The sequence below is a fragment of the Misgurnus anguillicaudatus genome, chromosome 18, assembly GCF_027580225.2.
Source record: "Misgurnus anguillicaudatus chromosome 18, ASM2758022v2, whole genome shotgun sequence".
NCBI classification, from domain to species: Eukaryota; Metazoa; Chordata; class Actinopteri; order Cypriniformes; family Cobitidae; genus Misgurnus; species Misgurnus anguillicaudatus.
The window spans coordinates 2,885,115-3,029,293 of record NC_073354.2 but is presented as its reverse complement, the minus strand read 5'-3'; the positions used below and the strand labels follow the sequence as shown (position 1 = coordinate 3,029,293).

Here is a 144,179-nt window from a genome sequence, read left to right as displayed (position 1 = left end):
TTTATGCGCGCCGAGCGCCTTGCGGTTTTCTGTCGCCTGCCGCGCACGCGTTTTTGAAGGAGCGCTGAGAGCGAGAAGCGCCTGACGTCATTCGCGTCTTCCATTGTCCAATCGAATGAGGGTAGAGGCGGGCCTTACATTGTGGTGAGGGAACTTTACAATTGCTTTGAAGAACCGGACTCTACTCGCTCACTCTCTTCTGTGTGTTTGTGCACCTCTCACCCTCAAACAAGGTCAGAGCAAGCGTCCTCTTTTTAAAGTTTCTGCTAATATGACAGTTAACAGCAAAAGAGCGCTCACGCTTCAATATTTGATTGACAAGACAGCTGACTCGGTGGTTGCTTAGCAATATGAAAAGCCGCGCCGCACTGCTCTTTTTTAAAAAAGGCAGTGCGTCGCGCCTTGCGTTTGCAAACGTTTAAAGCGCTTTTGGTGTGACTGCGCCCTTACAGTGCATGCATTATATTCTGTCTTTTACTGCATTTGCTTTTTTTGTTTGGGTTTCCAATAATGTTCGTTTGGGAGCTCGTATAAGGTCTGAGATGTGTTGTGTTTGTCTGTTGATCAGTGTCAGATGTGAAGTCTCAGCAGATTGAACCATCACAGAGTTTACATGATTTAATGTCTGCATGTTCGTTTCTATTGTAAAGAAATGGACGTATATTAAAAATATTCAAATGGATTTAAACATTGTTTGGCTAAAAATAAGCATTCTCTCCGTCTAAAGTGAAAGTGAAGATAGCGTCCGCGAGACGAGTCAACTATCTCCCCCTGCAGGCATTTGTTATAATATATACATAATGTTTTTTATTTATAGACCACAAATGTAATGTGTTTGTTAATGTTATGTTGTTTAATGTAACTTGGTTTTAATACTTTATTTGAACCAATTATTATTGCATCTTTGTTATTATGTAATTTTAAAGGCTACTGCTCACTTGGGTCTATTTTTATTACCCAAAAATAACAAATTACTTCATTATCAGTTTGTAAAATAATTGTTAGGGCCAGTCCTTGATTAGTTAAAACATTTAAAAATAACATGATTTCAGTTTCTTATTCATTTATTTTATCATCGAGGGTTTCTTAAAAAGTGTAAAAATATCGTCTCGTCTCGTTCTCGTGAACCCAATCTCGTGTCTCGTCTCGTCTCGTGGATTAAGTGTCTCGTCGTCACACCCCTAGTATAAATGTCTTTGTTTTGCTAAACACAAAGAAAGATATTTGTAATCAAGCAGGAGCACCTTTGATTTCCAAAGTAGGAAAAAATACTATGCCAGTCAGTGGTGCTCCAAAACTGTTTGGTTCCAAACATTGCTTAAAATAGGTTTGAAATAGGGATGAAACAGTACACAGTTTGTTTGTACTGTTACAGTTGGTCCACACCAAAAGATTTTTTAAATCGTATCAGTTTTTTTAATGTGAGAGACCACAAACATAGTGTGTTCCTATAGTGTGTGGAGTGCAGTTATGTGTTAATCATAGCACAACACACATCTTCAAATTCCCTTCACATAAGTTCACAAACAACATGAGTCTTAAAGGAGAACAGAGGAAATCTTGCAGAAATCTTGTGATGTCTCTCGTGGTCAAACGTGACGTAAATAAACACAACGGACGACAAGCGTAAATGTTATTAAAACTATGGACTGCTTTTTACTAGGGATGCACCGATACCACTTTTTTAGAATACGAGTACGAGTACTTGCATTTCAGTACTTGCCGATACCGAGTACTTAATAAAAAAACATGATTTAAATTTACAGGTAACAGCTTTAGTTATATAATTTAACAAAAAACAAGGGACTAGTTTGGAATTAAGAACATTTATTTAAAATGAAAAGCATGTTGTATGCAACATATTACAGAATAAATAATTATAAAAATAATTTAAACAGTGACTCGAGTATTTTTTTCAGTTTGTTGTAAACTCTGCCTCTTTGGACAACACAAGAGGCATCACCCCCTTACACGCCGCTCAAACATAGACATTTCTTAGACCGTGGTATCGATCCATGGTATCGGGGGACTTTTAACGAGTACGAGTACTTTAGAAAATGTGGTATCGATGCATCCCTACTTTTTACACCTCTGATGTCCATCTCACTTGAACTCTGCTTACTGCACCATGACTGTGGTTGTTATGGTTTCATCTTTCATCGGTTCATTTTCTGATTGAGTACTGTTTTGTTCCACATGTTCCAAGTTAAATATTTCCGATTTGCAATCAGAGCGCCTCTGACGTGCTTTCAAGCACGTGCCCTTAACACAACACAGGAAAATCTGACAAGATAATCATTTCGAACACAAAGACGAATGGGACTTAACTTAAAATTGTTGAAAGGGGAAAAATTAGCCCAAATTCTGCCTAAATATTCTTTGGTGTGTACCACGCTTTAGTTGTTATTGGCCTTTTCGCATGAAACACTTTTTTTTATCAGGGCAGACCATATTGTTGAATACTGAATGTTATATTATTATTATGGAGAGTGAATATGTTTCTTATAGCTGTGACAAATAACATTTTAATGAGTGAAAAAGCAGCTTTATCTGGATAGAAAGGAGGAAATGCATTGATTTTTGTTTAAGATTTTACTGCTTGTCATTATTAAGAATAAAAGCATTATTATATCTCATATAACATGTCAAATAGTGCTGCCTCACGATTAGTCGCGACTAATCGTTTGCAGAATAAAAGTTTATGTTTACATAATATATGTGGGTGTATTGTGTATAATAATTATGTATAAATACACATACACACATGCATGTATATAATTAAGAAACATTTGCATGTGTATATACATGTTTATATTTATATATAATCTATATTATATATAAATATAAATATGTATTATATAAATATATATTTTTCTTAAAATTTACATTTATGTGTGTGTGTTTATATAAACATAATTATTATACACAGTACACACAAGTTTATTATGTAAAACTTTTAATCTGCAAACGATTAGTCGCGACTAATCGTGAGGCACCACTAATGTCAAATGCTAATTAGCATATTAATTGTGTCATGTTGTGACATTTGTTGTTTGTGAACTCATATAAAGTCTGAGGTGCATTGTGTTTGTCTGTTAATTATTAACGTGTGGAGCTTTTCAGCAGTTTAAACCCTCACTTTTAGGTTACATAATTTAATGTCTGCATGTTCTTGCTCAAGAATTACATTGGCTGTTCCATTTCTATTGTAAAGAAGTGGACAAATATTACATTAAATATTTAAATGTCATTGAATTTAAGAGAGTAAACATGTACTCAAAATAAAAGTCAGGTAACAATCACAAGGCCGTTGGTGCCCTCTGCAGGCATTTGTTATAATACATAATGTTGGTTTTGATTACATTACATAATGTTTTTGTTTTGTTTTTGTTATATACAACTATATGTTTATTTGGTTTCGATTATTTATTTAAACTAATAATTATTTCATCTTCATTATTGTCATTTTAAAGGTTATTGCTCACTTTTTTATTACCAAAAATCTCAAATTACTTCATTATAATTTACCAAAATAATTGTTAGTGACAGTCTAGTTAATAGAACAAGTAAAAATTGTATGATTTCAGTTGAATAAAAGACTACATTTCATTCATATTTTTATCTTTGAGAATTTTTTAAAAAAAGTGTAAAAATCTTACCTCGTCCTATTCTTGTAAACCCAATCTCATGACTCGTCTTGTATTGTGTAGTAAGTGTCTCTTCACATACAGTATTTTCATAAATTGAACTATTTCAACTTCCACTGAACTACTAAAATCTACTGATTTAAAAACGCGATGCCATCTGACAAAATCACCTACGTTTGAGAGCGTCTGTGAAGTGCTACATTACGGTACTTCCTTTTTTTTCTCACGCAGTGCACGACCTTCATCTAGGAATCACAAAATATATTTTGATAGTAGCAAAAACAAATACGATGGAAGTCAATGGTTGCTGCCAACTGTGTGCTTATAATCATTGAATCAAATATCTTATTTTGTGTTCATCATAAAGAAACAACATGATGATGAGTAAATGATGACAGATTTTAAATTTTTGGGTGAACTGTCCCTTTAATGTCTGTTTTACATCACTTCCATATGGCTCTAATCTGTTTTTGGAAATCAAGGCATGAATACTGTGTATATATATATGCTGACGGATTAACACTACTGTACAGGTCAAACAAAGCACAGCACAAAAGGTTGATTGACACTGTGTTGGTTGGCAGGATTACTTGTTTCTAAGGAAACAGTAACTGGGTGTGGGATCCTAATGTTCCCTTTGTTTTATGGCCTGTCCTGAAGTGAAGGAAGTGGATTTATTCTCACAGGTCCTTCACAGGGTTTGATAGGTGCGCGCTCTGTGTTGATGCCTGTATGCTTGCATACTGGTGGCTAACCATTTTCTAGTCAATGTAAGCATTTCTGAAAGACCTAGTAAGATGAAACTGGAATTTCTGAGATTTGACTGATATTGCCAGACTTCACAGACAAACTATATCTGCAAGAAACCATATGTTAGTGTTGGAAAGGCTGTTCGTCTTACTGTTTCATGGTTGCCAGCTGTAAAAACATATTTGTCTGCATTTTTACTGTACAGACACAAATGAAAAACCATTACTACATAGAAAATAAGGAAGTTGATAGATGTTAGATGTTAGCGCTCAAAAAATAATTCAATCTTTTACTTTAATTCACAGGAGTGAGGCCTCGGTGCCATGCCAGAGAAATCCCACAGCACGACCCATGACATCCCAATGGGTGAAGGTAAGACCCTACTTTTATTCTGTAACTATATGCAAATTTAGGGTTGGGTGATATTTAGAAAAGTAATGCACTGATCAGGACTTTTCATGGCTGATTTCGATTGCCGATTTTTTACAAGCAAATGAGACAACAACTGCATTTGGTCTATAATGTATATATTTTAGTTATATTTTTTTCTATAATTACAAGATTTAAAAGAAAAACAACTGTTTGGCTTTGTGAAATTAGGCTAAATTAAAAAACACATGCACAAAAAAAAACACCAGACAGACTTAATAAAGCCTTCTCTATACTGGACGCATCCGCATGTGCAAGTTGGGTGCTCGAGACCTCATTTTTCTTGTAGGTGTGCACGGCAATGTTCGTAACCGTGCGCGCCTCCGCATTGGAAAATGATCGACCTCGAGGCGATTCTGTCCTGTGACGTATCTCTTTGATCAATTCATGCAAAACAATGTGAATACTATTTAGCTTACACTCTTAAAGTAAAATATGGAAACTTTGCCATTTAAAGCACAAATTATTTTACATATGACTTGAGACAAATTCACTGACATGCTTACCATAAACAGCACTTCTCAGGCATTATACTGAGATTGCTATTGAGATTTTTTGAGACAGTTCTCTTTAGAGCCACATTCATACTCAGTAATTTAGCTTGCTACTGGATATATAATTCAGCAACATCATGAATACCACAGGTTTCATTTTTGCATTTTTAGCCATTGTTATATTGGTGCATAGAAATAAACATTATTGTGCTTATTTTACAAAAACAAGTGTGAAAAACGAAAAAGCTGGATTTCCTGAATTGTTTACTTTGTTTATTCTTATAAATACTCTATATTATTAATATTGTTTCATATTACTGTAGCTATTGCATACTTTAGTTACAGCCTTTAAATCTGAATAGACAAGAGTATAGGGCCAGAATAGCTCTTTAACACTTCAGCCCTGTACACACTACACAGATACATTTGGTTATTGCTTCATAATTCATAAGAGTCTCATTTTGAAGAACTTGCATGGGACCACAGACAGGTTTTTTGGCTGTGAACACAAGTTAGTGGATATGTTCTTTTGTTTTGATTGGTGGATTGAGTTCAAAGGAAGTGAAGACAGAATTTATGACAGGCTCACAAAACTCAGTCACTGGAAAATGTTTCCAGAGCGTCCTACTCTGTTTTTTTATTATTTTTTAAGATGGACGTGTTTATGGTTTTTTGCAGTTATAGCCCAGACTGATGTTGTGGCACAATTTATCATTTGTGCCATCTTGTGGTATTTCTTTAAAATTGCTAAATACATTGTCTAAGTATGTGGAAATAATTTGTGAACCAAATACACAATTTTGCTGCTTTTATTACCCATATAACCATACCGTATGTACGGTATATAACATTTTTATTTTGGGTGAAAAGTAAACCTTCAAGTAACCCTTGACCGGGGTATGGGCGATAAACTGGTAGGTATACTGTAAAAAGTATTTGCTGAATTAAATTTTTTAGTTAAATCAACTAGTCATGTCATCTTACTTTTATTTATCTTGACTATCTTGAGATGAGTTGTTATAAGTTATTAAATGAAGTTGACTTGTTGTAGGAACTCTTTTTGTAGCAAATCTCTTGTCAAGATAAATAATAGGAAGGTGACTTGTAAATCTGAGTTAAAGGTGCAGTGTGTAAATTTTAGTGGCATCCAGTGGTGAGGTTGCGGATTGCAACCAACGGCTCAGTCCACTGCTTACCCCTCATTTTGAAACGCATAAAGAAGCTATGGTACCCGCCACTGGAAAACATGTAATTGACGGAGACAATTAAGTAAAAATGTTTGTCCATTAAGGGCTTCTGTAGAAACATGCAGGCACAAAATGGCGACTTCCACGTAAGGGGACCCTCTTTGTATGTAGATAAAAACGTCTCATTCTAAGGTAATAAAAACATAACGGTTCATTATAAAAAGGTCTTTATACACCCCTGATAATATAGTTTTGTATATTATTTTGCATTTCTGTCAAGAGATCATTCTAAAAATTACACACTGCACCTTTAATTCAACTAAAATATTAAAGCAACAAAGAATTTTTACAATGTATCTAAAACCTGTAGAAATTTGTGAACTGGTAGAGATTGTGGACAATCGTTTCTATCAATGTTACGCGCTAACGTCATGTTGCTGTGCGCATGGTGATGAAAATGTAATGTTTCATACATATTTATTTTTCTGTGTGAGAGGAGTGCGCAAGCTGCTCATCCGCTGCTCATTGAGCTTGTAAGCATTTTTGCAGCTTTATTAGCCTTAAATAAATCAAATTTGCATCAAATTGCTCGTCTTTGCAAATATCCTCATAAACATGACCATTTAGGTCTTATGAGAAAGTAAACAGCTGATAAAGAAAACGCAAAATAAGAGAAGTATACATCTGGACTTTGGTCTTAAAGGGGAAGTTACCTAATATTGCTCCTGTCTGTCACTCATGGTAATCAAACAGCATTGAGAGTAAATCTCTTACTGCTCTTGACTAGTGATGGGCACGGATATTTCGAATATTTGATCGGCAATAATAATTCGAATTTAAAAAATGCTATTCGAATGTTTGTTTGTTTGTTTTTAATGTGCCACCAAAGGGTTTCGACTTATTTAATGCTTTTTCACTTCATCTTTACTGTCTTTTACAGACTTAAATGTAAAATATATATGAACATTAATTTGTATGTATTTCTGATTGTTTGGCAATGCAGATTGCAGACGAATTTAAGTTTTTCCTTTTATCTCCGTGTTTGTCCGCGACGAGGGCTCACTTGTTATTAAACGTGCTTCTCCGCCGCCCGCATCAACACATCATGAGAGATTTGTAAGCTTTCTGTTATAAAGTCTACTTTATTTTGTTAATCACGAGACAGACACGGAGAACGAAATGAAACGGAGAACATTTATTATACATTTATTATATTGACTGAACCTGCAACAGCATTTGCATGTTGTCTCTGACAAAAATCATCATACTTTCTTTTCTGCTGGCTTTTTGGTTGATTAGGTTCACTGTCTCTCTTGGTTTTTTCTGCTCTTCTTTTCATTCTGTGTCACAAACTTATGCCTATACCACCTCTCCACATTAAAGTTGAATGTTCGGTTTCATTTAACATTCTGATGTTAGTTTATTCCTGTAGGCTATGGTTCCTCGTGACATTTTCTTTACAGTCTGAAGTTTGTTTTAAGTTAGGCTTGAGTGTATGGTCAATAAATAAAGGAATTAAAGAGATGGGCACAAAAATGTCCTCCAGTTTGTCACACCCCTTTTGTAATGCTCCTATTCCCTACCAGCGAGGCCCGCCCCACACTTTGAGAAATGCTGAGTTAAAGTAACATAAATATATACGTTGATTTAACAAAAATGCTGCATATTTTTTACAGTCTATGAAAAAATTACCTTTTCAACATGATACACCCCATTTTAAACTTGTAAAATGGTGCAAAATTAAAAAATATTCAGATTTGATTTTCTTGAAATGTATTTGTGATGGTGGATCATTCAGGCCATATTCCCACAGTACTTGCATGTTGCTTTCCAACTATTCTCAGGTTCAAATTGCATAGCAGTTCTTAACAAACAAAAACATGACAGTATTTTGTTACACAAGTATGCAGGAATTTTGACACCCTAGTACAAAAGTAAAGTTTTTCTAGTTAAAAAAATCTGAAGCATTTTTAAGACATCTGAGCTATGTTGAGTCTGTCCTATTGCTGCCAAAATGAACCGAACTCATGTCAAGAGGAATGTTTTTAAACAAGCAGAATTTGATCCTGGAAAGTCTGGGGGAATTTAAAACATCAGTTTTTCCAGTTCATTTGATAAGGAATGCATAACACGTTTTGCTGTCATGATGGTAATAAAAGAAGAGTATCTGTTAAGAAGCACCATAAACTATCCAGTAACCTGTATGACCGCTTGGCGTTTTTTTTCCTGGTTTGAATCTGGATGTTTAGTGGTGCCTGCTGTCGCTATTATTATGAACCAAAAACTTTTCATTATTGATCTTTTGATTATTGATTTCTTTTTAATTTTTGAAATATGAGTACTGATATTTCTGTTGTAAGTAATTCACCATAACTGATATCAGTGAGTACCATAAATAACATATAGATTACTTATAATAATCATTTATAGTTATAATTTAGTGCAGTCACACTGTATATGATGTTATAAAATCATGGTTATTGTCATGAACTGTATAATATATTATATATTTTTTCCTACACTCACTTTGCTATCAGCATCAACCTAAAATTAACCAAAATTAAAATTCAGTTATTGGAAACCATTGTGATTTGCACATCTGCCATAATATAAGTTTAGCACACTATGGAAAGCAGAATGCTGATCATTCAATTGATGATGATGTATAGAGGGTATGCACATGACGTCATCGTCGGCGAGAGGGACTGCGGTTACGCTCACTGAGTGGCAAAAGACAGAGCGGCAGTATTTGAGTACAGCGTGATATCGGCGAAAACACGGTGAAAACGCGTTGAAATGGGAAAAAGCTGTTGTGCGATAGACTGTACTAGCAGATTAACAAGAATTCGGAGCTATTGGTTTACAGACTGCCAAAAAACACCGAAAGGAGAATTAAATTGATCGTTCATTCCAACGTCCACAGACCACAGGTGGGTTGATCAGTTGCTAGGGTCACTATTAAGCAGAGTTTTCATTTTTCTACTTAAAAGTATTTTTCAAGTATTTGTATTTTATCTGTGTTTTTCTTTGGAAAACATACATTCCAAAGCATATTATCATAATTTTTACTCTATTACATTTCATAAACACACTTGTTTGTTTTACATTTAATATTTAAGTACATTAACGTACTTTTACTCAAGTAAATGTACACAATTTTAATGTAATAGGTATTAAATGCATTTTAATATGCAATATTAAAGAATACACAGTATGATTCTATGCTTTAGTATGAAGTGAAGTAATGTTTTTCCCAATACAAACACCCTAATAAAGCACAGATGCTTGGAAAATGTAACTAATGTAACTAAGTATTGTCCACCTCTGCTATCAAGTCCAACTAAATCCATTTTAAGCTGATAATAATCAGTTTTACTAGCATTTGCGCCGCAGCCACTATGAAAACCAGCCATTTTGTTGAAGGTTTGCCACTCGACGGGGACGAGTTCCGAAGTGGTCACGTGGAAAAGTGGCGTCAATGCATACCCTCTATATTTTATGTTGAGCACACCTGCTGATTGACAGTTTTAACAAATCTTTCTGGTCTGAGTCAGACAAACAGATGGTACCCTAAACTCATTCCATTCATCCAGCCCATGTTGTAAAGCCCTGTCAAGCTGCTTGGTGATACAGATTGCAATTACACTTGGTGCCACTAGTGGCACAGATATTGTGCTCTTTACCTTTAAAATGAAATTCTGCTGTAATGATTAAACGATCACAAAGTTGTAAATTTGTGTCCAGCTTATCACTCAATGCTTAGCCTGGTTTATCATGTTTCATGGAACAAAGAGGACATTTGGTATTTGCTTATTTATGTAAAACACCTGTGTATGACACTTTATTTGCCTGAGCACTAAACAAAGATGAATGCAGAGTTTTAAATACAAATCCAAGGGTTTTATCACTATGAGATCAGTGTGGAAAAAATGATGATCATTAACAGCAAGACAATCGAAAAATAATTAAGTGACTAAAGCACTAAAAATAAAGTAATGATGTGTTTGAAATGTTGTGAATAATTTTAGTTGACAGTGAGGTTGCTCTGTAATTTTCTTGATTTTCAAGTTTTGTAGTGTCCTGCAGTATTTTCATATATGCATTGTTGTAAAGCAGCTTTAAAGGATTTTACAGAAATGTCTGTGATCTAAATCAAATTATTGCAAAACGAATAAATACTAATTCACATTCAAAAGAATATGTTACATAGTTACATACATTTAATACAATATGCATTACATATTATAATCCAATAACATCTAAAGTACGATATGTAATACATTTCATTGTACCAGATTATTGTCCTCTTTTGCTAGTGTATGCCTCTTTTAATCCCTGGCTGCTGTCTTGTTTGACAGACCTAGAGCTGTTTCTTACGCAGGTAAATGGATTAACAAGTTAGATTAGCTGCTGGAGGTGAATGGAGAGAATTTACCCGCTGTCACCTTTGATTATTGTAAAACCATAACCATCTTGTGGGAGTGCCATTTAAGTGATGAGCAATAGCTCTGATCGCCCTATTATTTTGAGATTATAAGTGTATTTTACAGTTAATTTCCTAATTTTCCAAGCAGGTTATTTTGGGATTTCTTAGTGTTTGGATTAGAATCAAACTGTAAAAAAATCATTTGCTGCCTTAAATCTTTTTGTTTAATTAACTCAGATTTACTTACTATTATTTATCTTGACAAAGGATGAGTTGCTACAACTAAAATGAAGTTGATTTATTTCAGCTATATTTTGTAAGTTATAATAACTCATCTCTAGTCAAAATAAAGAGTTAAAATGACTTGTAAATCCGAGTTGATTAAACTAAAACTAAAAAATGTAAGGCAGCAATTCATTTTTTACAGTAATGCATTGTGATTGTCAGATACATCATAGAATTTAATGCGGCACATTTTTACCAAAGCATAATTTTTTTTTAATGAAATTCTTCTGAGAGAAAACCGTGCACCTTGTGTTGTGCAACTGTACAGTTTTGTTATCATGTTAAAGTGTCTTAATGAGATCTCAGGTGAATAGGGAGTTGTCCCTCTGTGCTGTTGTCATGCATTGTGTTGGGCTGTGCGAGGCAGCCGCGGGACTGTGATTATGTCATTGTCATTTTTCTACAGCTTTGCCGTGAGTGATGTGTTGTGTTGATAGAGTGCGTTCAACGCTGGCAATTAACTTTTACTAGATGAATATGTATCTTTTTTGTGGAGGACTGTCTGTGAACATTGCAAAGTGGATTTAAATCGACCCATCTGTATGGCAGGAGACGGTGCTTGTCTGTAGACTTGTTTAAGTACGTTAAGAAGGATTGTTCAATGTGTACCTGGCTGTCCTGGAAATCCTTGATTTGAAAGGCAAAGACTCTACATGAAGGTGTGTGAACATTTGTTTTTGGTTCGTTTCAATTTTAGTCTTAACTACATTAGACTTTAGTTTTACTGTAACCCCTTTATATTTTAAAACTATATTCATATACTGCTGTGAAATGTACCATTTATATATATATATATATATATATATATATATATAATTTTTTTTTTTTAATAAATTACACTGTTTTATATAGATATCTCCGTTTTAAGCTACTGTTTTATTTCGTGTTATTGAGGCATTTTTGTTTCAAGTTGTAGTTCAGATTCATTTGTTTTGTGTAACATTCTGTTGTCATTTGGGTCATTCAAGGCCTGTTGGCACAATACAGTCTCTGTACCTCTTAGGCAACAATGAATTGCTTTAACAAGCTGACTAGTATGCATACTACTAATGCTTAGCAAAAATGTAACCATGCCACCATTTGTTTATTCTTAGATTGTATTAGGACAAAGGAAAATGATAGGACGAGGTCTTCTGTTGTGCCTCACAGTTTAAAAACAAGCTAAGCTCTTTGTAGTTCTCATTTACAAGAAGAACCCTTGTTTCTATTTTTAGGATGCTTATCTGTTGTCACCTGCCAATGTCTCTTTTAAAACGTGTGGACTGTCGCATTAGTGCTGGGCTGTCAATCGCATTCGATTAGGACAGATTGGAAGTGATGTTTTTATTTATTACATTACAATAAAAAATATTTGTGTATAACGCTGGTAAAACACCACTGGAATGGAGCTGCAATACTCGCCCTCATGCCTACAGTAAATATATACCTATTTGATAGTAATATGTAGATTTTTTAATAACACTTAAAGGCCCATTTGCTAACTTTACACATAACTGATGTTTGTGTGTGACACCTTATTGTTTGGTAATTTAATGATTTTTTTTCTGACACATCAAAGCTTTATAACGTTGGCTTGTGCACAATCACTGGAAATAATCCAGCTGCATTGTCAGTGTTTGATGTATAAGTCTAATATGTATTAATTTCATTGGTTAAGAGCATTTTAACCAATATATTTTGCAATAACAGCCATATCTTATTATACAAACTTTTATGTTTTTGTGGTTGGATATCGTTTGCGTGGTCTTCATTGAGAGAGCTTATTTGACGTTTTGCTTACTTGTGTGTTCTTTTAGTTGTTGTTTTTTTCCGTATTATATTATGTTTTTTACAGTAACTCTGTTGGTCTCATATTGTTTATAAGAGCGAAAAGTCTAGTTTTGTTTAACATTTACTAAAGGACAGGTACATGCTTTAACTTCTAAAGGACTGCTAGCTAATTTTCATTGCTGTAGTTCACAGTGCTGTCCATACAAGTTTTTTTTGTGTGTGCGTGTCTTTGAAATAATCCGTAATTTTAAATAGACAAAAATTCTGATCATAAAGTCTACAGTATACACACGTTTTTTTTTGTGTTTTTCGTTACATTGTTTTTTTTTTTAAACAAACTGCGTAAATGTTGGCAGTTTAATGTGATGCTGTCATATGGTAGACATGAATATTTCTCAAAACCACATTTCAGCTACTGGGTGGACTGAGGACGGAGCCAACTGACAAGGATTAGATTTGCATGTAATACATATTATGCATTTATCCAGGAGCTTAGGATAAAAGCATTCAACCACTATTATTATATACAGAAGTTCATTCATTCCCTCGAAATTAAACCCACAAGTTGGCAGTGCTAGCAGCAATGCTCTTCCAGTTAAAGCAGGCGTAGTGAACCTGTCACTGATCTGAAGCCAGAACTGAATCAAGGGGCACATTTGGGTGCCTTGGCCCAATAAAATCTGAAACTCAAAGTTTTGAGTCTTTAGTAACAGTCCTGGTGGGAGTGTCCAGTCACTCTTAATCTGTGTTATTTCAGTGTAGACATCTGCTTCACTGCGGATTCACAGCTCAAGAATTTGAAGAATTACTGTACTGTACATTGGCTTTGGTTGGCATTATAGACAAGCCAGTTATATATATGTGTCCAATCCCCCAAGATCTGCAAAAAATACACTGAGCTACCAAAAGCAATACAAATGAAAATTACTAAATATCAAAATGCATTTCTCATAGTGATGCACTAAAAGAAAAATTCTGGGCCAAAGCCGAATAAAATGAAGCACTTAGCCGACTATACCGACAATTTTTTCACCATTGCATACACTCGAGAAATAAACTTAATTTAATTGAGTTAATTCAACAAAAAGTGTGTCAGATTTACTTCAGCCAACATAACATTGTTGCGTAAAACTAACAGATGAATAAAACCAATACAGACTGGAATCTTATTGGCTGATGATGTTGCAGTGTATTATGAGTAATTGTTGTTCTGGCACCCTACACTTGCAAAAGTGTAGCACCATTAGATAGGTATGTGAGTAAGTGGCCAAGTATGACTCAATGAACTTGTTCTGATATATTTTTAGAACACAAACAAACAAATGAATGGTTTGAAATGTAAGATTTAATTTCAAATATGTTTGTGATGTATTTGATAAGCTGTAATTAAAAGGTCTGTATGATGAGTTGTATTGAACAGCTGCACTGTGATTGATTGATTGATTCAGTGTTATGGGGTTATTAAATAGGTGATCCTAATTAAAGGGGTGGATTTTTGGCATTAATACATTTTTTGTCATCATTAATTAAAATTTTCATGTACAATCAACTCGATTCTTGTTTGTTGACACTACTAAGGTTTGTTAAATGTACTTGAACTTCTTTTGTAAAATGAAGTAAATGATTGATTGATTGATTGTTCAGATTACTTAAACAAATTAAGTGGAACCTGTTGACACAATTTTTAAAGTAAAATCCAACATTTCATTGTTTTGAGTAACAAGTTACATTTTCAAAATGTCATTTTTACAATATTTATTTCACATTATTTAAAAATGAACCGTTCTTTAACATTCCAGCAGACATTATCGTGCATTTTTACACTTGGTCACTTGCATTTTCTCTGATCAGATAGCGGAGTTGTTCCATTTCCATTCGGATATTAATCTGATCTTCTATTCCTGCACAAAATGTCAACTGTTCGTTTCTCCTTCTTAAGAAACTTGCAACGACCCTTAAATGCAACAAAAGGCAGCACTGTATGTTGGGCGGATCCGCGTCTGCTCGTTTCGCCCTGCACAAGCTTCAGTGCGCACTTCAGTACAGAGCAGCGGAAGAATGAAAACATTTGTTAATTAATTTTTTATTTCTTAATTTAATATTTATCGTGTTTGTCGTAGGATTTATTTGATTGTTACACTCTGGACATTGCTCTTTATCGTTCCTCTTCTCATTTAAAGTAGGTTGAACACCAGACTCTAAAAAAGTCTCACACATTGTTTTCTATGAGTATATGCACACTGGCGCCGACAGGTGGTGCCTGTCCACGGCGCCCAGCTTTGACTCAGGAAGTTGCTCAAATCCCTGTCGCGCCACACACATAGTTAAACATTAAATAACATCATATTTGTCCCAAATCATTAACGATTAACATTGGCTGCTAACGTATATTTTGCATTTTGAAGTAGACCCTATCTGACTAAGCTCACGCTATTTAATGTGCACTTCCAGTTTACGATACCTCCGAGTTGTCCTAGACGCGACTCGACACGGCGCTGAGCTGCGCGTCCGGTGTGCGACCCCCTAAGATGTGTGATGCAACGCAAAGGAGTCTCTTGCTCTTTGCCCTTGTTCATTCAGCAGACAAATACCTAGGAAAATAAATTGTTGTGTCTTTATCGTACTCTGGCTCCGCATGTTGTTCAGGGTGTCTTAAATTATATTATAAAACGGTTAGTTCCAAACCTTGATTCTGATTGGTCAATAGCTGTGCTTTATTCGCAATAAAACACTGCTATGACCAGTTCACCCAATGGTTCTATATATCACTGCGCCCTTAGCAACACCCTTAGAAACCACACGTATCGGTTTGTTGTTTTTATTTGAGCTTTTCATGCATATTACACGTTGTTCACGGTCAGGGGCTATTTTTTTCTAGCAGAAGGAATGCTTTTTTACTTTAATATTGTGTGGTAACCATTTTATAAAAGCAGTAAGGTATTAGAGGCAAGTGCTGTATCGTGAATAAGTAATTGCTAAAAGGGGTTGCATGCACGCCGCTTCTCTTCATGCCTAACAACGCTGCTACTTATTCACGATACAGCACAGCCTCTCGTACCTTATTGCTTACATAATAAATGAAACTTGTAGTGCTGTATGTTTTCACATCTTTCTTAGACTGTTTCAAATGCTTTCACCAACATGTTTTGCTGCATGTGTGAAGTGTGCACGCCTCTCACTTGGTGCTGGTTGCTTTTTCATTGCGACATCAAAGACCTCATTGTTTGGAAAAGTTTATTCGGTCATTTCACTTGTTCACTAGTTTTTTGGCTATTTTCAGGCAAATAATTTTGATTGACAAATATTCAGTGCATCAGAATTGCTGCAAACTGTAGGTCAGTCCTATGCTTAAATGTGATCATGAAATAAAACACACTGAATTGACTTAAAAAGGAAGTATTTAAAGTGTCTGTTGAATGCTGCTGTTTTCATCTCTACTGTCTAATGGCTTACTCACACTATCTGCTTTAAACCCAGCATGTTTGATTCCCAAAGTCTGGTTCATTTGACTGATGTGATCAGTCCATACTGTACTGTTCTCGGGCATGGCACTATTAACTGCACCCTGGCCAATAATAAAGAAATGGATTGCGCACAACGTCAAAATAGTGAAAGTGTATTGAGTGTCCATTTTGTCAGTATTATTGTGTGATTATTATTATTGATCTAAGAGTAAAATAGTCTAGATTATGGGTATCAAACCTTATTGTGAGCAAGAGCCACCGCAATGGATAAAACAATCTGGAGGGCTCAAAACTTCTTTTGCTTGTTGGTTTTATTTTATTCTACTTGTTGATATGTTTTATCATTGTTTAAAATGTTAGCATACATAAAAGAAGCTAAACTAATATAAAAAATATCTAACAAATAAATAAATAATGATGTTGGACACCACTGGTCTAAGAGCTGTAGTGCCTGTACTGGTAGCCCTTTTGGTTTTTAATTGAGACTGTACCAGAAATGAAGATTTGAGAGTTTTCTGAGAACAACAGAGACTGAAAAGATCTGAAATACATACTGTACAGCGGCAAATCCATATTAAATACAAATCTTCAAATCTAAAATTTATTTTAGTTTTATCTTTAGAATCTTTAGTCTTTATAAAGACATATCTGAAATAAACTAGCATGAATGGACAGAACTGGGCAAGACCTGAGTCTCAGTGGTATGGCAGTGACCTTCTAACCACCCACCCATTGTCATCATGCCATTTGTGTCCCTGGGGGCAGCTAGCCAGTTCAAAGTCAGCAATAGGTCACCAATGACGTTTATCTGTTACCCCGTTGGCCCTAGGAAAGGTTAGTATAAAAAGCTTTTAACTCCTACATTGGCAAACCAAAACGGCCAGGATCCTCCAATTACAGAGTTATTGTATCTGCAATGATTTGTAGTTTGGAACATTGTAAATTTCTTTTAATCCAGGTATAAAACTGTTCTTTATTGCATTAACACAAGCCTATAAATAAGTATATGAAACTTTTCATTGGTTGCAAAATATTAACCTCCGCTGGCTAGTATGGAAATGTAGAGGTTAGCGAAGAATGTTTATGACATCAAAGCCGTATTGTTTGAGTCCAGCTGCCAATCCTTATCCCTGCCAGGGAGAGACCAATACTGGTTACATACTGCTCCCGTTACATTCCTTCTGTCTTACTGAGCTACAAACAACTTTCTCGGTTTCAGCTCTTTTATGATCACAGTCATACGCAACCAGTGGCCCCTCCCTCCCTAAGAAAAGAGGTGTGCTCTGTTTGTGCACGTGAAGGCGTGTGTGTAATAGACATCTGTAGCTTCAGTCACAGGAGAAGCCGGTACTAAAACTTTGTTGGATATTACTCTGATGCTTTTGAGAAAATCTGAAAAAAATCCTGATGGCCTAAAAAACATTCGAGCTGAAGCAAAGATAGCAACAAGCTATGAGTTTTCGTGGCCAATACAAGGACCGCTCTTTTGGAATGGTTCTCCTACCGAATCTGGTCGTTGTTACTTTAGGGAGTGTTTGGGAGGATAAAAGACGTTTCGCTAGTCTTAATCGCAGGTTATCAAGATGGTTTGGTAAGTCATAATTAAGTCATTTCAAAATTGTGATGGGTTTTCTAAGACTCAAGGAACATGATGGTTTGAGATTGTTTTTTGTGCTCTGTAGTAAGTATCAAAAATATGGATTTGTCTCTATTAGAAAATTAAATGTACTTTAATTGTTCACTCTTAAACATAAAAGTGCTTAAAAAATTTCTTCACAGCGATGCCATAAAAAAAGAAAGATTTTTGGTTCCACAAAGAACCATTCAGTCAAAAGCTCTTTAAAAACCATTTCTTTCTTACCTTTTTATGATTTGAATAATCTTTTTCACCACAAATAACCTTTTTTGAAACAGAAAGGCTCTTCAGATGTTAAAGGTTTTTTATGGAACCATTTAGCCAAAAATGAGGCACCTTAATTTGGAGCTATATAAAAGGTTTTTCAAAGTTGAGCTACAGCTTCTTCATCTGTTTGCCATCTACTTTCTTAACATTATTAATATCATCCAATTAGTCCACTGAAGTAAAGACATATTCCCAACATTTACCACGGTAACTACATTGTTACATTCACTAAAACATGTCACATTACCTCTGTTTTTTTACACTTAACATGTACTGTATACACTCTGGATAAAACTGAGCTACAGGTATGAGCTTTTAAGTTAAAAAAAATATTCTGACATTATAAAATGACAAAGCATTGTTTTATTCCCACTAATAACTAATAGTTACATGCATTCAAGTCTTTTGCCAAAATGATGTCGGTCATGTTTTCACGTTTGCCAAATATTGTGTCTTTAGGCCGGTTTATGCCCATATTAACAAGTTAGTGCATTCATACGGCACGTGTAAGAAGCGCGTGCTTGCATTTCTGGTCTATTTTTGCTGCACTGCTCACGCTCAATTAAATGGACATTTTATTGTTTAAATGCTTATGGATTGACTCAAAAAATACTATAAAATCATGTATGCGATTTCCTAGTGTCTTTTAAAACTTTAGCAATTTAACAAAAAGTGCCAGAAGTTTATTTTGCCCAAATCCCAAAAACATGTTTATGTGATTTATAATAAAATCACAAATACACAGCATGTTGAATGCTTATTGTTTATGTTAGTGGAACATGTTTTTATTGTGCTGTCAGTCTTTCACTCTTTGCTCTGCAATTGAATTCTCATCTTCCTTTATAACCTTCAGAGAAACAGATAAATAAGGGATAAGGGTATTGTGTTATACCCTTATGCTGTATATTTTGGAGGGAAACGTGATGGCATTGTCACTAAGTGAAACCACATCTTTTATCTGAACGTTCAGATGAACAGATTAGATAATGTGGCTTGCTTTATATGTCTAAAAATGTGGATTGAACAAAAGAGTTATATAAACTACATTGACAGTCAATTAAGCATCTTAAAGGGGTTTTGCTCAGAAATATATGTATGTACAGTAATTAAAGTTATGTGAACTTGTGATTGTTGTACTGGTGTAAGCTGCAGCCAGTGTGAAAGCAACATAGGCACGCTCTCCTGACACGAAGTTCAGGCGATGCTACTCGACGTCTAAAGCAACAAGTGCTATAATCAGGCAGGGATGCCAGTGGTCTGGATCTCATAATACTGCAATTGTAACCTGAGGCAGGCTAGTCATTCTAGAAACCAAACCAATGTGGTGGCAAGCAACTGGTTTATATGGGGGCCTGTTTGGGAACATCCACCATATGTGGCTCCTGCACTGCAGAAGTACTTTCAGATGTCTGGTGGGACCACTTTTACTCATTGCAATGATGTTTTACGGTCCAAATGTTTAATAAAAGGAACCTAAGATCCATTGAACAGCCCTGGCAAACACGGGCTCTGTTCTTAAACTTACTGAACTGCCTTGCTATCTCTTTACATGCTACATTCAACAACATCCTGTCAGCCACACAAATTGTGCTTTACTGCACAGGAGACATGATGACTCACAATTAATTCTGAAGGAGATATGATGAAATATGTGACCCTAGATCACAAAACTTAAGTCGCATGGGTATATTTATAGCAATAGCCAACAATACATTGTTTGTGGTCAAAATTATAGATTTTTCTTTTATGCCAAAAAACATGGCATGTTCCATGGCATATTTTGTCAATTTCCTGCCATAAATATATAAAAACTTTATTTTTGTGAATGGATGCAGTTGCTAAGGACTTTTTGGACAACTTTAAATGCAATTTTCTCAATATTTGGATTTTCTTTGCCCATTTAGATTCCAGATTTTCAAAAAGTTGTATCCTGGTCAAATATCGTCTCATCATCATAAACCATACATGGATGGAAAAATTTATTTAACTTTCAGATGATGTATAAATCTCAATTTCAAAAATGTGACCCTTTTGGTTTGGTGGTCCAGGGTCACATACTGTATGATACCCTGCTATATAAATGATAAAGAGCACAAATAAATAAATTAAATATTATATTATACTACTATTTATGGTATGTTATATATAGTATGCATCATATAAGTATGGTATATTCCCTATATAATAGCATGTCATTGACCATCAATCAATGATAATAAGATACAGAGGTTAAAGTCCAGCTCGTGGTTTACAGGGGATGGGCTGGCAGTAGACGCTAGTGCTATTTGAAAGTGTTTGCTTGCATGGAAATGAAGGGAGAAAATGAGTTTCCTCCCTCTATCCCGCTTTTAACCTTTACTTTGTTTTTCAAGGATAAACAGTTGATGGGACACACCGGCTCTCAGCATGTATGGGTATAATGCTTGACTGTCTACTAACAGTTTTTCTTGAATCTTATTTTATAACCTTAGGAAAAAGTTTTAAGTAATTTCAAGTTTGTGACTGCTACAGTAGAATTTAATGAGAAACTCAGTATAAATAGGGTACAAATTGAGAAATGTGGCTCTGAGCTTTTTAATAATCAAGGTTTTATTAGCGCAACTACATCATTGGACATTTTAAAAAATATATCATTGCTATGTCTGCTGTAGGGTAAGGTCCACTTCTGCTATAGATCTACACAGATGTAAACATGTTGTTTTTTATTTCATTCAAACTGATTGCGAGCCCATTTGTGTGATCTAATGGAAAGAATTCAACTTTTCTGTTCCTAATGCTTGGACACTTGTTGTAGACTTGCATTCCAGTCGCAGACAAATGATTGATTCTTTTGGACAGATGTGCTTTGTGATTCATCTCTTTCTTGCGAACACATTTATCATGTTCACGTTTATCTGGAAACTTTCTGCTTAAGCAGTGAGACGCATGGTACTGCTTTTGCATACTTTCTGACTATTTGAATAGGCTTCTGTGTCTGATGTAATATGGAAAGGGCAAGACTTCTTTTTAAATGTATTTCTTTTTCTTGCTTGCATTTGCTTGTCATGGCCTATGTGTTGTGGAATTTATTTAATAATTGTTATTATATCACAGTCAAATCAGATTGAAATCACAGATGAGGTCTGACACATTTCAAGCAATTTCATAAGATGGGTGTGTTGTTAACTACATAAGAAACAAAAGATCTAAAAATAGTCTTAAACATTGCTAGATGCCACATTTGGAGTCATTGAAAAATGGGAGATATACACACGCCTGTGGTCACACATCAGCTGTTTGCTATAATAATGTGAGAAGAGTTTTTGTCTAATAACTACAAATAACTATTTAGAAACATTTTTGTCCTCACCACAGCACCATCAGCAGTTTATGGCTTATTTATGACTGTAAGCAAAAGTAGTTATCTAGAGGAAAAATGGCAGAAATACAGTAAACTAGTGAACATTAACAGACATATTATGTTGAGGATGTGGATTAATCACTATCCATTATTTCTCTCTTTTTAGAATCTCCTCGGTTGTCCACTGGCTCTGTTGGCAGCAATGACCGGGCGTCAACAGCTACGCTGTCTGATTGTTCGGACTTCCCAGATGTCCAGAGACCCGTAAGTGTGGTGTCCACCATCTCATCTGGGTCAGGTTCTTCTCGAGAAGACGTTCCTCTGTCAGGCATCCCATCCGCTGGTGCTCCTGTTGAGGACAACGTGGATTTGGAGTTGATGCCTGCTGGGAATCCGAGAGAGACTCAGAACACTAACCTGTTCCTCCTGCAAAATAGCAGCAATGCTGTGAACAGCAATCGTAACTCTCAGCACTCTTCAAGTCCATTTGTTGCAAAAACCATGGCACCCAACCCTGGACTCACCTACCTGGACCGCGTGGTAATGGAGATCCTTGAGACGGAGCGAATGTATGTGAGAGATCTGCGGAGTATCGTAGAGGTTAGCACCCGTCTTAAGCTTTCCTCATTGGGATCGTAATTTTTAAGCACCTTGGTATGAATTAGGGGTGGGTGGTATGAGGTTAAGTAGGAACAGTGTAAAACGTAAAATAGATATTCCAGGATTTCGTTAACTCGGGGTTTAGAATAACACAGGGTTAATTATTTCAAGTGTGAAAAGACTTACTTATTAAGTTGTTGCTCTGAAAACTTTGCTTGGTGCTGATAATACTTCTTACATTAGGGGCTTCTGTTTTTTCTTTGTACTAGAACTAAAGTTGAAGTATGCTTAAACCCAGCAAAAAGACATGTCACATCTAATATGACTCTAGCAGTTAGACATCCAGTGCAGAGATTATCATGTTACGTAACATCAGGTTTGACAATTGGATTGTGTGATTGAGTCAGTCCTCAAAGTACAACGCTAGCTTAAAGTGAGATTATAAACAGTCATGATGTGTAAAAACATCAACATGTGTTATTATAATACTATTTTATTTGAACATTTCTGTAATATATTTGAACCTTGTAGATTTGGAATGCTAAATAAAAGATTTCCAGATTTTTTTTTTAAAGTGATTTTTTTTGGCCATTTTTGCCTTTATTTAATAGATAGTAATTACATATGACAGGAAAGTTTAGGGTGAAGAGAGGGGTATGGGATTGGCAAAGGACTTTGAGCCGGTATTCGAACTCGGGTCGCCAGAAGTGTGTCTGCACCATGTGTCGGAGCACCATCCACTACACCATTGGCTCCGACAGATTTCCAGATTTTTTTATGAAATTTGTATTCGCTTTGGTTTATGTGATTTAAAAAAATTTTTTTTATTAAAGTACTCATATTTATTAGATTTAAAAAGTGACGTTACACTTTCATCCCATTCAAATAATTAGCCAGTTAGTTGACATGACTGATTTTCTCTTCGCAGGACTATCTTGCTCACATTATAGACACTGGAGATCTTCCTATCGGGCCAGACCAGGTGTGTGCTCTGTTCGGAAACATAGAGGACATCTATGAATTTAACAGGTAAGAATTGATTTATTATTAAACTGCTTACCATGTCCTTTGGTATATGACTTCTTTAGTGTTTTTTTTTTCACATTTGCTAAAGCTAAACAGTGCAAATTAGTGTTTTTAACTTTGTGTCTTTAGTAAATCCCGACCGTAGTTTTTTTTTAATTCAAAATGATGGTTAGGACTGGTGCAAGTTGTTAGTAAATCTGGTCCTAGGTGTTTCTGACAGTTTTTTATTGGTAGATAAAGTTTACAATACATGATATGTTTATGCCCTTCCTCTTTTTCTGCTAAAGGTTGACTTGCCAAGCTCTCTAATTTATTGTTACTCCTTTATGCCAACATATATCTTTATCTTTTAAATTTATTGGATTCAAACCAAATGATAAGATTATTCATAAACTATTGAAAGATAATTTTTGCATCAGTTCAAATACAGTGTAATATTTTTGCATCCTGTTTTTTTTAGTGCTGTCATGTAAATGTAAATACCATTAAGCTGTCTGTGAATAGTAGGCCTTGTTGTCCCGTGACCTATACGCCTTATTCAGTCCGTCACCATGTAGATTTTAAACCGAGACTGTGAGGGATGGACCTCTATTGTTTTGTATCAGGTCATTCAGCCATTAAAACACAGAAAATACATCGTTTTACAAAATTTCACAGGACAAAGTACCTCAGAAAACGTGGATTATTAACATTAGAAGAAACATATGACCTAATTTGAGATGAGAATAGCACATTGTGTACATAACATCTCTGTTTAGCCTGTTGGCTAATTGCTAATTTCTCATGTTGTAAACATGTTTACTTTTCTTTAAAACACTAATACAAAATTTTATGACAACAACTAAGAATACATCTCCAGTTTGTATAGATCATAAGAGTATGTCACATGTATTTTCTCCGTTATGTTTTTTCAAGACATGAACATTAACTTGTTTTAAAGAAAAGTAAGCATGCGCACAACATTAGAAATTAGTGAATAGCCAACAGGCTAATGGACGTCCATTCCTCACAGCCTCGTTTTGGAATCAACATGGCGGCAGGCTGAAAAAGGCGTATTGTGTATTTGGTAAACTGGTATGTAACATACAGTTGACCTTGCTAACAAAGTGCCTACTTTTAAACACATCAAATGCCTCAAATTTTGTTGTTTCAGCCCTGTTACCCAAGCTTTTATAGAGTAAAAACCAACACTTGCTCCCCAACTTGATGGTCCTATTGAGTGAGCGCTTAATTACAGAGTAAGCGTAAGCGCCATTCTGGCTTTAATGTTTATTTGCTTGGAAACATGTAACATAAATCAGGATTTGACCCTGTGTTTAGACATTACCAGGGTAACAACACCTTGTTCACTCACCATTTGACATACCACTTAGCTAAACTATACATTTTAGGGCCCTATTGTGGTTCATGCCTTTTTTGTAGCCTTGACCACATTTGTTATTCGTTTTCTTTCAAACACGTGACACAGTATTGACATGTACAGTACAATGGCCTGTCTGTTTACACAGAGTGCCTTTGTTAGCATACGCTCCCCGCTTCAGCATGATCTAAAAGATATCGAGAAAATAGAGAAACCACTAAACTGTCTCATAGCTTATCTATCTTAACAATATGTTTGTTGTGGTTTGATCTTCTTTGTTATATGAAATATGAATCACATCCTCTTTGTGAGCATAAAACTCAGCCAAGAACCAAACAATCCCAAACAAAGTTTGGGTCAGTTAGTTTGTCCATGCATTGTTTTCAGTATAATCCCACTACATGATCGCAGACATATCATATAAAATCAGGAAATTTCCTAAAAAATAAAAAAGTATATGCAACCTATTATAGAACACCATACAAAGCGCAAGTGACTTTGTGGGCGGATCTTGGGCGCTGTTGCTATTTTCCCGGCGAGAGAAATAACTCTTGCGCCAGGCGCAAAATCAATAAGGGGTTGGTCTGAAGTAGGTTCATTATTCATAGGTGTGGTTTGGGCGTAACGTCAAATAAACCAATCAGAACGCTATCCAACATTCCCTTTAAACGAAAGTGCGCAAGTTCCATGGCGGGTTGCTATTATTATGACTGATTTACCAGGCGCACGTCAGGAGCGGTTCACAGCCGAGGAGACCCACGTTCTTGTAAGAGCAGTCAAAGACAGAGAAGTTGTTTTGTATGGGGATAGGAGAAACCCGCCCAAATCAGCGTCGGTTAAACAGGCGTGAGAGGAAATAGCCACAATTGTCTCATCAGCTGGCATCCGCTACAATGATATCAGGAGACGGGGGGATCCCAAGCTTGCCAGCATAAATCGGGCACGCCGTGTAACGGGAGGTGGATCTGTCTCTACACATGACCTGACACCAGCAGAGGACATCGCTGCGTCCACCCTCACCGCTGAAAGGGTTTGGGGGCTTTGAAATCGGACGGGTCCAACCCCAAAGTACACTTACAAATCAAGTTCATATACATTAAGGTTTCTTATGAAAACATTTTAATTATTATTTACATAAAATAAACGTAATACAGCCACTCAACAAACTTATAAAAATATTTTAATCGTTATTTGCATGAGAATTTTTTAACGCAGCCACACAAAATAAATAAAAACTCTCACCACAATGCTCACCACAATTATTTCCCTCATCTCATGTGTTAATATTTTTCATTGTAACAATTTATGATTTGCAAAAATAACTGTTGCATCTGTGTAGATTAGATAAGCAAAGTGTGTGCGCGTTGTGCACGCTATACATTATGGTCAAGCATGCGCCCTTAAAATAGCATAATGAACCACACGCAACGCGCCACTGACTTTAGACTAGTTTTTTTCTGGTCGGTGGCGCAATTGTTTTTTTAAACTGCAAAATAGCATCAGGGATGGTTTGCGCCGGAACACGCCTCCTTTTTTGCGCTGAACCGCCCAGGGAGCGCAAGTTCATTCCCTAGTTTGCCGACGTGCGTCTGTGGAGGGAAAAACTCGCTGTGCACCGGTGCAAAATACCTTAAAATCACTTATCTTGCATATCATCCATTAATTTTTTTCCAACATTGTTTGCTCATTTATTGTCAGGTGTCTGGCTACACCAGAGAGATTCTTTTAATTTCCTATGGTGAATTCAGTAAGTGTGGGAATAATTCCTGTTTGGAGTGGTTTGCCACAAATGCATGACACACATAGTGTGGATTTCATTTCCTTTGTTTGCTGTGGTGTGGTGTTGATGCCCACTAACCCTCTCGGTTATTGCTTTAAAATTCATTTGAAACAACGGTTATGAGAAAAATAGATTTGACTCAAAGTGAAAGCTGACAATTAAACTGTAGGTAATGTGTTGAATGTCTACCAGGTATTTGCTGTTTGTACTATTTTACAATGTTAAATATGTGAAGCAAGGGCATAGTTTACCATTAATGGCCTGTTTTTTCAATCAAGGTTTTAGGGTAACATACATGCAAGCAATATCAACTTCCGTTTTAATAATTGCTTTAACGATAGTTCAGCGATAAATGAAAATTACCCCACGATTTACTCACCCTCAAGCCATTTGAGATGCATATGTCCATCATCTTTCAGACTAGCACAATTTAAGTTATTTTGGAAAATGTCCTGGCTCTTCTAAGCTTTAAAACAGTGTAGAAAACAGGGTCCAGGACTTTCAAGCCCAAAAAAGAACATCCTTCACAGAAGTAATCCACACAGCTCCAGGGGCTAAATAATGGCCTTTTTTGCGGGTAATTGATGCAAGTTTGTAAGAAAAATATCCATATTTAAAACGTTATAAACTATAATAACTAGCTTCCGGTAGCGGCCAATGCAGATTATGCATAGCATATGATGCATAAAATCTGATGAGAATAGATGCCCTGCGTGTGATACCCTGCATGTGAATTGTTTATCTACAGATAGGTATACCTCGTCTTCTTAATCGTGTCTTCTATATAAAAATCCTGTGCCTTTTTCTTTAAAATCCTCGCTTTACTTTGTGACTAGCGTTGATATTTTATGAATGACTTCTGTGAGGATGGTGCACTTTTATGGGCTTAAAAGTCATGGACCGCTATAAAGCTTAGAAGTGCCGGGACATTTCTAAAATAACAGAAATGTGTTTGTCCCTTGAGAGTGATTAAATCATTGGCTAATTTTCATTTTAAGTTCATAAAAGGGGTAGTGGCTACATTATGATTATGAGAATTGAAAGCGACATGATTGTTACGTATGGTAGCCCATACTCGAAATGTTACCTTTGCATTTAAACCTAGTCAGGCACCCCTTAAACTTCAACCTAAGTTGTAACCTCCTGGGCCTTCAGGTACAAGCCCAACTCTCTAACCATTAGGCCACAACTGCCCTACGATATATTGCCGATATATATTTTCTATCAGACAAATGGCTACTTTGTACTTTGTACAAAGTAAAAAAAAGTGTTGCATATACAAAGAGCAATGGCCATGATCCTGAAGTTACTTCATTATTAACAGAAGTGTGCAGACCGTGTTTTCACGCTCATTTGTTAGATGATACTGTACATGTTTGAAATGTGTAAGCATGCATTTTCTTTTTTTAGTGAGCTGCTTCAGTCACTGGATATGTGTGACAATAATCCAGTGGCCATCGCCAGATGTTTTGTGCTTAAGGTGAGGTTCAGTATTTGCTGTAGAGGAGTTGCATTATAATATTACAGTATATCTGAATACCAACACGCAATGCTTTTTATTAAGGGTATAACGTTACTACATATTTGTAGGACTTCTGGTTTGTTGCACATGTGTAGTGAATTAAATTTTTAACAGTATGCTTGTTTTATGTGCGAACATACTTCAAACATGGGGACACATATTAAGTGGGGGACCGCAGGTTTATTTAGCAAAGCCCGCTTAAGGCAAATACACTTTTTATTAATTCCATTGTGATACTTTTCCATTGCTTTTCTATGTAAACACGCACTAGACTGACGTGTTTGACCGTTATCCGAACATCTTACATCTTTTGCAGCATCGTGCATGTGAGTGCTGAGTTTTAAGATGCCGTGTCAAGTTAAAAGAATTTCACCAGATAAAGAGAAAATGATTGTTTTCATTGCTTTATTCATGTGTGTATTTTAATCGTCCACATGATGTGACAGTATTGCGGTACGTTCTTGAAAGTTTACATCCAAGAGCTCTGATTTTTGATGGGATTAGGACATAGAGATAATCACTTCTGATTGGGATTCACAGACTGATTCACAAGCTAGGGAACTTATTTAGACACACAAAAAGTGTTTAAAAACAGCGTTTGTGCCCGTGTGTGTGTGTGTGTGTGTGTGTGTGTGTTAGACCATCTGCCCTTGTGGCAGCTTTTTCTAGTCAGTAGATGGTATAATGATACAAACGGTGAAGCGGTTACTGTGGTGTTATCAGTAGAATATCACACGGCTGATTGTCTTAGCCAATCAGATTCAAGAACCAGAAAGAACTGTTGTAAAATAAGACATATATAAATAATATATATAATACTGAACAGTGTGTAAGTTTAATGATCCTCTATCCAACTGATTGTTTACATGGTATGATGGGACCGTGTTGAGTAAAGCATTACTGATTGTTTTTTCCCTCCACATTTTAGCGTGAAGATTTTGAAATCTACACACAATACTGCACCAACTACCCAAAGTAAGTAAAACTGTTTGATGGGTTTTATGTGGTAAGAGTGATTTCCTGCGTTGTAGGAATGCACCTTTGGTTTCTCAGCAGTACAGTGTCATGCACAGTATAGTACATTGTTAAATGTACTATAGTCTACATTTATAAATTGGAAAGTTGGATTAACATACAAAATTATTTAAATTGGTAACAATTGTAATGTTTTTTTTTTTTCAATTTACATTTTCTCACTTTAAGTAAACTTTTTTTATGTGTTACCAATTGAAGTAATTTGTGTCCATTGTTTGTCCGAAACCGCTCCCTATCTCCTACATTGTGCTCTATAGTTGGCTCTTGCCATTTTGTAGAAGTGTCCGAAACCTAATTGAACAACTTAATTTCCTTCATTTGTTCATTACTTTTTACCCACAACGCACTCGCTCACTCACTATGTCCCATGATACAATGGGGGGAAACTGGAATCAGCTGAAGGATACTGACAGGAAACACCACAAATTTATGTTTATACACTTTTGTTAGGTCTGTTGTGAATTTTCTACTTTAAAAAAAACTAATTAAAAATAAATGTGATACATTTTATTTAAAATATAACAATTATTTTTATTTAATATAAAAATTAAACATAACAGTAAATAAATATAACAAGCAGTTGTTTTGTTCTCTTTATTATCAATAATCATGACAAATATGACACGCAGTAAGAAAGTTAACTTTATCATTTCACAGTACAATCCATAAAGCCCCACATGTGTAATGACGATTCTCTGTGACAGCTATCTGATGCATGGTATTTATGTCAGTGTCCAAAATTGCTCACTCATTTTGTCACCATATAGTGGTCTTAAACGTCATTCTCTGTATAGTGAATGAGTGAACGTTTTCAGACACAGCATATGTTTACACATCAACGATGTAGTGAAAAAGTAATTTCTTTGCGTTTATGAAAATTTGCACGTACACACGACAGTGCTGTCAAAAAGATCTGCTTTACACGGATCCACGAATAAGAATAAATACGCTGTATTACGTATGCCAGGCCAGTAGATGATGATGTTTGTAAAGAAACACTACATGCATCCACAAACATGCGTTCTTCTACAGAGCAATAAATACAAACAATTAAGACGGCAAAAGCTTTAAGCATTTTTGTTTAGACAGACGATGAAGTAGGTTTACCAACAGTGTACCAGCAGGTGACCCTGGACTGTAAAACAGCTAAATTTAGTAATCTTTGTTGAAGCGTTAATAACCTCAGTATCTTGAGCAGCACAAACACAGTTGTGTAGGCTGCCATTGTTGTTTGCTTTATAATCGTGCATACTACTTGGACTTCTCTGTGTATTATCAGCTGGTAAAGATTTGATGTTTCATGTGAATCAGTTTGTGTTGTTATGTGTCAGTGTGTTGACCCTTCATCTTCTGGTCGCAGCTCTGTAGCCGCTCTTACAGACTGCATGCGAAACAAAACTCTGGCCAAGTTCTTCAGGGAGAGGCAGGCGACTCTTAAAAGAACACTACCACTGGGATCTTACCTGCTTAAGCCTGTCCAGAGGATACTCAAATATCATCTCTTGCTTCAGGTAACCAACTGCTTTAATATTGCATATAAATCAAAACTCTGTTTTATTTTATCATCTGAAGCGCAGTCACCCTTTGCCTAGAAACCGCACACCGTACTCGTGTTATTTTATCAAGAAGCTTCTTGAAGGTTCACCTTAGGATGATTTTAAAAGAATATAGGAGGAGTTCACTTTTAATCTCTTATTGGCTGCTTTTCCTTCAATATTTAGTCTATTTCAAAAAACATATTTAAAAATAAAAATGCAGTTTTCCAATAACCAAAATTAATCGGTTAGGCACAGCTATATCATTTTTTACGAAAGTAATTTCAAGCATTTATCAACCATACGCCTTTAGAAGAATTTTAAGATCATAGTTAAAATTTCAGATCCTTTGACCAGTAGTGTATTATTTACAAGGCTTTTTTAGAGGAGAACATATGGCCCATATCTTGGTAAGGCATCACTGGATTTTGTGGCCGAGGAGTACTCATGTAATTTAAATCACTTGTTTACTGTTGCTGTCCTGGATGCTGTCCGTTTTAAATGTAGCTGCTAATGTTTTGTATTTGTATTAACACCATTTCTGGGATAAAGAATATGCACGATCATCTTATTTACATACAGAGAAACAGTGATATTAAATGACTTAAACTGTGATATTGGACATATCGCCCCCCTCTCTTAACATTCATTTTACTTGCACTACAATTCCCTTGCTTGTCATTGCGTGTGCTCCATAGCTATGCTTGAAGAAAAACATCCCCCTCTTTATTATGAATTTATTTATTATACAGAAATGTATAAATAAATGCATGTGAAAATAAATACATATTCACATAAATACATAAATGTGGAAAATAATGAAAGTGGAAATAAAAATATAAATAAATAAATGTGTGAAACAATATAATACAAAAATAAAGAAATAAAAGTAGCAATATTTATTTATGTTTGTTTTCGTATAATTTTTGCAGTCTTGGTCCTCCATATTGTATGTCATAATTTTGGTGAAAACATTCACTTACTTCACGGATAGTTTGTTTTGTCCTGGTTAGACCCTACTGCCGAGTACCTGATCATTTAGACCCTGGAAAAGGCGGCCCCTGTACTAAAATTGTTCCTAGTTCCTGTGGTGTGAACATCCCAAAAAGTGGGTAGTTCCACAAATCGTGCGGGTATTATGAAAAAATTCCTGCAGTGTGAATAGGGTTTATAGTCAGTTGAATGTCTGTTGGAAAAGCAGACAGTCTACTAATACTTTAATGACTGGTAGTTTACAGAAAATTACCACGTTACTATAGTAAAATGTCTAAAGTGGACAATCGAAATAAAGTGTTACCAATTAGATAGATTATGGCTTTGTATCTTAACTACCTTTCATTTTTGGAATTATTATCCATTTTTGTCTGCTTCTCTCTGCTCTGGTTAGATCTTGTTTGCTTTCTAAAGAAAGCTGTGAATGTGACATGCTTATCTCTTAAAAATACATTACTGATAAGTTTACCGTAAAGCTGACGACGTGATAAAAAAAATAAGAGGGGAAGTGTTCAATGCATTAGCACCTGAAAAAAACCCATGTACATTTGTTACAAAATCATTTCTTTTAAGAACTTCAAAAATGCTTAAATGATTTCAAACTTTCAAATGATACTGCATGATGCTACTGGTTGTTGTATTTTTGTACATGTGTGCTTGTTGTTGTGTTGTAGGAGATTGCCAAGCACTTTGATCAAGAGGAGGAAGGTTATGAGATGGTAGAGGAGGCTATATACACTATGACCGGTGTGGCATGGTATATAAACGACATGAAAAGAAAGCACGAGCATGCAGTCCGTCTCCAGGTGGGCTAAGAGGCTGTGTGTTTTACATCTCTTAATAACATTGTCTGTAGTAAGTCAAAATCTGAACAAATGTATCCAACATCTGTTTCAGGAGGTCCAGTCTCTCCTTATTAACTGGAAGGGAGTCGATCTGACCACATATGGAGAACTGGTACTGGAGGGCAACTTTCGTGTCCATCGTGCCAAGAACGAGCGCACACTCTTCCTCTTCGACCGCATGCTCCTCATCACTAAACGCAGAGGAGAACATTACGTCTATAAGGCCCATATCTCGGTACGGCACCATTGGATTTGGTGGCTGGGGAGCCCTCGTGTATTTAAAATCATTTGTTTGCTGTTGCTGTCCTGGTAATTTGTTTTTTTTTTCTTCACCACAGTGTTCAACGCTAATGTTGATCGAGAGTGCCAAGGACTCGCTGTGCTTCAGTGTCACTCATTACAAGCATCCCAAACAACCTCATACTGTCCAGGTGTGTACACATTAATCTTTGTCTTTTAATAGTCCAAGGTGGGTTTTTAGTAGCCACCACAGTACAAAAATGTCGTCATCTGAGATCAACATAGGGATGAAATACACTCTGTAGTAGGGATGCACCGAATCCAGATTTTTTAGGTTCGGCCGAATCCCGAATCCACCGTTTAAGATTCGGCCGAATCCGAAACCGAATACCGAATCCTACTCGCATCCTTATTCCATTAACACAGTAAAGCACATTAATGAAGTAAACAACGTCCACAGCAGTGTATTTTTCATTTTATTTCATTTTAACTGTACATGCCAGGATGACAAGTTGGAAAAACTATTTTGACAATTACCATAAGCCTATGCATAATGAAAGCGATGCGTTGTGACACGCTCGTTTTTCCAATAAGCAAGCAGCTCCGCGCTGAAAACTATACTTTGAGTTAGAAGCTCCGCTCGTCAATGTCACAGTCTTCACACGGCCGTCCAATTACAGTGGAGGAGGGGCGGGACATTACCACAGCAACCAACCGGCTCACAGCTGAAGCATCACTGCGACCAAGCGCTCGGCTGAAAAACAGCTGGCATTTGGCGTCCTCAAGGCGTTTTCAGCCGTGTTTAAAAGTTTTGGTGTGTCCAGACCCTAAGGCTTACCGAAAGAAAAAGCTCATCTCCACGTCAGCACCCGATGTGTGTAATCAACGGCCGCGTGACGTCGACCAGCGTAGCGCAAGCCTAGGGTTCGGTTCGGTGGAAAAAAAATCTAGGATTCGGCCGAACCCGAACCCCGTCAAAAAGCCCAGTATTCGGCCGAAACCGAATCCTGGATTCGGTGCATCCCTACTCTGTAGAACAGTTTGTTGGTTAAGGGCTACTGAAGAAACATGACAGTGACTTCCATGTAAGAGGACCCGCGGTGTATGGAGATAAAAACGGCTCATTCTAGTGTAATAAAAACAATACAGTTCATTATATAAGATTTTTATACAACACTGATATTACATTTATGTAGATTATATTGCATTTCTGTCAAGAAATCCTCATAAAAGTTACACATTGGACCTTTAATGTAATATCGGAGGAACAGTGCACCAAAAAATCATTAAAGGAGCATTATGTAGCTTTTTGACTGTACTAAATTAAAAAAACTATAATATGTTGGTAGATAGCGAACGTCTTTTCAAAGATGTACGGTCCACAGGGGCGCTATGGAGCAGTGTAGGTAGTTGACGCATTCAAATCGATGAAAGTGTAACTTATCTGTCTCTAAACTAGCTCTAAATGGGCTAAAAGCTTAGGTTAACATCCATAGTACTACAAGCGATCTTTGAGTTTTGTCAATGCCGTCCAAAAAACAACCGCAGGCCACGAAACCTTCCCAGTCACCCACCGAGGCTACTGGCAATATGGCGACGCCCGCTCAAACGAAGTGTCTTGTCCTCGAAGATAAATATGTGTCGCGGAAGATGGAGAAAATCTCTGACAAGATTATCAACGCTTTTGACGAGAGGTTTGATAAACTAGAAACAACTCTTCGGGCAATACAGACGACACAGCAAGAGTTAAATGAAAGGGTCGAGGCTATAGAGGGACAGACTGGCGACCGTGAAACACGGATCCTCTCTCTAGAAACTTCCCTGGGTGCCATAAGTAAAGAGAACAAGAGACTAAAGTCCAAGCTTAACGATCTTGAGGGCAGATCGCGCAGAAATAACATCAGGATTGTTGGTATACCAGAAGGAATGGAAAAAGGGAAGACCAACCGAGTTCGTGAAGGAACTAATCACACAACTTTTCAAAGATGTACGGTCCATGTCAGAATGTCTCTTTTTGTTTGGTCTGTTTTACCCAAAAATGTATTTAGACAGCTCGGTTGCAAGTTGGCCACAATCACAGCATCTTGCAGCTATTGAAGTAATCGATCTGGGTCAGAAATAGCAGATTCCACCCTTTTCAAAAAGCCAAACTTAAAAAGTAGAAGTTAAACGTACAGTGTAATGCTTGATGCTTTCCATCGTCAGCTGCACTCCTGTGTGTCTGGAAACCTATGTAAGCTTTAAAAGGATAGTTCACTTTAAAATGAAAATTCTGTTGTCATTTACTCATCCTCGTGTTGTTCTAAACCTGTATGAATTTCTTTTTTTGATGAACACAAAAGAAGATATTTTAAGTAATGATGGTAAACACACATCAATAAGTGACCATTGACTTCCATAGTATGAAAGAAATATTTTGGAAGTATTGTGATAAATGACTAAGAAAATATTTTGATAAATGATGGTAAGCACACAGTTGATGTTACCCATTAAATTCCATCATATTTTTTATTCCTACTATGGAAGTCTATTGTCACTTACTGCTGTGTGTTTACCATCATTTCTTAAAATATCTTCTTTGTGTTCATCAGCAAATATAAATTCATACAGGTTTAGAACAACACGAGGACGAGTACATGATGACAGAATAAAGTGAACTATCCATTTAAGTCTGAGGAGGGGTGGACAGGGTGGTCTTTAATATTTATATTTAGACTTTGGTACCAAGTTCAACCTCTAGATTTCAATGTAACATACAGCTCCTTTAAGTGTACCGTGTTGTTATTTTTTAGGCTAAGACGATGGAGGAGAAAAAATTATGGGCTCATCATATCAAACGACTCATTCTGGAGAATCATCAGGTTCTCATACCACAGAAGGTAAGTTATGATCCAGCATTCAAGATTAGTGGAGCCTACTACAGCAGCTTTGTGTATTTTTCTGTAACTGTCAGGCTTTTTGATGTTTCTGTCTTGATTTGGTTACTCATGGTCCCATCAATCCATATGTTTAATCTATCAGCTCATTCTCTATCTGTCTTTTTGTCTATCTGATCTCTATGATTTAACAACCTGTGCTGGGTTCATTCATTTTAATAGTTTTGTTGTTTCTCTTTTAGGCAAAGGAAGCAATCTTGGAGATGGATTCTATTTGTAAGTTTTGGGAACAGCTGTGATCACAGTTTTAAATGAACACTGACCATTTCCCAATATTTGATGATATTATTTTTAGTTTTTTGTAACAAAGCAAACTAATTATTAGCCTCTTTCACACAGTAATTCTGGTAAATTACCATGAATTTACCAGAATAAATTTACCAGTAAATACAAAAATGTGCTGTTCACACATGCAGTGACGTTCTGTCTTTTTACCAGTAAGACATCATTCACACATCAGTATCAAAATACCGGTAAACTCGAAGAGAAAGCGGAAGTTACCTGTGGCGCGCGGCCGGCGAGCTCCGTCCGTGTCGTATTTGTAAACGGCGGGTTATGACTTAATATCCACGGTCCGTATTTTGTTGTTTTCACAACAAAAACAACATTGCGTTAGGCGGCGTCAAACGGAACCTGCGCGTTTGCACATTAGGCTTCACAGATGGTGTGCTAAGGACGTCGGGAATTTGGCATTTAGATGGTAAGCCGTTTTAAACAACTTTGGTGAAGAAATGTGGATGTTAACTTCAGGTGTGCTCGACTTTTAAGCAACATGTGTGTGGAAACGTCCGTAAACAGTCTGGGGGAAACCGCGTCACCTGTATAAAAAACTTTCTGATTGGCCCGATCTGTCAGCGCGGTCTGACGTCGTCCGTTCTAAATGCCAGTAATGCTATATTTTTTGTTCACACACAGCGCTTACCGGTAAATTACCGTTAATCTAACAACCTGTCTTACTGGTAAATTGGGAGCACTGATTTACCGGAAAGGTTCTGTTCACACATGACATGTTAACTGCAATTTACCAGTAAATTACCAGTAAAGACTGTATGTGTGAAAGGGACTACTGATGAGCTTGAATAAAAATTGTAATTACATTTTTTAAAATCATTGCTCATTTTTGTAGTATGTAATTATGTTCATGTAACTTTTTGTTTCCCATCATTTCCATTCCATCATTGATCCCAGTTGCACAGAATGTATGCTCTTTCAGTTTTTATAAAGTGTTATCAATAATCAACATATGTTTTATTTGACTGTCAGATAAGAAAAAGTATCGGTACAGCCCAGAGAGACTCAAAAAATCTGTGTCGTGCCAATTAGAGGAGTTTAAAAGTGCTACACAGGGCAGAAGACAGTCAGGTAGGTGACTAATATCTTTCTTCTTCTGATTATGTTTATTTATTTACAAGTTTCACATTTTTACAAAATATGCATACTACTTTATTTTTCAACAGAATCATCCAAAGATGTCTTAAAAACAACTAAAGGTACATTTTAAAAACTGAATTTCAAAATTTCTTAGTATTTGGTGTGTTGCCTGTTTTTAGTTTATGTCAGCATACAGTCAGGCTGTCTCAGTGGAAGCAAGGAAATCTGACATTTTGTACAAACTTAGGCTTTGTTTATACGACAAAGATGTTGTAAAAACTTTAAAAACTTTTTGCTTTGTGCATTTGACAATTTTCACATACACACAACACTGTCAAAAAGATTTGCTTTTATAGACAAGTTTACCGGGTCTGCCAACGACTTCCGGTTAGCGTCTTTTACTGTCTTTGGTTAGCGTGCAGAAAAAGTAAACTATGGATGGTGTTACACGCCGACACGGCTCCGGGACATATTGTACTGTTCGCGGTTGCAACAATTTGTGGCGAAAACAAACTCGCTAAGTGCTTGGCAGAGTGAAAGGCCTATTTCACCTGGGAAACATGTCTATTCGGGTCCGCAGACGAATGATGAATAAATCTGCAGTATTACGCAGGCCAGGCCAGTAGATGGCGATGTTAACTTGTAAAGAAAAACGACACCCCATGCACTTACTGTATGCATTCTTCTACAGAGAAATAAATGCAAACAATCAAAACAGCAAAAATATTGCACAATGTCGCCATTATCACAGCTTCATATCAGTTCAAAAGTTTGTTTTTTAGGACCCCAAAACACTGCCCAATCTCAAATGTATTCTTGCTTTTTGTTGCAATTTTTTAAAATCCTTTAACTTGATTTGTATATGCCATGTTTGTATTGTGCTTTTATACTTATGGGACATTTTATTTATTATAAATACACTTTCATAAAACAAAAATCCCAAATATTAACACACCTATATCATCCAAGATGTTTATGTATTTCTTTGTTCAGTCGAGTAGAATTTTTTTTCAATTTAATAGACTATTAGACCTCAACAGTTCACAGTTTCAATGCAGTTTTAAATTGCAGTTAAAATGCAGCTTCAAAGGGCTCTAAATGATCCCAAATGAGGCATAAGGGTCTTACCTAGCGATTTTCTGCAAGAAAAAATTTAAATATGCACTTTTAAACTACACATCTTGCGCTAGCCGTGTGACGCGCCACACGACCGGTTTAATGTTGGCTATGTCAGAATTTTTTCGCAAAAAGCGTTTCCATTTCCCATTATTCACATTCAATCTTAAGTCAAACACCACCTCAAGCAAGCGTAAAAACTTTTTTGCAAATTAAGGGATTTTATTTGAAATTTGGTGTTTCCATCACTCATTTCTTATTCGATACTTCAAAATGTGCATACACTTAGGGGAAAGGGAAACCCAGCTAATGTCTTGTCTGAAAGTGTAAAGGGTGAAAAACATTGCAAATTTGGTATTTAACTTGACTACGTATCTTATGCTGTAGATATACAATATATTGACTAACATTCTCTTTCTTCCTGTTTGATGGCTGCTCTGCTGTTCTGGTGAATTTATCAGCAATACTGAAGGTAAGCAACTAATAATAATTCAAACAGTAATAGATGCCAGAAGTTCAGAACTATATTTGATGTTGTCTTGCTTTGTGTTTCTGTGGTACATACGATTTTTGAAGGTTTAGAATGAGATAAATAAACGTTTTGCGAAAGGTTGGAAGCTTTTAATTTTTCAAAAGCAAATGAATATGGGTCAGTTTTTGTAATTTTACCAATAGTGTGGATTTCTTCATAACACAAAGAAATCTTTGTGAATTGATGCCCCAGCACGCAGACAGTGAGGGGGCTTTGTCTGCTGACATGAGGCCTTTAGAGGCTACGTCTAGCGTCAACTCTCTGGGCTCGAACGTAAGCGATTCTGAGAGACCTGCTTTAGAGGAGGACGGCCTCGAGCACTTCGTTCCCAGCGACGGTGAAGAACCGGCCTGTAGCGTACCCTCTGTGAAGAGCAGATTGATCCAGGAGGAAGAAGCAGAAGGGGAGGGAAGTGAATCTGATGAAATTCTTATGGAGGACACCCAGGTAGCTGACTTTGCAAGCTCCATGTTGGCTGCAATTTCCTGTTGGCATTATAGAGCCAAGGCTTTGCTTTCCATGGGCTTCCCAACGGTGAGGTTCTTTACCACCGAGGGAATTGTTTTCATTCTTCAACATGACCTGCTGCATGCCTGCTGAACCCCTCGACATATTGCATGCGCTGTCAAGCCACTAACAACTCTAACGCTGTAGATGGCCCAGCACCGCTAGAGGATTTGTACGAATTGTAACAAAGAGTAACCAAGCATGTGTCTCAACTTTCGCTTTTCGCAGCCGTCAAACAGTGCATGGATAACATACACCTGCTAATACCTAACTGATGGTTTGTTGTAGCTCCATTATTGAGTTGAGTGTCTAGGTGTCTGTTAGGATATGAGATGATGTCGTATTTCACTTTTTCTGAATGTTGTTTATAGGTATAATAATGAGTTTATTTATGAATGGGTTGATAAAGAATATTGGCCTCATTGTTTTTAAAGTCAGTTTCACATACAAATAACAAAGAATGCGTTTACTTAATAATCATGCTTTTATTTTGACTTGAATTCAAACATTTTTGTGAAACTATTTTAATATGACTTTATTTTTAAGTTTATTTCTATAGAAGTTTTTCACTGTCAGATAACAGCTTTACAGTAAAAACATACAGTATTAGTAAAGACAGTAGTAAAAGTGAAACAAAAACGTGAAAGTGTATACAGTATAACACATGCTATTACTGCAATTCATGTACATTAGCAATATTAACAGTGAAATCATTGTGGGTTTTTAATTGAAATTGTTAATTTAATGAAGTATGTGCATGACATTTTTCTTAAAGGGATAGTTCACTCCAAAATGAAAATTTTAACATAAATTACTTGACCCTTGTGTCTTTTCAAACCCATAATTCCAGAATGCATTTTTAGATATTTTTTATGGAAAACCGGGAGGCTTGTGACTGTCCCATAGACTGCTATTTACAGGGTTCCCACGGGTCCTTGAAATCCTTAAAAGTTTGTGAATCTGAGGGAAATAATTTAAGGCCCTCCAAAATTTTTGAAAATATACATACATAGATACAGGTCATTGAAAGTGCTTGAATCTATTTTAAAAAATCCATATTATTCCCTGTGTAGGATAATATCATAAAAATTCTAGACTTTCAAGCACACGTGCTAAACTGTTCGGTTTAAAGCAACACTATGTAGTTTTTTTACCTTTAAATAATGTCTCTAAAATTATTTTAGTGATAGAACAACTTTTAACTGGACAAATTGTATGGTTGCTGCAACCTGAGCAGCCTCCTAGCTGCTACAAGCGCACTCTGAAAGTGGCGGTGGAGCTTAGGAAACACAGCCCCGCCCCTCCCACTGCCTGCAGAAGAGTGTCTGATACCAGGCATTGTTGCGCTTTTCAACCACATGGGGGAGATTTAAGTCATTTTTACATGGAAACTACATAGTGTTGCTTTAAATGCTTATATCTTCTGTATGCGAATGTTGATTCATACCAAAATGCTTTTTTGCATAATTGTTTTTGACACATGAAAACGTCTCGGGTTACGTATGTAACTGTTGTTCTCTGAGAAGGGAACGAGACGCTGCGTCTCCCTTGCCATACTTCCTGCGTCCCTGTAACGCCATCTCTGGCAATATTTCAGATAGTGATATACTTCCTGGCTCCCGCGTCACCCTGTCTTTGTCGTTAAGCCTTCCCATTGGTTGAATTTGATATACACATTCAGACGCACTTACCCCTGGAGACGTCCCCAAAGTGTCACCGCAGTGACGCAGCGCGAGTTCCCTTAAAAGGGAACTGTATCAATGTATTTTACAAGGGAACACGATGTAACCTTGTTTCACTTGAAATGTGTCCCCACATTTAGTCCTTGAATTTGAGACCTGGAAAGTCCTTGAAAGGTCCTTGAATTTGAAGTTAACTAAGGTGTGGGAACACTGTATTTAATAGTCACTATTCAAGCTCAGAAAAAGATAAAAGACATTGTCAAAAAAGTCCATGTGCCATCGGTGGTTCAATCGGAATTTTGTGGAGTGACAAGAGCAATTTTGTGTGCAAAGAAAACTAAAATAACAAACCTCTCGTTAGACCTCTGAGTAAAGTCATTAGTTTTGTTTTCTTTGCACACAAAGTTGTTCTTGTTGCTTCGTAGTGTTTTGATTGAGTCATTGGTGGCATATGGACTTGTCTTTCAATAGTTTCTGGGCTTGAATTGTGACTATTGAATATCAGTCAAAAATGTATTCAAAAGATGATTAAACAATTTACGGTATGGCTGCACAATAAGTCGCATGCGATTGTCATGCGCATCTCCTCCGTAAAGCCGGTTCATACACATTTTCAGCTTGTTAAAATTGTGCTTGACCTCCATTATCTTCTATAATAATATATGTATAATATTATTTTAATCCATATTACTAATGACTCTAACTTAAACCAGACTGAGAATAATTGTCCCGCTACTTGTGTTTTTGTTTTGCTAATATAGCACTGTAAATATTCACACCATTTGTTTGAAATTTTTCCTAAAGCATGCATGTTTGTTTTTATGTAAGGATGAAGAGAGACATGAGGTCGCTGAGAATGGTCTATCACTTAAACAGGAAGAGGTTCAATTTACCGATGAAGTCAACTCAGAACAGGTTGGTTATGACTCGTCTACTACTATAATTTAATTTTACTGATAGTTTAATTTGAAGTATTTTACGGTGAAAACTACATCATGCATTCAACATGAGTTTCTTTAATAGACGGTTACATTGAACGCACACGGCACGCACCTGGTCCAAAGTTAACTTCCGGTCTGTGTTTGTTTATCAGTCTGGCTAGTCGCTAAACTGACTTTTGGCAGAAATACTTTGTCGAAAATAAAAAATTTTGGTTTTCTAGAAGTGAGAGGAGATGGCGAGCATGGATCACTGCTGTGCGAAGAGAGGTTTGGCAGCCAGGCAAGAATTGAATGATCGGTAGCTTATATTGTATACATTAATTTTACATGGTAACGCTAGCTCAGTGTAGTAGTTGATACCCTTTAGCTATGAGGTCTACCGGAAGTTAAGTTTGGGCCACAAAAGCTTTCTGTAGCTGCGTTTCCATCACCCTTTAAATTGCACAAATTGACATTGTGAATTGAAAATACGGCCAATGGAATTTTCAATTCGCAGTGTAAATTTGCGCAATTTGAAGGGTAATGGAAACGCAGTTTATGTTGTTGCCACTGAAACCATCTATAAGTAATAATAAGTAATAAGCAGAATGAATTTAGTAAACCCTGAAAGACAAATGATTTTAGCTTGTAATTACAATTTGAATTTATTTTGCTAGATCATCGTGGACAAGTCACAGAACCTGAACTGTAGTTTAGGTTCCTCTGACGGTGGTTCAATGGAGAGATTAAAGGTCGACATTTCATGCGATCCAGAATCATTACTGATCGATCAGCAAGTCACCGATATTCACGATTTGAAGTTAGCGGTGGACAAAGATGACCAGGAAGGTGCCAAAGAAGAGATCGAAGAGCCTTCACGTCTGATACAAAATGATGATACTCCCGGCGAGTCTTCAGAGGAAGAGGATGACTCAGTACCAAAAACAGACCCTAGCAGCATCCTGCCATCATCTGTGCTTGACAAGGCCAGCATCATCGCTGAGCACTTTGTCGGCAGTGCACGTCGTAGTAGCGTCAGCACAGATGAAGTACGCTCCATTGGTTGCCCATCTCCACGTCTACTCAGCAGGACTGGGAGCACATTAAGTATGGGAGACAGCCATGAACGTCCACTTCGTCTGTCTAGCACCTGCTCTGAGACCCGTGCCATTTCGTTGACCCAGGAGTCCTTTGAATCAGCAGATCTCACAGTTGTTTCTCCAAGGGATGACTGTCTTTTTGATTCAGATCGAGGCATCTACAGAAGAAGGGATTCTGTGCTTTCCAGGCAAGACCAACTACTCATTGACAAGATTAGGAGCTACTACGATAATGCCGAAAACCAGGATGCCACTTTTAGTCTGAAGCGCAGAGAAAGCCTTACATACATTCCAAGTGGGGTTGTGCGAAATTCGGTTAGTCGTTTAAACAGCATTCCTAAGGATAAAAACCTTGCACAAGAAGAGAAGACCGCCAATTCATATAAATTTTATCGCGTTCATACCCCAGCCATTGAATCTCCTTTGGTTACCTCAACTCTGTCAGAGCCTAAAACCAGTGCAAATGTATCATCTCTGGAAAGATCTGCTGTCAGTGCTTCTACAGATTTCACTGAGATTGACAAAACCAGTGATGTTGATGGTGCCATGAAACCTCAGTCCACCGATATCCAGTTGGATAAAGAGGTTTTCCGCCCCTCCTCTGACATGATCAAGGTCTGGCAGGATATGGAAAGAGAGGCCACTAAGTGTCAAGAAGACCTCAAGGCATTTAGATCAAGAGAGGCTCCTTATTTTAGAGGGGCCAATCTGAGCCTCCAAAGGAATGGTATGAAAACAGAAGGTGGTGATAGACAAATAATACTTGAAGATTCAGACCTTAGCACCATAAGAGAGGAGTCTTCCACTCCATCACCTCCTAAGGAGGTCTTGAACCGTGCAGCCAGTGAGAACGATGCCAATACATTCAGACCTTGGGATGATGAAAGTACTAGACCCTTTAGACCTTTAGCCCCCCGAGTTGTCCAGTTAAGAGCAGAAGCTGATACAGAGAAAGACTCAGGACCTCAGTCTGCAGAAGATGCAGAATCTGCTCAGAACAAAGTCATCCATCTTGCCAGGAAATACAGTCAGCGAATCAAGTGCCCACAACCAGTGCTGCGATTCAGAAGTCAAGATTTGGGGGATTCATGGTTGGTCAAGAGGAACCTGCTATCTGTGGTGGAAGAAAAGCCAGAGGAGGCCAAAGGTACGATTGGACTTTTAACTATTTAAAATCCTTTCTGCAACCACTTTTGTATATTTCTGTGTTGATTGGGTTTTGGATTGTTTCCTCCTGGAAAGTCTAACCACTGCCCATTTTAAGCTTTGTGGTAGAGGCAGTCAGATGGTAAAATTTGATAGAACCCACAATTTGATGTATTTTAACAAGATGTCCAGGTCATCTGGATGAAAAACAGCCTCAAAACTTTAAGGACCCAGCAATACATGCACATAGGGTACTTTTCTACCTGTCTGTGTGTGCGCCAAACACCCCTTTGGAGTTTAGTGCCAAAAAGCTTAACTTTTCAGCCCCATCGCCTTTACGTTTCCAGTAGTATCTGGCTAATTGAAGACATTTGTAGTGATGTAGGTGACTTTAAATTATATTTTTGTAGATTTTTTGACCCAAAGCCTAAGTAACTTTTGCAATTTACTCCGATTTTTGGACCTTTGCATTTAACCCAGATAGTAACTGGGTCAACACAAAATGACACATAATGTGTTAAATAGCATAACACAAAAAATGTGTAAAAAATGAACACATCCTTTCTATAGTTACATATAGTCTTTGAATAGTTACGTCCTTAGCACTATTTTTAAACTATTTGTTTTAAAGGGAAAGTTCGGCCAAAAATGATATTAAACCCATGATTTACTCACCCCCAAGCTGTCTGAGATGCAAATGTCCATCGTTTTTCAGACGAACACATTTTCAGTTATTTTAGAAAATGTTTTAGATCTTTCAGTTGGTCAGGTGTGAAGTTGTGGGGTCCACGCCCTTCAAGTCCAAAAAATGCGCATCCATCCTTCACAAAACAAATCCAAACAGCTCCAGGACGACAAACAAAGGCCCTCTGAGTGCAATCCGCGCCGTTCCGCGGCAGAAACATCAAAATCCAAAACCCTATAAACGAAAATAACTAGCTTCCGGTAATGCAGCCACTCCTCTGTATTCAGGAGAGAGTATTAGCGTAGTGTACGCACTTGTATTTGACAACATTGGAGGGCAGGGGCTCAGAGCAGCAGCAGAGTAACCTCCGTAAGCTGCATACGCTCGCATCTTGAATGTGGACACGACTAAGATGGCGGCGTTACCAGAAGCTAGCTATTTTCGTCCACAAAGCCTTAAATATGGATATCCCCACAACAAAATGGCGCGGATCACCCTCAGAAGGCCTTTGTTTATCATCGTGGAGCTGTTTGGATTTATTTTGTGAAGGATGGATGCACATTTTTTTGACTTGAAGGACGTGGACCCCATAACTTCACATTTGATTGACTGAAAGATCTTAAACATTTTTAAAAATAACTGAAAATGTGTTAGTCTGAAAAATGATGGACATTTGCATCTCGGACAGCTTGGGGGTGAGTAAAACATGGGTTTAATATCATTTTTGACCAAACTATCTCTTTAAGATCTTTCCTCAAACATAATGAATTGGCTGCTGCAGTATACATTGGTTGCATAGATAGTGTGTCTGCTGTAAATATTCAGTGTACTATATTCAGACATGCAACAGTCCTGCTTTACTTATATTTGTCATTGTATTTAACAGGTAAACCAAACCTTATGCTGTCCCTGACTGAAGATGACCAGGCTGACGCAGACCAGAAGGATCAGGTTATGACATCCAGCCCGGACCACACTCCCAATTCTATCGATAGCCCAAAGGTCTTGTCCCCACGACAGCCTCGCTCCAGGAGTCCTCTCAGTCCTACAACATCAGAAAACTTCAACTGGCCAGATGTCCGTGAGCTCTGTTCAAAATATGCTCACTTGGGCGGCACGTCTCTGCAGCCACAAATAAGCCAAAAGGTTTCCAGAAAGCGTTCCAGCTCTACTTCCACTTCTGTTGGCTTTTTAGACCCTTCAACTTTCCAAGGAAGGGAACTGGACGATACGTTGAGTCGGACCCAGCGTGGTGGTTCTTTAGACCGTAAATTGGGGGATTTGCACCTGAGTGAGCTACAGAAACATGCCAGCAGTGGTTACTATGTCTCAGCTCAGGCTACCCTTCCCAATGAGAAGAACATTATTGTGATTGAGAAAGTTCCTGAAGGAACAAAGCAACAGCCTACATCAGGGTCAAATGGACAGGAAATGACAGATGAAATGGACGACGGCTATGTGCAAATTCGTTCGCCGACTTCTCGTGAGAAGCTTTCATACGTGGCTGTCTTTGACCGCTGCCGGGCCTTTCAGGAGTCAGAGGAATATCGTCTGAGAGAAGAGGATGAAGGGTGTGGGGAAGAACAGTTGCCTAAGATTGACAAGCCCAATGAGAAAGCTTCGTCCTCTTCTGAAAACTTGGGTGAGGCCCTTAAAAATGCAGTGGATTCTGGGAAAAAGGCGGACGCTAGTCAACAGAGCGTTGTCAAGAACCTCCGAGAAAAATTCCAAAACCTAAGATAGAGAAAGAAGAGTGTATATATTTGTACATATTGGCTCCACTTTATTTTAAAGACCCTGTTTTATTTTCTTAATATATTTGCTGTAAAATATCTTCACTTTGTGATATTTTTTAAGTCGTTTACCACTGAAGGCATGATGGTTAGCACAATTATGACTGTAGCAGAATAAATTTGATTTAAACTGTAAAATTAATATACATTATACTTTGTGTAGTTGCCTACTGATATTGAAAAACTTACATCTGAATGTCAGGGCATGTAAATAGGAATGTACATGCAATTTTTGTTTGTTTTACCGTTCACATACTTGATGTAGAAAATCTATATTTATTTGCTAGCTACTTTACTGTACATAATTGTTAAGGGAAATAATGAGCTCGCTCTTTTTTTAAGGATCTTAAACCTTTTTTTTCTGACAGTGTGCACACTTGGTGTCCAAAGTCATTAGACAATAATTTTTTTTATTATTTTAATCTACTCATGAATCACAATATGTTACAAGCCATAATATATAATATATTTTGTATAAAGTGTCTTATATAGCTAAAAATCATGATTTCCTGTTGTCGTAATTAGTGTCAAATCTGTTACAGTCAGACTCTGTTACTAATGTAGAGTAACAGTGTTGACAGTCATGTATGTTTGTGTGAAAAAAGGTGAGAAAGAGTGTGCGTTTCATTTTGTATGGTTGTCAGCTCTGTTACATACAGTCAACACTGTTACTCTCTTTGTTAACGGAGTTTGATGGTAACATAATTGTAAAAGAATGACTTTGGACGCCGATTGTATTTGCAATTACGTATAATCACCCACATCTTCAAAACAATGTCACAAAGCTAAGGTTTTATTTCAAAAGTGTAGTCTGTACTACAATATTAATCCATGGTAAAGTTCCAGTGTAACAAAGACCACTTTTTATTTGTGCTTTGGCCACTTTATATTTTAATCATCTCACATTTGCTTCAGACATTATTTTGCATTAATATTTTAAAGCTTTTCAGTAAAGGTGGGACAAGTATTGTTTTTGAACCTAAATCTGATCTTTGAATATGGCATTCATTTAAATGAATGAAAGTTATTTTACCAAGTTTAATTGTGGCATTAACGTCAGAGTTTAAAAATGAACACATCATACACATCATTTTGAAACACTTTTAACCACTTGATTCAAGCTCATATGTTGTGTGTCCTGTACTTTCCTAAATTTGTGCTCTCTGATTCATCATCTTTTCTTGTCATCTCTTTTGTGTTATTTATTAAGATGCTGTAAATGTCCATACTGTACATGTCTGCGATCTTACAGACTCTGTGTAATCTGAAAGGGCTTTTTCTATGCCCAGAAATGCAACAGTCATAGTTTAAGTTTACCATTTGATCATTCCATAATTAAACCAAGACATTTTAACTCTGCATTTGAGACTTTAGTCAGTCTTATCTGGTTAAACTAAGAGTATTTATAAAAGAGTTAATAGTATTTGATCTTCGCACTATGTTTTAAGTAATAAAACTATAAAAGGGGTGAAAGATGTCCTGCCTATCACTTAAAAGAGCCAATCATTAAAGAGTAACGATTCTTTGGGGGAGGAGCTCCGAACAGTGTTTTGAAGCACTTGTCAACCTTAACATATGCGCTGTTGCTGGAAAAAAGTAACCTGATTATGGTCTTCAACCATTCAGATAGGATTTTGTCTTTTATTGACTTGGTCCTTCCTATTCTTAGATTCAATTTTAATTAAATTTTAATGTTATTTACATAGCATGTTTAAAATGAAAAACAGTGCCTTATATTTTCCAAAAGAAATAAACACACAATACAAACAGAATAAAAATCAAAAACTGAATGTGAGGTGAGTCTTAAGCAATGACTTTAACCTTTCAATTGTCTGAGCTGTTATTATGTGAACAGGTAATTTAGGAGCTGCCAATTGTTTAGCTTAGGTCTTGGGAACATCAAAGGAAATCTGATTGGAGGACATGCAAAAGCTCTGATAAATGAAAAGGTGCCATTCTATTTAAAATCTTAAAAACAAATAATAAACTCAATTCTAAAACGAACTGGAAGCCAGTGGAGTGAGGCTAAAATTGGAGTAATATGCTCGCGCTTTTTTGTCCCAGTTAGGAGACGAGCTGCTGCGTTTTGGACTAACTGTAAACGTTGTAGAGATGACTGGTCCAATCCAACGTATAAAGAATTACAGTAGTCTTACCGATATGGAAAACATGTGTGAATTACCCTTTCAAACTCCTTGTGTGGCAGGCAGGTATTGCTTAAAATCTGACTTTTTTCATGTTTAAGTGCTATGATTGGTTCCCCAGTGCTTCTATCAACCTAGAAAATTTGAAAAAGATCAACCCAGTAGCTTAGTTTTGGTAAACCATTCTCTACAAGCACATGAAAAAATAAGTCGTTGAAATTTGGCTCTCCTTATGATGTCATAAGGAGCTCTTATTATAATAATACCACCCCTTAACCTGCACTATCCAACCACAGCTCTGCCATTTAGTGCAGACAAAAGCACAATTAAGTTTTAATTGCAACAAACCATCATTATGGTGATCAGTGTTTGAATTTCATCAGCTCATTTGCATTTTAAAGGACACACCCAAAACGGCACATTTTTGCACACACCTACAAATGGCAATTTTAACATGTTATAATAAATTATTTATATGGTTTTTTGAGCTAAAACTTCACATATGTGCTCTGGGGACACCAAAGATTTATTTGACATCTTAAAAAGTCTTGTGCCATGGCCCCTTTAACTTTGGAAGGCAGTCTCTCAACTGAAAAAAGCTGGCGTTTACAACAGAACTAATCTGTCTCAAATTTTAAAGCATTGTCATAAATAACTCCAAGAATCTTGGTAAATGGACGAGTGTATGGAGCATCAACACAGGCACTCAAAACTTTAGTCTTGTTTTCATTAAGAAAAAGAAAATTCTGATCTAACCATATCTTTAAATTCTTTTAGACAATTTAACAGTGACTGAACCATGCTTTTCTAATTTGTTTTGACAGGTAAAGCTTGTACCTCTCTGTCCCTCCAGTAAACACCTTCATAGCTGTCCTGCATATGGTGATTGATAAAACACAGATATGTCGATCTGGAGTGATGTAAAATTTACATAAACATTAATATTACTGTTCAGCCTGAGGTGCCTTTTGCAAAACTGATGTAATTCACGCCTGAGAAAAAGTTCAACAGATTTGGGCCTCTTTTGCCTGGAGTCCGAAGGGGAATCACTTTTAGTCAAGCTTAGGCGGAGCTATAAGAAGATGTGTTTACTGCGTCAGATGCAGGGATAAAATCTGTGACGTTACAATCATGTTACAAACTCAGCTGCCCTGCTGAAAAAAACTATGGGAATTATGCTGGTCAATGCTGGTTTAATGCTGATTTAGCTGGTGGTCACCAGCATACCAGCACCAAAACACAACATATGCTGGTCTTGTTGGTATGACCAGCATGGGATGCTGGTGCTAATGCTGGTGCTGATGCTGGTTTAGCTGGTGTTCACTAGCAAACCAGCACCAAAACACAACATTTGCTGGAATGCTGTTTTTTTCACCAGGGTGAAGGTGCCAGAATGAACATGACACACAACAAAAACAATGAGACCTGCAAATCATGAAAAACCTGAAATATCATGCAACCAATTTGGTTGAGCAATTTGAAGGTTTTATTTCTCTTCCTCTATCTTTCTTTACTTTTCTTGTGTCCTGACTGAGGGGCAACCTTCTGATCTCTCTAATGAGGCCAATACGGAAGTGATTTAAACTGCAATTCACCGACTGGCCGCTAGAGGCTGACTCCAAAAGGGAGTCAATTCCCACAGACCTCCATGTTAAAATGGCCAACTTTACAGCAGAAATAAATATGTTTACAGCCTGGTACAAAAATAGTTTTTGGTCTGTAAAGCTAAGTTTGCCCTTCATGACAACTATGAGGGTGAATTTTTTTGTAACTCCTCCGTTTAAATTATAGCTTAAAGTTCTGAATAATTAAGGGCGTGGCAACTTGAGTTAGGGGTGAACAGCCACTGCCGTCACTAGAATCGAACTAGGGGGGCGTGGTTTCAGCAATCAGACACCTCAGCTTCACCCACGTTCCGCCTACTTTAAGCTTCAAAAATGATATTCAGAAACCAATGGGTGAGGTCAAGGACACTACGTTCATCTTTTTTTTTACAGTCTATGATCCTGACAGAAGGAAAGTTAAGGTAATACAAATGAGAAACTTGCTCTCAGTCACGTAATATGTAACCCTGCTTCTCCAACAACCTGTTAGAGGCAGTCTAGAAATTAAACTTCATCCATTTAACTCGATAGATCTAGCTTAGGCTATAGTATTATAATTTAAAACGCATCATAAATACATAGTCAAGGATATAAAATCAAAGCAATTTAGTCGTTTTTCTAATAAGGCTCAAAAAATGTAGCCAGTAGATTCTGCTTTCCAAAAAATGTCTTTTTTATGTGCCACCTGCTGATCATTGAAACAGGCTGATCAAATCACCCCCTTGGTTTTGGAAATTGTGTCCGATTTGACCTAATAGTTATGATACTGTTATGTGAGTAGCAATAGCAGAAAGGGAATTCATGGCTCAAATCAATTTATTACAAATGTTATGAAAAATGTAATATGCTTTGGATGCAAAAGTTGTATCATGACATTCATTAAGATGTAGGACAAAATAAACTTATAAAAAGTACCAAAAAATGGAAAGTAATAAGCTAAATAAATAGGCTAGAGCTCAGATGCACCCAAATATGCAAATGCTTTGCAGAGTATATGTGACTTATGAATGTGGATTATCATGTGACATCACATAGCAGTTGCCATTAAAACAGGAATGAGTCTTATTAGCTGTTATAAAGACAACATGAGATGTACAACCAGGATATCTTAGCATAAAGGGCAAAGCAATTGAGATTAAAGGAATAGTTCACCCCAAAATGAAAAATTAGCTCATATTTTACTCACCCTCAACCCATAGACCCCTAGATGTATATGACTTTCTTTCAACAGCCAAACACAATTGTATATTAAACAATGCAACTGGGTTATATTAAATCATTTCCTGGCTCTGTTTTTAGCTTCTATGGCATTGGATAGTGCCCCATTTTTAAAGCCTTCTGCTCAACCTCAACTTTCTTGTACGACATTTGGGCTAATGTATTGGGCTACTTTTTCATTTTGATATAAACTATTCCTTTAATACATACACAGGATGCCCTTAATTGACGCATTATGCAGATACATTTGTTTTCTGCCTCACATCACTTCACGGAAGATTTACATACACTTTTCAATTATTTCAACCCATAGTCGGGTCAAATATGGACAAACCCAACTATTGGGTTAAAAATAACCCTATGCTGGGTTGTTCTTACCATCTATAGGTTGAACTAACCCAGCATTTGGGTTGAAATTTGTCCATATTTGACCCAACTATGGGTTAAACAACCCAAAATGTTTTAGAGTGTACAGTCAAGTTTAATGAAGTAGATAAGATGGCAAAGAATTGACAGTCCTGCTGTTGATGGCGACTCAAAGCTGTACAATAAATGCAGGAATACATAAAGCAAGCATGGTGCCCCTGCACAAAGCACACAGCTGTCTGTCACCCTATTTGTTTCTTTCTTTACTAGGCTTTATAAATGTCAATGTTCATCAACTGTTGCAGTACTGTACTTAACATCACAAACACACAGCTGGTTAACACGTCTTAGCCTTGGCCCACCTTCATTACATATGGCAGACAAGCAGTTTTTATAAAATAATTCTTTCATTTGCAATTTACACACACATACAGCATTGAAGCATTCATAACAGCCAGCCAAAACTAAAGCAAATGTTTGATGGTAAGCTGCAAAAACATAAAACATGTATACAATCATTTCTTAGTGCAGATATTTAGCAACATTTGTTTGTTTTTTTCAAAATTGATATATAATAACACTAGAATTGCACAGACTTTTCAGTGTTGAATGGTAATACAAAAAAATAAAACATTTGATACAATACTAACACATAGTGCAAATAAATAGTAGATACAGTATGAATGAGTCCAGAAAATGTGTTGTCTGTGGGACCCTGGTGGACAGAAAATGTGTTATATTGTATGTGACACCCTGTATCTTTAACTACATGTGATTGACGCTATATGTTGACTGTTTATCTACTGACACATCCCGGTTGTCCTACTGCGGCACTACATTTTCACAAGGCCGTCTCAACTAAAGTCGTGAAAACTGCTGCTATTTAAAATCCTATTCAAGTTGATCACTTTTAAAACATTCAAAATCACATGTTAACAACAGCTAAAGCATAAATGGCTTAAACACAAACATGACGTCGCTAGCTTGTACAGTAACATATACTGGAGTTATTTTTCCTTTAAGTGAAGCAGTGCAACAAACTTAAAATAGCTCTTTGTGGTAGAAAATGAACAACAGCAACCACTGCTTTGCATACAATCATATAGCATACAGTATAATATATCGGGGCAGGCTAAAGGTACCCGTTTTGAACCTGTAACACACATCGACAACACTCCACAGCATCATACAATGTTTCTATAATCCTAAGCATAAAATCACTCTTACACACACATTAATACACACCAGACATATGTGATGCAAATCTATGTCGTTTTGATCACTGATCTGTTCAATCACAATTTTAACAATACACTTAATCAGCCCGTTTTACCAAGCTATGCCGAATGTGGATTACAATTTATGATGATTTATGTTCAATTCTAATTTAAAACAACTAAAGGACTTGTTTTAGCAAAGCCAGCAAGTTAACAGCTATGCCTTTGTTGATTAATTCAGTCATTGTAATTTAACAATGCAAGCACTTAAGTACTGTAGTGGTATGTACTGTATCCACCATTTTCATGCTTTTAATTTGTAGCAGCCAAATGCACAAATGACAGATATTGTACTTTGAGTGAATGCTACAAAAGTTTTGAACAATTAAAACACATGGTACAACAAAACTGCAACACAGCACTCATTCATTCATTCAGTCAAGGTATACGGATCAACTGGCCAAGCGAGCCACAGGTTACAATTGATATAAATACAGTGTTGCCTACTTTTAGCTTGTGCAGTATGCCTTATAGAAAGCATATGACATAAACTTGCACTACAAATACTTTTACAAATACGCTGTGAAGATGACAGTCTCCAAACATATGTGCAACCGTTAAACTACATATCGCCCTCCGTCCGGTCCACGGGGACCTCGCTTTGCACTTGCATTGGCATTAGTAGAAGAGGGCCTTGTAAACTCCTTGGAAGCAGATTTGGTCTTTGTCCCGGATGAAGCTGCAACAGGGGGCATCTTGAGGGTTCCTCCAGGTTCAACAATAGTGTTGATCACTAAGGTATGGCAAAGACAAAAGTAAAAAAACAGTTTAGTAAAAACCAAAAAATGCAAGCAAATAGGACATAAAAATATTTCTGAATAAACACACAGTGCATATCTAGTGCTACTCACCCTCAAGTTGTCTCTGCACTCTTCTAAGTTCCTGGAGAATAGATGAGATTTCCTGCACGCAAGATGAAAAAATCAACAAAAACGTCTAGAATAAATGTCTGCTTCGTTAACATTGTCTCTGTATTCAGGATATCTTGTACCTTGTTGGATGTCTTGAGAATGGGAACCTCATTTTCAGCATTGATTTTTGCCTCTATTTCTTCCCACACCTCTGTCTTGTTTTGAAACATAACTCTGAAAAAGACATACAGGCATAATATTGTGAATCCAGTTCATAACTCCAGTGCCAGCTAATATCTTCTTAGTATTTTAAATATAAGTCTGAAATACAGATTAATAGGCAAATGTCCTTATAAAACTGTACGATGCTTTCTAAAAGTCTACGTACGCACAAAAGCCAAAAAATATTAGGACTTACAAAACAAAGCAATGTCCGCTTTATAAATCACAGATCACCTGCTAGTGTGCGTACATCATTGACTGTAAAAAAAGATGGACGTAGTGTCCGTGATGTCACCCATAGGTTTCTGAGGATCGTTTTTGAAGCTTCAAGTAGGCGGTGCCGTGCATCACTCACGGATATCCAAAAATGGGTAAAGAGGCGGGACGTGGGTAAAGCTGAGGTGACTGGTTGCTGAAACCATGCCCGCCTAGCTCGACTCTAGTGACAGCAGTGGCTGTTCAACCGTCACTCAAGTGGCCACGCCCTTAATTATGCAGAAGTTTAAGGCTTAATATAATTTAAACAATGAGTTACAAAAAAATTCAGCCCCCTCACAGTTGTCATGAAGGGTAAGCTTTACAGACCAAAAACACTTTTTGTATCAGGCTGTACACATATTATTTTCTGCTGTAAAGTCAGCCATTTTAACATGGGGGTCTATGGGAATTGACTCCCTTTTGGAGCCTGCCTCTAGTGGCCAGTCGATGCATTGCAGTTTAAATCACTTCCGTATTGGCTTAATCAGAGAGATCGGAAGGTTGCCCCTCGGCATACATGAATCATCCTCAGACCATAGATATGAATATGCAAATTAGTCCCGGCCTCCACTCTTTCGCATCTCCTCAGACCATAGATTTATAGATATAGATGTAAATAGATGCTAGATTCAGCAGTTTCAGACACATAACTCCTAAGCTATTTCCCCACAGTGGGACTTTAACAAAGTCTCATATATCACAAAGCAGTTGGTATTTTCAAGCAATTTAGAAAAATCGCAAAACAACAATTTAATTTACAGGTCCTCTGATGTTCAATGACACATAATCATTTCTTTAAAGATGCAAAATCACGTACGATAACATCACAGAAAGATGCCATACAGTATGTGGCCGCTCCCTTTAACACACCTGTGTTTACTTTGAATAGTGATGTAGCTGCGATATACGTAAACCTACTGTATAAACATCCGTCGCCATGACTTTTGGAATCGTAAAAGGAAAAATTAAGTTTTATTCGCATTACATCTTTTAATGGAAACATTTTGCAATCGTTTTTATCCTTTTTTTAAAAAAGACTTATGCAAAACGCAAGGAAACCACACTGTAAAATTAGAAACAAATTTCAAATGGAAACTACATTGTAAAAGAATTCCTTGTTGCACTACAAAAAATTTTTTTTTCAGTGTAGGGTATTGAGAACATATGTTTATGTAAGGCAGGGGTGGGGAACCCTGTTCCTGGAGGGCCACTGTCCTGCAGAGTTTAGTTCCACCCTAATTAAACATGATCTAATTCAAGTCTTCAGGATAACTTGGAAATTAAATTCAGGTGTGTTTGGTAAGGGTTGGAACTAAACTCTGCAGGACAGTGATCCTCCAGCACCCAGGGTTCCCCACTCCTGATTTGAGGAATAACTAATGATGGCCGTTGAAGCTGGCAATGGTGGCTTGAGCCGTTGATAGCATTCTAATGCAGTTATTAATGAAATTATTAGAAAGAGAGCGAGAACGACAGAGAGAGAAAGAATGAAAGAGAGAGAGAGAGAGAGAGAGAGAGAGAGAGCGAGCAAGAGAGAGAGAGAGATTGTGTGAACGAGTCTACCTCTGTGCATCTCTAAACAGCGCTATTAATGACTCGGAAAATCGTCTGTCATGTTGTTTTTGTTAGTCCATTATTACAGTTAACTATGCGAAGTGATAATGTGGAACTCTAATGCGGTCAAGATGTTATTAAAATAATTTTTTGTGTAATATTAAACTATATCTGTCAAAATTATTTTGCATCCGGGTTACCGAGTGTCATTAGTTTTAAGCGGTAGTTATCTGAAAAGAACCTTGAAATGTTGGGACTTGCCAATCAGAATCAAGCACTAGAGAGCCGTGTAATAAAGTTTGATTAGGCAAACTATGCCACTTGACTGTGATTGCAGCTATAATAATATTAAATAATGCACCTACTTCATTTTCTCCGCTAGTTGCTCTGTGTTCTCTCTGATAGCCTGTGAGAGCTGGGAGACTGGGTTCAACATTAGATTGTCCAGAATCACCTGTGATTAAAACAACTTGCATATTAAAATGAGAAAACATGCAACTTTTGCTTATCTTTACAGTACATAAGGCACTCCCATTGGTTACACTGCAAAAAATCATCTCAATCTGTATTTTTGTCTTGTTTTCTAATAATGAATACAATAAATGTTGGAAAAATGACCTTAGTGGACTAAAATAATAGTCTTTTCTCAATATACAGAATTGAACCACTTCTGAAAGATGTTTAGATATTTTTACCGGAAGACAGGACAAAAATCGTGTGTTTATTTTTTGCAGTTCCTGTAAGCCACCACACCCTGGGTAAGTGGCTAATGTATCAGTTCATTAGTGTGTAAAGTAAAGGATTTGACCACATTTGACCTCTTCACGGTTCCAGGGACGTCGTTTGGAGCTGTCATGGTCGTTCATATTTGAGTCCTGGTCTATTGGACTAGTTGAGCCTGGAGGAACCTTTTGATAGTTCAGACTTGCCTCGGGTATATGCTGTACCAGCTGTAGATTAATTAGGGATGGAAAAGCACCAGTAAGAACAAGTGGACATGACAACTGCAGGTTAAGATTAGAGTTTGATGTTAAGTGACAAAAACCTCTGCTTTTAAACATCTGAACTGTGGGAATATACTTTACTGTATCTGTATGGTCATGCTAATTCAGTTGTGGATAGAAGAGGGCTCTACTGTATGTTCACAGTCCTCATAGTAATTTATCAAGTTTTCTCCAATAAACAACTGTAAGTCATCATCTCCTGTTGTGTGAACATACAGTTTTAGGTGTGAGTTTGAAAGTGCTTTTCCATGCATTAAGAAATGTCCTCATGCAAAGTAAACAGCGAGGCAGCAAGAATAACAACAGGTTCCCAAGGTGGACAGCTGTTAGTACACTGGTGTTGACTTATAAAGAAAGTGTTTTAAGTTTGAACTACACTTGCCCAGCAAGCAATTTTGCATTTAAAAGACATCTAACAGCCATCCAAACATAGCCCAGACATGTAGGCTACCTTGTTGGCTTTGCTTACGTGATGGAATGTCACGTACATCTCACAGGTTATTTTGGCTAAAACGACATGTAACCAAATTCAAGTTTACTTTGGCTTAAACTGGGTTACTCATAGCTTGACTAAATCAGGTCAATAGTTAACTTAGATGGTGAAATGCTGGCTATTGCTTGCTGGGTGGTGATAATGAGTGATGAACTTAGCACCTGAGGTGACAGGAACCTCTGTAATGATGCATATGGTCTCTGCACAAAAGAGATAAAATACAACAAAATGTATGCAAAAGACTGTTGAGTTGTTATTTGTTGAAACACATTATAATTGGGGTTATTGCATCTCCCAATGCTTGGTTACCTTTGAATTTAGGACCACAGATCTTTTCATCACTCTATTATATTGTGCTAATGAGAAGAATACAAGATTTGCTTGTGCTTTATGTTTAAAATGTACTGAAATGGGTCAATGTAGGTGATGAGGTATTGTTTGATCAAAATAGATAAACAAATCTTTAGGCCCACCTCCTCTCTGGTTGAGATAGTTGATGCAGGAGTATTGGGCATGGAGCCTGGAGAGGTGGTAGTTCCCATGCCTGAAGATGTCTGAGAGTCACCATCCCCTGCTACATCATGGATTTCACGTGCAAGAATGGCAAGATCTTTGGCCAGGTCTTGACTCAACCTAAAGCAATCAAGTATAGTATCAGTTTATGCAAAACATGCACACCACTGAAATTATTAGCTTATGAAAGAATTATAAAAACATCCGAATGGGATAACCTGGCAATCTCTGCACTATGAGTTGACCAGTTCTGGAAGTGTTCATTCTGAGCTTCCTCCTCTTCTGTTTCCAAAGAGCTACTTTTAAGCTTCATTTGAAGCTTCTGTGGTGTCTGAGTCTGAGTTGAAGCTGAGGCGAGGGATCGTTTGTGTTTAGAGCTGGAGTTATTCTCAAACTCCTCGTCTGAGGTAGAAGAATAGTCTGAAGCCTTTTGTCTGCGATGGGAACCTTATATTTAAATAAAAAAGAAAGACTGAAGTGAAACAAATCACGTTCATCATTATTTTTATGTGACTTAAGTATAGGTGGAGAGCACAGCTGAGTTTTAGTAGAAATAATTTGACACACTCACCAGATGCGCTACTGTGTTTAACTTGGTTAGATCGAGTACGGGTGGAGGAATGCTTTGCTGTTGATGGAGTCCCTTTACTGGCAGCCTGTCTCACCTCACCTGAAGCTCCCTTTCTTCCATTGGTAGTCAGCTCAACAGAACGGTTTGAAATTCCATGCTTGCTTGAGGTGGACTCATTGTCACTTGGCACAGTGAAGGACCTAGTCCGCTTCCGAGGCATGGCAAGAATGTCCAACCTTGAGAGTTTCTTTGCATCGGCAGGACTCTTAGTGTGGTCGGAGCTCTGAGATGCACGGTCTGTCTCTGCACCCTCATTGTCAGAGGTCTCACCTAGCCGGGCTCTGCGGAGCATGGAGGCACGAGTTGGTCTTGGGGCTGAAAGGCTATTGGATCGGGTTAGGATCTGATGGCCCCCTTTAGCCACTTTATTAGAGTCTTCTTTCTGCAGTGGTGCAGTGAGTTTCTTGCGACCATTGGGCTTTGAACTTGACTCATGATCAGAAGCAGCAGTTTCAGGCAACAACTGTTGACCTTGCTGATTATCTGAAAGATCTAAAGATCCTCGGTTGCCAGCACTACGACGAAGCTGGAGGCGACGAGTTTGTTCAGCTTTACTGGTTTCAGCTTTATCTGCAGAGGCATGAGTTTTGCGTTTTTCTGATAGTCGCTCACGGGCTGTAGGTTGTCGTCCTTTGTCGCGTGCAGATAAACTGGTAGATGTTTTATCCTTACGTTTATCATTTGCAGCAGTGTGCTTCTTAGTTGCACTGACAGGGGCATTTTTACTGCTGACCATGCTTATGGTACTGGCGGTGTCAACATCTGATTCACCAGACAGGGAGTCCTCTTGTGCAGAAGAGCTCCCCTTTTTCGACCGTTGACTAGATCTAGGTAACCTCTCTTCTGGGGACACCAAAGATCTTTCTGCTTCCTTAGTAAATGGAGATGCATCTCGCACAGGTTCTCCTGAATCCAAGCTTCTCAAAGCAGGATGACTGGAGATATGTGGCAGCTTCTTAACTTGGATGTTATCACTTGGCCTATCTTTGGTAAAACTCTCCTGTCGAACAAATGAGGTTGCAGTGTCTTTGGTGGGCACCACATCTCTGTCATGGACCTGAAGATTTGGAGCTGATGAGTTCGGCTTCACTGGACGTTTAGACTCATGGCCACTCAGTTGTCCTATCAAGACAGTGGTTGGAGGCATCTTGGGAGAGGAGTCTCTTTCTGGCTGGGACAGAACAGGACTTCTGGATGTCTCTGACCTGCAAGAATCATCTTCAGGACCGATATAAAACGATGTGGGTTTGGGAGTTGGTGCTGGCATCTCTCTGATTTTGGAATAGTTTAGACTTTCAGATGGCAAGTGGGCTATGGTTCCTTTCTTTCCTTGGCTTCTTCCACTCCTATCAAGGATAGAGCTGTCATCTGAACGACTGGTGTCACTAAGACTGTCTGGGTCCAAATCGTCCTGGACGCGTAGCAACTGAGTGCCGTCCTGCTGCTGAGGTGCTCTAGTACCTTTCTCTGGTGGCTCATGGTCCACGTTTGTCTCGTGTCGGATCAAGATGCTAGGCATTATGCTCTCAAGTTTTTCTCCAGGTGGAACTTGGGGAAGTAGTCGTCTTGTTCTGGAACCTTGACTGCTTTCAGATCCAGAGATGTCCAAGCTTTGACTAACCATTAATATCACTCGTCCATCTTCAAAGTCAAAACATTAATAATGATTTTTGATAAGCTTGCCTCTTTTTTTTCTTATTCCAAACAAAATAACTTAAGACACTTAAGGTACCTCTGTCTGTAAGTCCATTTTGGGGTTGGGTGACCATGGATCCTTGCGTGGCACCAGTATCACTGTAAGTGTCCGCTAGGCTGGCCCAGCGTGAGACCCATTTAGGCCCTCCTACATCAGGATGTGCCTAAATCACAAAGACAGCTAATAATTTGAACGGATAATATGTAACAAATAATAACAAAATAATGAACAGTGGACTGTAAGAAAAAAGCTTGCATAATACTTCGAAATTGATTAAGTGCATTACTGTCTGTTAGTGTGAAAATTGCTATACCTGCAGTGAGCTGACTTGGTCCCCACTGTGAATATGTGCTGATGTAGTCACTACAACAGTCTGATCACTGTATTCTGGTGCATCTAACACTCCAAACACCTTTGAACCAAATTTTTACAGATTTTTCGTGATAAAATATTGTCACTGGTAACAAATTGATAATACAGATGCAATTATGTACCTATACCTACATTTCTGCATAACCTGAAATACATGAAATGCTCTTGGTACATATCACTGCATTCTTCATTTGGAGTGTCCAATATATGCGGGTTTATTCAAAGTTACAAAGCAGAAAATACTAAACATTTTTGGTGTATATTCTTCAGTCCATACCTGTGTAACTGTGGGACCTGTTTGGGATAAACGCCTGATGTCAATATCCGAGGTATGTCAAGAACTTTTTATTTACAGGAAGCATAGTGGCAAATTACAAAAGTGACATAGTAAGTAATTTAGGCATGTTGCCTGTTTGCACGGATATAACTATAAAGAAGTACAAAATGGCACAAATCTATTTAACAAAAACAAGCAGGTTTTAGTTTGTGTATGTGTTTGCTGTGTAATTTGCATCAAAACTGAGATATGTACCTTAGCAATGTTTTTAGGTGTCGCAGAAACGTAGGCAGAGGTACATATGGCAAGTGAGCCTGGGTTGGCAATGAAAACTTACACATATAACCCTTTAGAGCAGGGGTGGGCACTACTGGCCCTGGAGGGCCACTGTCCTGCAAAGTTTAGTTCCAACCCTAATCAAACACATCTAAAAAATCTTATCAAAGGCTGCAGGATCATAGATATTTTATACGTAGACGCGAATTTTATAACCTCATAGACTGACGCTGCCGTATGGAGCTGACAATTCTACTAAGGAAGGTGTATCTCCAACTACAATATTAACTCCCTGAATATTTACCAGATTTTTACACGGTTTGGTTACACTTAAGTAACGTTAGTTATGATGACAAATTATTGTTTAATCTTACTTGTAAAAAGTTAATCCCATGCGATCTGGTATCAGTACTGTGCCAGCTATTGCAACCCTAAGCTGCTCAAAATACTGGCATAGTTTCTTGATTTCCCTTGACTCTGATTGATTCTGGTGCTAGTGTAGAGTGAGAAGACCCAACCAATATGGCGGCGATGCTGGATTACATTTCAGCACATCATGAGGCATCTATGTATACAATGTCTATGTGCAGGATGACTTGGAAAAAGCATTCAGGTTTGTTTGATTAGGGTTGGAGCTAAACTTTGCAGGACAATGGCCCAGCAGGACCAGTAATGCCCAACCCCTGCTTCAGAGTAAATTAACTCTGCGTCTTTATCACTGGTAATATCTGCCCACTGGTAATTTCACTTTCCAAAAAATTAAAAGAAAGGTTGTCACCTGGTCAATCATACTTCTAGCTTCTTCAACTTCCTTATCCTGTGACTCTGTCTCAATAGTGTAGGTACCAGCATCGCTCAGACTGTCCTCCTCCTCTGTCCGTGTCACCCTTGAGCCCTTAGTGTCTACACCACTAATTCCATGTGGAGAAAACTGGGGTACCGATGACCCAGCCAAGCAAACTGGGGAAGCATTAGAAACTACACCTCTCCCAGGAGCATGAGAAGGGACAGAGACAGGGGAAGATGCTGGAAGAATAGGCTGGGATAATGGCAGCAGCTGGGATGGAGAAGATGGGTAAGATACAGATGAGGGTCCCGTTGGTTCTGCTGGGGAGGGTAAATGAGTGTGAGATGGGGACATCATTACAGGTGGGGCAGACATTGGTGGTGGCGACGTTTTTCCTGTATCTTTCAGGAACTCTGCAGCAAATTCTTGAGCTATTTTGGACTTTTTGCCAACACTTCCAAAAGGCTTGATTGTGATGGTTGGTGTAGAGCGAGATGAGGTCCCAGAAAGAGATGTGCTGCTCCCACTGTCTTCTGTCTTATCTCTCTTTAGTGAGCTTGACCTATGTGAACCTCCATGGGCTGAACCTTTCAGTGGAACAGTAATCTGCTGCGTTGGAGGAATGTGCCCATGAACAGAAGCTGGTCTTTCACCATGAGCTCCACCTTTGCGTCTTTCCAGTTTGGCCTTTAAAGCAGAGTAGGAGTCAGCATGTGCAGTGTTGTGGGTAAAGGACTGTGACCGCTTCTTCCTTGGATTATCATCAAAGAACTCAATGATGAAGGCCTGTTGGGTATGTGGCTCAGGGTGCACAGGCTTAAACTCCGTTTGGGGAGGAGAGGAGGGTTTTTGGACAATATGAGCCTCACTTTCCTCGAAATCTGGTTGAGGGTGTTTGGGCGGGGAGACTGACTGAGGATAATAAGATCTCTGCATTGGAATGGACTGCTGAGGCAGCACTGATTCAGAAGATTCGGAAATCCTTGATTGCATTGAGTGGTGTGACTGTACTGATGATTTAGATTGCATCGAATGATGAGACTTGCTGCGTTTGTCTTTCAGTTCTGGGTCTTCGGAATCACTCTGGGTTCCATCTTCATGATGATGTCCTATATAACACATCGAAGCACAGTTTACATACAGTACAAACAAACAAACAAACAAAGTTTTATTTACAAGGTTACCAAAGTCGTCCTATTTACAATGACTTACAATGACTGTTTAGAAATTGTCATTTTTGGAGATCCATACTAAAGCAATACTTCAAGCAGATTAGCATCACTTTTACGCAGCTTTAACTGGAGTTTACACACATTGTATTGACAAAGGTAAATAATATAAAGCAGTGTCTCTCAACCCTGTTCCTGCATCACCAACACTAAATATTTCCCAACGCTTCCTATTAAAACACACCTGAATACATTTATTAGTAGAAACTTCAAGATGGGAAGTAATGGGGTCAGATGTGCGAGACATCGAAAATGTGTATTTTTGGTGTGCCTCCAGGAACAGGATTAAGAAAAGCTGGTATAAATAATGAAGTGTAAAAATGTAGTGACCAGTTGTTTAACAACATATAACAAAATATTAATCAATTTATCATAAATGAACGTGCTTTGACTCAGAAATAACTGATCTGTCCAAAAAGAACTGTGAAACCATGATGGCAAATACATCAACTGGGGTTCCCAGAGGCAGTGTTATTGTGTAACAGACTTAAAACTGTCAGAGTGGACTTAAGCCTGATTTATACTTGTGGTCGCCTAGAATTGATGTTTGTTACATTTTTGGGGAAGCAGCATCAGGGTACGGCATAGGATTCCCGATAATGCAAAGGCTACATCGTATGCTCAACACAGAAGTATAAATTGGGCTTTATTTCCTCAGCTTTACCTTTGAGTGTCCTATTGTGTATCGGCAAGTCACTCTTAGTGCTGTATACATCCTCACAAGGTGGTCGCCTGCACATCATGCTGACATCACTGTGCACGAGCCAATCTGCTACTTTGCTCTCAGCCGACTGAACCTCTGTGGGCGTGGCTGTCAGAGGTTTACTCGGCGGCTGCTGCTTGCTCCGCTGACGAGAGGAGAACTTGGTTACGTGGTCCTTGATTTTCATTTTGCCTGGCATGCAGTCATCAAACTCGATAGTGAAAGAAGCATGACTCTGGACAACTTGAGGTGTCGGAGTCAGAGGTACATTGGTGTCTTTGGTTGGGATGTCGATAAGGTCTCCTGGCGGAGACTTGGGGTGCACTTGGAACTCCTTTGTTGGGATTTCAAAATAACTGGGCTCACGGTTGTACAGGAACGTTGACTTGGTCTGGCTGTCACTGATGTCCTGAACAGAACTGCTAAATTCAACCTCACCTGTCGGGCCCTCTTTAGTAACCTCTGTCAATAAACACCCACACCAAACTGTAATTATGGTCATGAAGCAAATGTTCACATGAACATCATATGAAAGTGGGAGTAAGGGAGGACAAGTGCATACCTGATTGACTGTCACCTGACCTGCGTACTTCGTTGTTTTTTCCTTTGTTACCAGACTCTTCCTCTCCCCACCATGATGGCTGGCCATACAGTGGTGTGGGTCGGGGTGAAGGGGGCTCTATAGGGGCACCTTTACAAACATAAACCATGAAAGTAATTCTTATAAAATCACACTTCTATAGTAGGAAAAACAAATACTATGGAATTCAATGGGTACCGTCAACTGTGTGCTTACGATCATTTATCAAAATACTTTCTTTGTGTTCAATAAAATAAAGAAACTTATACGGGTTTAGCTCAACATGAGTGGGGGTAAATGAAGACAGAAATTAGATTTTTGGGTGAACAATTTTTTATAAAATCCATTCATGCTTGAATGCATGATATTAAATTGATATTACATTTCACACAATCTCACACAAACTTATTATTAAATTAGCTAAATGCAAAAATACAAGCATTTCTATAATAGTCTTCAATAGAATTTTAAAGCTCACTGTTAGACCCCATGCATGTAACATAAAGATTAGATGTACAGCACTGGGCTGGTGCACTACAGGGATGGGGCATTAATGGGACCTGTCATTGCAGTGTCTGCAGCCTTGACTAAAGCATGAGGATTATCTTTCACATCTGTCAGCTGACAATCAGTTTTAACTGGGAGGGGTCTACAAATAAACTAGGCCAATGTTACAAATAAACAGAGCTTTATACAAATGCTGTAGATTAAAGACAGAACTGTCAGATACGATGGTGATTTCATGTCACAGAGCATTTATACAAATAAACATTTGATTGATTTCTCTTGCTTGGTGTCTGTCTTTCTCTACCTCTCTCTATTTCTTACCAGTGACACTTTTGCGTTCAGGACGCTCTAATTTTGACTTCTCCTCCAGCAGGTTTTGTTGTTTTCCCTCTGTGATTTTTAGGCCCATCTGCAGCTGACTGGTGTATTTCTCGTGCTAAAACACCAGGGAGCAAAAAACAAAGAACAATAATCTTAATCATGTATATGTTTTTACTACTAATAAATAATTAATGACAAAAAGTATTTTTAAGTAGGTTCTTCAAATATATTTCAGTTCCCTAAAACCAATTTAAATATGTTTAAGTTCAAAAATGGCACAGAACACCAATCTCTGCTATAGGTTAATAATGAACATTGGCATTCATGCAGACGTTTATCCAAAGAGACTTATAGCAGTGTTGTAGTAGAGTCCAACTCATGTCCAAATCAAGACCAAAACCAGAGATCGAATGTCAGGTCCCAGTCAAGAATTGGACTCCCAACACTCAATTTCTGGTCTTGGTCTCGACTCGGACTCAACATCTCTGGTCTTGGTCTTGACTCGGACTTAACACTCAATCTCTGGTCTTGGTCTCGACTGGGACTCAACACTCAATATCTGGTCTTGGTCTCCACTCGGACTCAACACTCAATCTCTGGTCTTGGTCTCGACTCGGACTCAACATTCAATGTCTGGTCTTGGTCTTCACTTGGACTCAACACTCAATATCTGGTCTTGGTCTCCACTCGGACTCAACACTCAATCTCTGTTCTTGGTCTCGACTCAGAATCAACATCTCTGGTCTTGGTCTTGACTCGGACTTAACACTCAATCTCTGGTCTTGGTCTCGACTGGGACTCAACACTCAATGTCTGGTCTTGGTCTTCACTCGGACTCAACACTCAATCTCTGTTCTTGGTCTCGACTCGGACTCAACATCTCTGGTCTTGGTCTTGACTCGGACTTAACACTCAATCTCTGGTCTTGGTCTCGACTCGGACTCAACATTCAATGTCTGGTCTTGGTCTTGACTCAGAATCAACATCTCTGGTCTTGGTCTTGACTTGAACTTGAGTTGGACTCATTTACAACACTATACATAATACATTATGTGTGTTCCCTTGGAACTGAACAGATGACCTTTGAAAGGGAATGATCAATCAAGCTACAAAAACACCTGTTCAGTATATACTGTTGCTGTAGTTTTATGTTTGTTTAAAAACAAATAAAAAAATATAAATCAGAAGAGAAAACATTTTAAATTACACAGATGCCTACAATAAGTGAGATATTTATTCTATAACTATATTTCAAGTATAAAGTGATACTTATTTGCCATTGATCACTCTTATCTTTTTTTACAGAAATCAGTTTGTTGACTTATTAGGAATAATTAATATCTTCAATTATCACATTAACTAAGAAACTATTTCCCTGTTTGAACAATAAACAGAGATACATACATAAACAATGAAATGGAAACATACCTTAAGTGCCTCTTCAGGGACTTTATGTTGACTCTTCTCAAGAACATACACATGGGAATGTGCTCTATGTTAAGTAAATACACCACATGCAGTATGTACAATTTTGTACACTGTCATAAAGTCTGATCAACATTGTACTTAATGTTAGCCAAAAACTGCCCAATTAGACAGTAGCGACTGAAATGTATATCAATGTTTTTTATGTAACACTTAATGGGAGTTTATCTGAAATTGATGATTTCACAATAACTGGACAAAGTATAACAAAGCACTCATGATTTTAAAAGCTTTAATGTGTCATTAAAATGGCGGTTGCTATATGGGACTACAGAAGTTGTCTGGGACTATAACCGACACATTAAGATCTCAAAAACAACACAACATGGGCACAATTTTCAACAAACATTCATCCACAGGGTATTTCCTTATAAGGGAACATGTTTTTTAAATGTGTTTACTAAAGTTTGAAACTTTGGAAGAGCTGTCAGAAGCTTGGTGGTGATAATGCTGAGGTTGGGAGAATGTGGTGTAGTTCGCTTGAAGGTTAGGTTTTCATTTCAAGTAAACACATTTAGACTTCAAAATTCACAAAAGTTGTGTTTATCTATGAAGACTATCTTGTTGGACAAAACATGCAATTGTCAAACTTTTGTTAAACAGAAAGCTTATTTTTTGCAACAATCCAAAAGTCGCGCGTTGGCGCTTGAAAAGTTGAGTAATGTTCAGCTTCTGCTGCGAACAACGGCAGTGACGTGACGTTGACGGATCCACAATTCAGTTTGGCAGCGCATGACGTCACTCATTAAAAGTAAATGAGAAGCGTTAACGGTGGCGCCCCGTGTGAATGTACTATAATACTCTACCAACTTTCAATACTAACTTTCTCCACTCTGCAACACTAATTTAAACTCAAAATATTAAAAAGGTTTACTTGTAAGTAGTGTACATCAGACATTTTGTGGACAGTCTGTCTAAGGCTGAGATTTTAGCTGCAATTTATACATTAAACACTGTTCATTATGAAATTAATGTAATATAGTGTTAATTTTTAGCAAAAACAGAGTAGTCTAACAATAATCAAAGTCAAATTTAGTCAAAGATTACATAAGGCACAACAGGCAAAAGGATATCATATCCAAACCGAACAATGTCCGACAGCTTGAGGGTTATATATGTTTGGTCCGGGATTCTCAGGTCATTCACGAAGGTCTGAAAACGGAGAAGGAAATTACATAAACATGTACTGTATATACCTTAAATATAAATGAGTAAACCACATATGATTGTAAGCAAAACAAGTCTTTCATGTACAGATATTTTTTTACAGAAAACTTATATTTAGACAAACAATACTTAGACAAATACATTTAGAAGTACTGTACAGTATTTGTGCATCAATACATGACCAATTTTGCTTCTTAAATGGACTAAATAGACATATCCAATACCAACATTGATTATCAATTTTCTCAACTTAAACCCTCGATGACTGCTCATCATGTATGCATCCCGCAAGCACAAAAAGTTTGATGTTTGCAGCGAACAGCCAATAGCGTTCAACATGGAAAAGTATAAATATGAAAAGTATTAAAACCATATTAACCACAAAAAAGGTACAGTAAGTTTTTACACAGTACATTATTACACCCTACATTGATTGGTGACCTGTGTGTTTCATCATGTGACACACCAGAACCATAGAGATTGTATCTGTATGTTTTCATTACATCTGCACGCTTGTATCCATACAGTTTGTACCATTTGTATTTAATTTTAGCAAAGAGTAAGACAACAAGCAGCAACTGAAATGTAAAGAAATTGTCTTCTATATGACTTTGATGAGAGTTTATCTGTACCTGATGATACAACAGTACAAAGAAACAAAGCAGACTTGTATTCAAATAATGAAACAGCAGTGTCAAAAGATTTTACAGCGAACACTGGAGAGATAATGAATGTCTGCTTGTCTAGAAATAACAATTATTTCACAGACAAACTAGACAGAAGTCAAATATTAACCTAATGGATTCATCTGGATTACTTTTATGATGAATGTAGCCTACTATATGTGGTTTTGGAGGTTCATGAGATATTTGTCAGTGAACTAAGAACCACAGCTATAATGAAGTACATGTAAAGGTACAGTATCTGCCTACAGTATGGCCCACGTGATGTATCAAGGGATGGGGAATTTTGTCTGATTATAGGAATAATTGATCCTATCTGTGCTGCAGTGAGAACATCAGCACAAGCTTTAAGCTGATGTCTGCAAATGAAACATTGTGTTTAAGGCAACAAAACTGTTAGCATTTTCAGAACCAAATTGTAAAAAGAATTAAGAATTTTACAAATAATGTAACATGAGTATGTTACAATGCACATTTTGAATTCCTCACATTTCTCTCTAGTGATAGTTGCAATATTTGTTTAAAGGCTTACCCCATTTAAACTTCCCAGATCCTTGACCAGGTGCTCATCTGTGGCAGGGTTGTAGTTGATAACAGCGTGCTGTTTATCCACACTACGAGACTGAAGGAAGGAAACCATGCTTACGTCCTAATTACTTTTTGGTTATTGTTTTATCTCCTACTACTTCATTAATACTGATCAGATGGGAAAACCTTTAAAGGACAAGTTGGGTATTTTACACTTAAAGCCCTGTTTTCAGATTGTTTATGATGAAATAGAACGGTTTTGACTGAAATTTCGACATATATGCGGCTGGCCCGATAATTTTCGGGTGTTTGTGTTTCACCTCCCCGCTCTACAATGGGTGTATAGGTGCACTGGAACAATCCTTCCTAAAATGCATTAAACTTTCGTTTACAAAGACATGAATCTAACCGAGTGGTCAGGGGTGTTCACTGATATGCTCACACAAAAATCGTTGCAAAAGATGCTTTCCAACAGCTGTTTTAGCATTCGTTGTTAACTTGTGGACCTATTTTTCCAAACGCCTCACACCCGTATATTCTTCCGCTGAGAGCTTGAATAATAGACACTACAGCCCAGGTGGTGGCGATAATCCGCCTTTGCCAATTGCAAGAATACAAACAAAGTTCCCGGCGCTGAGTAATACCATACCTCACAACACATCTAATACAAGTCAATGAAGTTGGCAAAAACTACGATAAAACATGTTGGAATGCGTATTTTGCAGCGATTTTTGTGTGAGCATATCAGTAAACACCCCTGACCACTCGCTGAGTTTCACGTCTTTGTAAACGAAAGTTTAATGCATTTTAGAAAGGATTGTTCCAGTGCACCTATAAACCCATTGTAAAGGTGGGAGGTTAAACACAAACACCCGAAAATTCTCGGGGCAGCCGCATATGTCGAAATTTCAGTCAAAACCGTTCTATTTAAATATAAACAATCTGAAAACAGGGCTTTAAGTGTAAAATACCGAACTTGTCCTTTAACACTACTTTCCAAAGTATGTACAGTATACTGGGCCCACAGGAGGTTCATTGATCTCTCCTTTCACCTTTTGTGCAATAAAAAATACTTCATATGACTCATTCAGCTTTACATGTGTCATACAAAAGATAATGTAGAATTAATAAAGATGCTCATTTTCAATATTCTAGACATTTATAATTCAAGTTTGCATTTTTTTATAATTACCTTTCCAGTTAGCCATGTGAAACGCTGTTACTATGGCAACAGCTCCTGATGCACTGACAAATGTGTGTTGACGTATGCATTGCAGGACAAGTAGAAATCCTACCTGCAGCATGAGCTCGCAGTCCTCCCGGCCAACAAAGATCATCTCCCGTGGCAGACGGTGACGAGTACCAGAGCTGCTCACCAGGAACCATGATGTCACGCTCATCTTTGTTTTGCTGAAAAACCCTTTTGCATCCTGTAGCATAAGAACATATTAGAAATGTATTTATGTTTAAGGCAATAATATGAAAAGAGGACAGCAGCTTTGATAACTGAGCGGCTTAAAGGAACGTTTCTGCAGTTTAATGTCCATCATGACAAATCTCTTCATTTGTCAATTCAAAACACTGTTCATAATAATCTTTTATGTGGTGGTTGTAGAAATTGTTTCCTTAAATGGCCAACACTATGCGCATTTTGACAAAGATGTAATATAAGTCTCAGGTGTGTCCAGAATGTGTCTGTGAAGTTCTAGGTCACAATACCAGACAGATGAATTGTTATGTCCAAATTGCCTCTATTTGGGTGGAATCAAAAAAGCGCTGTTTTCATGTGTGTGTAGCTTTAAATGCAAATGTGCCTTCAGATAAAAAAATACAGTCTGGGACAATAGTATCTTTGGTGCATAGGTGCTACAACGTGTTAACAAACACATTTAGCTTTTGAGTAAAGTTAACCAGTCAGTAAGTGGCTGTGGGCAGAGCTTTATCAGTGTGACATCACATTAACAAGGGGATCAAAACAGCATGTCTAATGATGTCTAAGCTCTGGCATGATAAAAAAAGGAGGAGTGGGTGGATGTAGGGTTGTTGTGTTCACACACTGCCAACACACATTTATGTCCAAACCAGAGCCGGTCCTTCCTGGGGCCCTAAGCAAAATTCTGCTAAGGGGCCCTCCTACCTGACTCGTGCCATGACCCGTGAGCTTTGCCACACATTCAAACTTGACACCCCACTGCTCTCACTACATACAATATATGGTTCCTACTATAAATTACACTCTTAATATTTATATTTTAAGTAGTGAAAACTGAATTATTGATATAAAAAATACATATCATGTTAATGTATGAAAGCTAAAATGGCTTGCCATACAGTATAACTGTTTATAGTATTCATAAGACCAATACTTGATCCCTGATGGTTATTATTTACTGAGGGATGTGCATTCATTTTGTCCTGGCTGACATTATAACCATTCCAATGTAAATCCATTTGTCATGAGTGTTATCACACTATTTTTGTTATGGTCCCCACACAGATGTTGCTGCTGGAAAGTGCGCGCCGCGTATCATTTCATGCACAATTGCACGCAAATATGAACGCAAATTCATGCGCGGCGCGGTTATCGAGCTGCCGTTTATAAACACCGTTGCCCTTGGGCATTTATTCACGCGAATATTTACGCAATAAATTGTTGTGTAACAGACAGGCTAAGAGATGCACTGGAAACACTACACAGCTAATTTAGCAAGTCAGATAGAGAGAGACAGAATCACATCACATTAACTTTACTGTTTGCTCTTGGTGATATGACATCAAACTTGAGAGAACACAAGTTTACCTGATTGCTGTTCTCGCTTTTAACTCTCATTTTGTTTCTTTTTTTCTTTTTTGATGGCCAGATGGATAGCTCCGCTTCATCTCAGTAAACAGTAACACGCGCTGTAAAATGAGGCGGGGCCTTACGTAATTTGCGAGGCCCTATGCAGTAAGCGTATAGGGCCGATCGGCTCTGGTCCAAACCGTTATGTGTTTATTGCCTTAGAACGAGACATTTTTATCTAGATTGAGGGTCTCCTCACATGGAAGTCGCCATTTTGTGCCGCCATGTTTCTACAGAAAGCCTTAAAGGCGGAGTCCATGATTTTTGAAAGCCAATGTTGTTATTTGAAATCACCTAAACAAACACGCCCCTACCCCAATAGAATCTGGACCTCCTGTTGATAGACCCACCCCCCACATACGCAACCCGGCATTTGATTTGATTTGATTGGCTATAAGTGTGTTTTGGTAGTCGGCCCGTCTCCTTTTCCAACGCGTTTTTCAAACATCGTGGACTCCGCCTTTAATGAACAAACTTTTTTACTAAGTTGTCTTCGATGACATGTTTGTCCGGTGGGGGCTACCGTAGCTTCTCTATGTGTTTCAAAAGCGGGGGGTGAGCAGTGGACTTAAGGGCGATTTATAGTCGTGCGTAGGTTCTATGCCGTAGCTACGGCGTAGGCTATCCGTAGCCTGTGCGTAGCTCTGCGTAGCCTGACGCGCACCTCACAAAAAATTTAACAGCGCGTCAGATCTACGCGGACCGCAAACGCTGTGATTGGTCCACCAGAACCCCTCCCGTCAGGTAAAAAAACTGCGTCATAGGTATTTCCGTTTGCGACGGTGAAAACAAAGATGAGCCAAGTTGAGGAGTGATTTAACTCAAACTGCATCAAAAGTCGCTGTTTATTTACTTCCATCATTGCTGGTCTTCTCAAATTATACACAACAAGTTGCTGTTTCTTTTTCCTTTGTGGGTTAACTTGCTAAGCTTCTTCTTCTTTCACGTTTGTGTTGCTACTGTGGTTACACGCGTGGATACTGCCTACCAGCGGTCGCGCGTGTGTTTGCACGTCGACGCGGACGACGACGCAAAAGTATAAATGAAAACCGACGCGGAACCTACGCCGTCGCTGCTACGCCGTATGACCTACGCACGACTATAACGAGCCCTTAAGCCGTTGGTTGCAATTCACAACCTCACCACTAGACGCCACTAAAATTTACACACTGCACCTTTAAATTGTTGAATTCCTCTTATATTACCTGTAATGAGCTAGCAAACAACCTTCATCTCCCATCATACCAGTGACGACAATTACAGCATTTAGGGAAATGTAAGATACATGAACACAGCATCACCTACAATGTGATTCAATTCATTAATATCATTTGGAATATTTATTATATTATACAGCACGTGCATATTTTCACAAAGGCTAATGCATCAATGTTAAACGCATTACTGGACATGACTAGACTATGTCTAGACGTGTTTTGCTGAAATAATGCTTTCAGACCACTAAGATTTTTCTTACAGGGGAAACCATGTTAAAAGCTTTATTTTAAAAAATCATTTGGAGCGAACACGATTTTAATATAGGTGGAGATCTGTTTTGAGGATTTGATGCAGCATGCATTTAAATGCAATATAATTTAACTAAGGGCTGTTTATATGGCCACTGAAGTCACTATTCGTAAAAAAACATGTTAAACACATTTATATGTGGTAAATATAATCACAGCAGCCCTATAACGTTACTGTAATGTTCCCAATGTCGTTAGGCCAGCAAAACGTAACGAATGAGATTAAACCATAGCCTACTAATAATGTTAAAATCTATTATAGCCTAAGTGAACTCAATAAAACACGTTAACAAATCACATATTCTCCGTAAATATACACATTTGCGTTTAGCGAGGCCTATAACAGGTCCATACATTCATCATAAGCGGCTCAAAATGATTTGGTGATAAAGCGATCAGGTGCTGTCGCATTATTTACACCACACATGAACGTGGCATCATCTTATATAAAATCATTTATAGAGAGATGTACAGCATATATACTGTACTGTACATACACATTGAATTGGGTGGCTGGGTTTAGACATTATACAATCTCGATGATTCGTAGCCTATAATTTACAAATAAACGCTACGTGCGCCGATCAACATTACAGCTTATTATTATTGCTACACATCATAAACATGTCCTATCTTACGTTATCATTCCAGAGTCTGTAATAGGCTACATCTAGTTGCAATCTGGCCTTGCATCTTCTTCACCCCCCGCCGGATGATGCTGAATATCCTCCGACTTACCTACAATACTCCAGATGCGCTGATCTGCCCCAGAGAAACAAACGACAGCACCATCGATGTCTTCCTCTCACTTCCACAATATACTGATATTCGGTGAAATCCGGTTAAATCTCTTTGATTGCCATGAGTGTCGCGGTTTCATGTAGACTACACCCTCTCCCGTTAGACTGAGATCATGCTGTCATGGCATCTGCGTCCAGCGCGCGCCGCCACCAGTCAATGTGTAGCCTACATCACTGCATCACAACTAAACCAGCAGCATCTGTCAGTGCTTCTGCTCTTTTCATTCAACACAGAAGTTCAAATTCAGAATCTCTATTTTATTATTGTCAATTTAATGAAGATAAGAGGTACATAGGCGCATTAATAAGAATATAGCGATTATTATAAAGGGCATATATCAAATAGGCTAGTTAAAGGGATAGTTCACCCTTTTTGGGTAAACTATTCCTTTAACTTTATATTTAACTTCAACTATGTTTTTGTTTATCAATGTATTTTATATGGCTGAAACATGGTTGAAATTTCGTACACGGCATCAGCCAGATTTTAAAGGCACAATGAAATTGAAATTAAAAACTTAAATTTTTGGAAAATTGGGGTAGAAGTTACTTATCTGTGAGCGTCATTGTTTTTATTTCATGTGCTTTCAAAATCTTTAATCAAAAAAATGCCAATCTCATCCCCTCCTGGAAACATCTCTTTATGGTCAAGAAAAATGGCGGGAGGGCGGGGCCGGGAAAAGATCAGCAAATAGCAACGTGAACCAATTTAACATGATCTAATCAATTCTCAATGAGCGAATTCAAGTCCGCCTTACCTTTTTCTCAGAAGCCTTTTTACTATGTCACGATGGGGAAAATAAGACAATTACTTCCATTTTATTGTGACTTTAAGGGAATTTGTACAATTAATTAGTAGAAAGTGAATTGTACAAAAACGTACATGACGTAAAAAACAATAATGAATCCCACTAATCCCAACGTCACACAGCCCTTACGAAAATTAACCATGGGTTTACTACCGTTAAAAAAAAACATGGTTACTGTAGTAAAGCCATGGTAACCACAAAATGGGTTTGACAACTATGGTTTTCTAAAACCAGTTAAACCATGGTTAGTGTAGTAAAACCATAGTTTTGCGGATAGTAATCAATACACAATAAAACCATGATTAATTTTCGGAAAGTGAATCGTTAAAAGTATACAAATGTGGTGTTGGTACAAATATGTGCCATATTCATGCTTTTTATTTATTTAAAGCAACACTATGTAGTTTTTTTACCTTTAAAATGTCTCTAATATTATTTCAGTGATAGAACAACTTTTAACTGGACAAATTGTACTGTTGCTGCAACCTGAGCAGCCTCCTAGCTGCTACAAGCACACTCTGAAAGTGGCGGTAGAGGGTAGAGCACACAGCCCCGCCCCTCCCCCCGCCTGCAGAAGAGTGTCTGATACCAGGCACTGTTGCGCTTTTCAACCACATGGGGGAGCTGTAAGTCATTTTTACATGGAAACTACATAAGCTGTGTCCCAATTCAACGGCTGGGACCTTATAAGCATGGGACCTTAAAGATGAGCACTCGGTCTTTCAAGGTGGCAGCCTCAGAAGTTCGCGAAGAGAACTGAAATGAGACGGTCTAACCTTCGGACGACCCATAATTGGCGTCACCTGCTGCACGCGCCTGTCAGCAGGACATAGCGGAAACGTTTCTGACTTATTAAAATAAATATGAAATTAGAAAAATATTAATTTAGTTTAGAAAATATGACACGTTGATGTAGATTAAACTATTCAACAGTATATTAAATTAATCAACCTTAGAAATATATGCATCATAAAAATAATAATATTAACAGAAAACATAACTTATAATACTAAAACAGTGACAAACTTTTTTTTGATAAATACACACTTTTATTTAATGAAGGTTTGAATTGTTTATTTTAGAATATCCAGCCGTTATATGCAGCCGTTGCAGGCGCGCAATGACTCTTGGGATATCCTCGGCTGTTAAGGATCCATTCGTTCTATTCTTAACATCGCGGAGAAATGAGGACGCATTTTGAGGCTTCATTCTAAGCATTCTTTGAATTGGGACGTCCTTACTAGCCTCAAGTCGCGCTGCTGTGACGCAATCGGTCTTAAAATACGTCCTTAGAAGGTCGCAGCCTTTGAATTGGGACACAGCCATAGTGTTGCTTTAATATATAAAAGTTGAGGTGCCTAAGTTTTACAAACATTATTGCAATATTTTTATCTGTAAAAACATTGTTAATTAATATTAAAATAATTACACTGACTGATCCCAAATCGATACCAATTTATTTAAATGACAATGCTTAGTATTTAAATTAACCATATTTCCTGAATTAATCAGTGAGATATTTGATTATATAAACTTTAAAGTGATATTTTTGTAAGCATTTGTTCTTGTATTAGTTATTCATCAAAACACGACACAAAAGTCTTTAATTAAAAAAAAATGTTTATTTCGTAATTCAAAACATTTCTTTAGTTTATTTCAAAACATTGTATTTTGTCCTCACTCAGTTGTCTGCTAAAAAGTAAATTATGAAAATAACTTAATTGTGAAAGGTTCTCTTCAAAAACCACTTCTGGTCATTTGAGTATGGGGTGTATTAATACAAAATGTTTGACTTTAACATGAAGTAGAAAAAAATATACAAATTATAAAAGCAAAGTAAAAAAATGAAAGAGATGCGCACAGACCAGCAACTTACATTCAATATTATTCTTGGGTCATCATTCATTATTTTAACATGGACCGAAGCCATTCGCTAAAATGTCTGGTCTGTGCAAATTTTTACCAGATGCTTTATCTTACAAGCAAAATGCTGCAACTTTTAAATTGTCATTTCAAATTATGATGCAACTTTTTAAATATCCATCTGCAGAGGCCTGCAACAAATTTACAAATTGTAATTGTCAAACAAAACAATAAAAGAAATAAAATGCAGCTTATTTCACTGACAAGTTGAATACTTGTAAATTAAAATAAAAAAGAAAACGTTTGATGTAATTTTACAATATTGCTTAATATAACAAAACAAAGAAAACTGTTTTGATTAAATTAACTGCAGTACCATTTTTTTCCAATAAATGATCATGACATTTTTGTAATAAATTCCTTTAAATATTTACAATTCTTGTACAAACTCATAAAACGCTTCCCGTTTTCATTAAATGAAAGTGCTAATGATTAAACTCAATTTTTAGGGGGTTGATGAAACGTGGACATTGTCTGCTGTATCAACAAATTCATTAAAAAAATAGACAAGTTACTTACATTTTTTATCAGAAGGATAAAATGAATGAAATGGCAATGAACATTTTCTACTTGCACTAAACTGACAGTAAATATTTCTTGGGCAATAAAAAGAAATAAGCTATGTAACAAGAAAGTCCTCTCAACTAATCCTACTAGATTGAATTTCAATGCTGAAGTGTGTGGTATTGTTGTCAATACTGAAATTTCAGTTCAGGGGTGTAAAGTTCATGCAAATAGTGTCACCCACAATAGCACAATGTTTAAAGGCATTCTGGATATCTATACGGATTATATGAACAAATCTCAGTAGGCACTATCCTGGCAAATGAATACTGGGAAAATGAATTAAGGTAAATGGGAATCAAAGCAGGCCGCTGGATATTTTTGAATCTATAATTCCTAATTTCTTTGGTATTCACATAATAGTATGCCCTTGCAGAACACAAACCATGATATGCTAATTTAGATCATACTTAAAGGGATAGTTCACAAAAAAATGAAAAGTCTGTCATCATTTACTCACTCTCATGTTTTTACAAACTCTGATGAACACAAGGGAAGATATTTTGAGAAATGTTTGTAATCAAACCGTTCATGGACCCCATTTACTTCCATTGTATTCTTTTATCCTGCTATGGAAATAAATTATGAACGGTTTGGTAAATGATGACAGAATTTTCATTTTTGGGTGAACTATCCCTTTAAGGACTACATCATAAACGAACCACTTACTGTTGCCATTACACAGTAGTGTATTTTAGGAGTTATTTACACAGATCACAGGAATATGTCCTGGTTTCAGAAATGTACCAAATTGTTGTTTTAGAAAATAAAGTTTTAAACATTTTAAACGCTTGACATTCGTATTGTTTCTTGCATTATTGCCTCCATTTGACAAATCGCTGTTTTTCCTAATCTTTGTAAGTTGCTTTGGATAAAAGCGTCTGCTAAATGTAATCCACATTAAAGAGGACAACATAAAAAAGGAGAGTTTGTATTAATAAAACGCTAAATATCCATGTGTTTCTTACAGAGAAATTACCCAATTTATGCATGATTAGAGTAAATTAGATTGAATCAAGATTATATTGGACTCGTAAAATTATAAATCTACTCTGAAAAAAATCGGTAACTGTAAAAAAAATATATATGGCTGTGGATAAATGTTTGTGTGTACTTGTTTTAAGGATTTTTATGCTGTGCCACTGGCAGAATATGAGAACTGTGGGAAATGAGGTCTTCTATCACTGTCAAAAGACTCCATGGTGTCATCTGAAAAAAAAACAAGATAAAAACAATAAGTCATTTTTATATCACAACAATTGTCAAGGTATGCAACACCCATGTGATTTGGCATCTTTCGGGGTACTTTTAAAGTTGTTTTTTTGTGACTTATCACAATATCAATCACAATATCTCACACTTTTTTGTAGTTTACTCCTTCACACAGAGTGAATTTTTCAGTCTATCCGATTTTTCTCCCTATACATCTTGGTTAATTACAGAAAGCTACACTTTATTAAGTTATCACATGAGTATGTTCTTCAGCTACAGTATTTTTTTGTTTAGTACCTCGATAGGATGAGTTGCAGCAACAACCTACACCACCTACAATAAACACAAATGACAAGATATGGACCATATAGATACCAGAGGTGGACAATGAGATTTGCATTTTACTCTGCTTTTTTAGAAAAACTTACTTCACTACATTCTAAAGCATAATATTATACTTTTACCTAAACAACCTTTCATAATAAATTTAATTTAATACTTAATAAGATAAAAAATCAGGACCTTCTTACTTTACTCAAGTAAATTACTTGCGTAAAAGTAAGAAAATGCTCGATTTTATTGTACTTAAGTATTAAATGTATAAAACACGACTTATATTAATGAAATGCAGTGGAGTAAAAAGTACAATATTTTGCTTTGGAATATAGGGAATTAAAAGTTTTCCAAAGGAAAGCACTGATAAAGTACAGATACTTGAAATGCCTTCACTAGAGTCCACCTCTGATAGATACTGACTTCTGTCCAACATATCTCATCAAAGTAATATATGACTGTAATAAATTTAGTTAACTAGCACCCAAACTGTTGAAACAGATTTTTTTGTCTAAAATTCTCTATTAGCACCCTAATGTTTGATATTTTTCTTTACCTGCCACTGTTACAAAGCACTATATAAATACAATTTAATTTCTGTAGTTTAGTTTGGTAACTTGGTTTCATAATGAGCCCTTTTGGGTACCACTTGAGCCCAACAGCATCTGGTAACTTGCACAGCATCACCACTAGATGGTGCTATCAGTATTAAGCAATATGAATGAGCGTTTTAACATGCACTGTAAGACAGGGGGCAGCACCTTGGCCTGGGGGTGTGATGGTGATGGTCTGTCCTGTAAACTCCACATCAAAATAGCGAGTGTCCGTTTCTGAGGTTACCTGGGGCTTAAAGGGTGGAGCAAGCTGTGGAGACACAGAAACAAAATTATATATAACTAGTCTTCAGATCAGGTACATTTCATCTGCTTTAAATGACTACATGCTGTTATTATGCACCTTCTTCTCATAAACATCCTTCCACTCGATGCCTGCAAAAAACTTATGCAGCATGATTTCTTTTGCATCGTCTGGCCCTCCGCCTAACCTGCAAAGAAAAGAAACAAGAACACGAGATAAACAACAACATTAGTCCAACTTCAACAATTCAGTGGCAGCTGGTGACTGCTCTTCCGAGGGGTGTGATTTTAGAATATGTGTTTTTTGCATCATACGAACATATGTGCATCACGTGTCTTGTCAAAATAAGTGCCTGCTGCACACACGTGGATAAAGCAGGCACTTATTTTGACAAGACACGTGATGCACATAGTTTCACTTGACGCGCCAAACACATAGTTTGAAATGACAAGCCACACACATGATGGGCTACATACATGTTGTCACGAACTTCGCATCATGCGTCCTCGAAAAAAGAAGTCACCGACCGCCACTTACTTTAGCATTTATTACAGTTAATATCAATATATATTATATACAGGGTGTGTTTTGTGAAAAATCAGAGGGGGATGTTATCATAATAAATTATGAACTGTGGGCTTATATTGATTATTCAGGGTTCAAACCGCTCTGGTCTGGCATGAGAATCTGACGCTCTTACAATAATGCTAAAGGCCTTGAGCTTTAACGTCTGTCGCTCCATGACTTTATGAGGTTGGGGAGTGAGGTTTACTTTTACTGACTAGCTGGCCTTCATTATAGAAACTTAATAAAACAATTACTGAACCTAAACTGTACATCCAGTCCTTCATGCTTTGCACCAGACATGCAAAAACACTTGTTTATAATCGTAATTATATTTAATAGAAAAAAATTCAATGCACAACATATTCTCAATATACAAATAGGCAATATATGTCTACTAAGACAAGACGCCAGACTAAGAAAATATTCTGTTTGATGATGGACTTTTGACCTCTTTTTTGTTTTCCTGTGTCATCCTGGGAGTTTCCCTCGATTCTAACGACGGTAGTTTCTGCTGTCTCAATTTCAATGGTAATATTTCTTGAATTTGTTTTGTGATGTCCTGTAAACAACGATGATATGCTGCTTGGAGTCTTTTTCATTTATTATTTGACTATTGGTGCTTGCCAACATATGGAAAATCCGGGCATGGATTAAAAAGGATAATGACATAACCTAGACACGCTGTCACCTATTGTCACAGGACCGGAAGTGCTGACAGTCTGCTGTTTGCACTATTGCGTGGCTGTGCTTTTACTTATATTAAATTATGTTTATTTTAGGCCATTTATATGGCCGTTTGATGTCCATTGATCATGGGGAAAATAATTGATCAGAGTCAGGGATATAAAGACCAGAGGGGAGGGTAACCCCCCGTCCCCCCATCAAATTGCACCCTATATATATATATATATATATATATATATAGTATGCAATTTGATGGGGGGACGGGGGAATACTATTATATTGTTAACTATGATCTTAAAAATCATTTAAGCTGAAGGTGTATGGTTAAATGCTTAAAATTACTTTTGTAGACAAAAATATACCCTTGCCAAACAGATTAATTTTTGTTATTAGAAAACAAAAATTTTATTTTAAAATATTATTTTTGAGAAATTCAGTGACTAACTCTGAATATTGAAGAAAAAGAAGCCAATAAGAGCCCAGATTAAATATGAAATCCTTCTATAATTTTTAAAATTCATCCTAAATTGAACATTTAAGAAGCTTCTTGAAAAAATGACATGCATATGGTTCAGCAATTTCTAGGCAAAGGGTGACGGCACTTCAAATAATGAAAAATAACAGAGTTTTGGTTTACTTCGGATGCTTTTAGTCACCAACATTATTTCCAAAGTCGCATTTGTGAAATGCCATGGTTTGGATGAGTTTATTATTATTATGTTATATGGAAAAATTTATAAATAAATAACGAGTGAGTGTGTCCTGTACTATGTATATATCCTATACTATATATATATCACCGCTATATATATATATATATATATATATATATATATATATATATATATATATATATATATATATATATATATATATATAGTACCTAACCTGTAAATACTTTATATAAAGTTTTTCTAAATGTACTCTTTAAACGTGTGTGCTTAAGTAAAGTGATCATTTTTGTTTCATTCTGTTAACTACCGTCTATATATACAGTGGTAAGAAAAAGTATGTGAACCCCTAAGAATAAATAGTTTTTCTACAGTGATTTGCCATAAAATGTGATCTAATCCTCATCTAGGTCACAACAATAGACAAACACAATGTGCATAAACTGACAACACACAAATAATTCTAGTTTCTTGTGTCTTTTTTGAAAACACCCAGAGCACAGGCCAACTTAGCAAAATCCAATATCAGTCTATGACAGAACATTAGAAGTGAATATTCAGAGAGGTCTCTCACCGCTGTTTTGGGTCCTTCTGAAGCAGACCTGACAGCAAAGATTTTGCCTCCGGCCCAAGTGTGCGGGGAAAGCGGATCTCCTCCATGAGGATCAACTCGAAGAGCTTCTCATGATCCTGGTTATAGAAAGGCAGCCTGCCGCACATCATCTCATACATGACCACACCCAGTCCCCACCAATCCACTGCCCGACCGTAATCGTTGTCCTCAAGAACCTGAGAAAGAAAAACGTTCATTTGTGCAAATTTTTAATGAATGAAATAGCAAGTTTATAGCAAATCAGCCATGCTATGAATGTCATTTTCCAGAGGTTCAGATGGCTGGCAAACAGTAATTGTGACCAGAACTACATCTCCATGGGCAAGAACGACAAAACCTCTGGAGAAGACAACTGAGAAACTGTCATTGACATGAATCAAAATGCTTACAGATAACTTTCTGCTGACTCTGCTATCTCCTTACAAAAATTAACCATGTTTTTTGTGGTACAAGTGTATTAACCATTTTTTTTTTTGGTGAATTGCTTACTATTAGTAAAACCGTGGCTTTACTACACTGACCATGCTTTAACTGAGGTTTTACAAAACCGTACTGTAGTAAAACCATGGTTAATTTTCATAAGGGTGGATCTCCATGTATGGGGCAGATAGTTATATAATCAGATATAAATTGTACTTGTTTTATTAATATGTAGTTTAAAATACTATATAAATGTAGAATTATTAATTCTATATTCTCAAAAAGAATCATTAATCTTTCACCGCTATGTATTACCTCTGGAGCAAGATACTCTGGCGTACCACAGAACGTCTTCATTGTAGCTCCATCTGTAATTCCCTCCTTACACAGACCAAAATCAGTGATCTTTATGTGTCCGTCCTTATCCAGCATTAGGTTCTCCAGCTAACAGAGACAAATTATATTCCTCATCTGATGATCAGTGATGCATTGACTAGCATTATGTGGCGGTCACACTAGACTTTTTACTCTATTGACTTCCATCCATACGCATGCAAATGCTGCAGTCTGGAAAAAATTCACATTTCGTCACGTTTCGTCAAGTTTGGTGAACTCGGACCTGCGAATTTGTATCACGAGAAGATGTGTAACCATCACAGTGTAACCTTTTTAGTTTAAAGAAATCTGAAAATAATAATATTAGACAATGCCATTTTGTCGACAGCACAAATGACCTTATCTGAAAATCATACGGGTGCAGTGATACACTATGTTTTGCCATTTTAAGAAAATGTGAGTCAGATGAAAGAATTATTTGTGTAGAAAATACAAACAAACAAACAAAAAGATTTTTTTTTTTAATAACCGTGGTTAGTAACAATAGTTTAACTATGATATTTATAGTAAAATAAAAGTAAACACATATTACTATAGCAGTTGTAAATGTGAATATTTTTATTTTATGTTGTTAATGTATATTTTAAAATGTTTTGTTTTGTTTAGAAGATGTACAGCGGTTATATTTTTTTTATGGGGTGTGATTTTTAAGAGCTCATTCGAAAAAGAAGCTTTTTAGTTGTAAGAATATCTAACAGATGTGTGATGCGCAGTAAAACTCTAATGTGAATTATGTGAGCCTCAGGAGCTTCAGCGATTGTCACACAGTACAATATCTCCTGAACAATCGCAAAGTTGCTGCACAGCCAAAAACCGCACCTCGTGTGTGTTAGGGTGTGATATCTGGTTTGTATCCAGATATATCTGCAAAAGTCTAGTGTGACCACGACATTACACTTTTTTTTTTATAAAAATAACCAAGTAGTCTCACATTTAAGTCTCTGTAAACTACATTTTTCTCAGAATGGAGGTAGTCTAGGGCTGAGACGATCTCTGCGCCATAAAACCGTGCTCGCTCTTCAGAAAATACTCGATCTCGTGATAAATGGAAGAAAAGCTGTAAAATAAAAATGAACTCATATGAATTTTGAATGTTCTGATATAAAATGGCTAATATTTACTTACTATATTCCAACACTGAGTGAATATATTTTGATAGAGTTGGAATTGTTTTTAATTGATTACTGTAGTTTTAATAAACAAACATTACTAAGCTTCACCTTTATAAGAGCTCACCTCTCCTCCATTTGCATACTCCATAACAAAACATAACCGGTCATGAGTTTGGAAAGAGTACTTCAGACCCTGTAGAGAGAGTGATGACATCAGCTACCTTTTTTATATTTGCAATCATTTTCAAATCAATTCTCAATATTAGTTTCACACGTACAGGGTTCTCCCAAAATTATTAGTGATTACAAAAAATATTAACATTTATATAAACCTTAAAAAGTATTCCCAATTTAAAAAAAGGTTGATTTATACAATTACATTTACGCATTTGGCAGACGCTTTTATCCAAAAAGGTCCCAAAAAATAACTTGGGGATGAGTTGAAGCAACATAATATAGCATTCAACATTATGCCACAAATACAGCTTAACATGTATTGAACCTAGAACATACATTTAACATGACATTTATTAGTGTACATGGTAATCTGCTACTCTTCATATATCCCTAAATCTGAAATGTTGCAACTTTGATAAAAGCTTACTGTTAAGAAAGGGTGTTTGGAATTCTGAAGGACCCGGTTTTCGGTAAGTGTGTGGGCTACTTCATCCTACAAACAAGTAAATAAAAAACCCACAACAATGAAGAATGATCTATTATGCGTGCTGTAATTATTTTCAATGAATATTAAACTGACACTAAGACTTACAGTAGATAAGAATAAAGGACCTACTTTTGCTACTATCACCTCCTTCTTGAGGATTTTCATGGCGTAGTATTTTCCTGTGGCTTTCTCCTTCACCAATATAACCTTTCCAAAAGTGCCCTTGCCCAAGAGTTTGAGGTATTCAAAGTCATGCATTGTCTGACAAAACATAAAAACAAGTCATTGAGAAATGCACCACAATATACTGCAGTTACACGAATCTTCTAACTAATATAAACTTTAAAAAACAGATGAGAAAGTATTTTACACATAATTTAAATATACAAACTTTGGGAGTGACATAAAGTAAAGGACTGACAGCATGACAAGACCCATGAAAGATGTGACTTAAAATCTGTTTTTTTTTCACAAAAATCTGTGTAAAACATTAGTGTTTTGTTGTTGAGAAATGAATTTGAACTTCGGAAAACACTGCATCTTTTTTGTTATTTTGACCATGTTTTAAATTTTCAATGAATAAATGGAAAAAAATCATTATTTAAATTAAGAATTTGGCAGAAGTGTTGTCGGTAGTTGACAGAATGAAACAAAAATTATTATTTTACTTAAACACATACCTATAAATACAGTAGTAAATCTAGAAAAACTGAAATGGACCATTGAAACTCTCTCTTAATTTTTGTCTGCAAGCTATATGTGACCCTGGACCACATAAGGGAATAAATTTACATTTTTTTGAAAAGATTTATATAATCTAAAAGCTGAATAAATAGGGTGTATGTTTTCTTTGATGTATGTTTTGTTAGGATAGTTCAATATAACTATTTGAAAATCTGGAATCGGAGGGTGCCAAAAAATCTAAATATTATTAAGAAAATCGCCTTTAAAGTTGCGCAAATGAAGTCCTTAGCAGTGCATTCATTTACAAAAATAAAGTTTTGATATATTTACTGTAGAAAAATTTCAAAATATCTTGGATTATGATTTTTACATAATATCCTAATGATTTTTGGCATAAAAGAAAAATTGATAATTTTGATCCATACATGGCTATTGCTCCAAATGTACCCGTGATACTTATGACTGGTTTTGTGGTCCAGGGTCACATATGTCAAGCTCTTCATTTACTAAATCTTAAATAAATTTTTTGGGCCTTTACTGTATTTAAAGAAACAGTAGAGAAAGCGAACAAGTGGGAAATTACGAGAGAGAGTTTAGATCCTAACACACGGAAGTGCAGGCTGGAATCAAACCAATACTGGGGGACGTTAAATATTAATGTTTAAATAAAAATATATTTAACAAAATGTTTATACTGTATACTAAATCCTTGAGGAAATTTTTTAAAATGTAAATAGTGTGTGGAAGAAAGAAATAGAGTAAACATTTTGGAAAGGCTCACTATCAATACTGTATGATACAACAGTAAGAGGAATCTTTTCATTGTAATGATTTGGGCCTCACATAAGTGTTGACTGTTGTCTTACCACTTTTAGTCGAGGTTTGGACAGGTACATGTCCATTGGATCAGTCGAAGAGTCCATTCTCTCTTCTTCCTGCTTCTGTAGACTATCTGCCACAGCCTGGATGGCCTTTGTCCATTCCTCTCTACAGAAAACATGAAGACATGTGTTATTAAAACCATGACTTTTAATTATGTACTGTGGCTATATATATATATATATATGATACTCTGTTTAAAATTGCTTACATAGTGTCCTCTATATGACATTGACTTGATAGAAAATAGTAAACAAAAATTCTGGATACACTGGATTGAATGACAACTGTATAGAAAGAACAATGCATTGATTTTAACTATACTTCAACAAAAACCTTGCTTTATTAAAACAATCCTATCATGTGCAGAGAACGTAACCTCCAAATAATTCTCAAATCAAATCTTTGGATAACACCAGCAATGCTACCTTGCAGGACCCGCTAGGAACAAAATTGGACACCCCGAGGGTAAGCCTCTCACTGTCTATATAACACACAGGACAAGTGTATTTGTGTTAAATCACACATTGTTTGAGTGGAAAACAGTCTTTATTAATCAGCCATTATCCAGGATGTCTACAGCTTGGAAAAAAATTTGAAAGTGTGGTGCAGTTATTCTTTTTGTTGGCTTACATTTTGTGCATATCTACTAATAAGACATGTAAAAATACATACAATAGAGTGCCGCAGGGATGACGTATTTTTGCAGGCAAAATGCCTTAAGACCTTGGGTTAACATAAGCCCAAGATATCTTTATGTTTTATTCTACAACATATAACACACCAGTAGACTAAAGTTTTAAAACTTTAAAGTGTCTTTAAAAGGACAGTTGCTAACAAGTCCTTTCTCTGGAACTTTAAACGTCAACATCACACATGAAGATCTCGAAAACAATGCAACATGGACACAATTCCCAACAAATATTCATCCATACAGTATTTCCTCATCAGTGAACATGTTTTTAAATGCATTTAATAAAATTTAAAACAGCTTGGTGGTGTTGACATTGAGGTCGAGAGAATGTTAGCTTTTCATTTCTTCTAAACACATTCAGAATTTAAAATTCATAAAAGTTAATCTCTGTAGATTATCTTGTCGGACAAAACATGCAAGTGTCAAATTTTTGTTGAACACAGAGCTTAATTTTGGCGATAATCCAAAAGTCTATGGGAAAAACAAATGGCCTTTTTGGCAAGGGTTCTGGGTTGGCCTACAAAAATCCGTTATCCCTGTGGCACTCCATAAGCAACTGTATTACAATCCATAAGAGAACAACATAAAATAACATTATATGGAAAAGTAAGGGTATGAAACTCTAGGCTGGTAATTTGAGGCCGCTGAACCGAAACAGTAGAAACTTTTCACTAGACCAACCTTTCCTCTGGGGTCTCTACATGAAAGGTGCGTTCAATAACAGTAGTCCACTGTAGGCATCGAATGATGAAAGTGTTTGGCTTTGGCCTCTCTGTCTTCATCAGCTGACATTCTGAGAAAATAAAATGAATAAGTGTTTGTATTTTGGGGTTATGTGTTTCAAGGGATTAGGAAATGGTGCAAAAGAGGTAAAGGACACAACAGAGAGTTTTCACCACCTTTAAATTCTTACTTACGGGCCACTGAAAAGTTATTGAGCGGGGTTTCCAGCTGGTCAACATCTTGCGGCCGCTCCTTATACCCAATAAACGTTCCGTCACTCTTGAGCAAAAAATATCTCGGCCTCCATGTTTTTATGTATTCTCCTAGAAATCCAGAAAAAACACTTAGTTAAAGTGACACTTTGTAGTTTTTCAACCTTCATAATATATTTTTTAAGACCCTTGTGATGGTACATCGACTTAAAATAGGTTGAATGACATGTCCACCGTAGCCTGACAGGGTCTGTATCGTTTTTACTCGTACTTTTAAACTTGAGGTTTCAGGTAGTAACCCGAGCACAAAAAAAGACTACAAAAATCTGCTTTACGGCATACGTCACTTCCTACACTTCCTCAAATTCGTACGTGAGAGCGCAACTATTTATTTTCCTGATGTTTTTGTCATGGCCGAAGCAGCAACTAAGAAAATGAAACCCAAGGATTTGTCGGAGGAGACCAGAAAGAGAAAAAGGAAGAGTTAAAAAGAAGGACGAGGATCAATATTGGGCCAGCGTTCGCTCGCTGGCGTGAACTAAAGTAGTTCAGTGCAAAAGATTAAAAAAAAAACAGACTTTTCACACTAGCAGACTGTGAGGATTGGAGACATGGAGCAAGAGAACCCAAGCTCAGACGACATCGGGGAGTGAACAATGAACATTTATTAAATAAACAAGAAAACCAAAAAACCCACGGGGGGCAGCACAACATTGAAACATTAAATAACAGCACCGACTAGACAAGAAACATTCTGATGAAAACTATAACCGAATAAACACGATAGACTACAAGACATGACATGATTCAACTCAACAATCCAGCACAAGACAAGAGACAAGAGGAGATTAAATAGGGAAACCTAAACAAGATAACGAGGGCAACACAGGTGAATGGGATAAACTGATAATGAATAATTAACAGGGAGAACAAGGGGGCGGGGACTAGAGACGAGACACCAGAGGCACATGCCACACTAAACAAAGCATGGCCTCCACATGAAACAAGAGACTGTCAGAAATCTGCAATCACAATAAAATATAAATATAAAACCAAACTCTTGTGGCAGAGTCCTGACACAGACATTTTGTTATTGGTACACTCAAAAAGTTCATTGGAAGGAATGCGTCAAATAGAGCCGCCATCTTGAAACAGGAGAGCACCTCCTTTTTAATGCATCAGCGTCAATGTAGGTAAAGGTCAGACATATATTTAGCATTGAGTCCAGAGAAAATGTAAAGATTTGATATTAAGAAAATCTACTTTTTGCCTAACATCCATACGCAGCACAAAAGTCTGGCATCCTCCATGAATTCCAAGTACAGGCGGAGATAGTAGCATTACCTAGCTACTTCCTATGACAAGACCCCTGTTCCAAGATAGCGGCGGTTTTGACACATGCTTAGAACCCCAAGGCGAAATCTATTGTACATATCTATGAACTGTATCAAGGTAAGAAAAGCATTAGCAACTGATTAGCATGTTAAACTAACAAATCCACTAATCAGAGGTGGACAGTAAAGAGGTACATTTACTTGAGTACTGTAGTTAAGTACACTTTTTGAGTATTTGTACTTTACTTGAGTATTATTTTTTCATGAAACTTGTTACTTTAACTTCACTCCATTTAAAAGACAAATATATTTCATACATTTACTCAACTACAATTCCATGGAAAGCCAAAAGGCGTTAATACATAGTTGATCATTTTTCTTCTCTAAAACATGATTGTTTATTTACAGATGACAGACAGCATATTAATAATCACTCTTGTATGGTCACATGTTGTGAAGTCCAATGATTTCTGAGGATTATTTGAACACTGATCAGTTGGTCAAAATGGTCAAATAGCAGAGGACGGCTCCTCTTTTCAATGCACACACGCATGGCCACACTTACAATACTTGTTTCAGTTTTCTGAAAAGACTAAAGATTTGTTTGGTTTTAAATGTTTTCTTTGTTTGCCTTAAAAAAACAATATTTTACAATTCGTTGTCCAACTTGTGAAAGCGTTTTGAGTGATTTACACCTTAAGTTTCTGGTAAAGTTTTTTAGGGGGTTGGTCGCAAGGATACAAACTTGTCACCTTTTGTTCCAAAATAGCTTACGGTATTATTGTATGTATCATGAATGTTACCATTGTCAGTGTTATTTCTGCAAGATCTACAAGGCAATTGTCACTCCAAAAAAAAAACATTTTATTGCTTCAGGAACATACAATAAGTTATTGTATGTATTACATATAGTACAACAATGCAACAGTAATATAATGCTAATACATTTTTAGAATCAAAAGTTGCATCTGTTAACATTAGTTAATGCTTACTTAACTAACGCGTATAATTGGCATTACCTAACATTAACAAAGGTTAACAAAGTATCGCTGATAAAAACGACAGGTAGGTAGCTGGCATCAATGACCAACACTGAAATTCTGGCAAACCTCAACTTTGAGTTGTTAAGGGTTTTTCTCCTTTAAACCACACAGACTGCAACTTCACACCTATGACTGGTACATTTCTTCTCATTGGGGTACCCACATGACTTTGAGGTAAACGGTGGGGCATCCATGAACACTGACAAAGAGAAGGGTGAGACCTTTCATCATACTTCAGTCTTTATTTAATCGCCTCATCTATGGCCATCCAAACAAACAGGAAACTGCTGTTATGTTCTGAATAAGTGACTCAAGATAAGCTTCACATAAACTGATCTAGAAAAAAAAACACTAACATCAAACAAAAGCAAATCTCTGACAAATGCAAGAGTACAATTTAGTCAACCAAGAGAGACTGTCAATGTAAAGTCAACCACACAAACATCTAAAACAAAAGCAACCGTACAAGGTCATGATGCTGTTTGGGGTTTTCTTGGTTGTATTTTTTTATTCTAATGTAGCCACATTAGTAGGACTTCTGGTAACCAAGAGTCGGATTCTTGAAAACAGGAAGTGACACGGTAGAAAACGTGGCCACACAGGCAGTTCAAAAATGAGCTATTGCTATTGCTGACTCATATCTGTATTGATATACACATTTAAACACACGCACAAAGTCCGACTATATCACACCATCGGCCAGCGAACGCCTGTCAATGTCAGAAATGAATCTTTTAATTAAGTGGAAATATTTACCTCTGGAACTGATTTCAGTAGATTTTTACCTTTATTAGGCAACGGTTTATTTAAAAACACACAGTTTTATGTGAAAATCATACATTAAGTTGGATAAAATACATTCTCAAACTGTTCAATGTAAGTGACATTAAAAGGATAGATGGGACAAAAATGAAAATGACCCCATGATTTACTCACCATCAAGCCATCATTTTTTAGACAAACACATTTTCAGCTTGTATAAGGTCCACTTTCTTCAAGTCCAAAGAATGTTCATCCATTCTTCACAAAAGTAATCTAAACGGATCCAGGGGGATTAATACAGACCTTCTGAGCATAATCGATGCAATTTTGTAGAGAAATATCCATATTTAAAACTTTGCAAACAAAACTAACTAGCTTCAGGCAACAACGCCATATTGTACATCTTGTTTTAGCGTAGTGAACGCGCATTGCCATAGGTACGCTGCATAGTGATGTAGTGGAGTAGTGTCAGAGTATGTGAGCGGAGTGGAAAGAATTTGCGCTCCGCGCTCAAAGCATTTCATAATAACTCCGCTCAAGCTCTGCTCTGGATGTACAATATTCCGCTCCTCGCTCCCTCCCCACGTCCTACTTAGTAACGCCTCGCTCCGTGTTTGCTCCATTGTAAACTTGAATGCTCTTTTGAAACAACACCTCGTTGGCTCGTTAAAATATCAGAGTCCATTGCAGTTCTGTAGCAGAATGCACAATTTATTGTTCAACTCATATGGCATAAGTATGTCACGGACCGCGCTGTAGCAAGGTAAATGCCGCAAATTATTTACAAATTTAAATGGCTTTTTTTTCTGTTTTGGTGGTTTAGGTTGTTAAAGCTGTATTAATACCAACCTTTAGATTTTCTTTTCAATTGTAAGCAGAAAACTTGTGTTTTCTTGACACGTGCCTTTTAAGATTACACAAGGAATCTTTTGATGTTGTAATCACCTCCCCGCACTCGCGTTCTTCTTTGTCATCATTACCTTTTAAAATACATTTGTATTTCCCCCCCTTGCACTGTAGTATTTCAGAAACTCATTATTTCTGTCTTTCTTTAACTGTGCTTATTAACTCTTTCCCCGCCATTCACGAGATATCTCGTCAATCAAGAGAAAACGCTTCCCCGCCAATGATGAGTATTTCCGTCTTCCCGCAATACCGCCCCTTCCGGAAGTATTGCCCTATGACAAGCTGCTGCATGTCCGTGTCTGTTTTAAAGATCGCTCTGAATGGGATCTCTATGAAAAGTCCGTCACAAAAATGGAATTATCTCTGCTTATTGCTCAAAATGTGGTGTTTTTGCTGAAACCTACCCATATTCAAAAGCTGATTACAAAAGAACTACTCAAGGTAGGATTAAACGTTTTTTTTTTGTTTGAAAGCAGAGGGTCTGTTCTTTCATTTGCTATATTTTATGTTTATATATTTGAAGAAGAACATTTTCTGGAAGGCATTAAACTTTTGTGAAAATCATTAAAAACGCTGGCGCTGGCTGGCAACTTTTTTTAAAAACGCTGGCGGTGAAAGAGTTAATAACTTACGAATTCGTCCATCATATAATGCAAAGGCAGAAATCGAGAGGGGGTCAGTAAAATATAATTAAAAACATAATTAATAACATGATAATATATTAATGTTTGTGTAGTTAAACAATACAAAACAAATGCAATTGGGGCCAAAATATATGTTTAGAAACATTTTCAGTGCCCCTCCCTTGTCTCACAGTGTTTTTGGTTCTTGCTCGTGACTGAGCAATAGTGGAGCTTTTTCGGAGCGAGAGAAAATCATGACGCTCCGACATTCAAAATATCCGCTCCTCGCTCCTGGCAAAATCACGCCACTCCACTCCTCGCTCCGCTCCCACTCCGAGTGAGACAATACCCATAAAATTGTAAATGTTCTGGGATCGCTCTCGGAAAGAGGACCTAGTAACATTCCCATAACATTCCTGGAAAGCATTCTGTGTGAACAAGAATATGTGGTTCAGCTCTTTAAAATGAGGGATTTACAAGCATTTACACTGAGAAAGGTCTGCAAACTGCACTAAAGCAGAGATCAGGGAGCTCATCAAATATCCACTCTGAAGCTGAGATTATTCACCAGCATACTAGAACAGCGCATCATGTGCTCCTTTATAGTCTTATCATAAACAAAAATGCACCCAAGTGGTTTCTGGAGAGAGAAATAACCGATAATATGCAAAAGTGCAGGACTTTAAATATGTCATGTGTCTTCACAGGATTTTTACGGTATCTGTGTAAAGGCACGTACAGATTCAGAAAAATCATTGGCAGTGTAAATGAACCAATAATCTAATTTATTTAAAGAGCCCCTATTGTCATTTTCATGATTTTACATTTGTTTTGTTTTGGTGTGTAAGTGTGTTAGTACATCTTAATGATTTGCAAAGTTACAAGTCCCAAAGTCTATCGTCTCCTAATGAAATCTCTTTTCTTGGACTACATGAATGCAAAGATTGTACTGTAGGCAACGGTTTACTTCCGTAACGAGTCGACATAGACTCGATCCACATTATCATTATCCCACACACTTCTGACTCACAGTCTCTAAGTATCCTATGTTTTTATATTTAAAATGTTTGTTATGCACACCATGATTCAAACCTGAGTTTTAGGCAGTGTGGAAAGTAGCGCTTGTAGCACAGATCTTGTCAAAAATACTATTGATAAGGTAGTAAAGATGATATTATCTCCTGTCAGTATTGCTTTGGGAGCTGATGTTCCAAATATGATAAGGAGTGTAACATTTCCGTCACACGCTTGACGTATTCGGCCAATCACAATGCACTGGATAGCTGGCCAATCGGATCACACCCCTTTTCAGAATGATGAGCTTTGTACAAATCACATTCAAATCAAATTCAGAAAGAGGAGGCATAGAGAAGCAACAAAAATGTATGGTATGTAGTAAATCATGTGTTTTTTGAACTATAAATTGGGTAAACACATTGCATTACACCAAATACACCAAATAACATTCTTTTTAGCAACGTCAAATAGGCTCTTTCATTTTTTTTGCCTTTGTTATGTAATAGTTGAAGATAAAAACATTTTCATGTTCAGCATTTGTATAAACCACTAAAACAGAAAAACCCTTTAAAATGTTACAGTTTGGTTAGTCAGGCCCATAGACAGTAAAAGAAATGGACACAACGACCCCATTGGATTCAACGGAGACAAGTGAAGTCAATTAGAAGCACGCACTTCCTGGGTGTCGAGCGTACTGCGCAGACTCAAACTGAGCTTAATGACGTAGATGTCACGTGAGCAACCTGTCTGACAACTGTAAGTCTTCTAATAGCCGTGCCACGGGAAATCTGAATCACCTACTGAATCTTGCAGAGACGGCGAGCGTGAACAGGAGCACATTTTGGTTAGTATTCTGATTAATAATGTCCCTTGACTTTATGCCTCCAAGTCCACTCGATTGCCTCATAGTCAGCAAAAGATTGCCTGTGAGCTTCTCTCCCAGTCCATACAGTAATTTCTCTACTGTGCGACAGAAAGTCGCAGGTTATGACGCAATCGTTAGCCTATTTTTACAAAAACTGCTTCTACTGGGCCATAACGTAAGATACATGGTAATGGAGCCTTTTATACATTTTCGTGTTTCTTTAGAAATAATTAATGGACAAATGGAGTCTTTAAATGCCTCAGATGTAAAGTTATTCGCTGTCAAAGTGACGCCAAAATGAATGGGAGTGAATGGGATGCTAACAGCAGATGAGTGTTCGCTAAGCAATGGCGGCGTCCAGGGAAGCTTCCATAAAATATGAAACCCTGCCCCCCTGGTCAGGCCATCCTCCGCAGACTTTTTTCATGGAACACTGAACTTAAACACTAAAAGAAATTAAAAAAGCATAAAACAACAATTTATTTCAATATTTCATCTGATTATTCAATCCCATGCAAAGCATGCTGAGAACTCAACATAATCTACCTATCATGTCTTTGTAACAGCTGGGTTTCCATTAAAACATGAAGCGAATCTTTTTAAAATTCGCAAAAAAAGAAAAACAAACAAATGCGAATTAGGTGCGTTTCCATCAAGTTGTGAGCGACTGATGGTGGTATTGGTAACTAGTAACCAACAGTTAATAAAACAAAGCACGCTTCGAAAATGAAGAAAAGACTGCATATAGTTAAGATTTGGGAAGTTATAAATTTACAGTGCTGCTTGTAATTGTCAAACTAAATACTGGGCTCAGAAAAAGAAATGTAGAATTTTTGATGCACGCACTATCAGCAAAGGCATTACAACGACATCAAGACGCATATATGGTAAAGACAAACGTCAGCTGATACAGCTAGATGATCAGTCCTGTGGGTTTAATGTTCGCTACGTCAATTTACTCAGCAAATGCATTTCCATCTCCCATTATTCGAATTTACTCGTAATCGCATAAGTCAAAAACCACCTCAAAAGAGCAGTAAACTTTTTTATTTAATTAAGGGATTTTTATAAAAAAAAGTATGTTTCCATCACTCGTTTCTTATGCGATACTTCAAAATGCACATAATTACAGTCTGATGGAAACGCAGTCAAATCTGCTTAGTCTTTTAAATAAATGAAACTTAAATGGTATATAAAAAATGCACAGATCTAAAGAGATTTATAGTCAAGAATACTCAAGATACTACATACACTTCATTGCAAAATGTCAGCAAAAAGCTGCAGCACAGTCGAGTCAGAATTTAAAGACATGTCCTCTTGAATGCTAAATGAAAACTATTTCCACAAGATGACCAACACATTTATCTTAATATACAAGGAGCTATTGGACTTGAAAAGTGTTTTTATCATTTGGTCAGGACTGCCACTGGTGCCTCCTTAGAAAAAAAAGTGCACAATCCCTTTGAACATTATAATGCATGTCATTGTCAAATATTAATTCAAACAATTATTTTGAATAACTGGTGTTCTGTCACTTCTGGTGGCACTTGTGCATTTCAATTTAACACCATGGTGTTTGCGCACCGCATTGTAAAAAGTGTCGTCCCTTTTTTACTTAATAAAACTGAAACCAGTATTTGGATCAGCTCTTTGCCTATTTTTAACTTATAACTTAACAGTTTTAATGCTTACCAAACATTATTTATATTGTTTTAAGCCTTATCCTTGAAACAGCCTAATATTACACTGACTAAAATATCTAAAGAAACAGGCTATTAATATATCACATAGTTGTCCCAGGTAAATAATCATTCTTAGGTTTTAAAAAATCCAGTGAAACCTTGAGAATTAGTTCATCATGCAGTTGAATGTCACTTTACTACTTTTCTAGTAAACAGAAAAGTTCAAGATTATATTTACTATTGGGGAAACTCCAAAATTCAAGTAAGAGAAAGAAGTCAATTATGTGTCAGCAATGGTTTCTTTCATCAGTGAAAAATCAAGAATCTTCCCCTACGAAAGTTCAACTCTGACCAGAAAGGGTTCGAAATTTGATCTAAACAGCTCTTTGTGATGACAAACAAATAGCACAACTTATCTGTGTGAGTATACATGATCAACAAGTTTGTGTTAAAATGATTGGGTTTCATTTTAAGGACTCAATTACTTTCACTTTTTGAAGAACATTAGTTAGGTTTATAGGCAAGTTAGTCTTTAGGTCAGTGATTATCAAATTGGGGGTGGGGGGGTGAGATTGTACCAGAGGCCCCAGTTTTATGAAATACATGATTTCATCCTAAATCCTGTGCAATTAAACCTAAAAAAGAAGGCTACTAACCAACAGCACTACATTTATGTCATGAGTTTTCTTTGGGAGCGGCCACAAAGACATGCACACTACACAAGAGGAAAGCGCACGCTGAAAAGTTTGAGAACCACTGCTCTAGGTGAAAATCTTTGAACGACACAAATCCAACGAAAAGAATAAACAAACCAATATTAAGCGAAAAATATTCAAAAAATATATATATTCAATACAGCATCCTGCATGCACCTACGGCCACTCGTAGAAAAAAACACCACAAATCACTTGTGGGCAAAACAAGCCTGCCGCCACTCTAAGCAGCATAAATCCCGTGGATGCAGAGCTCCTTTTCATCTGGGCCCAGAGTGCCATTACGGGTGGTGTCTGTCTGCATAGTTGAACTAGAATGACCTTCCCTACAGAAGTACACAGCTTTGCACTGTCCGGCAGTCTATGCCTCACGGCCCAGGCAAACGATGGCTGGTAAACACCCGGAGTGCCGCAGGGTTCAATATTCAGCCCTCATACTGTTTTCTGCTTGCCACACCCTCAAGATTTCCTTTGCATACTGTTGCATCTGCCACTTTGGCCTGATGACTCTGATGCTCAGTGGTTTGCAATGACAGACATGAATCAAAATTTCCATGCTTTGAGCACAACGCAGTACTGACCGCTCACTGAAAAGTACAGTAGGAAAATGTAACTGACAGACAGGTTTAATTATTGCTAAACAGACACCGGACTAAAGTTTATTCTCTGATATGATATATACAGTTCTGGACTGCAATTACCACGGGGGTGCAACTAAATTAAGGGGACGTACTGTACTCGGCTGATTTAAATTGGTCAGCAAACATAGCCACACACACTACGGTGTAAGTAAGGGACACCACTGTTGCGCATGCCATTTCAGCACAGAATAAGCGGATAACTATCAAAAATCTGTTTATTATAGAAAACTGTTTTCATGCATTTACATGCAAATCAATAAACCGGCTACGCAGACAACTGCGTTCATATGGGACTTGAAGATTTGTCAGATTTCTCGCAGGCAGTGACGTCACTGCCTATAGTTGTTCAAAAAGCCAACGGCAAATCTGTCTTAAGCTATACTGTTGTATCTCTTCTCGTGTCTGCAGAACATGAGCTTCAATTTTCGCAGTTTCTCTGCCAACTGCTTGGGTCGAGCGGAGACTTTTAAGCATTACTAAACGTCACACGCGGAGACATGTGCACATGAACAAAACTGAGAAAAGCCGGTTAAGGTGTTTACATGTCATGCGAAACCGGGGTAATGAGCTAAAAAAAACTACCCGTGCCAATCAGTTTTTGCTTACGCTGTTTATAGGCTTTCCCTGATTTTACGCATTTACATGACCCCACATGTTATCAGTTCATTAAGCATAATCGGCATGTAAACGCAAGGGGCAGTTTCCCAGACAAGGCTCATCCTAGTCCCAGACTACTTTGGAGCTGCCGTAATTTAAAAACAATGCACTGAGATATCTTAAAAAATATCACTACAAATTGTTTTGTCTCAAGATGCACACCAGTACTGTTTATATACATGTCCTAATATAACTAAGGCCTAGTCATGGATACCCTGTCCGGAAAACCACCCCTACCATATGTGATTTAAAATGAAACTATCATGTCTATTTATATTGTCAATGTCATTCTTTTCAACACAGACACACCAACTTTTCTATATGTTGAGGAGGTATTAAAGTGCACATTATTTTTGTTATTTACAGTGCACATGAACACTTTATATGGTGTATGATTATGATTAAAGAACAAGCGATGAAGCCACACATTCGCTTCTGCGAGAGGCATTCATTCACACAGACAGCTATTTAAACATTAAGCATATAGTTTATTTTATGTCACAGACACCCAAATAGTCACAGAAATGCAACAATTAAACAGTTAAAGTTCCCATATTATGAAAAACTAACTTTTTCTGGGTTTTGGGATGTTATTTTGTGTCTCTGATGCTTCCACACGCATACAAATTTGGAAAAAAATCCATCCATGCTGTTTTGAGTGAGATACAGGTTTCTGAATGTCCTCTGCCTTGAGTCTCAGATTGCGCGAGTTCAAACTCAGCTCCGTTGTGACGTAACTAGCCGTTTCGTCACATTCAGTTTGAATTTTCCCGCCCACCACCCCACTCGCAGGTCTCCACCCACCAGGTAGCTAGAGAGAGCACAGAGCAGTCAGTCACTTCTTCGCTGATACCCTCTGTGTTGTTATCATGTCTCACTGAAATAACAACGCTATTTGGATATTATGGATTATACTCCCGCCTACTTTTAAAAACAACGTTTTAACGCGTGGTTATTGGAACCCAGAGTAATCTTATATACAGTGTGTTACGACGCAAATAGTCATCAGATTGTAGGCGATAAGACCTTCATGCGAAATCTGATGTAAACAACAGACTATGTATCTATATTTCACGGATTATACGCATTTGTGGACAAAAATGGTCATTGGATGTATTTTATTGGACTTTCATGGATCATTCAAACATCTGAAACAGACTGGATTTGATTTGCGATCGTTGTATCAACACAAAAGGTAAGAAGTCGCGTTATATTTTGCATGTTGTCATCTTCTGTCACAAAATACTACATTTATGACGCTAGAGCATCTGTATCTCAAAACAGAGATCATACATCGATGCTAATCCCGTAAATTATACCTTTTAAATGTATAACTTAGTGATGTTAAAATTGTTTGTAAACAGTAGGCCAGGGCTATTCAATTGGCGGCCCGCGGGCCAAACCCACCCCCCAAGGTAATTTGATCCGGCCCTTTATGTAGTCTGTAAAATCTCTAAAATAAATGTAGTAAGTTAGACAACGGGCCGTACAGTTACGAGTTGATGCGCGTGCGTCTGTTTCATGCAGCATGAGCTGCAGAGTGCGAGTCACGTGACTGGTGCGAGCAGCTGTGTCACGTGATTATATTCGCGCTTTGGTCCACAAGTTCAAAGCGATCGCCTCCCCCGCTCGCGCCCGCGTCTCAAGACGTGATAGCTGACAGTGGTGAGTTAAGAGACCAGACTCTATGGTTGTTTTAACTTTATTTGTTGTATTTTCAGCTTAAAACACTGCCTTTTCCGACAATTGTTGTCTGATATGTTTATGCTTATCCACAATGACATTAACGTTAGATAAAGGAAACTCGTTGAAACGATTTTGTGAACTAGACAAAAAGATCCTGCAGTTTCTCCAAAATTCAAAGCAGACAAAGGCTCAAATATTATGCGAGTCATCGTTCTCACACAAGAATGCAATTAAAACGAGTAACAGTTAGTCGCCCATCGCTCACAGCCAGCACCTTCATCACTTTATGCGTATCATGCTGACAAACATACACCTGATTTTACTGCTCTTGCGAAATCTAAAAACATATTCTGTTTATTAGAAGGTAGCCTACTGTTTGCCAATTATTAAGATGGCTGTTGTAGTTTAAATAGGGCTACTGTAATAATTAGCTTTTGACAAAAAAACAGCATAAAACAATTTTGTTCCATATAAACTTTTTGTTATGTGCACTGAAGTGAGTAAATGAGTTAAATTCTCAATGAGTGTGATATGGATCTTATTTACCTATTTAAATGTAGAATAAAGCTTACTTGGGCATCTTACTTATGTTGTTATGCAATTTTAAAATACAACATATGAACATGTCTGGATGTAGAAAAAGCCTACTTTGACATCTAACAATGCACTTATGTTGTTGAATGCAGTTTCAAAATACATGTTTGTAGAAAAAGCCTATTGTACAATGCACTGATTTTGTTGTTATGCAGTTTCAAAATACAACATAAATATGTTTAAATGTAGAAAAATTTAGTCATCATCACTGTTATATCTACGGCCCCTCATTTAAGATACTTTTTATGAACTGGCCCCCACGACAAACTAATTGAATAGCCCTGCAGTAGGCTATATAGATATTTTTGCAGGCTAGATAGTTTACAGCGTGGTTTCGAAAGTTTAAAAAAATATTTAACGGCTTTATTTTACAATTCTACAAGAACTAAGTAATAGTGCTTTGCCAAACTAAAAGTTTTTTTGCCAAACTAACCGAGACCGGGCCTTACCGCCCTGGCTTTTCTGACGAGGCTAACCCCCGAGCCTCTTATAACTTTACGGTCCGGACCTCCCGTTAGCTTCTAGCAATTAGCATGCGGTCCACAAGCAGTATACATCCCCCACTGGGTCTTAATTTCTGTAATTTGCGAAAATAATGCGTTTGAAAATGTTTTATAATGGGAATATGTTAGTATTGTCCAGGGAAAATGAGTTTATGGTTGAGACTGCTAACGTTACATCACAATTGACTCTGGAATCATTGTGTGTCATGAGTTTCTTCTCCTGTAGTGTAACGTTACTTATTAGCGATACTTTTCTGCTTGATTTGTCTGTTGGCAACATAGACCGTTAATAATAATAATATATAAAATAACACAGTATGGTCTGTACTGCTCACGATATCACTATGCACGAGCACATGATGTTAGTAGTGGGGCGTGATCAAAGGAGCAGCAGCTCATAAATATGTAATGACTAGCTCAAAACGGCACAATCTGAAATGCCCTGAAACAGAGGCTCCTAGAGATGGGTAAAAATCTTTTCCTACAAGCTATTTCAAGCAAACAACTTTTGAAACATGCTTTATGGAACTCATACACATATTTAACTTGTGGAAAAGCAGTCATAAGATGGGCACTTTAATACATGTAGGGTAATGTGGACAGTCATCTGATTTGAAGAGAAACGACTGTTTACATTAGATTTGACTTGAACCATAACCTGTTATAATTTCCCATTGCTCTCTTTTATGGACAATTGTTGTTTAGGTGCAGCACCATTACTAGCACTAACTGGATTATCTTGGGCCAGTTTTTTTACTCCATGCCAGTTTATGACTCTCTTTGAGACTGCTGAATGATTAGCTAATCCTAACCTCACCCCAAATCTAATCCTAACCCCAACCAATGTGAGAGTCAAAGTTCAGCAGAAGTTAACACACCAGCATTACTTGTGATGTGCTCGCTGGACTTGTACTGTACCTCTTCAGGTGATAAAACAGATTTATCTTATTGGTTGATGTAACACCCAACATACCCGTACTTTCCGGACTATAAGTCGCTCCGGAGTATAAGTCACATCAGTCAAAAAATGCATCATGAAGAGGAAAAAACATATATAAGTCGCACTGGACTATAAGTCGCATTTATTTAAGAAATTATTTCACAAAATCCAAGCCCAAGAACAGAAATTTAATCTGTAAAGGCAAGTTATTCAACTAAACAATGGTTTTTCACTCACTCCAAACTAGGGCTCCACGATTGATCGCAAAAAGAATCACAATCTTGATTCATACATACATGCAATCCTCTTTGTAAATGACAGCGATTCTTTTGCATATACAGTATTTCCCTGTATTCAGATGCTGCATTCACGTTTTCACGTATTTACATTACAACAATCCAGAAGTTATGTCAGTCAAACTTGCTGACACCCACACAGTGTAAAACCAAACCTATTCATTCACCAATCAGACCCGGTTGTTTCTCTCCTCTATTCTCCTCATTTGCGGCGTTTGGCAGTCACTCGCATGACGTATAACAAAGCAGCAAACCTAAACACAGTCGGTTTACATGGTGGATTTGGAGCAGGAATTTTCACAAAAATCAGAGGAAAAACGAGCACCACTGCAGAAAGTCTTGGTGGCGACAGAGAGAGTGACGATGCAACAATATTGGTTACGAAAAAGTAAGGAAATAAGTTATCTCTGGCCGTTTTTATGAATAAATTTTGACATATAAGTCGCACCTGACTATAAGTCGCAGGACCAGCCAAACTATGGAAAAAAGTGTGCCTTATAGTCCGGAAAATACGGTAATCTGTGCATCATCTCATACCATTGCGTGTAATTTGTCAACAATTTCCCCATCTTCAATTGTTGACTTCACATTGATTTCAATACAATGACATGACTTTACTCAATCAATATGAAAGATATCAATGTAATATTTGAATAGAATGTTCAAGTTTTGTAGAATGACTTCAGGTGTAAAACAGTCAATTACAAAACTTGTTTGAGTTACCACAGGCAGGGTTACATATGGTGCAAGCAAAACTACAGACTGACTGTTATCGCAGTTATTTCTGCTGTGTGATAGGCTATTAGATTTAATCACAACGAGTAAAAATGTCCTCTTTATCAATATAAATTGAATTGCAATCCAGTTTTGAGATCATCCCAGAACCAGGCTGGGAACAGCGTCATGCAAATTTCATTCGGCACTTTGTTTGGCTGCGTTTGTGCTGTTAACTAATTTGCATAATTCCTTTAGGAAATTGGATGCTAAATAATACAGACAATGCATGCAATTAAACAACACAGTCAGTTAAGGTCATTCTCAGTGAATAGTCCTCTGAATGCCCTAAGAACTTTGATAGGCAACACGATCTAAAGGTAATAACAGAAGCAGAATATATTGGCTAGTTTTCATTATTATAGTCTAATAAGAAGCTTTACCTCGCTTATGCAGCCATCCCTCTTTCACGATGAGAACTTCACTCATGTTGTCTTCAGGTTGATGTCTTCCGTCTGGACATTCAGCAGATCAGGCGGTCTGTCGAAGATAGAAAACAGGGTGTCTAGCATAAAAGAAACCAAAACCAAAACCGAACTGCAGCGATAGACCTGAACGCACAGGATACCAATTTCATTTTGTTCTTAAAAAGCGTCCTTGACATTTTAAACAATTGCAAAATTTAACTATGTGCAATAAAATCACCACTAAACCATTTCACTGAGGAAGGAGAATAGACAATAGAAAAACAAGACATAAACATAACAAACAAACAAACAACAGGCCTTCACCATCATGGACAACAACAAGTTTGCAGGTTGATCTTAGCTGGTCTTTAAGAGGTAAACAGCACCGTGAAAAACAATGTTTTGATTTAACCAGCTAAGCAGGAAGTTGCAACCTTTCAAAGACCCTGTTACAGCACTGCAGCCCCTACAACAAAGCTGACAAGCACCCACTCAGGAAACATGTGTCCTCTCTACAGAAATGAATGAATGTAAAAACAACCACAGGAGATGGTTATTGTGTCCTGCGCATCTTAAACCTCACAGTTTCTCTTAATGAATTTATAAGCAGTCTAAATTGGAGGGCCACTATAATAGATTGTATCAGACAGTCTTGCATTGCATTATGATAAATGACACATTATTTTTTACACTGACTTTTAAACTGTATAACTGGCATCCCAGGTGAACGATTTTGTATACCTATGCTAGTATGTGAAGTCTATTAATTCTCAATAATACATGAAATACTCCATTTGTTTATTAGTTGCATCTGGTTCCTGGTAATCCAAATTTTTATTTATCTATAGTGAGCAGCAGTGGCGACAGGCGACTTCTCTTCCAAGGGGCGCGAATTCAAAATATGTGTTCGGAGTTTCATGTGTGTGGCTCGTCATGCATGATGTGTCAAGTCAAAATACGTGCCTGCTGCTCTGATTACATATGAGATTAAGCTAGTATCTGGCAAACGCAAGCCTCTTTTTAATCATAAACCCCTTTGAAACGTCTGTGGCAGGCACGTTTTTTGACATGACACGTGATGCACATAGTAGGGATGTTAACCATCGATCTTCAATTAATTGTCGATAAGAATTTAGCGCGCAAAAGTTAAACTACTAGCTATGATCACAACGATGCTCGATGCCAAGCACACGCATGTGGTTTTTAACGTCATGCGCGACGAGGCTGGCTGGCTGCCAACGCAACGAAATTACATCCGCAGTGGATCTGACAGGGTCCGACGCAGAAAATTAAAATACGTTTAGGACACTCAAAAAGCAAAGACCCTCTTCGGGGAAGCCTGCAAGATTAGCATAGCAACGCTGCTATACAGAGAAGGAGACCAGAAGCCGTTTTTAATGAACAGATTAAAATGTAATCTTAAATTATGGCAAGAAACTGTCAAATGTAAACTGTAACTGACTGACGTTACACCCTGAATGCCCGCAACATATATCACTGATCATCAATATTGACTGGCCGAGGTGCTGCGTGTTTTCTAATGGAAGGTTGGCATCTCCGTAATATAAGCATCTTTGCTGAAAGTACGTCTAAGCTGAGGTGACGACGAGAAAAGTGCCCTTCGTGTGCTTCTTGGATATAATTGCAAACAGCGTATCAACGACTCGGAAAGCGAGGTTAACAACTTGATAAATAACACTTGATGATAATAAAACTGTTATTTTGACATGGACTTTCATGCGTCTGTTGCAGAGTGCCCATGTGAGTTATACACTGTGTCTATTAATCATTATATTTCATTACGAGATAAGTTTAAATTGATGATTTTATCAAAACAACAACTACATTGACTCATTTTACAATCCCACTAGCATGTTATTTAGACAAAATAAAATCTTTTAATTCGCGTGAGGAAGCTGTCGTTTTTATGCACACTTTTATGTCATTGGCTATATGCCACTGCAGTGAAGGCTTATTGCACTATTACTGTTAACGATTATTCGATTGATTGATCGTTAATTTAAATGATCATCGAATATGGGAAATTGCATAAATTGACATCCCTAGCACGTAGGTTTACATGATGTGCCAAACACATATTTTAACAAGACGAGCCACACACATGACGGGCCAAACACATCTTTCGATGAGCTTCGCATTGTGTGCCCCTCGAAAAAGAAGCCATCGGCCGCCACTGGTAAGCAGCTACTGGTGTAGTCCATAGGGATGCTCCGATCGATCGGCCGATAATGCTTGATATGTTTCTCAATGAATTACGGTGAAATGCCGCCACATCCAAAAGCCAGAGGGCGCTCTCGTGCAGAAATTCAATATGCGCTTCAGACAAAAAACAATACACACGCAGCTATGACACGCAGCTACAGGAAATGGCTTAAGGATATATTTATATTGCTGTTCTTCAAACCTTTTCAGGTATTTTTATTATAATAAAGAATATGTATAATGATTATGTTTGACGAGTGTCGCTTTTTCAAATGCATGTTATAAATGAGTCAAACTAACAGTGATTTCAGATTGATAAGGACTTACTGATCAAAAGCTGTAGTACATGAAATAGTTGTAAATAATATCAGCTGTCCGATTTAGAATAGTGATCGGCCACATATTTTTAGTGGAGATCGACATTGATAGGAGCACCCCTGGTAGTTTAGCATAATATCATTATATGATAAATATCATTTTCTTGTATGACTTCTGTGAACCCGGAGATTATGTCAATATCTGGTTAGATGGATTATTTCAATACAATGATAAATATAACAAACTTACTTTAAAGCAACACTTAAGAGTTTTTGCTCTTTGCTCCCCCTACAGGTTGGAAGCGGAATTGTCCATTAGCACTGTCGTAAATAATTTAGCCTACTTTTCTTTTCTTTTCGTCGCCTCCTTCGAAATGAAACCCTTCCTTTTCTTTGCAGGCTCCACCATGATTGATGAGAATTGAAAAGCTGCATGAATGCTAGGTAATGGTATCTTTCTTTTATATGTACCTGCCGAGTATGCTACACCCACAGCCTGCAGCAGAGGTGGAAAGTAACAAATTACATTTACTTACGTTACTGTAATTGAGTAGTTTTTAAAATCTATTCTGTACTTTTACTTAAGTATGTTTTGTTTAAAGTATTGTACTTCACTACATTTTAAATCATATCCGTTACTGAGTAAAAAAAAAGTTGAAAAAAAATGCAAGGTGATAAAGAGGTGCCATGGATGATTGATTGATGGGTGGGGGAACGCGCAAAATGAACCATGGAGACGGACGAGACAGGCGCGTGCAAAAGCAGACCCTCAATTCAATTCGTATGAAAGAAACCCCTGGCCATATTTAAGAGACAACCTTCTACTGACGCGAAGCAATTGTTTCATTCCTATGAAAGGTAGGATTCATGCTCTTGAGTACGAAATTGCAGACCGGGTTTTTACCGCTCATTTGCACGAGGTCTAGCAGCTTCGCATCAAGTCAAACACAACTTAGGAACGTCCTCGAGAATGCGCAGGTCATTAGACATTGCAGAGAGAGAGAGAGAGAATAAAGGTCTAGACATCAGACATTCCATAAATGTTTCATTAAAAAGCTTTTTATTTTATTAACTTTTTGTTATTGCACTTTAATTGTAAAAATGTTCCTACAACTAGTTTGAGATTTATATTCCCTCGTCGTTTTTGAACTATACTCACCTCTCCCCACTGTAAAAAAAAGTAACTTTTTACTTTGACTTTTACTTTTTACTTTTACTTGAGTAAACCAGTAACTTTACTTTTACTTAAGTAAAATATTATTAAAGTAACTTTACTTTTACTTGAGTACAATATTTTATTACTTTTTCCACCTCTGGCCTGCAGGATGCTCCACTGGCGTAAAGCAAGTTTTTGTAGTTTGCACTCGAAATACAGGACCGCGACCCGACGGTTGGAAACTTCTTTAGTGCGGTTTTGGCCGATAGAGGACTGCAAAGCGAATGTGAAAGTGCCGTTCACCCTGTTTCGAGTGGATGAACGACTGAAACTTTTTTGGAAACGTTATTTTAAGGTTAAAAAACTCTTTGGTGTTGCTTTATCATCTGAAATGCACCCAAATTGTCTTGCTAATCATTTCCCACTCAAACAAATAATAAATAAAAGACGTCATGATGTTAATTCCACTGTTTATGCTAAAGAACCATGCCATTCACAACATAAAACTTTGGTACAAAACATGTCGAAACTTTTTGGATAAATTATTAAGCATTAAAATTGGTCATAATGAACTGCTACTCAATTAAAGGCTTTAAAAGTTTTGATCTTTAAATACATTTCTTTTCCCTCCAAAAGAAATTATACTGGTTTCAAATAACATGACGGTAAGTAATTGCTAACAGAAGTTTTGGGGTTCAGACGTCAAGGTAAACTATTTTACCTTTATTTTAACATAGGGCTAAAAGGGCAACTGAACTTGAAGCTTGTTAAAATGCCTGGCAAGAACATCTGCACACCAGCATACATAACACAACAGATGCCAGTTACCAGCAACGCTTCACTTTTTAAAAAAAAGAGTGTTTATAAATAGTTTTACTAAATTTTACATTGCATTTTTAGTAAACTACTGAAAAGCAGAATTAGAACTGACAGATAAGGGAAGCGCATTTATTGACCAAGATTTCTGAGGTCTGTCCATAGAAACCTGCACCCTTGATGCACCCCACAGTAACGTAGCCTCTGGCTGCTTGGAATGCAGTGAGAATGAGCAACGCTCCCCAGCCTCAGAACCGTCTGGAACAACAACCTTATGTGACCCGCACCTCCCCCTGCCTTCTGGCCCAAACATCAGCTCCTCTGAACTGCAGGTATCCTTCTGACACCAGCACTCACGTGAGCACACACATCCAACCATCCCCGAGATACCGATGCACAAGCAGAGAAACTGTCCAAAAAGCTACCCGACATGCAATCGCATAATCATTGAGAATACACACTAAAGAAGAACTTACTCGCAACGATGCCAAGCAAACACCATAGACCTACAACTCTCAGGCACAACTAGCTTCCATCTGTCTGTCTGTCCCACACAAGTACACTCTCAAACACACACACACACACACACACACACACACCAGGCAAGTATCATGTGTGTCGGATACACTGTCAGCCTCCGGTGCTGCCACTGCAGCTCGTCTCCGAGCCCAGCCCCTCCCAAAAGCAGCCATGCTGCAGAAGAAAAAGAGAGAGTTAAAAAAAGTGGGCGGGCGGCCAAGCCTGTGCTCACTGCAGTACTCCATATGAACTCAATGGCCTCACGCGGGGTCACGTGGCATGAATGAAGCGAAAGAGTGAGGAAAAAAAAGCCCCCGGGGAGGCCACTGAGGCCACCCGCCTCATTCAACATTTTATACCCATGCTCGTGGCTCAAAGATAGGAAGTGAGGGAGAAAAAAGCATCAGTAACCCAATTTTGGGGGTTTAAATGGCATGTTTTACACTAGCAACTCAACACATGCGTTTGCCAAGTAAGGTTGTCTTTGTTGAGTTATATGCTGTTAAACATACAGTGCTTAACACATTTATTAGACCACCTGTCTATTTGTCTCAAAAATCATCAAGCATCATGAAGAAGAGTTTCATCATTTTAAACAGAAGGGAGGAATGTCAAACTGAACTGAAAATTTTTTATACCCAAATTTCAGGTGGCACATTCTTCATATTTTAGAGGACATAAATCAAGCAGATTTTTGCATATTTTCGATTACTGATAATACTGTCTTCCTGTGCTTCAGATTACGATGTAACACCAAAAAAGTGTTAGCAGCGAAAAGACAGACGTAGAGAACTGTGTGTCTGCTGTTGCACGCTGTCTGAATAAATTAGTAAGTGATATTTGGATTGAATTAAAATAGTATTTTTTAAGGTATAGGATACACTAAAGCCAAGGATACACTACACAATTTTTGTCTGTCCAAGACGAAAGATTGCCACCGTGAAGCAATCGTCGTGATTTTTTTTATCGTGGCTCATAATCAGTGCTATGTCGTACAGTGGGAGAGGATTATGGCCGTTTTCCCGGTCTTGCGACCAAAGATAGCCTACAATAGTTTTCTGACAGTGTCAGAAAAATTCAGCATGATCAACGCACAGTGTGTTTGCTGCTACGAGCTATGTAGCGGTATTTATTTACCATTAGCGCATGCTGATGACGTTGCGCTAACGTGTGTCGGAAGATTCAATAGGTTTCATCATCGTACAGTCTATGCTTGTCGTACCAAACACTCCATGGCCCTGTCCCAAATGGCACACTCCGGACTTGTGGTCCTCCTCAGAGTCCACACTTTGATGACATCATGTAGTGCAGACCCTAGGGACCCTTGGCGAAAGTCCAAGAGGGTGCATCAAAGTCGTATTTTGGGACAAACTCGAGCGTCACGCCGGAAATAGGAATAGAAGTTGCCAATTAGTGTGAACTCCTTCCTTCCGTCGTCTGATTGGTCTGATTTCTCTTTTATAGGACTTCTGGGTTGGTAGAGTGCGCGAAGCCTGCTGCAGTGCGGGCTTCGCCGAAGACTGCATCAAGGGGGCAAAGGAGGCGCTGATGAGCACACTTCAAAGCGTAAAAATGACAGATGGGACACCTTACGGACTCGTAGACTAAGCGAGCATGCGCAATTTAAGGCCACGAGACCGAAAGTCCACATGAAGTGCACCATTTGGGTCAGGGCCCATGTAGGATGGCAATCCTGCTGTGTATCCCGGGCTTAAGAGAATTGATATCATATTGTATCATGAAAAGATATCCGATTTACAACCCTTTTGGACATCTAAATAAAATAAAATAATAAAAAGCTTTACTATTTTTCTGCCTTTCTTATAAAACTGTAAATTTGAAAAACAATTATTCTATTAATAGCATTAGAAATATTACTGTGACTAAAGAGCTTAAACACACTGCTGGATTAACCATTACAGAAACATGAACAATACTGCTAGTTTATGGCAGCTATGACACAAACCTTACATTGCCTGGTGGTATAATACATTTGCATGTAGCATGGTGGCCGCTGCTCATAAGAGGGTAAGATTGAAGAAACTAGTTTAAAGACAAAGCAATATTTTCAGCTCTCATAGTGTGATTTCTCTACAATTCACACTTGGTCCCGACAGAATAGAAGCCAACACTTAATGTTATGTGCTAATTAGAGGACATTATTTACCAGACCAAATATAAAACTATTTTCCAGATACAACTTCTGAATTATTCTAGGAAAATAACACAGCGCTGAATTACTGCTTTTAGAGGTCTGTTTGTTTTTATGTTTGGTCCCTTAGCAACCGCTATCCCCCTGCTTGAGAATGGACCACCTTGAGAGAACTGCCAGATTTTTCAGCATGAGGACGAGAAGGTTTTCCTTAAGAATTGACCAAAATGGAGGACACGCTTTCTTCTCTCAACAAATGCACAGCCTTTGAGAAGTGGGCGCTGACCAAAACATTTCTAAATTAATTAAATTCCCTAATAATTAAGAATTTATCAAATGTGAGAAAAGGCACGGCCGGCTAGTTCTCAGGACTTACATTCCCAGGACTTACGGAGGCACATATTAAAGGATTATCTTGTTTTGGTTGTTTCATATTGTGATTCTAATATTACTTCTTGACTTTGAGCTTTAGGGCAAATGACAGTCCCTGTTATATTACTGAGGGCTTTATAATTAAGGCTGTTTCCTACATTGTAATTGTCTATTGGTAAGGCGTATATTACACCGAACAGTCACCACCACATTATACAAATGTCCAATTCCAGACAAAAGGGCACATCCATACCTGCAATGCATAAATCATACACTGTGATAAATGGTTACATGTATGTAAGGGCGTTGGAACGACCAGTAACTGGACTGCTCTCAGTCGAAAAATGATTTTAATAGCATTGCAGGTTGTCTGAAGAAATTTGTGATGCACAAAAGGGCTTTAAACTGCATGAATTATAGGAATGTATCAATGTGTCCACTTATAAGCAGAACATTGCCGTGCATCGACCAATTGTTGAAAAAACGTCCAATGATCAGGGAATAATATCCTAGCAATCAAAAGGGGCAAGAAAAACGCAACAGAATGCATACTTTGTAATTATTTTAAATTGGGTGACAATGACAACAGGATGCACCTCAAGGATTTCTTGACAAAATAATTGAATTATTTAATTAAGGAGTAAAAAGCAAAAACTTTCAGTATTTTGGACATTTTGTAATGGTGCATCCTTAATTTCGAATATGAAAAAATGGTTTTGTCTCCTTAATATATTTATCATAGTGTGGCACATCACAATACAGTCACCTTCTGACTAGTCTCGCGTAGCCAGACCTTCAATACTGAAGGTCTGGTGTTTTTCGCTGCTTTTTCTGGACAAAGCCTGCCCACGAGCTGTTTGACCAACATGTCAAACAACCAATCACAGTTTGTTTCATCTAGCGTCACGTTTCGGACTCCCCACAATAACGAGTCGGCTGGCAACAAGTCAGTTATTGAAATAACCAGCCGCAATCGAATAGCATCTAAATAAACAACATTACTCACCATAGGACAACGTTGTGCACTTCATCAACAGCCACACCAATGAGACGATCCCGTTAAACGTCTGTTTGAAGCATATCTCTCCACTTTTTAACACATACAAGCAATTCAGGAGAACCAAACTTTTTGACTCCACTAACTGCCTCAAGCAAAACTCTGGGACGTCTTTTAGAGAGTCTATGGTGCGAACTTTGCATATTTTTGAGAATCCAATGTTTAGCTGATCATGATAACTGCTCATTATTATCCACGTGAACACGACTGATTCTCTTCCTCAATGGAACGTCAGAGCTTTGTTTTCCAGGGACCGAAACTAATCGCGACACTCGCGTCTCCTGGAAATCCGTTTTTTTTCAACCAATCAAAGACGACTTTAACATTCTCACAGGGTTTCCAGAAAAGTGTACGAAAAACATCAGACGTTCAGCCAACAGTTTGTGGGCGTGACGTCTGAGGCTGAGACTACCTTCTTTTGACTTTTCCAGTGGCGGCCAGAATAACAAAATATGTGTTCAGGGTATCATGTGTGTGGCTCATCAGGTCAAATATGTGTGAACCTATTTGCATTGCGTGTCATGTCAAAATACAGTATGTGCCTGCGCAAATTTATTCACACTGCAAGTCTAGCATGGAAACTATGGACCTTTTTTGCCCCTGAAATACAGAACCAATCACAGAACAGGGAGGGGGCAGCAAGACGATGACAGTGTTCTAAGTAGTTTTGAATGCAAGTTTATTTAAAAAAGAGCAACTTTTGGTGTTAAACAATTTCATATCCAAGAAAGATGTTTGGATATGGCAAGACATGATAACCACAAAGTTTTATAGGACCAACCTGCTAGGCATCATCGTCGACAAAGTCCATTTAACTTATAAATGGTAAGTGGTATTTATTAATATCATATTGTCATTATGCCTGTACTGTAGTTGTCACAGTGCCACTAAAATGTGTTGCTTTTCAATATCAATATACAGCTACCGGATTAGTTGCATAGCTTTCAGCTGTGTGCACTCGTAACCGATAAAAGTCGTTTACGTTTGAATTGATGTCGCTCTACATACGTCATCTGGTATAATTGAAACGATTGGCTATGAGCTACGTACAGACGCATTTAATAGACATTCGTAGGGCACAATAAACGGCTCTGGGAATTTCGTAAACCACGCCTCAAATACGAGAAAATGAGCATATGGTTCCCAGACCAGGTCTCATTCTCTATGAGACTGGTCTGGTGTTTGCCAGGCTATTTTACACATGAGATTAAGCGAGTATCTAGCAAACACAAACGTCTCTTTTATCATAAACCTTTATGAAGCGTCTGTGCAGGCACATATTTTGACATGATGCGCAATGCACATACTAGTTCGCATGGTGCAACAAACACATATTTTGACATGACAAGTCAGACACAAACACATGATGATGTTCTGATGAGTTTCACATTCATTCCATAATTTCACCAAGTAGGATGTGATCCTGGATCAACATCAACACCATTGTTTGTCCTGGATCAACATTTTCATTAACCAATCAGATTGCAGGATCAGGATTAGGGTGTGTGTTAGATTAAAGCAACACTATGTATTTTTCATGTAAGATTGACTTCTGCCTCCCCCATGTGGTTGAAAAGCGCAACAGTGCCTGGCATCAGACACTCTTCTGCAGGCAGGGGGAGGGGTGGGGCCGTGCGCTCTACCCGACCATGCGACTTTCAGATTGTGCTTGTAGCAGCTAGGAGGCTGCTCAGGTTGCAGCAGCAGTAGAATTCGTCCAGTTAATAGTTGTTCTATCACTGAAATAATTTTAGAGACATTATTTAAAGGTCGAAAAACTTCATAGTGTTGCTTTAAGGTTTAGGAGTGGGTTAGGGGATTAAAAAATTCTTAAACTATTATTTCACACTAATTTGAGAGGTAAAATGGTTAGGGTTTGAGTTTAGGGTAAGTTGGGGTTTCTTTGATTAAAGTGTTGATCCAAGGCGTTTTCCTCACTAGTCATGAGTTTTTAAACTTGCTTCATATTTAAATCTCACAAGTTTATTTAAAGGGGACAAAGAAAGAAAAACCATTTTTACCTTGTCTTTGTTGAGTAATGGTAGTCTACCCACATTCACGAACATACAAAAAGTGCTAGACATGCTAAACATCTCAGTCTCATAGAAATTCCTCTTTTAGAAATGTCAGCCAGAAAACGGCCCAATCTGAAAAACTGATGCTTATGACATCACAGGCATCTAACTGCCCCTCCACTTTAAAATAATTGGCTAAATTTTTTGAGTGGCAGCAAGGTCAGCCAATCAGTAATGAGATTGCAAGTTAAGCCAGTAGGGGGAGCCAAATAGGTGCAAAACCACTTGTTTAAAATCCCCCACCCTAATAGAGCTATCTGAGAGAGGTTTTTAGGAAGCTTCTAAGGCATTACAGACCCAAACAAAAACATTTTTGTCTACATGTCACATCACAGAACAAGGATAAATACTCCGTTCAATCATTCTATGTCACCTTTAAAGGCAAGTGGTTCTGTAAGTTTAAGGCCTAAATTCATCAGAAACTGTGACTGCAAAGCAAGTGAATAAAAAAAATGAGTTTTCTTCCTATTTGTAAATTGTGGTCTGTGTCTGTCAACATATTTCAAACACAACACAAACAGCACTGTAAATTCACATTTCTGAAAAGGACAAATTTGCTGGTTGTGGCTGATATCTCTGATTACTGAATGCATCGGTTTTAGACTTTTAATATATCAAATAAGTTATCTTCCTTTAGAAGATGTTGCAGCATCTATAACCATTCTAAACTAGCAAGCTGGCACTTTGACATGGACTGATTCATTATTTAAAATAAAAAAAATCAAATTTCAGCAAATGTTTAGACAAAGATCATTTTTTACAGAAATGTCTGATGTGCAACATCTCACAACATAAAAAAAATACTGTAGCACACATAAAGCAAACTATAGTACAATTATAGATACTACAGTGTTTTTGAACCTTACCGTAGTAAATATTAAAACTATAGTATTTACTACAGTTTATCAATTAATTTACTTAATATTAGAGAATACTGTATAAACATATCAAACCAGTGACTTGTGACATGGACAATTACTACTAAATCATAATGTAATGCTTTTGCCTATTTGATTAGATGTGTAATTTTGATAGGTGAGAAAAGATCAATGTCAGAGTCCAACATTATTACACAAAGTTCAGTGAAAAAACATTAAACATTTGTTACAGTATGCCGGTTAGGTTTAAAGCTTTTAAGAGCCAAACACATTGGTAAAAACCCTTGTTTCACTACTGTACACGACCACGTTCCTATCCAGATTGAAATGTATTATCACTGTTTGAATAATTTGAGTGTTAAGGTTGACATCACTAACTTACTGTATTTAATGTTTTACCAGACCAAAAGCTCGCTATTTAAATGACAGGATAAAGCTTCTGGCCAGATGAGGAGCTTCTCTTATCGCCGTTTTCGTTTACGCTCGCGATTTTACAACAACAGTTGAGTAAACTCAAGCACCCCGAGAGTCATACAGCCAAGACCAAGCCTAATGAAAACCACCTTATGTTGAGACCAGCCCAGATAATGAATTTTACCTTGCATACTAAACATCAATTAGTCCGTCCTATCGGCTTCATGTCTGACTAGAAATTCGCCGTTTGACACACATAAGAAATGAATACATCTCAATATGCATATACTGTACAGATCTTACCCCAATACTTTAGTTGCGACTTTGGTTCATTTCACAATTTCCTCTTTGCGTCTTATCGTGCAACCTATTTCCATCAGTGTTGTTGTGGGTCCTGCAGAAGACGTCCCGCACCTAAAATCTCTCTCTCCAGCTTGATGTGCTTATCATCCTTCGTCTCGTTCGGCTTTCCCTCCGTAGATTTCAGTGCGATGCAGTTAGAGGCGATGAGTTGCGCACGCAGTGACGTCAGATTTCCTTAAACAGACCTAACATTTCCTTAAAGAGACCTACACTCTTACAAATACATTGTAAAATATATATAAATAAATTTAAAGAGCTGTCAGGGTGGAACTTATCAATTAAAGGATGTTGGTCACTATCACTTAAAACCTGAATTCATCCACACCTATAAAGCCACACAAGAACAGGGCTGGTAGTGCTTAAACTTACTGATCATTATAATTATTATAGACGTAAACCTTTCAGAAACACAGGATATTTGAAGATAGAGATTGTTTATGTTCAAAACTGAAGGTTTCTTTGTTTTTTGAAATATTAAAATATATATTCATTTAAAAATATATTCATTTAAAAATATGTCTAATCCTTATAATAATCATATGTTCATTTTGGACCTCCCAACTGGAATGGTCCTGGATTAGCCTGGATGCTTGCACGCAGTATTGGGTGTAACTAGTTTCTAAGTAATTAGTTACTGTGATATAATTACTTTTCCCTTAAAAAAGAAAAATTAGGAATTAATCTTTATTTTCCAGCAATTTAACCAGTTCTGATGTGATTGAACTGTATAACAATATATATATATATATATATATATATATATATATATATATATATATATATATATATATATATATATATATATATATATATATATATATATATATATATATATATATATATATATATATATATATATATATATATATATATATATATATATATATATATATATATATAATAAAATAGTGGATTTAACATCAAAATTTTAAGTCTAAAGTTTAAATGCACTGAAAAAAATTGAAATTACACAAAATAAACATGTATGCAACACAAAATATTTATATTCCTTGTGTAAACATCATTTAATCAAGTAGGATTAAAATATTTTGTTTGAATGTTGAATGATCACATTATCCTTACGTTGATTAAAATTGATTGAATGGAATAATAAAAACAATACAATTAAGTTTGCACACAAAAACGTCCACTCCTGAGCAGGAGGTGGCAGTAAAGCTCAATGAGAAGGACGTCAGTTGCCATAATAGGAGAATAAATAAAGGCTGCGTCCAAAAACTCTAAATTGCTGCCTTCTGAGGCAGCTTTCCAAGGCAGGAAGGCATCAAGGCATGTCCGAATTCAATGTTTGGTTTACTTCATGTCTCCTGAGATACCTATGCGTGGAGAAAAGGCAAAACATATCGATACACTGATCAGCAACGCTGTGATTGGCCAGTTGTTACAATGGCCAAGAACACGGCCATTTTTTAACCCCTGCAGTCTGAGAGCTATTGATGAAAGGTTGTGAACTTTTTATGACACTGAATTTAAAAACCCAGTTAAAGCTACTTTTGTACATAAATCACCATAAATAATGTAACATTTTCTGTAAAAATATAATCTTGATATCTTAACTATGCTTGTCAAAGATTGAAATTATTGATTGTAATTAAAATTTGATGCTCCTAAAGTACTTTAAGTCTCTTTTAAAAACAGTTAAATGCTATTTTGTCTGTTTGTAACAGCAACTTAAAAAGCAGAATAAAAACAGGTGGTGGTCCTCCATCTTCATGTGATGTGTTGGCAGGAGTGATGTCTCTAAACTGGCTGATTGTGCAGATCATCTCTGGAGCAGTTGCTCTTTCTTAAACCCACAGCCAATGCAACACTTTAATTTCTGATAAATACAATTTTAATTGTAGTTTATTATAAGATTGTGTTTTCCTCTCTTTTGTGCAGTTGTAGATAATACACCAACACTTTCAGCTGTTCTCAAGAATGTGTTAAATGAAGTATGATGTGCAGTAAGGGAATGGTAATGTCATTCTACATCAAAAGATTATAAAGTGCAACTGTTTCTGAGCAATGCACAGGACAGTAAAGAAATCCTCTCAGATGACAGTCCTTTAGAGAAACTATATGCAACTGGTTAAATAAGTTTACTTCAATTGCATTATTCTTAACTTATTTCTGACTATATTAGCAATATTAGCAGTATTCCACATTAACTGAAAGTCCTGCATCTGCTGAGTCTGCACAGAAAAGTGTAGTAAAGAAGATATGTGAAAATATGTGCAAAAAACTGATTTGGTTATTTTGGTCATTTTTGTCAGGAAAGGGACAGGGTAACATATTTGTAGACAACGATTTAAAGATAGAACAGATAGAAATTCCTAAACGAAAACCCTTTCAAGCATGACATTGTAAGCTACTTGACAATCTAAAGACAAAATTAAAATAGGAGATTAGTTTATTCAAACTTAGTCTTTATTGTACATAACATCTATTAGTGCTGGATTAATTGCTGTTTTTATTAAGGAAAATTCAAACAAATTTTAAATGAATGTGATCAGCATTTGTCTTCTCATTCGTTTAAGAATAATAATCAAAACACCTTTACACAAAAACAAGTTGCACAAGTTCAGATAAAGGATATTTTCATATATTATATATTTTTTCTAAATAACATAGCTAAAAGATTTAATTAAACTATCCTTTTTTTATTACGTGTTGAATTTGAAATACTCTTTATATTAATCAGGTATCTTACGCAGATTGCGCTCCTATAATGGAGAATACGCGGCTGCGTCAGACTTTCCGTATCACATCCGCTTAAAAAGGTACAATCTAATCTTGTTTACATGAAATAAGCCTGCTCCCGAGCAGGTTTGAGCTTACGGACCTGTTGCTATGACAGCAAGTCTAGGATGAGATTCGAAGAACCAAATAATCCAAGATCATGCCAAATCGTCAACAATCAAATCCGGCTAACTGAGTTAGCGACGTACGAAGAACGGGCCTCAGAGCTCAAAGTGAAGCCAAAACAAGTGCGTCCAGGCTTAATTGGTTGCACAAAGACCAAGCCAAGATGAGCAGACACGAATTCATTAAGCCAGGTGAAACCAATCTTGGATAGGTGCGCGCTCACGGATCACTCAAATAGACCCCGCCACCGATCACAGATTAACCGATTCACCATGGCAACTAGCGGCGTTCTTTTCCCCGTCAGAGCCACAAATCCATATGAGGAGGTAAAAGACATAATTAAGAAGAAAGGCAACACTGACACAGTGATAAAGCAAAGAGAAAAGGCGTGGCAAAGTATTGCAGAACGTCTGAATGCGTAAGTAGTGCACAATTACACACTCACCGCTCTGCTGAAACATCACAATTACAATTAAAATATTTAATTCACATCTCCAAAAACGCAATTGTACTCTGATTATGAAACAGTTCATTTTTTTATTGAAATGGACTGCAAATTTCAGTGAAATTGTGTAAAGTAACTCCATCACACTGGATAAGGCTTCAATAAATGTTGTCCACCGTTTTTTTTTCTGCTTTTATTAATGTAAAGCTGCTTTGAAACAATGAAACAATTGTGAAAAGCACTTTATAAATAAAATTGAATTGAATAAATAGATGAGCTATTAATAATAATCACTTTAATTTATAAAGCGCCTTCAAAGGACCCAAGGTCACATGCTCATTGCACTGCAAAAAAATGACTTTCTTCATGTTTTTGTCTTGTTTGCAGTAAAAATATAAAAAATTCTTAAATTAAGATGTATTAAAAGTTTTCTTCAAATATACTTTTTCATAAACGCTTAATTCAAAACAATTGTTCTTATTCCATTGGCTGATTTTTTTGCTTATTTTCCTAGGTCATTTTGCTCATCAAGAAAATGCATCTTAATTTAAGAATTTTTTTTATATTTTTACTGAAAACAAGACAAAAATACAAAGTAAGTCATTTTTTTGCAGTGTGACTCCATTGATAAGGTATAAGGTATCATGTCAAACTTGTGAAAGTACTATTCAGTCTACAATGGTGAGGAGTCATCATTTGGAGCCATCACAAAATCTCATTTCTTTTACAGGACCCAGTGTCATTGGTGCACTGGACTGCACAAACATAAGGATAAAAGCCCCCTCAGGTGCACATGAGGCAGATTTTGTAAGTATGAAATCTTTTCACATCATTAATGTTCAGGTGAACATAACTTTTTGATATTTTCCATTGAACACTGGCAAAATGACCTGGCTCAGTCCATGACTCCAGAATCTTTCGGACCTCTGAAATCTATCAGCGCCTATCACAAAGTGAGCCACACAACCCCTATTAATAACCACTTTTTACATAATGGCTGTGTCAAGAATATCACTGTGTTTATGAGGTAGTAATGATGATATTTTGTGTTGACAGGTGAATTCACGGGTGTGTTGCTGGGAGACTGCAAGCCTTTTTTCCTGACACCTTTCACAGACCCCCAGGAAGCACAGCAGGCCTACAACTATGCCCATGCCAGGACCAGGGCCAGAGTTGAAATGACCTTTGACCTCATGAAGGCATACTCTCGCTGCCTTCAAAAATTAAGGGTCAGCCCTGTGAGGGCATGTGACATTACTGTGGCTTGTGGTGTCCCCCACAATGTGGCCTGCCTGAGGAAGGAGAGGGCCCCCAGAGTGCCGCCAGCCATGGACTGGGACAATCCGGAAATCTTCCCTGATTACAACAGTGGTCGGCTGCTGAGGGACCAATATGTGTTGAATTACTTTAGTTAGCTTTCAATTTTGTTTTTTTATTGATTTGGCCTCTTTTGATGTGTGTGCTGTATACTGTGTGTAATACAAGCTTGAAAGGAGGCTACTGCATCCATTAATTGTCTTGTTTTCAGTTGTCTGAAATTGTCTGTTCAGTTAGTGTGTGTGTATGGATTTGTCCTGCATTTATTTCAGTGTGCAGACATGCAGGGTGTGTTATATGCAGACCTTTGAATGTGTATTTATCCTTTGGTTGTATAATATGCTTTGATTCTGTGCTTTCCATCTTGTAGAGTCACTGTGTGACTTCAGTTTCGAAAGGAGCTGATGGTTTACCTGCTTTGTTTTGTCCTTATTCAATAAAGGAACATAATGTTACACTTTGTGCTTTTATATTTATATGGAATGTGTATTTTATACGACAGGGTATAAGGGCCACACCGAGTAAAGGAGAAAGTCATACATTTGAGGCTGGTTCTTTCTGTGGAAAGATGCATATTGTTTTTACAGTTCTGATAATTATAACAATTTGATGCTGATGTGCCAAAAGATGAAGTATGTCCTTGTTTCTGAAACCATACTGAAGGACAATTCCACGAAATGCCCCAAAACTGTTATTGTAACAACTGTCCTCCTCTAAAGCAACAAGTTACAATATTACGACTTCATTCTCCGTCTGTTTTTTTCCTCTGTGGCCCTAATGTTCTATCATTTTATATATAGCCTTATAGTCTATTGGAAACTGTAAATGATCTAATGATAGCAACATCATCTAAAAATCATAATTTATCCAAAATTATTGAAATTAATGATCACAAGCATTTAAAAAATGACAGTGGGTCTAGTTATATGTGATAACAATGTATATTGGACAGTGAGATAACTATTGGTTTCCATTTGTGGTGACTGCTGACTGACATAAGTGATGAGATTAAATAGATCCTGGAGTTTAGCCTGGTCTGGAGCATGCTAGCTCCACAGAATAGATCTCCATGCGAATTTATACCATAACATATCCTCCTGCCCCATATCCAGCTTATCCTAGTTTTGTGCAATAGGCCCCAGGCCTTTGTTACAATCTCACCACACACTTGGTACGAGCTTAGTTCATCCCCTCTCTATCTCAGTTGGGATCTGCCCACTTTTATTGCATTTTTTCAAATATTGCGGGTGCAGGCTCTGACTAGGGGTTTAGTTACGCTTTAAGGGGCAGTTTCCCGGACAGGGATTAGACTAGTCCTAGACTAAAACATTTTTAAGAGCTGTCCAAACTTAAAACAACTTTCACTTACAGATCTTAAAATACATCAGTGCCCTTTGTTTTGCTTCAAAATGCACACAGGTAATGTTTTAAGTAAGACATGTTTGTTAAAGCTAGTTATATTTCCTAATTAAACTAAGGCCTAGTCCTGGATTAAGCTAATCTCTGTCGGGGAAACCGCCCCTAAATGTCTCGCGTGCCGCTTTGAAGTGGCCACACCATACAGCTGACGTTTTCAGAAGAGCACATAGTTGTTTTAAGATCGTCATTTTGTCCAACATTGCGTCCTATGACAGATATAATACTTATTTCATTATTGCTCTGTGTGTGTGTGTGTGTGTGTGACCTTAATCATTTGAGGTTATGCATTGGTTTCACATCTGAATATTTCCTCTTATAGGTCCATCATCCTTTCATGCACTACACACTCAAAAGCATTGGTAAGTAATTTCTTTCACTTTTGTACTGCTGTTAGGAGCTAAATCTTATTTTTGTAACTAACATACATGTATTATTCTTTGACTTGCAGTACTCATATATACAATGGTTGGTTAATCTGTTTTCAGATAAATGCTGAATTTAAAAGAATCACTACTGTCTTATGTTCCTGTGTCACCTGGACCTCCAATCCAAAAACCTGATGAAACTCTTCCATCAGAAAGGAGGACAGCTGGCAAAAAGACTTCGAACAATCAATGATCAAATGACAGAAGTGAGTAATATAGATTCATAGACATAAAAATGTGTAAACATTGTTGGAAGTACAGAACATTTAGTATGTTTCAGTTACAACAAAAGGGTCATTAAAACACCTGGGAAGATTTAAAGGGATAGTTCACCCAAAAATAAAAATTATCATCACTTACCCCCTGTTATGTTGTTTGAAACCTGTATGTCTTTGTTTTGATGAACATGAAGGAAGATATTTTGAGGAATTTTTGTAACCAAACCGATCTTGAGCCCCATTCACTTATATAGTGGGGGAAAATAATACCATGGGAGTGAATGGGGCTCATGAACAGTTTGGTTGCAAACATTCCTCAAAATAAATATCTTCCTTCGTGTTCATCAGAACAAAGACATTTATACAGGTTTGTAACAACATGAAAGTGAAAAAATGAGATGATTCACTTTTGGACAAACTATCCCTTTAGAATGAGACTGCACATAAAGACAGATAGAAAGTGCTGTGATTCAGTGCGTTTACATGCACAGTCTAACGGCGATTATGCTTAATAAACTGATAACACGTGGGGGTCATGTAAACGCGTAAAACGGTTTTCTTTAATCAGGGAAGCCCATAAATGGCGTAAGCAAAAACTGATCGGCAGAGGTAATTTTTTGCTCTTTACCCCGATTTCGCATGTAAACACCTTAACCGTCTTCCTCACAGTTTTGTCCATGTGCGCATGTCTCCACGCGTGAAAGATAAACGTCAGACGCAGAAGTAAGTGCAAAGTAACGCATAAAAGACTCTGCAAAGCTAAAGAAGTTGGCCATATATTTTGTCCTATGTTTAGTAACTGAATAAACAAACATTAAAATTCAAACAGTATTCTGTGCATGTAAACATACTCATTGTCAGGTATGGTAGCCCACTCTTGAAATGTGGCCTCTGCATTTAAGTCATCCCAGTGTAGTGAACACTCACACGCACCCGGAGCAGTGGACAGTGCAGCTGCTTTGCTTTTTTAACTGTGGCAATGCAGGTGGGTCCATATACTTACATTTATATCCGTTTGCATTGTACTAATAATTTCCAATGACACTTCCCTACATTTGTCTGTTTTGTTCAGGGCATGGATGAAGTCAGCATCAGTGTGAAATAGTGGAGATTAAGCGGCGGTATTATCCCCTTCTGACATCACAAGGGGAGCCAAATTTCAATTGCTTATTTTTTCACATGCTTGCAGAGAATGGTTTATCAAAACTGGGTTGATCTTTGTCATATTTTCTAGGTTGATAAAAGCACTGGGGACCCAATTATAGCACTTAAACATAAAAAAGTCAGATTTTCATGATATGTCCCCTTTAACATATCTGTTGAAACTGGAATTGAAATGCCACAATTGTCAAAGTGTGTAAATGTATTCCATTTTTATTAGCTATTTCATATTCTTTTGGTTTTAATATCGTTGTTTTACGCTGTATTCTGAATCTCAAATATTTTAGGAAAATGTAATTGGTTGTATATCAAATCATTGTAAATGCAGATACAAATCTATTAAAAGTTTGAATTTATGTAATAAATAGAATGAATGACAGTTGTCTAAAAAATTGGTATCTGTCTTTGTGGTGATAGCAGTGTGTCATCGACATGATACACTTTGGTCATTTTGGGCTGGCATGCAATAAACTGAATGTCCTCATCGCAGGTTTTATGAATACGACAACAGAGTAGCACGAGAGAGTTTCTTGGAATGGAAGATAACTTTGAAAGAGCTCTGAATGGGTATAAATCAGTAAAGGGATCAAAAGAAGTTCATATAGAGCGACCAAGACGAGGAAAGAGAGACAATAAGAAATGTTGGCAATGGTTGGTCAGCCTTGCGCTATATGCATCTGCTCTTGTGCTGGTGAGTCTGTATGCTCATTAACATGTTTTGTAATATTTGCTATGTGTTCTCTTTACTGCTGTATGTGTATTGACCTCCATAAGTAATAAATATATATCTACATATTGGAGTGTGTGTTCAGGGAGTGTTTAGTAAATATATAGCATTCATGTTAAACTTCATGATGTCTACCATACTTGCAGTTAAAACACACATTGGAACTGAAACGGTTACCTGTTAGGGTGTTTGTCTATTTATTTAGTAACTTTTATATTTTATTTAGAAAGTTGCTACATAGAAGTTGTCAGTGAGTCTATTTTTCACATGCACCTGGTTTTTTTTGTGAACTCTGACCAGCAGATAAGATAATGTGAGGTTATAGTAATGTGGTTATATAAAGGATTTAGTGCATGACAATAAAACAAGACATATTTTTCTCATTGATGTGTTTTCAGGGAATGGCCATCTCTGTATTAGGACCTACCCTTGAAGATCTGGCTACTAATGTTAACAAAAACATTAGTAATTTGTCTTATATATTTGTGGGTCGTTCAGCTGGATACGCTGGGGGCTCTTTGATAGGAGGTATCCTGTTTGATTTTGTGAATCCCCATTTGTTGCTGGGTAAGGCTCTTGAACACAGACCCATTTAAATATTTGAAAGTGAGGTTTGAAAACCCTGCATCAGAACCACTCACCATATCTGAATAATCTGTGCAGGCTTCTCCTTATTGGTGACAGCATCTGGGATGTTTGGGACTCCATTCTGTAAAAATGTTTGGTTGCTCACTGCTCTGATATCCAGTGTAGGCGGATCAATGGGAGTTATAGACACAGGTAAAGCCTAGTTTCTTTTCACAATGAAATGGGAACCTTGCAAACCCAGCTAAAGGCATTTTTGTGATTTACTGTTTTCTTAAATCATCCATTCTGAAAAAAATATAAAATTGATGTCTTTAATATTGACTGACTAAATCAAATGAAAGTGAAATTAATGATTGAAATCAAATTTGATGCTCCTAATGAGATTATGAGACTTCACTAAATGATGAAAAATGACAGCTGTGGTTGCCAAACAACTTTCGTAAAAAATACAGGACAGACGTAAACAACTTTGCAAACATATAAAAGTGGCATTTTTCATTACAGCAAAGTTTTGCATATTTCACAAATTCTTAAAGGAATAGTCCATTTTCTTAAAAGAAAAATCCAGATAATTTACTCACCACAATGTCATCCAAAATGTTGATGTCTTTCTTTGTTCAGTCGAGAAGAAACTATGTTTTTTGAGGAAAACATTGCAGGATTTTTCTCATTTTAATGGACTTTAATAGACACCAACATTTAATTCTTAACTCAACACTTAACAGTTTTTTTCAATGGAGTTTCAAAGGACTATAAACAATCCCAAACGAGGCATAAGGGTCTTGTCTGGCGAGACGATTGTCATTTTTGACAAGAAAGGTAACAAATATGCACTTTTAAAGCACAACTTTTCGTTTAGGTCCGGTCCAGCGCGACCTAACGTAGATGCGTAGTGACGTAGGGAGGTCACGTTACATATATAAAACTCAAATTTGCGGACCATTGTAAACAATAAACTGACACAAAGACATTAATTAGTATCAGTTGACATACAACAACGTAGGAACGGTCCTCTTTCAACACATTTGTAAACACTGGGGCGGAGTTTCACATTCGTCTTCTGTGACCTCTTGACGTGATGACGTCCGGATCTAAACGAGAAGTTGTGCTTTAAAAGTGTATATTTGTTATTTTTATTGTCAAAAATGACAATCGTTTTGATAGATAAGACCCTTATGCCTCGTTTGGGATCGTTTATAGTCCTTTGAAACTCTGTTGAAAAAAACTGTTAAGTGTTGAGTTAAGTATTAAATGTTGGTGTCTATTAAAGTCCATTAAAATGAGAAAAATCCTGCAATGTTTTCCTCAAAAAACATAATTTCTTCTCGACTGAACAAAGAAAGACATCAACATTTTGGATGACATTGTGGTGAGTAAATTATCTGGATTTTTCTTTTAAGAAAATGGAATATTCCTTTAACACAAAACCCTCATAACTGGTACATAACTAGTGTACTATCAGCAAATGTGTGTCACACAGTGAGTAGTGGGAATGTCCTTTTACTGTTTTTCACCATAAATGTTACAGTGACTTGTATTTTTTACTTACAAAAACATAATTTTAACAATATTTTAATGTAAAAGTACATTCAATTCAATTTTATTTATATAGCGCTTTTACCAATTGTTAATTGTTTCAAAGCAGCTTAACATGAATAGATGTAGGGGACAACACAGAAAAATCGATAGATAATAAGAAACAGAATACAGCAGCTAAGAATAAATCGTACAAGCGAGCATATTAATAACGTATACAGGAAACTGCTAAGTTAAGCCAATGTTGGCTGACTCTCCATGGGATGAAAAAAACCCTAGGAGAAAAACCCTGTGGGAAAACTCCTAGGAGGAGAAAAACACTTGAGAGAGATACATATATTTTTATATATAAACACGATAGGGATATGAAACGGGTAAGCGGATTAAACTGGTTCAGCCGGTGGTCGTCATCACGTTGAAGGACAGCCAGTAGATCAGTGGTGTGATGACCTTCACAGCAGCAGGAACTGGGTCTGTTAGTCTCATTGTCCTCAGGGTCGAGGTCGAGACAGGGAGAGAGAAACAGAATCCTAAAGCGTAGAGGCCGTTCGCATGTAATGCAAGTGTCATACAGTATTTTGGTTTAAAATCCGCTCGGTTCCAGACAGGCTAACTATTGCGGCATAAGTATATTGCCCAGATGAGTGTATAATCCTGGTAAATATTATACATGTATAATCCTGGGAAATATTATACAGATTCTTACCATAAAATACAAGTTTTTTTATAAATGATCGTTTTAACTGTATATGTCAATGTATTCTTTAGAGTTAACCAATGTACCGTAGCATTTTTCCATATTTTGTCTGTAATTTTTACAGTGTGGATTTCACAGACAGGGTCACAAATGTATCTGTTGACAGCAGTCTGTAATGCTTCTCATACTATACAGATGTTGATAGTTTAAGCAAATATATTGCACAGAATGCAATATGCCGGTAACAGTGTGAATAAGCAAAAAACTAGCAGCGTGAATCATGTTGTAGAAATAGCTTGAAACACCTTAAAAGTGCTGCTGTAAACTCAACTCTCTGGTCATTTACAGGTGGTAATGTTGTCATATTGGAGACGTGGGGAGAGCAGGCTGGGCCTTACATGCAGGCTTTGCATTTCAGCTTTGCTATTGGAGCTTTTGCCTCCCCAATAATAGCCAAGCTGCTGTTTGGCCACAAGCCAGGCAAAAATCTCCTCACTGACGCTTCGTCTGAAAACTCATCCATTATCATCCCTCCATCCTCCCATTCCACAAAATCAATTCCAACTTCAATGTGGGCCTATATTGTAATTGGTGCATTTGTTTTATTGGTGTCACTCTTCTTTTTCATCCTTTACTTTTGCAGTCCCTCCATCTCAAATCGAAAAAAGACACTAAATGGAAAGCAGAAGTTCTCCAAACACCACAATATTCTCATATTCCTGCTCTCTATGTTCTTTTTCTTCTATGTTGGAAGCGAAGTGGCATACGGCTCTTTTATATTCACATATGCCAAAGACTATGCCGGGATGGATCAGGCAGGGGCAGCAGGGCTAAATTCACTCTTCTGGGGAACGTTCGCTGCCGGACGAGGTTTGGCCATCTTCTGTGCGGCTTGTCTGCGTCCAGGCACCCTGATCTTGCTTAGTCTGGTAGGCACTACGGTGTCATCACTCCTGCTTCTGCTTTTTAGCAAAAATGCCCCCATGCTCTGGACCTGCACAGCTCTGTTTGGTGTCTCTATGTCGACCACCTTTCCTAGTGGGATTTCATGGGTGGAGCAGTACACGACGGTGACGGGGCGATCAGCTGCAGTGTTTGTGGTGGGTGCAGCATTCGGTGAGATGGTCCTGCCAGCTTTGGTTGGCTTTCTTCTGGGGCTGGTGCAGAATCAGCCGTTGTTGATGTACATGGCGTTCGGAGCATCCATCTTCACATCAGTTCTCTTTCCTGTCATGTACAAAATAGCAACGCAAGGTAGTGTGCTGGGCAAAAGCAACAAGGATGACAATGAGTACTGCCAAACCCCACAAGACAATGTGGATGAGATACAAGAACCAAAGAATACAAATTAAGCCACTTAATTTAAAGATGTTTCCAGTTTGAAAAATGTACAGTTTAAGTTTATGTCAGTTCATGCTGTTCCATCAATAAACACGGTCTCAGCCCTTCAACATACTCCATAGCCCAGCCCCTGTGTTTACGACTGTCCCAGATCCATAAACGCGCAAAGAAAGACTGAAATATTGCACTATATTAGGACATTTAGCCCTCTGCCAGGAACTGAACAATTGCTGGTTGAATCATCTACTCCATCAGCTTGAAATCTTATTATACACTATGAGAAAAAGATACAGACGCTGTCACTGGGGCAGTGAGTACCCTTCCAAAAAGTACACCTTTGTATCTAAAAAGGTCATATTAGTTGCTCAAAGATGCATATTGGTAGCAAACGTATACAGTATCTGTATCTAAATGATACATAGGACCTTTATAAAGGGTGCCATCCAGTGACAGTGATTGTACCTTAATATCTGAGAGTGTACCAGCCTTCTGATTTATCTGACATGTTCATGTTACTCGTTTGACATGTTACTGTGTTTGTTTTGTATGGTAACATAACCAACATCAAGCATATTTCTTTCCCACACTTAAAAAACAACAACATTAAAGGTGCCATAGAATGTAAAACTGTATTTAGGCATAGATGAATAATAAGAGTTTTGTACATGGTAATAACATATCGTGAGCCTCAAACATGATTGTTTCCTCCTCCTAATGTAAACCTTGTGCATGCAAAAGACAGCTGGAAAACAGACTTCAATATAATGCAGACTGTGACGTTACAGTCGTGATGTATGCCTCAACATTAAATTACACATTAAATTAAGTATGTTGTTACAATGCTAAAGACAAAGTTGTGACTGCTGAGTTAATGCTATATGCTAGTTAATGTTATATGCTAGCGTTTAGACTGAAGTTCTACTATTGACGTTAGAGTTACGTTTTACAGGTCCACACTGAAAAAACACAAACTTACCACTCAGAAACGTCCCTTAACAATCTCCAAACAATTGATTATTCCTAAAATTATTCCTAATTCCATTACACTCTTAGAGAGGATGTGTTAATTTTTTACACATCTTTGTGCGTTAAGCTTTTAACCCATTATGTGTAATTTTAACACATGTTGTGTCATTTTGTGTTGATTTTGTGTTAAAAGTAACACAAAATGTGTTGTTTCAATAATAACACAGAGATGGGTGGATTCTGGGACAACGCATTTAGTGTGTTGTCCCAGAATTAACACTAATGTGTTGTTTTTAACACATTCGTTCTAAGAGTGTGTTATTTATGACCTTTTCCACATAGCTTCTATGTAGAAATCAAAGAACAATTTAACATTTTATTTGAATGCATTCTTTGGCACCTTTAAATGTTAATATGTTCTTTTATATTTACATAGAGGGTATGTAACTTCATTAAGTGCAAAAATGATCCAGAAACGATTTTACGTCCATTTGTCTCTTTGTCTGGTCGATTTTTGTCCTATTTGAAAGGGTCATGAATAATAATGTTGAGCCCGGCTCTGATTGCTCGGCTCTGAGGCTCATGCCAGTAGCTCACATTAGTAAACATTTTAACAACTTTGCACTTAATTTAATGTGTAATTCAATGTTTGGGGCGTACATCACGACTGTTACATCACAGTTGGTGTTATGTTGTTTTTCAGCTGTCTTTTGCATGCATGAGGTTTACATAAGAAGGAGGAAACAATTGTGTTTGAGGCTCTCATTGTTTATCTTAGCCTAGGTAAATACAGTTTTACATTCTAAAGAAAAAAATCTTTATTGTCAGCTGGGATGGCGTGATGCTAAGGGAAATGACTGATGCTGTGGACTTTGCTGGCACGTGATAAGTAGGGCTGGGAATCGATTCCAAAAAGAATCGATTCTTCGATTCCGAGGCATTGAGAATCGAGAGTCGATTCCAAAGGTTGGAATCGATTCCATAAGGGGAATCGATTCCATTAAGGAGAATCGACTCCTCTTTAAGATTGATTTTTAATACAAATCGCGGCCATGGTTCCGTTCTTCGTACGTGGATTACTCCGTTAGCTGGATTTTAATGGTGATTTGGCTTGATCTTGGATTATTTGGTTCTTCGAAGCTCATCCTCAAGTTGCTGTCATAGCAACCGGTCCGTAAGATGCTCGGGAGCAGGTTTACTTCATGTAAACAAGATTAGATCGCACCTTTTTAATCAGAGGTGATACGTAAAGTCTGACGCATTCATGTATTCTCCATTATACGAGCGCAATCTGCGTAAGATGCACGATTAATATGAAGAGCTTTTCAAATTCAACACGTAATAAAAAAGGTTAGATTGAATATAACGATGTTATTTAAAATATATATAATATAAAAAAGCTGTACTTGTGGAACTTGTTTTTGTAAAGCAGACGTTTTGATTATTATTCTTAAACAAATGACAAGAAAAACGTATGACCATATTATTGAAAATTGATTTAATAAAGTCATTTAATAATTTATTTAGTAATTTGTATGCTATCTATTCTTTAAAATTCTTTTTACAAAGATGTTACCCTGTCCCTTTCATGTGACAAAAAAATGCCAATAAACAATTTTTTTTATTTTACACATTTTTACATGGGTATCTTCTTTACTGCACCTTTCTGTACAGACTTAGCAGTTAATATGGACTCCTGTTAATATTGTTGCAGTCAGAAATCAGTTATATGAGAACATTGCAATTGAAGTAAACTTATTTAGTGCATTGAAGATAAATTGTTATTTAAAGAGTTGCACTTTATAATCTTTTGGTGTAGAATAACATTTACTTTCACTAATTGCACATCATATTTCATTTACCACATTCTTGGAAACTGCTGAAAGTATTGGTGTATTATTTTCAACTGCACAAAAGAGGGGAAAACACCATCTTATAATAAACTACAATTCAAATTTAATTTATCAGCTATTAAAGTGTTGCATTGGCTGTGGGTTTAAGAAAGAGCAACTTCCTCAAGAGATGAGAGAGACATCACATGAAGATGCAGGACCACCACCTGTTATTTATTCTGCTTTTTTTTGGTTGCTGTTATAAACAGGCATTTAACTGTTTTTAAAAGAGACTTAAAGTAGGCCTACTTTAGGAGCATCAAAGTTTGATTACAAGCATTGATCTTAATCTTGACATGAATATTAAAGATATCAAGATTATATTTTCACAAAATAGTTTACATTATGTTGGGTGATTATATGTACAAAAATACTTTTAGGTAGGTTTACAAATTCAGCATCATTAAATTTTCAAAATAACCTTCTATCCATAGCTCGCGCACTGCAGGGGTTAAAAATGGGCGTGTTCTTGTCCATTGTAACAACCAGCCAATCACAGCGCTGCTGATCAGATATGTGTTGCCTTTTCATGCGGTGCACGAACGCGCAATATTCTCAGATAATTCAATCCTGTCATACTAATCATCAACAGCAGGGGTGTTTAAAGAACCGAATAAGCAAGATCATAATTTGAGGTTCCATGTGTAAAGGCCTAAAAGGTTCCATGTGTAAAGGCCTAAAAAGATTTTGTGTATGGCCTAAAAGGTTCCATGTGTAAAGGCCTAAAAAAAGTTTTATTTATTAAAAGGACACGCTACTTTTTTGAGAATATGCTCATTTTACGGCTCCCATAGTGTTAAACATTTCATTTTTACTGTTTTGGAATGCATTCAGTTGATCTTCGGGTCTGGCGGTACCACTTTTATCATAGCTTAGCATAATCCATTGAATCAGATTAGACCATTAGCATCATGCTCAAAAATGACGAAAGTTGCTCAATATTTTTCCTATTTAACACTTGACTGTTTTAGAAGAGTCAAGTTTTAAATAGGAAAAATATCAAAACTCTTTGGTTATTTTTTAGCACGATTCTAGTGGTCTGGTCAGATTAGATGGGTTATGCTAAGCTGTGATAAAAGTGGTACTGCCAAAACCGTAAAAATCAAATGTTTGACTCTATGGGAGCTGGGAAATGAGCATATTTTCAAAAAGTGAAGTGTTCTGTGTGTAAGGGCATAAAAGTTTGTATGTGTAATGAGTCTGTTCCTGAACTGTTTTTAGGTTTAAATGCTTTTAGGAATTTTTGCTATTTTATGATATTGGATGAAATATATGTAGGCTGCCACAAATAAATTAAAAATCTATCCACAAACATTGTGTGTGTGTGTAGGAATGCATGTAAATAAAATCTACCGCATATATGTATATGGTGAACATAGTCTTTACACTGTCTAACTGACGCAGGAAGCACGACGTGACAAATCCCCTAAGCAAATGTCTCGTTCTATTTATGACTCGCAATTAATACATCTAATAGGAAGGACAAATGGATTTGCAACAGTCGCTTTGACACGCCCGGTATAGAGTGTTTCTCGTTGTGTGGCACGGTAAGACGGGCCAATGTTAGACACTGTTCGTATAGAAAAAGAATCGAAAATAGCAGTGAGGAATCGATTCTTGGAATCGATTCTTTCGATTCCAGAAACAGGAATCGGAATCGGAATCGATTCCAAAAAATCCGGAATCGAACAGCCCTAGTGATAAGACAAACCAGCTAATATGACAGTAAATACCATTCCACCATTCGATGTAGCAAGTACATTGAGTCTTATTATGGGAAGTGTTTCCGGTCTCAGATGTACAAATTTATGGAGCTTAACAATTCCTTAAGGGACTTGAATAATACAGTAGAACTCTATGAAACTATGTGTAGACGATGTTAAAGAGATGAGTGCGCACATTATATGTTTAAAGCAAAATGCTATGCTTTGGTTGTCTAAAGAACCACTTAAATAGTTGCGACCATAGATATGTATAAAGGCTTATAAATGTCTTACGGCCGAGTCCCTAACGGCATCACCCGGCGGCCATCTTACCACAGGGCGCTCGCTCACTCTAAGCATTGAGTTTAATGGTGCAGGTACTTTTAGATGACCATACGGTAACTTGCTCGGTTTTCTGCCAATTTTCAAACGGTTTGGTTTTTTACAAACGTAATTAACGTGGTTATAATTCTGGATGCTTTAACATGTTTCATGAATTTTTTTTTTATTTTTAATATAGGTATGCAGTGTCATAGGTACATCTTTGACGTTTATAACAAACCAAACCGTTTGAAAATCGGTAAAAAATTGAGCAAGTTATGGTCATTTGAGAGTACCTGCACCATTGGGGCTCAGTGCTATGAGTGAGCTGCCTGTGGTAAGATGGCCGCCAAATTGCAGACGTTCCACTCAATTGGCCAGCAGCGCGGGTGAGACATCTAGCCTTTATACATATCTATGGTTGCAACAGTATGAGAGATTGGGACGTGTGGCACAAGGTACATCTACTTGTCTATGAATTAAGCCAGAAAATAACAGAAACTGTGAAAACAATTGACTGAGTCAGCAATTTCATTTAAATGTATGATTTTGTAGAAAAGATTAAAGCTGGAATCCTATGCCTATGTATGATAAATAATTAATTAAGATTAAATGATTTTATAATGCATTTTAAATATGACTAAATATAAAATCAAAATGTTAAAGTGATAGTTCACTCCAAAATGAAAATTCTGTCATAATTTACTCACCTGTTTCAAAGGTTCAAAACTGATCTAAACCTGTATAAATGTCTCTTGTTCTGCTGAACACAAATTAAAGTATTTTTAATCAAGCAGGAACCAGGACCAATATCAGCTGTTCCGGCTTACGTTTGCACATTGTCTCTATGCGCCACCTAGCGGTAATCTAGCGAACAAGTTTTACTATTGTTAAAATAGGTCAAAACACTTGGCTTGCAGCAGAGACCGTTTATTATTTATGAATGTGATAACTGTGTTACCATTAACATAATTACACAACTTTTTATATCAAATGAAACATGGTTCAAACGTATGGAATCAAGTAGTCTGTGTTTTAGACAACAATCAGCCTGTTAGTCCCTGAATAACTGCTTTGCCAAAGAGAGAAATTCATGCTGAAACAGTCAAAAACCTTTATTGATAGTTTTTATTGATAGAAGACTTATTTTTGTTACTAACTTGAAAGGTTTTTTTTTACTTAAAAATATGGATTTATGCCTATTTAAATAAAGAGTCCTATTTAAATATAGGACTCTATGTTTAGTCTTTAAAGCAGACATTCTAGAAACAACATTTAAACACAGCAAATTCATCCGCTTTCTTCTATGGCTGAAGGGCAATAATAGATAGTAAAAGGGTGGTGCTTGTTTTAGTGCAGGTAAATATTTTGTCACACAGCATTACTACCAACTTCAACACACTTCTGTTTAAAAATCTCTTAAATTAATTAAAAGACATTTGTCAGACTACTTTATTTTTTATAATAAAAAACTTTTTCCTTGGAATCCTCTTTGGTATGGTTTATAGGCATGCAGAGTCAAAATACATAATAAAATATTCTAATTCAGTGGTTATAACTATTTATTAAAAATCTATATTTCAGATTTAATGGGTCATGCAGAATATGACAATATCAATCAAATGTTCCAGAGTTTTTATATTTACTAACTCCAGTTGTATGTTTTGTGTCATACAAGTTCTATGACACAAAATCCAGAAAAAGCCCACATTACAAATCCTATAGTTTACTGTATATGTAATGTACTATAGTAATGCTATAGTATTATATCAATTATAGCCTACTATACTAATTGCTATTATATTAATTTACTACAGTATACTATATTATGTTTTCATGCGAGAGTTATCAAATTATTTATGATAGACCAAATATAAAAAATGCCTGTTATGGTCTAAGTTGTAAAATTTATTGTTAAGAAAAATGTAGTCCCCATAATGTACATTTATTTGCATTTTTGTATTTGTTAAGTAATGTATATGTAAGCAATAAGGTACGAGAGGCTGTGCTGTATCGTGAATAAGTAACGGCTGAAGGGCGTTGTTAGGCACGACGCGAAGCGGAGTGCCTGCAACCCCTTCAGCCGTTACTTATTCACGATACAGCACTTGCCTCGAGTACCTTATTGCTTTTATAAAACGGTTACCACACAATATTAAAGTAAAAAAAATATTAGTGCAACTTTCATGAAGTTAAATTAATAAAAGCATTCCTTCCGCTAGAAAAAATAGTCCCTGACTGCGAAAAACAACATGAAAGTTCAAATAAAAACATCAAACTGTTCTCAGACTTTGTCTCATTATATGTTTATGTGTTGCTAAGGGTGTTGCTAAGGGCGCAGTGATATTAAATAGAACCGTTGGGTGAAGCGGTCATAGCAGTGTTTTATTGCAAATAAAGCACACCTATTGACCAATCAGAATCAAGGATTGGAACTAACCGTTTTATAATGTAATATAATTCATTAATAGATAAACATTTTTTCTTTTTTCTCCTTTTGGTAGGTCGTAGGTTTGAGTGTTTTCAAAACCCCTAAGACAACCCCTGCCTGACCTCCAGAATGCACCGATTAAACTAACCAGAAGTCTTGAGGACTTTTATTTTGTGTTTGTGTATGACGAGCAGGAGGAAGACACTCTTTTCGACAAGCGGAAAGACGTTGATTCGGCGATTATTTTTTAAAGGCTGTTAAAACATTATATAAAGGATGCAACAGTTCTGTGAAATTGGCACAAGGAACATCTAATAGATTTGATATTAGCAGAGGAATAAGACAGGGGTGTCCGTTTTCCCCTTTTTTGTTTGTATTAGCCACCCAAATAATGGCTACTCATCTTAAGAAAGGATATTTTCAAGGTATTACAACTGTGGGGAGGGAATTTAAGCTGTGTCAATTTGCGGATGACACAACAGTGTTTTTAAAGGATACACATGAAGTCCATAAAGCTGTTAACTGTATAAATAAGTTCTCAGATGTATCAGGATTGCGGATGAATCTGAGTAAATCTGTTATTTAAAAAACAGAAACAGAAAAAACTGTAATTTATCAGATATTTGTGGGATTCCAATCAAGAATACGGTGACTTATCTTGGAGTAATTATATGTAAAGATGAAAATACTCGTAGTAAATTAAACTTTGACCCAATAATTAGGAAAACTAATAATAGATTCAACATGTGGTTACAAAGGGATTTATCATTACAGGGACGAATCCTTTTGTCCAAGGCTGAAGGAATCTCCAGATCAGTTTATGTTTCCTTGTCACTTGATATGCCCTCTAAAATAACTAAAGAATTGGACAAATTACTTTTTGATTTTATTTGGAAGAGGAAAGCACACTACTTGAGGAAAGAAATATTGTGCAATTCTAAAGATAATGGCGGCTTAGAGGTATTGAATTATGATACACTAAATAATGTATTTAAAATTAATTGGGTAATACAATACTTAAAAAAGAAAGATAATATGTGGAACGCTTTCCCCAAATTCTTGTTTAAGTCAGTTGGTGGTCTGGAATTCTTGTTAAAATGTAATTACTCTATTGATAAAATTCCAGTAAAACTTGCAAGATTTCATCATCAAGCACTCATGGCACGGACATTGGCATATAAACATAATTTTTCCTCTAGAATATATTATAATTGGATTAAAAGATATAATTTATGTAAACATAAATCCCCTTTTTTCAATGTATGGTTTGAGAATAACATAATATTGGTTACTCAGTTGATAAATGGTGATGGAGCTTTACTGTCATACACAGAGTTTCTTGACAAATTTAAAATTCCAATTAAACCCAGAGAATATGCAATTGTAATGGATGCTGTACCCAGGAAAGTATTATTTCTTCTTAAAAATGAAAATGAAAACCCTAACTTTGAACATCTAACAAAAACACTGTTAATGGGATATAGTAATATCTTAAAAGACAACATTTCAAATAACTCTATTAGGAACTATACATGATGTTACATATCCCCCGGGTAGATATTTTTGGCATCAATATTAGATTTAAATTGACGCAAGGCTTGGAGAATGGTTGATACATTTTTGGTTAATAACAAAGTAAAGGAAGTTTCATTTAAAATAATGCACAGAATTTACCCAGTAAAAATGTATTAGCGAGGTTTAAATTAAATATTGACTATTCATGTGAATTCTGTAATAATGGAAAAGAAACAATTTTTAATTTATTTTATCATTGCATTTATACCAAGATATTTTGGGTTAATATTGAAAATTTTATTACAAGAAAACTTAATACAGCTGTTAAATTGGATGGGCCGGATATAATGATTTATTTTAATGACTGTGAAATAGAAAAGGACAAAGCATATGTTATTCAATTACTAATCTTAATGGGGAAGTTTCATGTACACAAAATGAAATGGTCTGGTGGTAAACCCATTTTTTTCCATTTTATCAACGAATTTAAGCAATATTGCAATGTTGTAAACAAATGTAAAAATAAAAAAGCTTTAAGGGCTTCTAATATTATCTGCAAATTTGATGTAGACAAGTAATACAGTATGCACCACTTATGGGGGGGGTTGTTTGTTTTCTCTGGCTAACTTTGTTATTGTTTTATATTGTTTTATTTTGGATTACATTAATCATTTACATATGTACATTGACAACATTTATGTACAATACATTGTTATAACTCTCTTGTTGTTTTATATGTATGTATATATACATGTTCATATGCAATAAAAAAAAAAAAAAAAAAAAGCGGAAAGACCCCAGCAAGCAATTTTGCGTCTAATAGACGTCTAGTAGCCGTCTAAACACCCCCCTGACGTCTAGGCTAAAACAAGGCTAATTTTGGGCTGTCAGTGAAAATCTAGTAGACGTCTATCATAGCCCAAGAATAGACTAGTCATCAAATAGACGGCTATTAAACGTCTACATATATACGTCTAATAGACGGTGAATGTGGGTCTAGGCTAATAAAAGGCTAATTTTGGGCTGTCAGTGAAAATCTAGTAGACGTCTATCATAGCCCAAGAATAGACTAGCCGTTAAATAGACGGCTATTAAATGACTACACATATGTGTCTAATAAACAACAAAAGAATGGCTAAAGAACTCTTTTTAATCCAATAAAACAGGTTCTCATAAACATGCAATTATGCAAATTTATTAAAAATATATATTGTTAATACAATAGAAATTCAGATAAGACAAAATGAAGAAAAACTACTTAACAAAAAGAATAAAAACAGTAACAAAATAAAAGCATAAATAACAAAATACAATTTTAAAAATGAAATAACATCTAAACATTAAAAAACTATCTTCAGTTCACTTCAACTTATTAATTGGACTAATTTCTATACACCACGTCCTCCCTGATCCCTGTTTGAAATGCCCCCATTGCATCCTTCACTTCCAGTTCTCTTGCTGCTGGAAAGTTGTTCAACACAGCATCTGCCAAATATGAAAAGAATGCATGAGACAAGAATTTTTGCTTTATGTTAAATGTGATCGTCATTCTCTTTTGAAGAAGTCTAATATAAATATTGACAGGTCAACAACAGTAATCATACCGTTCTCATTACTACAAACACAAGTGCATGTTTCTCTGCGTGATTAATGACATTTTGGAACTAGCAAAAGAGGCTTAAAGGCAGGGTATCTGATTTTGATCCAGAAACATTTTTAGTTATGCTGGCTGAAAGTCTCCTGAAGTCTTGATAGGAATCACTATGTTAAGTTGTCTAAATGTGTATTTTTATATATTTGTGTCATCTGTTAAAGGCATAGCACCAAAAAACGTTCAACAAATCATTGAACTCCGACCGACTGCAATAATTGGACGTGGGCATGGGCCAGTTACCAGTTTCAAGGTATACCGAGATTTTCAGAGTCAAGGTTTTAAAAACCACAACAATTTTCTGTGATACCGGTTTCAATGTATGAACTGTGTTTTTACACAAAATGAATTAAATCATGTAATTGAATTCATGTTTACATTTACAATTGAAAGAATATTATCATTTAAAGGCTTTATTTTTATCTGGCATAAACGTTGTATGTTGCTTAAAAATAAAATGTATTGTGTCCAGTTGAAAAGTTGATGTTTTAATATGCAGACATTTGAAAATAACACATTTTAGTGTCACAATGGCAATACCGCAACACCGTGGTATTTTTGCTTACGGTTATCACACCGCCAGAATCTCATTCCGGCCCATGCCTAATGTGACGCATAAAATTTTTGCCCCTCTTCTGTGAACATGTTTTGCATGCCACTTCACACCCTGTTCATGCTCTGTAAACATAGGGAGAATCAAACAAACTTTCCTGCTGAATTGACAACCTGCACAGGAGCAGCAAAATGAAAGACATTTTGAAATAACAAAAAACATCTGGATGAGCAAAGAGCAAAAACCCAAATTAACATTGGTAACTTCACTGCTTTTCCGCAAGATGGAAACAGCTACAGGTCTGAAAGGGTCGTTGCATTGTTTCTTTTGGACAGGTAGGGGTGCGGTGTGATTCTATTTTGATGGATTCAGATTGTATTTTAATGAAACGTGTTGCTTATGTAGTTTGTGTTCCTTTACAAATTAGTGTAATGATATTTATCTTTTCAAATTTCTAAACGTGCTGTATTTAATTCGGATTAAAAACAGTTTTTATGTTGGTTATTTTGGTAATGTTATTCACTTTGTCAGTCTTACTGGTTAATGAGATTGGAGTGTGCTTCTGGTCGGTGCGTGTAGGCTAAAGTTAGTATTTTTCAAAATCAAATACCCTGCCCTTTAAGATGCCAAGCATAAAATATTCACAATACAATCTTATGGAAAAAAACCTGTCAAATGTCTAAAAATAAAACAAATTAAACAATACCGTATGGGTATGCTTTTAATGATTAGAAGATATTAAAGGCGGAGTCCACGATGTTTGAAAAACGCTTTGGAAAAGGAGACGGGCCGACTACCAAAACACACTTATAGCCAATCAGCAGTAAGGAGCGTGTCTACTAACCGACATACTTGCCGGGTTGCGTATGTGTGGGCGGGTCTATCAACAGAAGGTCCAGATTCTATTGGGGTAGGGGCGTGTTTGTTTAGGTGATTTCAAATATCAACATTGGCTTTCAAACATCGTGGACTCCACCTTTAAGGCAGTACTGGACTGTCGTCAATTACTCCTCACATAGCCTAATGCCATATTAAAAGAAATTATTTAACCAGTAAAAAAAACAAGATCTATTTTGTGAAACACCATTCAGCCTAAAAACACATACAAACACACTTACCTTTAATAACTGAGAACTGGTGTTTTATTAAATGCTTGCTTCTGCAGTGGACCACCACCATTCATGTTGAACTTTGACATTAGTGAATTTTAGTGAACTCTAAAATACAAAAGACAATGTTGTTAACAGTTGCAGACTGACATATTTTTTTGTGAACACATGAAAGACTGTGTTGACACCACAATGTCTGATTATTGCATGTTTATAGAATTTACCTGTCCAGCATTCTTCAGGCAAGTTTCTCCCTCCAATTTCGCACAGCTTTGACACCTGAATAGCACATGCCTTTGTCAGTACTTGTACAGCACTGTACAGCATTATATGCCCCAGTGTACACGTGTCCACCAACTTCAAAAGGTGAATGCCCAGCGACCCGCAAGCCCTCCCTCACCAACACAACAAAACTCCCCATTCCAACAGACCGAAGGGCTGCAAGTTAACTCCATATGCTTTCCCCCCACAATCTATCTCTGTATGCATAATTGTAAAGCACAACTGCCTACATTATACTGTGAGCAACACATTGATAACTTAGCTAAGTTACTGCTGTTACTAAAAAGCAGCATACAAAATACTCATGTTAATCTTCAGTGTAACGTTACATAGACTAATACATTTACCTTCACTGTTTTATTAAATTGTGTTCAGTTTATACTGTTTAGGTTTTATAAAACATGGGTTACTTACACTAACGTTATACTGTTAAGTTACCCGCAAGAATGTCACGATTCCTACAACAAATAAAGTAAATACATTTTAAACAAATGTAAAATAAAATATTTAAAAACACTTACAAGACCAAACGAGTGTGGAAGATTGCTTTCCTTCTGGCTGCTCGCTGGTGTTGATTTTCAAACAGCGGAAATCTTTCTCGCGAGATTTTGCCTCGTGTTTGTGTACTGCTGCCCTCTAGCGGTTTGGAGTTGTAACTGGATTTTGTTTATCATTGAAATACGGTCAATAATGAATGTTATGCGTGACAGCAGATATTCAGATAAGATAAATAAAACCAAACATCTTGAATTCACTGGTGTCTTTGCATGCCTGATGAAATATCATACATCTTGCAAGTTATTTTGGCAAAAACAAAATTTTATTAAATTCAAGGTTATTCTGGGCTAAACATGATTTGTTCGTAGCCGGTCTATTTATGAGCTAAATAGTGGCTATGTACGACGGTGCATAAAACACTTTAAAAAAATTAAACAAACCTTGCAATCGCTGTTAACTTTGCTTACACAATGACATACCATACATCTCACAAGTTATTTTGGCAAAAACCACATGTAATTAAATTAATGGTTATTTCTGGGCTAAACGTGGGTTATTCGTAGTCGGTCTATTTGAAAGCTAAATAGTGGCTAAGTACAGACGGTGCATAAAACACTTTAAAGAAATGAAACAAAATACCTTAATCATTGAACTTTGTTTACATGATGAAAAATCATACATCTCACAAATCCTTTTGGCAAAACAACATGTAATTAAAATACATGTTTATTTCTGGGCTAAACGTGGTTTATTCGTAGTCGGTCTATTTATGAGCTAAATTGTGACTACGTACAGACGATGCATAAAACACTTTAAAGAAATTAAACGAAATACCTTGTAATCGCTGTTAACTTTGCTTACATGACGAAATAGCATACACCTCACAAATTATTTTGTCAAAAACCACATGTAACCAAATTAAAGTTTATTTGGACTAGAAGTGGGCTAGGCACAGCCCGGCTATATCGGGTCTATACTGAAACGAGACGTTGAAATGACGGCTATTGCTTGCTGGGACGTTAGGAAAGGACTGAAAAGCGCCCTGAAGGGGGCTAAAGGGGTACTGAAGATGGGGTCTGCTAAGATTGATATAGTTCAACCCGGTCGGAACCAGAGCAGCACTGGGGCATGTTGGCGTTGGGTGGTCAGCCTTGCGCTCTTTGCATCGTTTCTTGGGCTGGTGGGTCACGTTAAGTTAATTTAGTAGAAGATAGATCGATCAGATCTGTGCAACATATGATAGGGATCATCTGTCCTGTTTATGGATGTCTGTAGTAGCCATTTAACTCATACTACCAGTTGTATATAAACAGACATAATGGTGTTAAAACAACATTTGTCACAACTTCCTGTTCGTCTTACAGTATCCTGGTAAAACAGGATCATTTGCATAAAGATGCAGCAGTAGTGTAACCGGGCCGACAGGTTAACCAGGGCTTCAGTACCATACTGCAGTGATTTCAAGTCTGTTTTGTTTTAAATTACTACCATATCATAAAATAAGAGAGTTACGACACTCACATAGACGTCCATTGTAAGAATGGAATGCGGAAGTAACAGCGTGTCATGTAGTGACCAGGGGGGCAGGGTTTCATATTTTATTGAAGCCGCCCTGGGCACCGCCATTAGCTAGCGGACCCCCACCTGCTCTTAGCATTCCATTGACTCCCATTCATTTTGGCGTCACTTTGACAGTGAATAACTTTACATCTGAGGCGTTTAAAGACTCAATTTGTGCATCAATTATTTCTAAAGAAACACGAAAATGTATATAAGGCTCCATTACCTTGTATCTTACGTCATGGCCCAGTAGAAGCAGTTTTAGTAAAACTATGCTAACGATTGCGTCATAACCACGCGACTCTCTGTCGCACAGTTGAGAAATACCGTACAGAATATGGCGTACTGGCGTTAAACTTTAAAATAAATAAATACTATGCAAAATGACAAAGTAATTCATCAGAATACTAAATATACTTAATACAAAATGTACTCCTGTTCACGCTCGTCATTTCTGCAAGATTCGGTGGGTGATTCAGATTTCTCTTGGCACAGCTATTAGAAGACTTACAATTGTCAGTCAGGTTGCTCACGTCACCAAGCTCAGTTTGAGTCTGCGCAGTACGCTCGACCCACCGGAAGTGTGAGCTTCTAATTGGCTTCACTTGTCTCCGTTGAATCCAACGGGGTCGCTGTGTCCATTTCTTTTATTGTCTATGGTAGTGACGCATAGTTCCAAACGCAGCACTGAAGCCCATTCATTTCAATGACACCTGCTGGTAAATCGATGAAATTACCGTTTCTCTTTACATTTTCGGACATTTTATGAATATAGTCAACAGTGATATTTTATGAACTCTGCTGTCGGTAATGATTATCGTTA

At 37.0% G+C, this 144,179-nt stretch overlaps 5 protein-coding genes and 2 long non-coding RNA genes across 16 annotated transcripts in view; 4 read left to right on the top strand and 3 right to left on the bottom strand.

Moving 5' to 3' along the window:
- plekhg3 (pleckstrin homology and RhoGEF domain containing G3) overlaps positions 1-47,778 on the top strand; it is a 59,160-nt gene extending 11,382 nt beyond the window's left edge. For 2 of the 4 annotated variants that reach the window (XM_073855541.1, XM_073855542.1), the window contains exons 2-18: positions 4,703-4,769; positions 21,862-22,295; positions 23,224-23,324; positions 27,872-27,941; positions 28,912-28,958; positions 30,379-30,529; positions 32,221-32,352; positions 32,444-32,626; positions 32,730-32,822; positions 35,424-35,510; positions 35,750-35,783; positions 36,831-36,929; positions 37,025-37,057; positions 38,516-38,526; positions 41,604-41,690; positions 42,373-43,942; positions 45,513-47,778. In XM_073855541.1, coding sequence (XP_073711642.1) covers positions 4,721-4,769; positions 21,862-22,295; positions 23,224-23,324; positions 27,872-27,941; positions 28,912-28,958; positions 30,379-30,529; positions 32,221-32,352; positions 32,444-32,626; positions 32,730-32,822; positions 35,424-35,510; positions 35,750-35,783; positions 36,831-36,929; positions 37,025-37,057; positions 38,516-38,526; positions 41,604-41,690; positions 42,373-43,942; positions 45,513-46,369 — 4,038 coding nt within the window. In that variant the 5' untranslated portion in view covers positions 4,703-4,720 and the 3' untranslated portion in view covers positions 46,370-47,778. Of the gene's footprint in view, positions 1-4,702; positions 4,770-11,691; positions 11,878-17,783; positions 18,044-21,861; positions 22,296-23,223; positions 23,325-27,871; positions 27,942-28,911; positions 28,959-30,378; positions 30,530-32,220; positions 32,353-32,443; positions 32,627-32,729; positions 32,823-35,423; positions 35,511-35,749; positions 35,784-36,830; positions 36,930-37,024; positions 37,058-38,515; positions 38,527-41,603; positions 41,691-42,372; positions 43,943-45,512 lie in introns of those variants that run through there. The other 2 variants (XM_073855543.1, XM_073855540.1) reach the window with 2 other exon arrangements.
- Positions 47,779-50,965: 3,187 nt separating this feature from the next.
- On the bottom strand, positions 50,966-74,506 carry cep170bb (centrosomal protein 170Bb). 5 transcript variants are annotated; one of them, XM_073855536.1, is made up of 20 exons: positions 74,172-74,506; positions 70,461-70,595; positions 69,170-69,259; positions 67,861-67,939; positions 66,731-66,789; positions 65,303-65,417; positions 64,457-64,585; positions 63,856-64,380; positions 61,954-63,071; positions 60,564-60,662; positions 60,287-60,413; positions 58,495-60,195; positions 58,142-58,370; positions 57,884-58,043; positions 57,572-57,610; positions 56,732-56,863; positions 56,279-56,367; positions 54,020-54,113; positions 53,880-53,931; positions 50,966-53,761 (listed from the first exon to the last, which is right to left on the bottom strand). In XM_073855536.1, the coding sequence occupies exons 2-20, from the start codon at positions 70,563-70,565 to the stop codon at positions 53,586-53,588; spliced, it is 5,118 nt and encodes a 1,705-aa protein (XP_073711637.1). In that variant the 5' UTR covers positions 70,566-70,595; positions 74,172-74,506; the 3' UTR covers positions 50,966-53,585. The 5 variants fall into 5 exon arrangements, with proteins under 5 accessions (XP_073711637.1, XP_073711636.1, XP_073711638.1 ...); XM_073855535.1 differs by having other exon boundaries at positions 74,272-74,506; XM_073855537.1 differs by having other exon boundaries at positions 63,856-64,356; positions 74,272-74,505.
- Positions 74,507-76,744: 2,238 nt separating this feature from the next.
- LOC141350433 (RAC-alpha serine/threonine-protein kinase) lies at positions 76,745-116,471 on the bottom strand. Of its 3 annotated transcripts, none has more exons than XM_073855531.1 (15): positions 116,077-116,471; positions 103,771-103,867; positions 88,334-88,462; positions 88,098-88,209; positions 86,710-86,830; positions 85,289-85,420; positions 85,100-85,165; positions 84,620-84,688; positions 84,315-84,440; positions 83,303-83,431; positions 82,529-82,743; positions 80,132-80,219; positions 79,936-80,038; positions 79,139-79,174; positions 76,745-78,838 (listed from the first exon to the last, which is right to left on the bottom strand). In XM_073855531.1, the coding sequence occupies exons 2-15, from the start codon at positions 103,814-103,816 to the stop codon at positions 78,759-78,761; spliced, it is 1,452 nt and encodes a 483-aa protein (XP_073711632.1). In that variant the 5' UTR covers positions 103,817-103,867; positions 116,077-116,471; the 3' UTR covers positions 76,745-78,758. The 3 variants fall into 3 exon arrangements, with proteins under 3 accessions (XP_073711632.1, XP_073711633.1, XP_073711635.1); XM_073855532.1 differs by lacking the exon at positions 116,077-116,471 and adding an exon at positions 108,783-108,942; XM_073855534.1 differs by lacking the exon at positions 79,139-79,174 and having other exon boundaries at positions 116,077-116,468.
- A 3,576-nt stretch (positions 116,472-120,047) lies between these two features.
- LOC141350314 (uncharacterized) lies at positions 120,048-121,218 on the top strand. Its single transcript, XR_012358397.1, has 2 exons — positions 120,048-120,399; positions 120,503-121,218. It is a non-coding gene; the product is annotated as an uncharacterized lncRNA (long non-coding RNA).
- Positions 121,219-122,673: 1,455 nt separating this feature from the next.
- LOC129438431 (sodium-dependent glucose transporter 1-like) lies at positions 122,674-129,644 on the top strand. The gene is made up of 5 exons (XM_073855530.1): positions 122,674-122,813; positions 123,898-124,677; positions 125,112-125,280; positions 125,377-125,493; positions 127,883-129,644. The coding sequence occupies exons 2-5, from the start codon at positions 124,522-124,524 to the stop codon at positions 128,884-128,886; spliced, it is 1,446 nt and encodes a 481-aa protein (XP_073711631.1). The 5' UTR covers positions 122,674-122,813; positions 123,898-124,521; the 3' UTR covers positions 128,887-129,644.
- Positions 129,645-138,878: 9,234 nt separating this feature from the next.
- Positions 138,879-141,923, bottom strand: LOC129428236 (uncharacterized). Its single transcript, XR_012358535.1, has 4 exons — positions 141,820-141,923; positions 141,241-141,295; positions 141,026-141,124; positions 138,879-139,188 (listed from the first exon to the last, which is right to left on the bottom strand). It is a non-coding gene; the product is annotated as an uncharacterized lncRNA (long non-coding RNA).
- Positions 141,924-142,825: 902 nt separating this feature from the next.
- Positions 142,826-144,179, top strand: part of LOC141350432 (sodium-dependent glucose transporter 1-like) — a 10,270-nt gene continuing 8,916 nt past the window's right edge. Inside the window, exon 1 of the mRNA XM_073855529.1 lies at positions 142,826-142,976. Within this exon, the coding sequence (XP_073711630.1) occupies positions 142,866-142,976 (111 nt within the window). The 5' untranslated portion in view covers positions 142,826-142,865. The remainder of the gene's footprint in view (positions 142,977-144,179) is intronic.

Bases quoted from the DNA above. Each gene is read 5' to 3' on its own strand.
- cep170bb (XM_073855536.1), bottom strand. From the start codon at position 70,565: ATGAGCGTGACATCATGGTTCCTGGTGAGCAGCTCTGGTACTCGTCAC. The intron at 60,663-61,953 runs GTGACAACCTTT...TTTGGTTCAAAG, and splicing joins CTAGAAGTATGATTGACCAG to GTGTTTGGAGTGTTAGATGC. The intron at 54,114-56,278 runs GTAGGTGCATTA...TGTCTTTTTCAG, and splicing joins CAACTAGCGGAGAAAATGAA to AGTTATGTTTCAAAACAAGA.
- LOC141350433 (XM_073855531.1), bottom strand. From the start codon at position 103,816: ATGAGTGAAGTTCTCATCGTGAAAGAGGGATGGCTGCATAAGCGAG. The intron at 84,441-84,619 runs GTGAGCTCTTAT...TTTATTTTACAG, and splicing joins AGTATGCAAATGGAGGAGAG to CTTTTCTTCCATTTATCACG. The intron at 83,432-84,314 runs GTGAGACTACTT...TGTCTCTGTTAG, and splicing joins TAGTTTACAGAGACTTAAAT to CTGGAGAACCTAATGCTGGA.
- LOC129438431 (XM_073855530.1), top strand. From the start codon at position 124,522: ATGGAAGATAACTTTGAAAGAGCTCTGAATGGGTATAAATCAGTAAAG. The intron at 124,678-125,111 runs GTGAGTCTGTAT...ATGTGTTTTCAG, and splicing joins ATGCATCTGCTCTTGTGCTG to GGAATGGCCATCTCTGTATT. The intron at 125,494-127,882 runs GTAAAGCCTAGT...GGTCATTTACAG, and splicing joins AATGGGAGTTATAGACACAG to GTGGTAATGTTGTCATATTG.